The sequence below is a fragment of the Electrona antarctica genome (assembly GCF_951216825.1).
Source record: "Electrona antarctica genome assembly, chromosome: 1".
Classification (NCBI taxonomy): Eukaryota; Metazoa; Chordata; class Actinopteri; order Myctophiformes; family Myctophidae; genus Electrona; species Electrona antarctica.
In genome coordinates, this window is record NC_136806.1 from 50,198,401 (window position 1) to 50,341,585 (window position 143,185).

General features: G+C 42.7%; 10 protein-coding genes across 32 annotated transcripts in view; 4 read left to right on the forward strand and 6 right to left on the reverse strand.

The window, feature by feature from the left end:
* Positions 1-17,068: 17,068 nt before the first annotated feature.
* LOC306931438 (regulator of cell cycle RGCC) lies at positions 17,069-36,260 on the reverse strand. Of its 2 annotated transcripts, XM_079512839.1 has the most exons (6): positions 35,780-36,260; positions 35,414-35,468; positions 21,532-21,705; positions 20,387-20,467; positions 19,420-19,482; positions 17,069-18,023 (listed from the first exon to the last, which is right to left on the reverse strand). In XM_079512839.1, the coding sequence occupies exons 1-6, from the start codon at positions 35,837-35,839 to the stop codon at positions 18,016-18,018; spliced, it is 441 nt and encodes a 146-aa protein (XP_079368965.1). In that variant the 5' UTR covers positions 35,840-36,260; the 3' UTR covers positions 17,069-18,015. The 2 variants fall into 2 exon arrangements, with proteins under 2 accessions (XP_079368965.1, XP_079368966.1); XM_079512840.1 differs by lacking the exons at positions 35,414-35,468; positions 35,780-36,260 and adding an exon at positions 23,078-23,206.
* pcdh20l (protocadherin 20-like) lies at positions 26,153-29,378 on the forward strand (the record flags this gene model as incomplete). Its single annotated transcript, XM_079506738.1, has 2 exons — positions 26,153-26,206; positions 26,847-29,378. The coding sequence occupies 2 exons, from the start codon at positions 26,153-26,155 to the stop codon at positions 29,376-29,378; spliced, it is 2,586 nt and encodes an 861-aa protein (XP_079362864.1).
* Positions 36,261-36,274: 14 nt separating the features above from the next.
* Positions 36,275-50,064, forward strand: plp1a (proteolipid protein 1a). 4 transcript variants are annotated; one of them, XM_079512797.1, is made up of 7 exons: positions 36,275-37,255; positions 42,095-42,281; positions 43,456-43,612; positions 43,966-44,134; positions 45,359-45,432; positions 45,521-45,586; positions 46,242-47,259. In XM_079512797.1, exons 1-7 carry the CDS (start codon positions 37,252-37,254, stop codon positions 46,344-46,346), a joined length of 762 nt encoding a protein of 253 aa, XP_079368923.1. In that variant the 5' UTR covers positions 36,275-37,251; the 3' UTR covers positions 46,347-47,259. The 4 variants fall into 4 exon arrangements, with proteins under 4 accessions (XP_079368923.1, XP_079368922.1, XP_079368925.1 ...); XM_079512796.1 differs by lacking the exon at positions 46,242-47,259 and adding an exon at positions 48,779-50,064 and having other exon boundaries at positions 36,276-37,255; XM_079512799.1 differs by having other exon boundaries at positions 36,277-37,255; positions 46,749-47,259.
* An 898-nt stretch (positions 50,065-50,962) lies between these two features.
* Positions 50,963-56,181, reverse strand: rab9b (RAB9B, member RAS oncogene family). Its single transcript, XM_079512829.1, has 3 exons — positions 56,069-56,181; positions 53,931-54,202; positions 50,963-53,653 (listed from the first exon to the last, which is right to left on the reverse strand). The coding sequence occupies exons 2-3, from the start codon at positions 54,078-54,080 to the stop codon at positions 53,189-53,191; spliced, it is 615 nt and encodes a 204-aa protein (XP_079368955.1). The 5' UTR covers positions 54,081-54,202; positions 56,069-56,181; the 3' UTR covers positions 50,963-53,188.
* Positions 56,182-58,710: 2,529 nt separating this feature from the next.
* Positions 58,711-65,411, forward strand: pofut4 (protein O-fucosyltransferase 4). Of its 2 annotated transcripts, none has more exons than XM_079510539.1 (5): positions 58,711-58,909; positions 59,788-60,126; positions 60,763-61,143; positions 61,812-62,434; positions 62,623-65,411. In XM_079510539.1, the coding sequence occupies exons 1-5, from the start codon at positions 58,907-58,909 to the stop codon at positions 62,771-62,773; spliced, it is 1,497 nt and encodes a 498-aa protein (XP_079366665.1). In that variant the 5' UTR covers positions 58,711-58,906; the 3' UTR covers positions 62,774-65,411. The 2 variants fall into 2 exon arrangements, with proteins under 2 accessions (XP_079366665.1, XP_079366666.1); XM_079510540.1 differs by having other exon boundaries at positions 58,711-58,863.
* On the reverse strand, positions 65,304-102,449 carry znf185 (zinc finger protein 185 with LIM domain). 5 transcript variants are annotated; one of them, XM_079510489.1, is made up of 32 exons: positions 102,025-102,449; positions 100,910-100,976; positions 99,480-99,609; positions 98,855-98,956; positions 98,271-98,297; positions 97,104-97,163; positions 96,647-96,703; positions 95,010-95,093; positions 94,221-94,301; positions 93,592-93,654; positions 93,027-93,191; positions 91,153-91,342; positions 90,437-90,654; positions 89,643-89,705; positions 88,226-88,294; positions 87,807-88,076; positions 86,861-86,938; positions 85,700-85,780; positions 82,901-83,068; positions 81,561-81,611; positions 81,115-81,186; positions 80,858-80,929; positions 79,782-79,859; positions 78,995-79,060; positions 77,773-77,904; positions 75,561-75,686; positions 74,497-74,535; positions 72,259-72,333; positions 72,066-72,140; positions 71,892-71,957; positions 67,879-67,984; positions 65,304-66,817 (listed from the first exon to the last, which is right to left on the reverse strand). In XM_079510489.1, exons 2-32 carry the CDS (start codon positions 100,917-100,919, stop codon positions 66,716-66,718), a joined length of 2,976 nt encoding a protein of 991 aa, XP_079366615.1. In that variant the 5' UTR covers positions 100,920-100,976; positions 102,025-102,449; the 3' UTR covers positions 65,304-66,715. The 5 variants fall into 5 exon arrangements, with proteins under 5 accessions (XP_079366615.1, XP_079366613.1, XP_079366614.1 ...); XM_079510487.1 differs by having other exon boundaries at positions 87,807-88,115; XM_079510488.1 differs by having other exon boundaries at positions 88,211-88,294.
* Positions 102,450-104,883: 2,434 nt separating this feature from the next.
* nsdhl (NAD(P) dependent 3-beta-hydroxysteroid dehydrogenase NSDHL) lies at positions 104,884-112,796 on the reverse strand. 2 transcript variants are annotated; one of them, XM_079500405.1, is made up of 8 exons: positions 112,750-112,796; positions 112,492-112,569; positions 111,327-111,488; positions 110,687-110,833; positions 108,509-108,637; positions 108,051-108,193; positions 107,282-107,384; positions 104,884-106,258 (listed from the first exon to the last, which is right to left on the reverse strand). In XM_079500405.1, the coding sequence occupies exons 2-8, from the start codon at positions 112,510-112,512 to the stop codon at positions 105,926-105,928; spliced, it is 1,038 nt and encodes a 345-aa protein (XP_079356531.1). In that variant the 5' UTR covers positions 112,513-112,569; positions 112,750-112,796; the 3' UTR covers positions 104,884-105,925. The 2 variants fall into 2 exon arrangements, with proteins under 2 accessions (XP_079356531.1, XP_079356532.1); XM_079500406.1 differs by having other exon boundaries at positions 112,492-112,606; positions 112,750-112,783.
* A 305-nt stretch (positions 112,797-113,101) lies between these two features.
* Positions 113,102-117,669, forward strand: cetn2 (centrin, EF-hand protein, 2). The gene is made up of 5 exons (XM_079498433.1): positions 113,102-113,311; positions 114,060-114,224; positions 114,622-114,750; positions 116,506-116,643; positions 117,555-117,669. The coding sequence occupies exons 1-5, from the start codon at positions 113,309-113,311 to the stop codon at positions 117,642-117,644; spliced, it is 525 nt and encodes a 174-aa protein (XP_079354559.1). The 5' UTR covers positions 113,102-113,308; the 3' UTR covers positions 117,645-117,669.
* Positions 117,670-126,956: 9,287 nt separating this feature from the next.
* Positions 126,957-138,199, reverse strand: gcna (germ cell nuclear acidic peptidase). 2 transcript variants are annotated; one of them, XM_079507950.1, is made up of 11 exons: positions 138,044-138,199; positions 136,769-136,940; positions 136,145-136,217; positions 135,647-135,705; positions 135,340-135,406; positions 135,013-135,083; positions 133,463-134,369; positions 132,874-133,018; positions 130,961-131,099; positions 128,967-129,171; positions 126,957-127,761 (listed from the first exon to the last, which is right to left on the reverse strand). In XM_079507950.1, the coding sequence occupies exons 2-11, from the start codon at positions 136,920-136,922 to the stop codon at positions 127,530-127,532; spliced, it is 2,052 nt and encodes a 683-aa protein (XP_079364076.1). In that variant the 5' UTR covers positions 136,923-136,940; positions 138,044-138,199; the 3' UTR covers positions 126,957-127,529. The 2 variants fall into 2 exon arrangements, with proteins under 2 accessions (XP_079364076.1, XP_079364077.1); XM_079507951.1 differs by having other exon boundaries at positions 138,039-138,194.
* A 1,745-nt stretch (positions 138,200-139,944) lies between these two features.
* The window catches only part of LOC306927954 (UDP-N-acetylglucosamine--peptide N-acetylglucosaminyltransferase 110 kDa subunit), a 22,299-nt gene continuing 19,058 nt past the window's right edge, over positions 139,945-143,185 (reverse strand). For all 12 annotated transcript variants that reach the window (XM_079507847.1, XM_079507849.1, XM_079507853.1 and 9 more), the window contains 3 exons: positions 142,852-143,104; positions 142,117-142,240; positions 139,945-141,417 (listed from right to left, as the gene is read on the reverse strand). In XM_079507847.1, coding sequence (XP_079363973.1) covers positions 141,228-141,417; positions 142,117-142,240; positions 142,852-143,104 — 567 coding nt within the window. In that variant the 3' untranslated portion in view covers positions 139,945-141,227. The remainder of the gene's footprint in view (positions 141,418-142,116; positions 142,241-142,851; positions 143,105-143,185) is intronic.

Consider the following 143,185-nt stretch of genomic DNA (forward strand, 5'->3'; position numbering starts at 1 on the left):
TAAGTCATTAGCTCTACAGTACAATTTACAGTACAGTGAGTGTGTGTGTATCTCCTTTACACCTCTTGAGTGAAAAAAACAGTTTTAACTTTTTCTTAACCTCATGTAGTTACTTTCAGAGATTAAAAAGTTATAACTTATTTGGGATGGGGTAAAATAAAATGGCTGCTCTTAATTTAATTATTTTAAACATTTTAAGTTGTATATGAATGAATGAAGCATAAAGCGCTTTGAGCACTTAGAAAAGCGCTATAAAAATGCAATTCATTATAAAGTAGCATGAAGCTGATCTGGACATGCAGAGGCCAAGGGATCCACTTGTCAAGAACATCTACAAGTCAGTTCTGTGCTCTGAATTCTTAAGAGGAATTAAATATCAAATGAGGTTTTTCTGAGGAACAAGCAGGATGGATGTGTTCAGAATTGTAACTTTTACCAAACCGACAAAGGCTCTTTTTGGTTTTCATTGTACAAGTTGAACCTCATAAATCTTTTGCAAAGTCATTTTTTAAAGGTCTTTTTTCCTTTCTTCTCTGCAAAGAAACTTCCAGTTCCCACAGTAACTCAAATGCAGGTCTGTTTTGCTCCATTGTTCTCGGGTAATTTGCAAATCGAAACAAAACGTTATTTTCTTCCCAATGCCCAAAATGCATGTGCAGCTGTATCTCACCGACACATATTGTGAGTTGTTGTTTAGGGGAAAAGAATGCTGAAAGAATGTTATTCAAGTGGAATTTTGATAGCAGTTTTGGGGCACCATAGGTATCAATATTTCTAATTTATTTCCCTTTTAAGTTATTTCTTCTGCATTTCTATGCTTTAAAAAATAAAATAGCAAAAATAGCTGATCTACAAGAGTGGCCATGAGTACATAACCTAACCTGGGTGCTATTTCACTACTCTGGCACAACACTGTCATATGGGCTGTGCACTGAAGTGGCTGAACCAGGCAACATTTAAATAGATTTTCTTTTGTTTAATTTGTTTCTGTTTAAGCATAACCTTTCACAGGAAAAACTGTGAGCATTCTAGAAACATTTCTTTGAGCTTAAGAAAGTAACAAGTTTGAGAATCCATTTTGCTTGCCTAGAACTAGATAGACCGCACTTCAATCAAGCCAGGGTGCCGGGGAATACAAGGTTTCACACTCAAATTCACCAGAGTCCTGCGCTCCTTCACCCCAATTTCTGTGGTATTGGTTCATGTGCGCTTGTGGTGCTGGAAAAACTTACGATACAGATCTTTAACTGGGCTGTTCTCCGCTCACTTACCCAGAAATAAAACACTGCTTAGAAGTTTCATTGGTATCATTAGACATCATGGGACATTCCATGACTCAGAGTAGAATTACAAATAATATGCCAAAGCTATTTAACACGTTTTTTCCCCACCTAACTTCTGCTTTTTGGAAGTGATTTAGGAAAGGAAATGTGGCAGATAAAGAGGAAGGATGAATTCATGAGGATTTCCTAGTAAGCATGATGTAACTCTTAAATTTGAAGTCTAAAGAAGGTTTGAAGAATGCCATTCCTTTGGAATGAGTATCTCCAAAAGGAATTCCAGTAGTTTCCTGTCCCACACAATGAGGTCGGACTAAAGTCAGAACTAAACAGGAAATAGCATTGCTACCAGTGGAGGCGTGGCTTAAATAGTGTACGTAAATGGTCCTCTAATGTCTCTTTTGTGCTGAAGGGATTGAAACAAAGGAATATTGTGTTTTTTCCTTACAAAGAGGGGGTTTCGCATTGCATTTTTGACATATTTCAATTCAAAGTCATTATTTGGAAACAGTGAATTAGTCCTGTATCAACCAACCCCACAGCGGTTTCTATTGGTGCAAAGCATGCAGTTATGAGAGAATTATTCTGCAATAAGTTACGTAGTTTCATGATTCATGAATAGCTCATGCAACTTTCAAAATGATGTCACATGAAACACGAGTTGCACAACATTGCATTGAGTCGTTTGATGATGGCCCACGCCCCTCGTTTGGCCTTTGGTGAACTGAGCTCTGTCTGCAAAGCAGACATGTGACTCGATATGAGTCCTTGATCCTGGCTCTGGGACCCGCTGGCTCGTTTATGCAAGTCCCATGCAGTCTGGATCTGACAATTCAGCTGGAGTGGGGAGGTGGGGGTGTCTGTAGAGCCATAGAGCCAGCTAATTCCTTGGGAGAGCTTTGTTAGCCCGGACCATTTGGAGAGCTCTCGAGGGAGACACATAACTCTGGTCTCTCATCATGCAGATGACAGAGCGCTGCGTGCTTTGCATGCAGGGCTCATCTTGTCCACGATAAGCTCCCTGCGCGGGGCCCTATCCCTGGTTAATTTACTCGTTGTTCTGATAACAACACGTGTCTCCTTTCTGCTATAGTCAATTATGTCTTCATTAGGATGCTAACTAGCGGGAAAAAACAAACCAGCATTGTGCAGCGCGGAGAGATTAAGTCTGTGTGACATTTATTACTGAGACGCACAAGTCTATAGGTGAAAGCTGTAAAGGGCATAACGTGGTATTCATTGTCGCTCTGTCTGCCGAGACTGTATTCTCTGCATTGCTGATGATGGTATCAATTTATCAGCTAATGAACTGAGTTAGTCCATGAATGTATCCTCCTGTTTCCAAGAAACAAGGCACAACTGAGTGACATATCATTGGCCTTCTTACTTTTGTGTGCTGCCAATCAAATGACACTGCCTTAATAGCAGGTAAAACGCAATACGGAGGCTGTCCCACATGATAAATCTAATCCATTCTATCAAATAAACATGTAGAGCAATTAGTCTGTACTGGTCTACTGGACAGATAATTCACACAACATAAAAGCTTGGCGCCTACCCTTGATTTATCTAAACATAATGGACTTATGGACACGGCCCTGTGGCTCACCTGATAATGTGCATACCATTTATGGCTCAGTTCTTACACAGCCATCCTGGTTTCAAATCTGACCCGAGGCCTTTTGCCGAATGACCTTCCCCATATATCTCCTGCCATTTCCTGCCTATCTCCACTATCTCTATCAGTTATAAATCCTTGAAAATGCCCCTCAGCCCCAAAACAATGAATAAATGAATGTGTTCATTTATCCATTTGTGACTATATTTGTACACTCTCAAGAGTTAAATGCACAACACTGAGGATTTGTATTGTGTAGGAGGTAAACGCCAATTACAGAAAAAACAACGGTAGATATTCATATACAGTAGGAATGAAATACACCGCCGAACAGTACACAGGAATTTACAAGGAAGTGATTAGTACCCATGAGAAAACTTCTGGGTTTCATCTTCACATGATCATTGAGTTTCTTTCCTTACAGTCACATTGCATCTCGCACTCTCTCAAACTTTGGGGTAAATTCCCTTATGTCGAAGACAAGTTTGTTGTTCAGGTTCCTGAACGGCTGTGTCCTCAATCAGTCACCCTCTCTTTTGTCTGAGTGGACCAGATCGCCCAGGAGGATCAGGTTGCCCTCTATACTGTATGATTATCCATGGTGTTTTAAACACTGCTTCTCTTTTTAGCCCCGCTAGTGGTGTGGCTCTAAGGATGTCTGTGTCAGTCGGTTCGTCGGTCCATCCGTCTACCTGTCCACACGTGTTTCATTGTTGAATATCTGACCTGTTTTCTTGTTCTTTCCTTCCAATTCTAGTCTTCTTCTCCATCATGAGAGCTACAAATGATGGGAGTTTGTACAAAAGATCACTTCACCCACTGTCACACCTAGGGTTGGGATCTTTTAGGATTTTAACGATTCTGGATCTTTAACGATTCCCTCTTAGCGGTCCAATTCCTTAACGGTTCCCTTTAACCATTCCTATAGGGGGTTCCAAATGGACACTAAAAGGGTATTCCTGAACGGCATTGGAATTATATAACAGACGTGAAATGCGCATACCAGCTCTGACAGTGTAATAGAAGCGGTTCTAGAAACGCTTCCAAATGTGATGGAACCGATACCAGTTCCTCAATGTTGGAACGGTTCCTTCGGTTCCCCTGAAAATAGCAGATCTACAACCTCACATAGGCTATTTTCAGCATGTAACCATGTGGAAAATATGCCATAACGACGCCGGCATCACATCACAAAATCAACTGTATATTTCGTAGACTAAACTATAACTAAAACCAAATCATAATGTGTCGTCAAAATCAATCATCTAATCTCCGATGTGTGCTTTGACATAATTTGTCAAAGCACACATAAAGTGTTGCCACTACTGGCAACACACACACAGTGGACAATGCAATGTGTGTGCTATCTGTCTCCAGGAATAAATTGCCATCAAGTTGTGTTTGTATAGCTCAGAGATAGATTACAGAGGAGGATGTTGCCTTCTGACAACCTCAGCCAACTTTTTTTTTCTTCCAAAACTGTCCATGGCTGTCCTCTCTGTCTTCTGTTGAGAGTGAGACCAGCTTTTACTTTTATAGTAATGGTGCATTTATATAGTGCTTTTATCCAAAGCGCTTTACATAGATTGTGCATTACATTCACCCATTCACACACACACTCATACACCGATGGCGTAGGTCCAGGAAACCGCAACCTGCACATCGCGAGCAATTAGGGGTTCAGCGTCTTGCTCAAGGACACTTCGACAATTGACACTCTGGGGAGCCTGGGATAGAACGGGGAACCTCGCATTTCCGATCCGGCCGCTCTACCAGCCACTGCCGCCCGTGACTGGCAGTAATATAAATCATGAGCACATGGGGTGTCTGACCAGTGACCAATCACACACAGTGTTTGTGTCTCTGCAGTGGTGTTCACTGTTCAGCTAGTTCGGAAAAGTTGGTGCAAGAACTACAGAAATGAACTTCAGTAAGGAAATGCCTTTGTTTGCCTTTAGGCCTCTTGTTTGACGGCGGTAATGTTCATCTTTATCAGCAGCCGAAATGAATATATTTGCGACAGCAGCGGTACAGGTAGAGCGGATAACCAACGTACCTTAAATTACATTGGGGTTTTTTTCCAACATTTTATTTTCAGTCTGTGCACCATATCAGTCTACATGGTTCTCAAAATAAAGGGGAAGAGGCACTGGTTAAATATGGCTGTCATTAATCAAACTTATCAGTGCAGTATTGCAGACACACTCGCATCAGGAATACCACATCCACGACGAGGATGGTTTCGTTTCCCAATACTCCCAATCTTGATTCATTAGAGCCTAAAACTGAACTCTGTTTACCTTAAAGGTCTTAGTCTTGTTTCGCTTTCATCGTCGTTTTCTCAACTTTCCAGTATGCCTGTTTTACTTTACAGCTCATTGTTCTCACTTCCTCTCTCCGCCTGGCCCCTCGTGCATTAAGCCCTCCTGTCTGTCTCTCCATCCACCCCCCATCTTCCCCTCTCGTCACAGGCCATTGCCAAGAAGGCCCTGTTCTGGTCAGGAGGGGTTAAGCAGTTGGCCAGAGCTCAGAGGAGATGCAGAGTCAGACCCCCTGAACAAAGCGTTCCGTAATGAGACGTAAACAGAGCAGGAACAACATGCTTAAGGTTCAGCGTGGCTTCCCTTTGGACACGACCACTGACGCAATGACCGGAGTCGGGTCCATCAATCATGTTTACCCCGTAGACTTTCACAGAGGTGGATGGTATGGCTGGCATGTTACATAATCTTACTGCCGCATGACATTATGAGGGGGAAAAACAACAGTCTAGTAAAGCGACCGAAGACAGAATCAGACTTCTCTGACTGTCAGCAGGGTGAGGTTCCATCACCAATGCACTAGGGAACATTCCTGCCCACACATTGTTCGAGGCGAGGTGTGGCGACTAAGGGTTAGGCAGTGCCTGTACCACCTCAGAGAACTGAGAAAAAGTATAATGCTGCATTCACACAAGCAGATGCAAAGATACAGTCCACCTTTCATTTCCAATGGAAGCCAGTGACATGAAGATACAAACTTTTCTAGCTACTGCAAAAGCTACAACAGCTACAAAAAAGTTGAGCTGGTTTCAACTTCAGCTACAAAGATACAAAGCTACCAATACTGTACGGTGTACGCTGTGTATAGCTTTGCAGCATAAGTCTCGCAGAAGGTCCTGAAATCCTTCCACTCAGCTACCACTCTGAGCATTCTGGTGGGGGATATCACTGTTTGGTATGAACAGCTCCTCCCGGGACCAGCAATTAAGCACTGCCAAGGGTGGTGCGCTTGACCGTCCATGGGGACTTAAATCCCTGCCCCACAGGACTCATACACTGCTGGTGTTTGAGCAGAGCTCAAATGATTTTAAAGTATGGCATCGTGACTACGAGCTGTGCGGCCTCTTTCCTTTCTTAGTCAAAGAACTCGCAGAGAACATCTGCAGTAAGGCAAGCTAGAGAACATCTGCAGTAAGGCAAGCTAGCGCCTGCATGGTCACAATGTTGCTGCAGAGAGACATAAAGAGGTTTTTCACTCTATCAGAGTTATCAAACTGTAAATACTCGAGAGCACAGAGCACACACTGCATTTGTCTTCTCTTCTCTTCTCTTCCCTTCTCTTCTCTTTTCTTTTCTTTTCTTTTCTTTTCTTTTCTTCTCTTCTCTTCTCTTTTCTTTACAATTCTCTGGCACATTTTTGGACTTTAACTTGCTCAGAATTACTACAATTCAGCACAAAAATGTTTTTACTATGTATAAACTTTGGTCAGCCTTCATCTGCATGCATATCCAAAATAAATGTAGAACATTCTAAAGTGACTGATATTGATATTGCTTGCACACGCTTTCAGTTTATTCAAAATGTGCTACACTACACTCTGGCACACACTTTACTTACACTTGATCAGTTTATCGTACCCAGTTTTATATTGTGTCTGGTGGTGCATGTCACACCAATATATAGTATCACACATACTATATGATCGTGAGAAATAAATCTTCATTCTTTCTCTAGATGTGACTCCTGAGGACATTTCTTTTTTTAAGAAGACATCACACGTCTGTCAGAAGAAAAGGCTGTGATGACTCTGCGATCACGATCCTCACTCAGCTTTTTCATGTTCCACACCTCTCAGCAGTGCTGTTTACAGTCTTGTTTGGCATATTTTCCAGACAGATTACGCCGCTAATGTCAGCCACAGTAAAATCGTGAGTCACTAGTAAAATATCACGCCTCCAACCACAGCTTTCATGTCTGCCTTGTCCTTTCTTTAAGCCCTGTTGCTTTGGCGACAGGGTGGAGATACCTGTACACTCGAACAAAGGCTGACATCTGATACACCCAATGGTGTTGACGGAATGACAGCTGACTAACAGAAAGGCTCATATACCTCATATATGATGGATGAGCAAAGACAGAAAAAATATTTAACTTGTTTTATCGCCAATTCAGTCTATACAATTGATGCATATAAATTTAGGATAAGGGAAGGATTGAAGACCAATCAATCATCTGGACTCTGGAGGAGTACCGTTGAGGAGAATTTGTAAGAATGTAATAGAGTACAAATACTCAAGAAGTCAGAATTGAGGACTGTAAACCTTTTAAACAAGTGAATATTAACTTTATCTTTACTGTTATAATGTTAAACTTATATAACTGTATTAATACCTTTTAAGGATAAATACTTTAGAGGAAAACTACAATATCAAAATGAGAGGATTAGGCAGAGAAGTATCAGAGTATACCAGAATACCTTAGAATGAGTTTGACACCAGACACGGAAGAAAGAAGTCCACACCAGAGCTAATGATTTTCCATTTGATATATATTACAAATCACATCGGGAGAGAAATGGCAGGTCCGTACAGCGTTAAAAAGATCTCTCACTGACACATCATCAGTGACAACATTTTATACTACATAAGTCATAACATCCTTTTCACATGGGGAAGTAATGCATTAGGAGTTCAGAGGGTAATCAAAAAGTGAATTATGGCGACACCTATTGCCGGGAGGCCTACTTGGGATACGTGGCAAATTAGGGAATCGTAGTTCTTTAAGTAAATGTAGTTCACAGCCCAAGTTACTGACAACCAGCTAACGTAACTAGGAGACAATTTGTCTGCTCTAGCACCGTACCAAGGCCGAATAACATGTTTTTCACCAGAGGGGCAGATAATGCAAGACGTCAAACAGGAGAAAACAATCTTTTATCTTACTCGCTGAATGGGGGAGAGTGAGATTTAATACTATCTGTTTTACGCTGGGGCAGAAATGATATGTAAACTCAGTGGGATACAGGGCATGAAAAATACATAGTTATTGAGAACATGGAAACTACCATCCACCAAAAATAACAGATCTACAGATCTAATAACTCAAAATTATCCATCAACTCCATCGCTTTTTGTGGATGAAGTGTCATGTGATCAATAATCAATAATCAATCTTCAGGGAATTAAATTAAATATAATAAGGGTCAATTGGGAGATGAGAAATAAATTAACTCTATACTAAGGATCAGGAGGGGAACAAAATGGTAACAGGAACAATGAAAAATAAAAAATAGTTTGACTTACGACCAGGCAAGAAATCACTCATTATTTAGATGGTACCGTGGCAGAGAGACAGAATGACTTTTCTCTCTCGAGGTCTTCGATCTTCGGGGTTCCCGAGGAACCCAGCACCGTTGCAGCACGCCGATGCGCCGTCGAAAGTGTCATTTGACAACAAAGTTCTTTTTAGCAGCGCAGATACTGCGATAGTTCTTCTTCGCTCGTAGTCGGAGCCGAATCTTCGCCCCGTCCCCAGGATGGGTGACATAACAGGTGACCCACAGGTGACATATCAGCCTATACGTTCTCATTGACAGATACACTCGATCTCTGTCGCAAACGGGAGAAAACGTCGGAGATGCACCTAACACAGTTCTTATACCAAGCAGAGCTTGGAAAGGGGGACAGGGTAATCGATGGTGTTATGCTTGTTGCGCTCCTGCGCCGATCGTAGCAGCTTCCGGGTGAGTCCATTAGTACCATAAAGGTCAAATATAGAATCAAGTCTATTCAGGGGAGGATATATGCCTAGTCAAGCCAAACTCATGGTGATGAAAACAAAATAATAAAATGAAATGGAAGGGGAAGGTGTCCCTATTCTAAATATCTCAATGTAAGGTCAAGGGGTGGTTCGGGGATAATAAAGGTTAAATGTTTACAATGGAGGGATATTCCAAATTCAGAGGTAAAATATGAATCAAATCTAAAATAATAAAAATATAATGAGAGGGATAATGAAAAAAAAATGAAAAATAAAAGAAAATAGTCAATTAAGTCAAATTGTCACCTGTCTACACGTCAGGATAAGCGAGCAATCAGTCAGTGTCAGGTAGCTATCAGTCTCCTACTGTCAAATGCAGCGGGAATAGTAGTCTATGTACCGGTAGTCAAGTCCAAAAATAAATGAATAAATGTATGGAAATAATAACCAACATGGTCTGTTTGTCAGTCAAAATAAAATAAGTAAAAATGACACATAAATCAAATTAAAATAATTAAAATAATCTAATATTAATTAATTGAGGGGAGAAGGGATGATCAAATTAATCCTAATACTAGGTAGGGAGGGGTAACAGCGTTTTAGCAAAATACAGTGTTTTAGCAAAGAAAAACATGGATAAAAACATAAAACAATAATGTGTATGGTGAAACATGAGTGGAATTATAATGTGTTCCCGATGGGAAATCTATGGGCAAATTAAGGCCTAATCATAATGATAAAAGGGCAGTCACTGTTCTGGGGGTTTGGGCCTAATACTAATGATTCAGACGGTTCTCAGTGGGTCGGGGTCTAATGATACTGATTCAGACGGTTCTGAGTGGGTCGGGGTCAAGGGTCAAACCTTATAAACAAAGGGAAAGGAATCCCGAGGTCCACAACACATGTCCATTCACTCCATCGCTTTTGTGGGTCTCTAGATTCCTCTGTCCTGACTCGGGTTTGTTCCTGACCACGAAACCACCAGAGATCCGTATCTGTGAGATAAAACAGAAAGACAAAAAACAAACTGGTGAATGAAATGAAACAATAATAATTATAAACAATTCATCAACAGGGTAAACATCAACAGGGTATGTTTTTAAATGAAAATGACTGTTCTACCAACCGCGCATGTACACAGCTTAATGGTGAAGGGAGGGCGTGTAGGTAGACAGGGTATGGTTTAAAAAAATGAAAATAAAAATAATAATAAAATAATATTAATATTTGTACTTCTCCTGACCGTTCTTACAGTACGTATTTACACATTTATATGGAGGGAGGGTACTTAGAGAGACAGACGTTCTCACAGCACGCATTTACACATTTATATGGAGGGAGAGTACTTAGAGATAAGTCAAGGAGAGAGAGAGAGAGAGACCCAGCGTTCTACGTACGCATTTACACAGTTGTAAAATGGAGGGAGGATACGCAGAGAGACAGAGTTCTCTAGCGCATGCATTTCACATTTATATGGAGGGAGGTTACGTAGAGACAGGTAGAGAGAGAAAGATATCTCAAAAAGAAAACAAAGTATTCTATTTTTTTTCTATTTAATTCTTCTATTTAATTGTTTTCTATAATAATGTTGCAGTGATTAATCCGTTAACACAGGAAACACAGCTTGATGATGACAGAATAAACGCACAAGTCTATTTTGCCCTGTATTTGCACTGGACTTTAAGACTATCATGCATAATATGGCATGGCATTGCAAACACGGACAGAAATAAACAAAATGTAGGTCATCACTCCTAAAAAAACACATGTATGCTAATGTACTTATCAAATACGCTATTAATGACGTAGCTAATGTCACGTATAAGACGCCAAAAAAGAAATTGTGAGATCACAAGTTCTACCTGTAGGAGCCTATAGTTACTCGTTCCAGGCAGAGAAGAATAGAGTAGAGTACAAATAAAAATAAAATAATAAGTATTATAATAATAGGGAATTTAACAAATTTAGTGGGATATCAAGACTCTAACTGTGACATCTCCTTTTTTTTCTAGGTGATAATTTGGTGTTAATACTATAGGGCCAACAGCAACTTCTCCTATGGACCCGCCCTATAGCACCTGAATTGTCAACATAAATAAAAACAATAAAATTAAACTTAAAACTTAAAACTTAAAACTGATTTAAATTCAAAATCAAAATCAAAATTTAAATTAAAAATCCAAACCATAAAATGAAAATTCAAAATCTAAAATCTAAAATCTAAAATCCAAAATTTAAAATGTAAAATTCAAAATTCAAAATGTAAAATCCAAAATTCAAAATGTAAAATGCAAAATTTAAAATTCAAAATTCAAAATTCAAAATTCAAAATTCAAAATTCAAAATTCAAAATTCAAAATTCAAAATTCAAAATTCAAAAATAAATAAATTCAAATTACAATTAAAATTAATACTGGGATTTAACCTAAAAGATAATTAAAATATAATAAAGGAATACTTAATTAATAGTACCGGAGTTCGGATGTAACCTATAGTTAATGGATGGCCAACTAATTAATGAGTTAAATCAATGAGGGTTGAAATCAATGGTTGAAATCAGTAAAAATGGCATAACTAATGTATTAAATGGACAAGGGGCCCTATCCAAAAAGGATTGTGGGAGTAGTAGTTATTAAATAATGATGAATGGTGGAAACCAGAATGTAATTGAAAAATCACACCCGTGTGAACTGAGTGGTGTGAGGTCTTATATAGCCTGATCAGCTGTGGTCTGACGTAATGTCTGATGTAATGAAATCACACCCGGGTGAACTGGGTGACCGTAGCAACCATGCTCATTTTTTCTGCACAGACAGACTAACAAAGCCAGTTGTAGGAGAGGTCCACACCACTCAAAAATAAATGAAATTAAATAATAAAAAATAAAGAATGAATTGAATCAATAAGGGGATTGGTTGAAATCAATAATAAATTGTCATACTAAGGCAATTAAATGGTCAAGGGGGTCCTATCTAAAAAAAAAAAAAAATGTATGAAATGATGATAAATGGCGGAAACGGAGGCTGACAGATGTCGTCGCGTATTCCTAATTATCAATAATCACACAATAACCAAAACGCAAGTAAACGTTTGTCACACTCTTAAAATAATGAAATGGGAAATAAAAAACTTATTTGTGGGATAGGGAGTTATGATGAGAATTTAAAAGGAATTGTTCCACACACACACACACACATGAACACGCACAAACACACATGCACGCACACACGCACGAACGCATGCACACACACATATATACACACATGCAAACACAGAAACACACATGGAGCGAGATGGGGGTTATCTGACAAAAATAGGATAAACGGAAATTTGTACTGATGCTACTATGACATGAAACATAATGTAAGGCAATAATGAAGTTTTGAAATGCAGTAAAAACTGTAAAAATAACAAAAATCTAAATTTTGTTTTGCCTCCCTTACTAAAAGTCTGAATTTTGAAAAATGTGGCTTTGCTCCGTTACTAAAACAGGCACGCGGACACAGAGAGAATCGGGTTGTGCACACATGCACATACACACAAACACATGCACGCACACACGCACGAACGCATGCACACACATATACACACGCACGCACGCACATACGCACGAACGCAGACAGAGAGACATTCCAGACAGTGGCAAGGCCACTGCTCTCTTCACAAGAGATAAGGGAAAGCAGGCATAAACAGACACAAGCACAATAAATAGCACACTCCAGAGAAATAGTTGTAACTGTGTTCTAAAAGTCTATCTGGGAAATAATTATAACGTCTCAGTGGTCAATGATATCACAATATCGGGATGAGATAAATTATTAAATAAATTAATGTGAACCTAATTATAACATGATGAAAGTCAACGGTCGTAAAATAAAAGATAAAATGCCCTATTTTGTTCCTGGCCAAGGAAATCAACAGGGAAGAAAGTGTTAATGACACCAACTAGTACTGTGTCACAAAGTTAGGAAACCCGGGGGATAGAATGAAATGAGATTTGGATGGCCGTCCAGAAATAATAGTTTGAATAAAAATAAATAAATAAAATGAAGAGATAGAGAGATAGATAGTATACGACCTATAAACATGTGAACATGAACCTAATTATAACATGGCTGAGACAATTTTAAGAATGTTGGGGATTGGGGTAGAATCATTTTGGAGCGTCGACTAGCGTCAATAGTAGTCGTTGCGCAAACACAATGTTATCAATATAAAACAGTTCTAACAGTAGCATGAAGCAAATTACAAACTGGGGTAATAAAGGAAAAAAAAAAAAAAAACTACATGGGACAGAAAGAACTCCGATACTTTGTGTAGGGTTGTTAAGCAACTAAAAATAAATGCCTTGCTGCTGGAGGTGGGGTGAATGATAATGACAACTTAATCTATGAAGGCTAAAGAAACCATAAATTACTTAACTTAGAGCAGATGTAGAAGCAGATAGGCAGGCAGAGTCGGGAGAGTCGACCCATAGCAGCAGAGACCAGAGACGGCTCAGGCAGGAGGGTAGATGCCGTCAGAGGTCCATGGAGGGGTTCGCGGAGGTCGAACGCCGTGAACCGTGAAATTCACTGATGTTCGCCGTTCACGGACCCCAAAATAAAAATCGCTGTCCGTCCGAATCCCGGTGACATACCATTCCGATGTAATGGTAAACAACGATCAAATGAAAACTCCAAAAAGCTCCAAAAATATGGCTTGTGTGAGGTGTCTCCCCTCCGTGTGTGTGTCAAACAGAGATAAAGAAAGGGAGAAATAGGTAGAGGAAAGGGAAAACTATGGTCTAACATTCTTAATAATGCTGATGAGAAAGGACTGTATAATATTTATAATAGCAGATCAAGAAACTCCGGAAATGTAGAAATACTTTTGAAAGTAAGAGTAGAAATACTCAGTAAAAAAAATCTGCCGCTGGGACATGCCTTTGTCGGAGCCGCTAATCTTTAAATTAGTCTAATACTCCTTAAAGGCCGGCTATCGAAAGGACCAATTGATGCATATAAATTTAGGATAAGGGAAGGATTGAAGACCAATCAATCATCTGGACTCTGGAGGAGTACCGTTGAGGAGAATTTGTAAGAATGTAATAGAGTACAAATACTCAAGAAGTCAGAATTGAGGACTGTAAACCTTTTAAACAAGTGAATATTAACTTTATCTTTACTGTTATAATGTTAAACTTATATAACTGTATTAATACCTTTTAAGGATAAATACTTTAGAGGAAAACTACAATATCAAAATGAGAGGATTAGGCAGAGAAGTATCAGAGTATACCAGAATACCTTAGAATGAGTTTGACACCAGACACGGAAGAAAGAAGTCCACACCAGAGCTAATGATTTTCCATTTGATATATATTACAAATCACATCGGGAGAGAAATGGCAGGTCCGTACAGCGTTAAAAAGATCTCTCACTGACACATCATCAGTGACAACATTTTATACTACATAAGTCATAACATCCTTTTCACATGGGGAAGTAATGCATTAGGAGTTCAGAGGGTAATCAAAAAGTGAATTATGGCGACACCTATTGCCGGGAGGCCTACTTGGGATACGTGGCAAATTAGGGAATCGTAGTTCTTTAAGTAAATGTAGTTCACAGCCCAAGTTACTGACAACCAGCTAACGTAACTAGGAGACAATTTGTCTGCTCTAGCACCGTACCAAGGCCGAATAACATGTTTTTCACCAGAGGGGCAGATAATGCAAGACGTCAAACAGGAGAAAACAATCTTTTATCTTACTCGCTGAATGGGGGAGAGTGAGATTTAATACTATCTGTTTTACGCTGGGGCAGAAATGATATGTAAACTCAGTGGGATACAGGGCATGAGAAATACATAGTTATTGAGAACATGGAAACTACCATCCACCAAAAATAACAGATCTACAGATCTAATAACTCAAAATTATCCATCAACAATTACAATGATGCATTTCTATAGCGTCTTTATCCAATGGGCTTTACATAGATTGTGCATTACATTTTCACACATTCATACACCAATGGCTGAGGAAACCATGCAAGGCACCATCGGGAGCAATTAGGGATTCAGCGTCTTCCTCAAGGACACTTCGACAGCAACTCTGGGGGAGCCCGGGATCGAACTGGGAACCTTGTGGTTCCCATCGGCTACTCTGCCCCTGAGCCACCGTTTTCAAATCTGGTTTGCCTGTTGATGACTAACAATAGCGAAGTAAAATCCACTGAAAGGAATAACATTGTTTCCCTCTCAATGCAGCAATGACGCACTTCCAAAACAACCCAACAACCCTCACCATCACTAGCATTTCATTTTCATTTCATTTCAACAACACTCAGCTCAGGGCATTTCCTGCTTCTATCCTGTAACAGGAACCAGTACAAGATTTGTGGCACGATCTCCTGTCCTTGCGGTAAAGTACTGTATAGTCATATGTCACCACAGTCACCTACACAAGACTAGAATGACAAACATCCATCCTGCTTTAGAAATGTAAAGAAAGACAATGCATGAATATTTTTACTGTGTGTCACACAGTGTTGATTTCGTCGACTAAAACTACCTTTTTTCACTGATGAAAACTAAATGAAAACTAAGCTATGATGACTAAAACTATAAGACTAAATATACTGACAATGTCGTCAACAAATAAAAACTAGACTAAAATGTTATTTTGAATTGAATTGAAGAGTGTAAAAACAGTCATTACAATGGCATCAAGGCCCGCCAAAATACATTTTAGTCGACTAAATCAACTGTAGATTTAGTTGACAAAAGTCTTATATTTAGTATGACTAAAACTAAAATTTGCTGGTGTCATACAGCAAAGTATATGTGAAACAAACCCAACTACTGCCAAATCATTGAATAGTGCCTGCATTTGTTTTAAATTATATTATGCTGGACTTATTTCACGTCTTGTTTTGTGGGATTGTCAAGAATCAAGAAGGTTTATTTGCCACTACTCTGACTCATACAGGTACAAGAAGCAAAATGCAATTTTCTGAGGTCCTCAAGGTACTGTGCTATAAAATACAATGTAAATAAAATACAATGGCTATAGAAAATGGCTCTGCATCAGACAAATTTACTCATACTAGAGCGGTGCTCATTGGAGCCTCTACAGCGGTGCCCGTTGGGCACTGGCCTACTTGGAACGATGCAAGTTGGAAATGCTTGCCCCACCCAGATATTATGTCTGTGTCATTTTCATGCCCATGGAGTTCTTTGTCAGGCATGCCCAAATATGGAGTCTATGGAGATGTCAGAATTATGTCAGAACAGGCCAGCTCCATATATGGACCCTGGGCAGGGGCCCTGTCCAGAGCCCGGGCAGAAGCCTTTTTGGGGCGGTTCTGGACAACCATGGGTCCGACTGACTCGACACCGGGCGGGTGTGGAACGTGTGTGTCGAATTTGAGTTCTCGAGTTACGTGGATTAACAGCACACACACACACACACACACACACACACACACACACACACAGACCGACAGAGACTTGGTGCATTTATAGATAGATACAGCATCTCCTGCCCCTTATTAGATTTTTGATAGAATTTATCGTGTTGAAAGTCAAACACCAGCACCACATTTTTTTTTCATGACCTCCTAAAAATATGTATTTGATATCCATGTGTGGTTGAATTGGACCCCATGGAACAGTATACTGTGTAGTTATGTCTTACAGTATGTGTATACATTATTCCGAAACGTCAACGGCAGACAGTGTGCAGTCACCTATTTAATTTCGAAATGACACACTTCCCCATTTTAAGCTGTCTTCAGCCAGTGTCGGAGCTAAATTTATGGCCTTCCTGACGCGGTGGCAGAAGTGAAACTCAAGTCAACTCTAAGCATAATCAGGAAAGGCATGCAGAGGCACCGGCACAAACAGAGAGAAGTGGGTGAAAGGCTCCACTGTCATGTGCTGTGACACTCCGAGCATCCCTGTTTTAGGCTTGGTGGCGGCGGAGTCACACGGACTGCCATTCTTCTTCAGCGTTAGTAGGAAGTATTTCAAGAAAAATGAAATGCTTATTATCAAAACTGACAACCCAGGGATACACCAAATATAGTAGCATGAAGGATATTCAGCCCTGTGTGTAGTGTGCTAGATCAAATGACTAAGTAAAACATATGACGCCAAAGCCAAATATAATTAAACAAGAAAAGAAAACTTTATTGATATGTATCGTGAAGTCCTCTGTACAATATCAACGCTTAGTAAAAATGTCATGTGCAGCTATACAAAATACTTTACAATATTAAACACAAATATTAACAATAACTGTACATTTCATACTGTATGTCTGGAATGTAAATATAATTTGACCTGAATCCATAAATAGTGAGATTTGCTCTGCGCCGGTAACTAAACAAAACTTGAACAAAATGAGCCAGGAGTATTTAGGGCTTATAATTGTTGTATTGAGCGAATTTCATATGAACAGAAACAAGCCCTCAAACCTCTAGACCAGTGATTCCCAAACGTTTTAGCCCATGGCCCAAAAGTGAAAATAGTTTGCCCGGGACCCAGATCGGCTATTTTCACTCCTTATCAAACATTTGTTTTCTAATTGGAATTTCTTAGAATTTTGTTTTTAATTAATTAAAAATGTAGCTTTTTTGGGAATATTATTTAAAATAATAACTAATTGTAGGAAACCAAAAATAAAGGGAACCCATAAAAATGTGTCCGCGACCCACAAATGGGCCGACCCACTGTTTGGGGAAACAGTGCTCTCGCTGGTTGTTCTATGACGCAGCCTGACAGATGGAGAGGCTATGTGGGTCTGGGTTCTTGAATATGTCACACATCTGGTTGGGCGCTGCGGGCCGCTGTGTTTCCGAGTGTCTCAGCGGAGTGTTGCAGCAGAGGGTACTACTGCTGTTATTCCACCGTCTGTTGGAGAACCCAATGCCCTTTTAATTCCTGTTGTTAACCTTTTCCCTTGTAGTGGAGCGGAGCGGACAGGGAGAGAACATGGGGAGGGAGCGTTCGCTGTGGTTCAGATGTGAAGCGTTCAGCCCTGGCATGTCGCCTCTGGCCTCCTCTCCTCTCCTCTCCCTGTCCTGCTGCTCTGCGCGTCTCTCTCTCTGCTCACATCTCTGTCCACAGCGTTCAGGAGACAAAATACAATGCATGCAGTCAGTCACACTGTATATGAATGAATGAATGCATTTTATTTGTATAGCACCTTTCCAAACATATAGTTACAAAGTGCTTTACAGACAGGTTATAAAACAGTAATCATAAAAACATCAAAACAACAAAACATCAAGACATCAGAAACAATAAAACATGAACAAATAACAGGTCAATAAAACAATTAAAAATAAGTACAAGTATATATATATGTGTACACAATGTCACGAATGCACTCATATAAACAAGCCAGCACTAATGCACACACATACTGTGTGTGTGTGTGTGTGTGTGGGGGGGGGGGGGGGGGGGGGGGGGGGCTGCATCTGCGCATGCTTGTGTACGTGTATATGTGTTTTTGTGTGTACATGCACTGAAACACTACAGCCTTAGTTCTGATAGCAGTCCAGAGGGCCATTATCGCTGAGGGCTTAGCAGATAACCCACCTGAGTCCCCCCATGCAGACATGGCATTTACACAGGAGGAGAGAGAGACAGAGAGAGAGAGAGGGGGGGGGGGGGGGGGTCTCCGCGATAAGGGACTATAAGGGGCCCACGCCCCCATATTATGGGGGCGTGGGCCTGTATCTCTACACAGGTAATGAACATAGAGGGTGGGTCAGTTGGGTCTGTATCTCTATAGCTATAATGGACATGTGATCTGTCATATTCTAACCCACCCTATAGTCCTATGCAGCCCACTGTGTGTAGTTTATCAACTACCACTCACCAGTGGTGGAAATTAACCAAGTACATTTGCTTTTAAAATACTTTTACTTCCACTCCACTACATCTCAAATCCAAATGTTGTACTTATACTACACTACTTTTTTATATTAAATATTGAATTCTGGACCTTTACTTGTAACGGATTATTTCTATATTGCAGTATTGAAACTTTTACATAAGCAAGACATGCGAGTACTTTTTCCAGCACTGCCACTCACCAGCGTATACTTAGTTTAACCACTTAAGCCTTATACCGTTGCTGTCAGGCAGATATGAATGAATCGCATTATAATAATAATAATTATATAGTAGAAGGATGCCAAGTTTAAAGTAACATTCTGCTGAATATTTACAAAGCATAAAGACAGGGAGGATATGAACATCCTCATAATTACCGGTATACATGGTGCTGGACAACAAAAACTGGGGTAGATTTATTAAAGAGTTCTTTAACTGTCTATAGATAGGGAAATAACAGTAGATATATATATATTCTCCCTTATAAATAATAATACAACCGTTCCCTCATATTGCTGGGGACCCTCAGGACCTCAGTTTGAGAACCACTGAACTAAGGGAATAAACGGAGCGTGCCGTGATAGTGCCGTCATTCTTTCAATAAGTACGTACCAGCGAGTTCCCGGTCCAGACTGTCAATGAAACTCTCAAGTTCCCTCGTGTCTCCCAGCTTAGCTGAAGGAAGAGAGGAGAGGATAGAATGTTAGAAACCAGAGAGAGAGAGAGAGAGAGAGAGAGAGAGAGAGAGAGAGAGAGAGAGAGAGAAAACACAGAATGGAACATTTCTGTGGAGAAACTCAGCTAAGTTCAGTGGTATTTCCTTTGGACCTAAAGCGGTGAGCTAAAGTAGCTCTCTGAGTTGCATAAGACCCCAAATGCTTTCATAATGGAAATAAAATGAATGTCCGCATAAAACTTGACGAAACCTCTTAACCGGCTTGATGCAACCACTCGGCAGTATTTGTCTGCATCTAATCGTGTCAGAATCCTTGTATCTCCATTTTTTCTCCCTTTTATTCATGGTTTAATGCCATATTCTACGCTTCATCGACAATGTCATGCAAAAATAGGTGATCTACAAGCTCACAACGCATTGCATGGTGATGGGTTGTAGATCAGCTTTTATTTTCTCTGAAAAAAATGTGGGGGGAAATGTTCGCCTAAAATGAATGTGTTTACTTAAGTCTGTCTGTGTGGGCTTTATAAATAGGCCTATTTAAACAATGATAAAAGAGTATGAATATATATGAATATTTAACCCAACAGTAATGACATAAAGTCTGTGCTGACGAACCGCCTAATCACCTTCCGAATGTTTTCATCCATGGAGATTGCGCGCGCGCACACGCACACACACACACACACACACACACACACACACAGTGTCTGAGTGTTAATCCCACCCGTCCCAGCTCCTGCAGAGACCTAGGAGATGCTACTAAGCATTGTTGTGTAAAGAAGACACAGGACAATCCCCATGCAAATGTCTGTGTGCTGTTTGTGTGCATAACAGTGAACGTGGACACACAGTCAGTCAGATAGCCATCGCTGAAGACAACACAGTCAGTTGTTGTTCTACCTTTTGGTGCCAGCGTTATGCCTGCTGTGTGAAGCTCCTCCTCGCTGGCATTCAGACTGTTAGCAAGGGAAGCCTCGCTGCCTAGGGGGGGAGAGAGACAGAGACAGGCATTGTGTTTATGTTTCTGACACTTGCATTGGGCCATGAAAACCTATGTTTTCGTATGCCAATATCTTTGCCTTTATTGAAATGAACTGACTAAATTGACTGACAGACAGACAGACAGACAGACAGACAGACAGACAGACAGACAGACAGACAGACAGACAGACAGACAGACGCCCACTGTGGCTGCCACATGACGTCACTGCTTAAAAGAAAACATTAAAAGTCCATAGACTTGGCTGGGGTCCTGTTTTTTTTTTTGGGGGGGGGGGGGGGGGGGGGTGCTGTTTGTTAAGAAATTACATTAAAACGTTAAAAGTCTCATAGACTTGGCTAATTTCTGAATGCCAGACTCTCAAAAAGAGTGAGTGAGTGAGTGAGTGAGTGAGTGAGTGAGTGAGAGAGAGAGAGAGAGAGAGAGAGAGGGGGGGGGGGGGGGGCAGGAAGAAACAATAAAGACAAAAAGAGTAGGTCAGAGAGTAGAAATGATAAAAAGCAATAATCTTCTATAATAGTCCATGGGTTGCCCATAATTGTACACGATTAAATGCAAACAATGGTTCACGGGCGGTGACGTGCTCTAAGTGTGCGACTGACTGATGCTGAGCTTGCATGATGCAATGTAGTGAGGTGGGGTTTCATCATGGCAGCAAACACAGCCAAAACACTTCTATCTCCTAACTATAGACAAACCAAAAGATAGGCTATAAAGTCCATGCAATAATTACAGTTCATTGCATAGTGCGCCAAAGCCATTGTTGCCGGCGAACTGATGATTCTAATAAATGTGTCCTATTTTTGGTTTCATTTCATGTGACGCATGGGCAAATGACGCACATGACAGCATGTCCCCTTCCTACTCGCCTCATTGTAGCCCAGTGGTTCTCAAAGTGGGGTCAGCTAAATCGGTTTAACCATATTAACCCTATATCCATCGGCCATTTGAAAATAGCAAATATACAAGCTCAAATGCATAATTCTATTTTTTCACAGAAGGATTGGGCATTATTATGTATTCTAATTGTTGTTTAGTTACTCACTGTAATCGGAGTCTTCAACTCCACTGTCGTCCCCTCCCCCTCCTAAGCGACTCTTGGCGTCCTTCAGCAGACGTTGGTATGTGAGAAGGTTGCTCTGGGAGGAGGAGGGCGCCTTCAGCTCCTCCACCACATCCTGGAACTCCTGCAGCAGTTCCCCCAGCTCCAGGTCCAAATCTGACCATTTTCAATTCAAATGAGCTTTATTGGCATGAGAAAACATACATTTACATTGCCAAAGCATGTGTCAAACTATAATAAAAACTGTTGAAAATGGTACAATGCTGTACACCAGTTGGAGGGTGTACAGCATTGTGCACACAGAGCTATGCACATTATATATACAGTACAGGGTATTAACCTTTTTGAAACAAATAGCTGCAATGTTTTGCATGCAGTCACTTTGGGACAAGCAGGATTTTTTTCTCAAAACTATTTAAATAGTAGGCTATACCAGATTTAAAATCTTTGCAAGATTAGAGGGAAACATGAACTGAAATAACTCTCTGATATGGTGGAGTGCAGCCGATCAATGAGAGTGGTGGAAATACTGTCTGTCAGGTGGAAACTTTATGTGCAAAACTGTTACTTAAAAATAACAAAAAATGTTGCTACTTTTGTGTGAGCAAGCTACTAAAAGTAAATGTACCGGCTATTCATGATGCATGATGGGGTTTTTTAGTTTCGTTTCACCCCCCACAAAAAGTATACAAAACAAGAAAATAATTAAATTAAATAATTGTAGGCTACAATATTTCAATTTGCCTCTATGGAAAACTCTTTAAAATGTGTGCCTATACTTTACTAGGCAGTGTATGCTAATGCCAATATATGTTGTACTTTCAGCTGACTTTCCTCTAAAGTAGTCTAATGTAACGTCCACTCACAGTTAGTTAACAGTTAACAGTCTTTGTATTGAGTTGTGCTTGAAATGTACTGTAATTCTGCAAACTGTTAATAAATATTTCAATCAATCAATCGTCTAATGTAACATTTTTAATACAGGCCTTTTACTTGTAATAAAGTATACATTTCTACTTTTATAACTTAAAAGTACAAAATAAATCTGAATAGGCCACATTTCTTCCACCACCACACCACTGGAGTGTTTTGTTTTCCTTCTTCTCCGCCAATCAATGATGCAGCCTGCTGGAACAGTGACATGCACCGCAGTGACTAGTGAGCCAATACAAGTTTAATCCCAGCGGTTGCGTTTGTTTATTTATTTATTTATCAGTTATAGCCTATTCTCAAAAAACGGCTGATCTATCAACAAGGGAAAATACGTGTCTAGTTGAATTATAGGCTATTTGTGAAATAACATTGGGGAAATTAAGCTGCAAACTGCTGCATAGCCTATAGGCTGTTTGAAACTATTCCATTCTTTAATCCATCTGACTGATTAATGCGATTTACAACAAACTGACATGAAAATGAGCTCATTCAAACTCTAAACACGCTCTACAAGTTTCAGGCTCAAACAAACTCAGTGGGCTATTAAATGCAATTGTAGCGAGAGCAAACACTCAAGCAGAACCTTAGGACTCACCTGCAATTTTCTCCGTGGACATTGTTGAAGAAATAAATGTATTAATGGCTGCTAAGTGCTAATAGAAGAACACAGCTGCTCTGTCTGAACGCACACGGGGCTTTGAAGATGACAGGTCGAGGTCGGGCGTCACGTAGCATGGAGTAACGGAATGAGCGGTGAACACAAGCAACCAATCATTGAACAGAACAGCCTCTGATGACGGGAGGAAGTTATGGGGACGGTGCGGAAAGTTTAGGCTACTGTAAAGGGGGCGGGGGAAGGGGGGGGGGGGGGGGTTGCGTAATGGTACCGTTACAGTACTGTGGGACAGGAATAGAAACTTATGCAACATGGGTGGGAGAGAGGGAGAAGAAAGAAAGAAAGAAAGAATATTAAAGTAAAGTACACATACTAAAAAAAAAACATTGCTTAAATGCAGTACTCAATTAAGTACAATTCAGTGCTGATTTAAATGATAAAGTGTTGCTGTATGTCTCCTTCACAAACACATTTAGGCATTCAGCACAGCAGACACCCTTATCCATGAGGGCGACTTAGAGAGTGCTAGTTCAGAGTGAATGGCGTGATGAACCCTGGATAACAAACGACAGGGTAAATGGTCACGTAAATCGAGTGCAAAGAAAACAATTAAGTCGGATAAGATAAACCTCCATCGATCTGGGACCCTGTGGGGAAATTCAGGTGTCTTGGCAGCCAACATACAGCACTAAAGCATGAAACCCACGCAGTATAGATAGATGCAGGCATTACCTCCTTGGTTTGTCTTTGATCTCATTCTTATCGCCCTACTCTTATACCCGCCAGGGTAAGAGAGATGTGAGCAAGATAAAATTCAATCTAGATAAATACAAATACATGGACTAATAGTCTGACAAGACAGTTAACGGTCTATAAAATAATCTAATTTATAACCAGAACGGGCGAGAGGGAGAGGTATATGATAGACAGTCTCATATTCGCTGTTGTCTGTCCAGTATATGTACAGTGTGTCAACTGGCCTTCAAAAGTGATCTGGATAATATGTACATAGTCCATCAACAGTGAATATGATGATATACCGTCAACAAAGAGTGAATGCATGAGTGAATATGAATGTGCCGGCCGACGGCCTGGAATAAACTCCCACTATACCTTAGACAGGCAGCCTCTAGAGCACAGCTCAAGACCTACTTCTACACACTCTTGCTTTTAGATGAGCTTTTAAAATCTTTTTTTCTTCTTTTTCATGTACTGTATTCACTGTTCTATACCCGATTTGCTGCCATTTTATGTTCTTTGCTATTATTTAGTGTTACTGTCTTTGCCTTTGTTCTAATGCTACTATACTTTTCTGCTTCTCTCTTTTCACTGCTCTGTAAAGCGCTGCATTTGTCATGAAAGGCAAGGTGTAAATAAAGTTTATTATTATTATTATTACAGTATGAGTGAATATAAGTGTGAAATATTTGAATTCAGAAACCGTTGAAATGTTTTGTGGTAGTCTCTGGATTTCCTGATGGCTTTGAAAAGTGCAGTTTAGAACAAAGAAATGGGACAACAGTACAGGAGGTAACCATGGAGATAATAATAGGCTACTAATAATACACTTTAATTTTAAAACTTTTTGAAAAATGAGTAGCTATGGGCATGCACAATGTTCTGCTCTGCAAGTCCCCAGAGATAATAATACTAATTCCATCATTTAGGCTCCTCCAAAGCCTTCCCTCTCATCTCAATAAAAGAAAAATACAAAGGGCACAAGGTCTGACCACTCACAGTAGGGTGCCATATGTATATCTGACCATTATAGCAGCCAGCCAACAATGCCACTGTTAATAACTTTACATCTGTGCAAAAGGGAACAGTAGCCTATATGTTTATCTATAAATAACATACATGTGTGAACAAGTAGCCAACGTACCTTCTTGAGGTGCATATGCAACTAAACAAACCTAAACATTATTGTTGAGCATGTCTTGTTGTACTTTGTAATGCATACAGAATTATAGACATCACATTGCTGTGAAAGACAGCAGAGCTTTTTAACAGCATTATAAAGACCTGCAGTGCATATTATGGAAGCGTAAACTGCACAGCTTTTCTTTTGTGGAAGTACAGATTGTGATGAGACAAATACATTGCTTCACAGGACAAATAAAAAAGGGAAACAAAGCCAAAGCTATATTATCACACAGAGGACGGGACCAAGCTGTGAACACCTAACGTTTTCCTGTTGGTTTTTGCAGCCCTTAATCGGAATAAACATAATTGTCACATCACAGGTATACAGGGTGAAATGATTATTATTATTAATTTATTTATTTCTCAGAAAGAGAAAATAATTAAGAAGAGGGGGGGGGGGGGGGGGGGGGGGGGTCGGGGCGGAGGGGGGGGGGGGGGCTGTATTATAGCATAATCCTGCTCAAAGTTTTAAGCAACATGGCATCCCTATTTAGGACATATTAGGCAATACATTTAAAAATAGCAAATAGCTTTAGATCTGCCATTTGTGACATATACGTAGGGCTCAAGTGGTGCCCAGGGATTCCATTCCCTTAGTAATCAGTAATCCTCCTAATGAATAATTGCACGCACACACACACACACACACACACACACACACACACACACACACACACACACACACACACACACACACACACACACACACACACACACACACACACACACACACACACACACACACACACACACACACACACACACAGTTTAAACAATCAGTGTCTCAGTTTACTCTTTCCTATATTTAAAAAAAGAACCTGAGGAACCTGCTGTATTGGCTCAACATTCTACTACCGGCAAATGTATGCTTTGCCGCACAGTGGTGTTACGTGCCCAAAAACACCCGATCTACAAGGTCACAGCGCGTTATGGCCTTGTAGATCGGGTGTTTTTGGCACGCGACACCATCGTAGGATGAAGTATGAATCAGCCTTAAGCCGTTGTCCATGTAAGGTGTTGTAGGGGAGGGGCCTCCTTCAGTGACCGCAGCCAGGTACAGGAGGCACCTACCTGGCTGTTCTCGGCACTCGCACTCTCTGGCAAACAACTCCGTTACCATGAATGAGGGCTATGGGCCATCATGGGTCTCCAGATAATATGAACCGCCGGGCTGGACTACTGCAGGTTAGTGAATCCAAAATAACACTTTTAATCTGGAAGAAAACAACCAAAATGTTTTGACACATGCTTGAACGCCTTTTGATTTGATGCAAAAAAAGATCGTCTGGTTACCTAATCTTAGGGCGAAAGTATAGTATAATATTTGAAGCGGCATGGCGAAGTGTCCTTGAGTGGTTGTGTTAGGTTACATGGTCGCTTTCATGTCACGGACTGTATGAAAAGTGATACCCTTCGAGTGCCTCTGTACTTAACGAGCAAACGGCTAATTAGAATATCTCGGAAAATCTAGAAGCCATGATGTCCGAACGTGAATATTCATTTGTAACAGCCAAGATTTGATTAGTCATTTGATAAGTCCTGCGGGTTTGAGTAATTGGTTCATGGAGGCTGAGGGGTATCACATTTCCTTCAACACATGTTAGTGCTTTTAAAAGGGCTCACTGAGGCATAAATGCCACCATATCATTATCTGGGGATATATATGCACGCACGCACGCACGGTCGCACGCACGGTCGCACGCACGCGCACACACACACACACACACACACAGTAAATACTAACTGTATACTGTAATCTGTCTATCATTTTCATTGTGCTGGTGTACTTTCCTGCAAGTTAACGCCTGTTTATTTTCTCCATTAGAGTGTGCTGGTCATTCTGCATCTCAGGCTGATTTTGTGTGGTTCTGATGTCCGGTTTTCCATTCCAGAGGAGAGGGAGGCTGGCATCCGAGTCGGGACCATCAGCAGAGACTTCCCCCCTCCATACCAGCTCCTGACCCAGGACTACCTGTGGATGGCTGGGAACACGGGGGAACTCTACACCACGGAGCAAAAGTTGGACCGCGAGGCGCTCTGCCCTGAGGAGACGCAAGCTAAGGAATGTGTCCTCCCACACAATGCCATCGTCGGGCCCTCCGGAGACCTCATACAGTTTCTCGTGGTGTTGGAGGACATAAACGACAACGTGCCTCGCTTCGAAAACGACGTGATCCACCTGAGCGTGTCGGAGGACGTGGCGGTGGGGACCCGTTTTCTTTTGGACGAACAGGCCCAGGACAGAGACACCGGGCCTAACGGAGAAGTGCACTACCGCCTCGAAGGTTCCGACGGCCTTTTCAGTTTAACAGTGGAAGAAGGCCACGTCATGATGTTAGTAGTGGAAAAACCCTTAGACAGAGAGACCCGGGCTGAGCATCAGATGACCCTGGTGGCCTCCGACTGTGGCTTCCCTCCTCTAAGTGCCACAGCGAGTCTGACCGTCAGAGTGACTGACATTAACGACAACTGTCCGAGCTTCACCTCCGACGGACCCCGCAGCGTCACCGTCCCAGGGGACGCCCCCCGGGGCACGGCGGTGACTCGGGTCGTCGCCACAGACCAGGACGTTGGCCCCAACGCCGCCATCAGCTACTCTTTCAGTCCCAAAGTCTCTGAGCGGGCCAGGAAGCTGTTTAGGCTGGACAGTCGCACGGGGCACATCACACTCGCACAGGACCTGCAGAGTGACAGCTTCGAGGAGCTGGTGTTGAAAGTGTTAGCCAGCGGCTATCACTGCCCCCCAACAGACACTCGGGTAACCATATCCGTGCTCCCTGCGGCAGGCCAAGTGCCGGCAATAAAGATCGGGTTCATAGCGGAGCATCAAAACGCGACTATAATGTTACCCGAGAACCAGCCCCCCACTGTCTTGGCTCTCTTGGAGCTGGGGGGGGACGGCCACTTGAAAGGCACGTCTCTGTCCATCGAAGGAGAGGGGCCTTTCACTTTAAGCCTGCAGAATGGCAAGTATCTTCTGTCGACGGCGAAGCCCTTAGATTACGAGATGAAAAGGGAATATGATATTTCGGTGGTGGCGGTAGGGCTGCCGGCCGAAGGCGTCGTGGCGCCACACTCCAGGCGAGCGATAAGGGTCCTGGTGGTCGACGTCAACGACAACGCCCCTCGCTTCCCACGCTCTCACTACCAGCTGGAGGTGGAGGAGAACAACGAGCCCGGGGCGTCGCTGCTGAAGATCAGAGCGGCGGACGCGGACAGCGGCCACAACGGCAAGGTGACCTACAGGCTGGGCAAGCACACGGCCGCCATATTCAAAATGGACCGCGTGACGGGCCGGCTGTCCGTGTCTGTCCCGCTGGACAGGGAGCGGCAGGACGTGCATACGCTCACCGTGCTGGCGAGGGACGGAGGGTCTCCTCTGCTGGAGTCGGCGGCGACGGTGTGCATCCGGGTCCTGGACCAGAACGACAACGCGCCCGCATTCCTCACCCCACACTTCATCTTTTTTGTCCCCGAGAACGTGCCGGCGCTCGCCCCGGTGGGGAGGGTGGGGGTGACGGACCCGGACGAAGGGGAGAACGGGCGTGCGGAGGTGCGCGTCGTCAACGGCAGCGGAGCCTTCGTGGTGGACAATGCCCACGGGACGTTGCGTTGCACCGCCACCATGGACAGAGAGACAGAGGACCGCTACGAGCTGTACCTCGTGGCCACCGACAACGGCCGTCCCTCCCCCTTGACCTCCGTCGCCAGGGTGACGGTCTTTGTGGAAGACGTCAATGACAACCAGCCAAAGGTCATCCTTCCCAACAGCAACCTGTCCTGTCTGACCGTCCCTACGTCGACGAGGGCGGGCGCCATGGTCGCAAAGATATATGCCGTCGACCAGGACTCTGGACTGAACTCTGACATCACGTACACCATCGCAGCACGGCAGCCAGCCCACCACAGCAGCAGCCCCTTCCGGCTGGACTCCAGGTCCGGAAACATCACGCTGGCCCAGCATCTGATGGGGAAGGACCTGGGCATGCATCACCTGTTCGTCGTGGTCAGCGACGGGGGCAAGCCGTCCCCGCTCCACACCACCGTGTGGGTCAACTTGCTGGTCAACGAGTCCATAGGACCCTGCCGCCTGGACAGCGTTCCTCGCTCTCTGCCGTACCGGCTGGCTCAGACCCCCACCGAGGCGCCCGTCTGTGAGCTGCCGGAGGAGGGGACCGCCAACCAGGCGCAGCTGACGCTGCTGGTCGGGTCGGGTATGATGCTCGCATCCATCTGTCTGTGTGTGGTGACAGCTGTTTTCTACCTGAAACAGAGGCGAAGACGTGCACAGTGGAGCAGGAGGGGACATAATGACATTCCACTCAGGCTGGAAGAGAAATACTGCTCTGATGAGTAATAGGGGGGTGGGGGAAGTAATCGGTGTTTGTGTATACCGGTATATGCATATTTCTACACATACATACATACTGCATTTGAAATCTTTGTACATTAAGCCCAAGAATAAAATCCATTTTCAAGTATTTATGTGTGAGTAAGTATTCCCATTTTCATGACTAAATGCTGTTAATTATTCTGAATGGAGAGGTAATCATAGCTTTACAAAAATAAATAAAAAGTAGACTTGATTAAGCTGTAAGTAAACAAGCCCAGTAGTCAGAAAAACAAATACACATGGCGCATGCCACATCTGTGCCAAAACAAGCAACAGGAGGTAATCTGACATTAGCTTTTAAATGTGTTTGCACTTGTGAGATGTTAATATCAATTATAAAACTACAAGCACAAGCAAAGACTGCAGAAGGAAGGAATAAACGTGAAGTACCCGTTGCGGAGATATAGAGCACAGCTGTGTCATCCATCACTCTGTAGATTAGAAAATATTGAAGCCCCAAAAAGTTGCCATAAGAGCAGTAATTTTAGTCCTTCTACCTGGGGATTAGCTACTACCCATGACCCTGAGGAGGCTCAGGTAATTGTCTACCAAGTTGATCAGGGATTTCTCAGATTTCCCACTTTTAGTAATGTGGAGTCTCAGGTATTTAGACGCACAAAGGGGTTTAATGTTCCACTGGTGGGGAGGTGGTGAAAGTCTCTTGTGGAGGTATATTGAGCAGGCCCGGGAGGCAGGCGCACGCACGCGCACACGCACACACGTCCCTCCAGCAATGCTCCTGTCATACGATAGCACCTCTTCTCGCCCAGCACTGAGCACACCTGTGCTGGATCGCACCCAACGCTACAACTTCAACCAGCTACGTTGCTTTTTTCTTTCTTTCTTTCTTTCCCTTAGATGGACGAGTTTTGAAACGACATCACGCTGTGTTCAAAGGAACTACAAAAGAGTGCCTCTCGCGCTGACGTTCTTTGATAGTGAATTGCGGGCGAACAGGATAATAAGGGGTTAAGTGCTTCATGCTGCTCTGTAAGACTCTAGATGAATCCTCTTGGTTGTCAGAATGCAGCTGAGACAAACAGCAGCAACACTTTACCCAGAGATAGGCCTCTCTGTTTTCCCGACCTCTCTGTCTACCTTCCCTCGGATCCACGTACCCTGCTTTTAAAAAAAAAAGTCAAGTAATTTAACTTCTAAAATATCCCAGTGCAAGGTTATGAAACACCATGTGCAGCTTGCCAGTAACTGCATTCAACCCCTGGTGAACAATTACAACAGAATGAGCAACCTAATGGTTTACTGAGATATTTCTATTTTAGGAGAAAGCCTGACTGGTACTTGCTTGCATAGGCAGGAGAAAGCCTGCCATCTACTGGGCAGATTGAGAACATTTCTTTTAGAACTTGTATGGTTGTAGAACTTGTAGTGGCATTTAGCCAGAGGAATCAGGATGGGTCTCTGTTTGGGCCTAGTGTCCATGCTACACACTCGCTGACTTTGATGCGCATTCCGGTTAAATCCGCAAGGGATCAGGTATGGCTGACAGCCTCTATTGAATGTTTGCCCTGATTAAGACCTGTTGTGGCTGCATGTCGGCATTTTAGCCATGTTTTAACATTAGGCCCTTTTCCTGCTTTTATTATTGAGTGACCCCCCCAGACCATCTGATTTGTCATGACCAAAAATATATCAAAACTGATATTTATAAACAATAACGCAATTAATCTTTCTCATGTAGGTTAATCGAATGATCGAGAGGCAGGTTTATAGTGTGTGTGTGTGTGTAGTGTGTACACTGCTTGAAATAATCGTGCTATTAATTTGAAGTCATATATCGCCCAGCCCTCGGTTCAGGGCTGTCCTGTCCCACTATAAAATGGGACTGAGAGCCCTTTCATATCATGCATGCACGACAAATGTATGAGTGTTTCTCTCACAGAGACTTTGTAAGTTCGCATGCAGACTTTGCTTGGGGCAAATGGTCCACAATTCATAGCGCTGTGATGTTAAAAATGCCGGATGACAGCTGATGCCCAGAAGCAATAAAACAAAAACAAAAACAAAGGAAGGAGCAGGCAAAACTAATTGTACACGCAGGTATAAACACATTCACGTGATTCATAATGGCAGCACTGCAGTGGTGGAAGATGTAAAGGTAGCTTCTGAAACGTTCCTATTCTACCCCAGGTTTGAACTCGCGTCTCCTGCATCAAGTGCTGAAATTCTAATTCTTATTCCAACCACTGAGCTAATCTGTCTGCCTCCTTGCGTAGGGGACCGAGGGGAGACAATTTATTTGCACCTGCAGGCAATACCACTTGTCAACCAATCATGTCAAATCAAAGACAAATATCCCTTCGAGGACAATAAGATTATTATTATTATCATCATCAGACGCAGAATCTACATGTGTCAATAGTGTCTCAAGTAAATAGTAACTGCTGTCAAATAATAGTGCGGACATTTTGAATTACAGAGTATTGCAGTATTGATACTTTTACTCAAGTAAAACATTTGAGTACTTTTTCCATCACTGAGTAAATGCACTATACTAATACTAATACTATACTAATACTGTGTGTAGCCAAGTTTCTACTATGATGGCACTTTCTAAATATGTTTGTGTATATTAGCCCACTACTATTCTGTTGATAAACATGGAGCAAACATCAAACACTCCGGCTAATTAAATTATGTATGCAGTGAAAGATGAGCCTCACTTCATGTCCATGGATAGCGCCAACTGCCATTGTCATCATGGTGATGTGTGATGTCACAATGTGCTGTCCCAGTCCTCATATTTATTAGAGCTAGTTCTCAATGCCAGTTTCGGGGGTCCAACAGGAGTCCAAATTAACTCTTAAGGTGTGTTCAGACTTGAATTTAAATATTCGCCTTGGTTCGTCCCGTTTGTGCTGCGCCAGGTCGCGCCGCACCCGCTCGCGTAACTTTGCATAGACTTTGTATGCAATCGCGCCGCTCTAACCATCCAAGACTGAACACACCTTTACGGGGCTGTGTAGCTCCGAGACACAGAGGTTTTTACAGTATAGATTGGGGTCCCAGAGTAAAATACATAAATAAAACACCCATGTGAACCGAGCGGTGCAACTATACATTTATTGTGATAGTTACGGTATACCGAACAGTTTTGTTAGTTAGACTTGTATTGTTATAGTTATAGTGCTCAGTGTGAATGGGCCTCTCGGTTGCTCAACAGTGCCACTTGAGGTCACCCAGCGGTATTGTTCATACCCCAAACATTGGAGCGGTGTGCACCGCTCAAAAAAAGACAAACACAATCAAATGGAGGTCTGTGTCGTAATCTTTCAGGGTCCTTGAAAGTATAAAGCTTTAGAATCACTCAACTAAACTATATGCCTACTGGAACCCCCATATTCACCCCCCTATGTTCATACTTCATTTAACTCTGTACAAACCGGTTCCATTTGTACACTCTCAAGAGTTACAGACACAAAAAAGGCTACATTTTTTGGACCTCTGGTGGTCCCCGGACCCGGCGTTGAGAACCAGCGCCCTATTGCACCTCTCTTGCACTCACGCATGGCCTATACGCTGAACATGCAGGTGACGTTAATTAAAATCTGTGAGGGTTCACCGGTCAGGGCAGTTTGCCTGCAACCAGTGATATGTTTCTGCTGGATAGCGTTTGAGCACGACGCTGCTCTGTTCAACTTAATGTGAATTCACAACACGTCACTTTATCACATTATGCAGCTCAGGAACTGATGATGTTTTGGGGTATTGAGTTTACATTAATTGATATGGACAAAATTAAATTGGCCCTGGCCCAAATACTCAGCTAGTAGAGGTTATATAATATTCAAAGTCATAATTCTACACAATTAGGCTTATATGATCATATTATTCACACACACACACACACACACACACACACACACACACACACACACACACACACACACACACACACACACACACACACACACACACACACACACACACACACACACACACACACACACACACACACACACACACACACACACACACGTTATTGATGCTCATGGAGGGAAGCCACACATGCATTGACAAAACTATACTTTTATGATGGCTATCAGTGAGTAGGTTAACGTTAGCCGTGGTCATATTTGAGATGCCATGTGCCCCTGGGGCTATACACCGCCCACTCCACCATTTTCGGATAATGCTGTATTGAATGTGGCTTATGAATATCAGCCACATTTACATAGAAAATAGCAAATCATCATGAAACAGGACATTGTATTTTGAGAGATGAAGGAAAGGGGGGAAATGAGAGCGATAAAGAGGGAAGTGAGAGTGATACCACCCCGATCAATCCAATCAAATTCAACAGCCACCCTGTCACATCTGAAAGCCTTAATCAGCTGCCACAATAACACAAAATACATTGATTCATATGTCAGTCTCCTTCCATCCAAATGATCCAATAGCCAAAAACAGTCAATGAACATGATTAATTAGCCTTGAGGTCACAATAAACCAGCAATAGGGCCTGCAGGGTCAGATCCTATACCTGAGACTGCCTCAGGGCCCTCCCTCCAACCCACCCGCACAGTGCAGTACAGTGTGTCACTCTTTTACAGTTGGGTGCCACCGATATTGTCCCTTATCATTTGACCCATTTAGGCCTGACCTCAAAATTTAAAAAAATCCTTCTAAATCCTCCAGTTTTCTGAAATAAATATTTTCACGATTTTTCAAAAATAGCAGACCTACAAGCTCATAGCGCGCCACTCGTGGCGCGCTATGAGCTTGTAGATCTGCTATTTTTCAATAGCTAAATTATAACAATGTTTAAAACACCAAAAGGGGTTCCCGCCCAAAATGGGTTAACTGTCCTTTTGCGCAGATCACGCAAACCTCAGCAAAAAGAAAAGGACAATATCGATGGCCTCCAACTGTATATCTTTTTGTCCTCAGCTTCGTCCCATAGGGTGTGGAAAACAAGCAAGTAGAGTCAAAATATCAGAGCCATAAGACAGCGGTACGACATTGAGGTGGCAGAAAACTGAGCACTCGAGCGCTGTTCATGCAGCCTGAACAGTGACAAGTTTGAAATACATTGTTTTCAACGAGGGTGGCGCAAATATCAGCAATTTTAGGCATATGTGCAACATGACAACAAGTATTGTACAGTGACAAAGTTAAGTCTCTGTAATGTTATGTTGTACTATTACTAATAACGATCTAAAATAAAAGGGATTTAAGATCATTAAAGCTGGGCTGTTGCCTGCATGAGTCCAGTGCATTCTGCCAACGTCCGGTCCAGGACATTGTCACTCTTCGCAATGCTCTTCGCCAATAGAAGTCTATTATATGTAGAAGATTGGACTGGCCCTATGAAGTGAACAGAGTTGTCGTAACTTAAACTCTGTCTTACTCTATGGCTCTGCAAAATTAGCCTGACACTCAGTCTGAATTTTCATTTCGTTTCACTTAATGGTAGCGATTCAGGGCTGGAGCCAGGCTACTGCAAAATATGAGCCCGCTGTGAATGAAAAAAGCAGCCTCCGCACACCACGCTATGTGCAAAAATCTGATTTTGATCTGATTTTTTGCAGCGTGTTGAATGTGCAGAGGCTGCTTCTTTTCATTCACTTGGTTCCCTTTGGCTCTACAGCACCTCTCCTTAAGGTGGCCTTACACTAGCCGATAATCGGGTCCTGAGTTTACTGCCAGTTTGCCAGATGAGCTGTGTTCCCATTCCCCCCCCCACTATAAAAGCCTGTGCAGTAATGTTTGCAAAACACTGTGTGGCATAGAATAGCCCTTTACTCTATTTTATATGTTTGTTCTTTCACTAACTGCCTTTTTTATACAACCCTACATGAGGGCCACTGTCATTAAATTGTCCTGACTGATTTGAGTTGGTTCTTTTGGCCCCGGGCCGTGCAGGCCCCAGCATGCCCCAGAAGGGATCCAGAGATCAGTTGCCTGCCGTGCTGAGCCGAATCAAATCCACATCATAACACAATGACAGGCAGCAAATAGCAGAACAGCAGGGTTCCTACCTTTTGCAGTGTGGAAACTGTGGATGTCTGTGCGGCAAAGTCTTTGATCAGTTAGCTATTAAAAGATAGAAAACAGATTCAATTGCGTTTGTGACAGCCAGGCAAAAAGCCTAAAGCAATATCCACGTTTGGGGAAATGAACTAAATAGATGTCTCTGTAGCAAAGTCTCTTATCTTATAGAGGTGTTCATTCAATCTTTAACAGAAACATCTCCACAAAACCTCTACACTCTGATACTACTGAACATCAGCAGCAGACAGTAGCCTTGTTGTGCTTGTGTATATAAAAGGGATAATAAATAATAGCCTAGATTATTCAGGAAAACCGAATAAATTAGTGTTTTGTGACATCATTTGAGGGTTTACCTGCGAGCAATTCCCGAAAAAGCCACGGAGATCGTATGTCCCACACTGGCAGACCGACATGGCATAACACTTGTTGTAGATTCATCTGGCTGCGGTTTGTGCTTTTTCGATCCATGCCCACTTTATAAACTTCTGATAGCCTATGTTGGGCAGGGGACATGTTTTTGTTTGTTTGGCCTCAAAATAATTAAACATAGATTCCGCAAGCAATGCCTTGGCTTGATCTCTGGTCAAACAAACAGGCCCCATTTTGCCAGTCTGTCAAAACCAAAACGCAAAAGTTACGCAACAGCTAGCCATGGTTCACATGACGCTCGACAGTCACGTTTCGGGGCTACGCAAGTTACGCAACAGCCTACTTTTTCGACAGACGAATCTAATATTATCCTCTCAGTCTCCCCCCAAGAGAATCTTGAACGCATAGCCTTATCTAGCCACACAAAGTGCATGAGTAGGTACTAGGTAGGCTATTATAGGTTATGGTTACCCTAGTGTTCAATGAATTCGTCTTCCAGTTTCTTTCAGCCTAGATTTGTTTTCTCACGGCCGCAGCTGCGCAGTGGGTCTGACTCTGATCACCTGCCATCATAGATGTTTTTGATGAGCAATCCGTTCACATGATGTGGTGGTAGTGGTAGGCGTAGCCTGGGCCAGCTGGCCCTGAGAAGAAAACAGCCAGGCCATGTGTAGGCTTAAAGTTACTACTAGGCTAGCTGGCCTACTATACTGTCAAATCAGAGTAGCCTTTTTTCTTTATGAAACGAACCCCTACTTTGAAATCCCCCAAACTCATACTAGACTTCTACGTGATTATTCTCAATATCACATTCCATTCCTGCTTATTTGACTGATATTTCATTCTCTCACTGCGTCGCCCTGTGACAGGGCGTCATCGATCAAAAGTGCAACAGGTCTTCTCCTGGCTTTGTTCCTGAGATGTGGCTCTTCTCTACCATGCCTCAGTCAGTGTTCTCACTGTCCATATCCCACACATAGGCTACACATTACGCAGGGAGGCATCTAAAACCATAGGAAGACCAACAACATCATCGTTTTATTCTGATATTAAAGTGAGTGACGAACAAGAAGACTGCGGAGGAGGATCACAAATAAAAGATTCAAAGCCAGAGTGACTGCATGTGCATAAATGAGTCAAATGACTGATGCTGCTGCACGCCTACTCACAATAGACTATAAGTAAATTTCAGCAAGCCCACGAAACCTTGACCTCTTCATTATTGTCCGCCTTGAACCCGAGCCCGCAGTTCATTGAAAAGCAACATTGTTTCTTTAAGATTGGACTTGCAGTCATCAGCGAGTCTGTCCATTGTTGTTGGGGGAACAGAGACGGAGTTCACATTGATATACGGGGGCCGAAGACGACTTGCGCATATTATTTATCATCGCAGTGTGCGGAGCAGCTGCAGTTGGACGCAGCGGTAGAACAAGACCCTGAACGCATACCTCCAGACATGGGTGAGTCCTCCTCCTATACTAAACATCTACCTTTTAGTTTAATTGGCTTTCTGCTTAACTTGATTGCCCACTAAATGGGCTGCTCTGTTTGTAACGTTTTCCCTCTGATGACACAGAGATATGAATCTGAGTGTGCCACTGCCAGCTGAATCAAAAGTTATGTATTTGGGTTTGGAATGGAGATCGGCTATGCTCCTCCACCCGGCATTATGAGATTTATTTCATGCTTGAGATGGCAAGGGCCACTTTCAGAGGAGCCCTGTCGCCTTTGCTTTCAGTCGCAATCTCTCTCAATTCCAAAGGGCAGCACTGACTCCGCTGTGCATTTTTGTTCGGAAAAGAAATGTGGCCTACATTTGTATTTGCCAGAGATAAAGCATGAGGCCGCTTTGAAAACGGAGTTCTTCTGCGGCTTCCAGGGCTTATTGGGTCATTACATTGAGTTAATTGGTACTAGATTGGCTGTATCTCAAGAGCATGAACAGTAGGCTACGTCAGAACTGAGTTTTATTATTTTTTGCATAATTGGCATGATTCACTAGCTTGTTTTGTCGCATTTTCGTACAGCTAAATTAATATGAAATGGATGTCCTGCTCTGCCAACACTTTTTTACATCACCTCAGTTGGCATAAGCGATTCCGATCGTGTAATGTGATTATGTAATCTGGATGACAGCCTGATCATACATTGTTATATATCAGCCTCTCTCTCACACACACACACACACACACACACACACACACACACACACACACACACACACACACGTCATACACACACACTGCCATACATATACCAACAACCAATCTGTGGGCCAACTCAAAACTGTAGGCTAATGGTACCAGCCACTACCAGTCTACATGCCACTACTGTGTGTGTGTGTGTGTGTGTGTGTGTGTGTGTGGGGGGGGGGGGTGCACATACATGTTGATGGAACACAATCACATTGTTTGTTTACATTGTTTCCCCTCCTCACCATAGAACCCCCTAATGTCACTTCTCCTGTTGCTCCCAAAAGGGGGGGGCGTGCGTGCGTGCGTGCGTGCGTGCGTGTGTGTGTGCGTGCGCAGCAGCATTGAGGTGCCAGATCTGGTCTTTGTGTGTGACATTGGTGGCCCTTGTATCCCCACGAAGCCTCCAGACAAAGACCGTTGTCTCCGCAGTCACAAAAGCAGCCTCTTTCTCTCTCTTTCTCTTTTTCACTGCGTCTCTCCTCCGTGACCTTCCCCCCTTTTCTCACACTCTGCTGCACGCTGGGCAGCCAGTGAATGGAGTCGGGGTCAGAACAGGCACATCCCCATGCCCTTGGCTCTTCTTGGCAGCCATTCAAACAGCACATGACTGGGCGAGGGGGGGGGGGGGGGGGGGCACCAAGCAAACAAGGCAGCTCTGCTCACAGCAGCCCGCTCGCTGGCTGGCTGACACACATTACTTAATAAAAGTAATGAAACGGGGGTTCTCAAAAGTTTTCATGTCAAGGACCCCCGAATCTCACTTGCCCTGATGAAGACTGAAACATGTTGGCGTTTTAAACTTTAATAATTGTTTTCATATCGGGCCCTCTCTCTTTTTTCTTTTTTTACTTTACTTTTTTTAGTGCTCGGATCGCCCCTCTTTCTTGTGCTATAATCCTGGAAGCACCATCCGTAACGAGTTGATTTATTTTTTCGACCCCAAAATGTATTTGGCCATGATGGCCCCTCCCAATCTGAATATATTTTGTGTAGATAAGATAAGATAATATAGATAAACTATTTTCTACCAATGTTCCACCCAGATGCTAGGGGCTCAAGTGTTATGCGCATGCATAAAGTGAGTGGCAAATAGAGTGGGAAATGTGAGTGTCAAAGTGAGATTAACGTTGTTTAATTCAATCAAATTTTGTTTCGATGTGTCAAGGCCAGAAAGTATTTTTTGCCACTTAGTAGGCTTCCCGCATAACTTCCGGGTATGATGGTGTCACGTGCATACCCTCTATTAGTACAGTAGTGGTTCCTTAATGGTGTCCGGAATATGAGTGGTTCTCAAAGCGGGGTTCAAGGACTCCATGGGTCCTTGAGGGGGTTCCAGGGAGTTCCCTGCAGCAAAATGAGGAATAGTTTTAATTTCACTAATATTTCACTGCCTACAAGTTAGCCCATTATTGGCTAAGAATAATTAATATTCATATCATAGGGTTACCTCCTGTACTGTATTACCACCACTTTTTTGAGGGGCACTAGCCCCTCCTATGTCCAGCTTTGAGGGTTTATTTAAACGGAATGCCATTGATAATGAATGGCCAGTTTTGAGTGTTTGTGTAAACACAAACATTATGTAAACACAAACATTGAAGACAAAAGTGAGGACGTAAATTGTGATTGGCCGGAATGAGATGATGTATGATGATGTATGATGATAAGAGCGGTCCTCACTTCACACGCGTGTGATTTTTGAGGGCCCCTTCTATAAACTTTTGTCCCCACACGTCTCAAGATTTGCCATTGACAATGAACGGAGAAATTACAGTAGGTCAAAATTCTGCTAATATGACGTAAATTAAACATCAAAACATTAAACGCCATTGACATTGAAAGGAAAATTTACGTCATATGTAAACGAGCAAATCAGCTAACCAATCACAGGCAACAGGCATTCTGATTGGCCAGTATGAGATGATGCATGATGATGATGTATGATAAGAGCGCCTCACTTTTTTTTTTACACCCTTTACATCAAGTAAAGCGTTAAAACTGATACTACGTGCGTCAGATTATTTGTGCTCACAGTGTTTTAAGGTGAGGTTTAAAAGTGAACAGAAAATAGACGCCTCTATACCTCCTAGTAGTGTATAGATTATGTTTTAGAATTCAGTACAAAGATCAAATCTAACAACAAAAATCCTAGCGATCCCTGAAACATGATCTATTCAAACGTTCTGGTCTGCGGCCTAATGCGTATCAATTTGCGAGACCTTAGTGTGAACATGTGTGAGAACCACTGATGTAGCTAGACTACAGGCTGTAGCGCCATGGTAGATGCTCCGTTAAATACTTGAAATGTCCTTGCAAAGTCATCTCATCCCTTTCCTGTCTGTTCGATTCTGGCTGCCATCTATGCAAAGTCAAGTTTATTTCTATAGACAGTTCAAAGTGTGTTACAGTACATAATAACATGGAAGGATACTCGCCAGTTTACCAAGTCGCCACGGCGAAACGTCTTCATCAATGTCTTCATCGTTATGCTAACATGCTGTCTTCATCAGTGTAGTATGTCAAACTCACAGATGTTATAGTTAATTTCCGTTATAGTTCAAGTGATCAAATTATTTTGTGCAATTAAATGGTCAGCTAGATGATGATAAAAAGGTGAGTATGTGAATACCAATGATAAGTAGGCCTGCCATTTCAGGAATTGTTTACTAATGAATTACATTGTTTCGGTACTTTGTCTAATGTTAAATAACTCTAAACAACTATCCTCTCTCTCTCTCAATGCAATTTCAATGAAGGTGAAGTAAAACTAAAATGCACTAAATCGCGGCGAGTTGGTAAACTGGCGAGTTCTCCGGATACCACATAGAAAGGCACTTTAAAGGCATGACAAGGCATGTTAAAATAAAGAATAAGAAGGGGGTGGGGAGGGTAAATTGGAAAAAAGAGGCTTGGCAAAAACATATAAAGGTCAAAATGTCTTACTTATTCTCACACTAGTATCTAATAATAAAGTCATGCTGTAAGGAGTATTGTAGTGTCTTAGAGCATTATCCTTCTGTTGAATCTCTGTTGCTCAGTATAGGAACCAACCAACCCACCTCTCTATGCATGAAACTGATTTCAACGCATGGGGCTCTAACCCAGAAAAGGAAATCCCTTTAAAATAAATCTATTTTAAGCACTGTATAGGGAACAGGGCCAAGGCAGAGATATGCATTATCCATAGTATAGTGTGTGTGTTACTGTTATCCATGACCCCGTATACACATGTTGTATGAAAATGCTCCTCTGTGTGTGACTGTGCGCGCGCATGACATTCCACGTGTTAACGGCGGTGTTGTCTAAAGTAATTAAGTACATTTACTTAAGTACTGTACTTAAGTACAATGTTGAGGTATTTGTAATTTACTTGAGTATTTCCAATTTCCAATACTTTGACTATATACTCCACTACCTTTCGGATCCAAATATATTTATTTGAAAACTTTAGTTACTACTTACTTTGTAGATTTTGATTATTTTTTACAAAACACTAGACCGGTGCCCGGCTGTCGAGCACCGAGTCGGTAACGATGGAAGTTGGAGATCCATGCCCCACCCGGCTATGCGATACCCGTTGTACCCGTGTCAGAGTACCCGTTCCACCCATCTGTCTGTGTCCCTTTTATGCCCATATATGGAGATTTCTGTATCTGTGGGAGTGGGTGTGGAGCGTGTGTGTCGAACGGTTCTCGAGTTACGTGGATTACAGACATACGTACACAAAACACAGAGACATGGTGCATTGTAGATAGATACATTAACCACTAGATTTGACTCATTTGAAAATAGCCAATGTACAAGCTCACAATGTGTCATGATGGGACACATTGTGAGCTTGTAGATCTGCTATTTTCAAAAGATTATTATACAATACATTTGAAAACATTAAACGGGACATTCTGCATAATGAGTACTTTGGTACAATAAGTACATTTTGATACCAATACTTTTGTACTTTTACTCAAGTACATTTTCAGTTCTGGGGACTTTTACTTGTAACAGAGTATTTCTATTTTCTATATTGCAGTATTGATAGTTTTACTTGAGTAAAAAATGTTAATACTTTCCCCACCACTGGGCGTTAATTGTTTGTTCACGCAGGTTGCTATGACTGCTGCATGCGGTGCCTGGGCGGGGTACCCTACTGCTCGCTGGTGGCCACCCTGCTGCTTTTCTCCGGCATCGCCCTGTTCTGCGGCTGCGGCCACCAGGCTCTCACCGAGACGGAGAGGCTGATCGAGACCTACTTCGCCCGCAACCTGCAGGACTACATCACGCTCGCCTACATGTAAGTGGACGTCGACTCGTCGCCCGCCGAGGACACCCTGCCGCGTTTTCACCCCCCGGTGCCAGTCCCAGCGAAGGCTACGAGTACTACTACTATAGCTTGTCAGTTAGTGTTTAGATTCTTTCCAACCCCCTCCATATGACCAAGGCCCCTTTTCCACCAGAATAACTTTGGTTCTAGAACTGGGTCCGGTCTAGCTTTTTGGAACCATGGTGCTTTCACAGAACCGGCGGCCATTTTTTGGTTCCAGTTCTGAACCAACTTTTCAGTGGAAATACTCTGAACTGGTTCAATATTAGGCAGGAAAAAGTAACTGAACCGGTTCAACCCTGGTGGAAAGGGTTCAATTCCCTGGCACCGACAGCAGGAGGCCATGTATTCCAGTTGTTAACTGGTCAGTGGAGGGTGGGTGGCTGGCGCTACATGCTACAGTGCTCCAATTCTGCCAAAGTGCCTTTGAGAACGAGCCACAAAGCCTCAGTGGTGCTGAGTTGTTTACTGACCTGAAGTGTAAAACATAGCTGTAGTAAACTGTACCTATGATCAGGAGGGAATAGCATACCTTTTTCACAGGTGTTACCGATGATACTAATTATTATTAATAATAATAATAATAATAATAATAATAATAATAAAGCTTTATTAAATAAAGCTTTACAAATACAAATTTTGTATAGCACCTTTTTAAGAGCAAGCACTTTGTGAAGTGCTTAACAGAAAATATATAAAAACAGCATGGATTAAAAAATACAAAATACAAGATACAAGAAATCAATAAGTCAATAAAACAATTACGGCTCTGTTCCATTTAGTATAGTGGTTCTCAAACCTTTGAATTTCAAGGACCCCCATAACTCTGAGAGTGTAGGGTCCATTTGGTTCCATTTGTACACTCAGAGTTACAGACCCATACTAGGGGCCATTTGGAACCCCCTCAAGGACACTTTTGAGACCCACTGGTGTAGCAGAGTGTTTCCAGTGAGCATGCACCCTGACTCTGTTTGACCAGAATGGAACAGAGCCTTCATTAGTATCATCGGTAACCCCTGCTGTGAAGGAAGTAGGGAAGGGACCCGGAAGTAGGACAAGTTATTCTGTGTGCATTAGAGCCCATTGACAAATGATTTACTGTATTTGATCACGTTTGTTGTTCTTCCACCTACTCGCTCACCAGCATCCAGTATTTCCAGTACGTCATCTACGGCCTGGCGTCCTTCTTCTTCCTGTACTGCATCATGCTGCTGGCCGAGGGCTTCTACACCACCAGCGCCACCCGGCACACCTTCGGAGAGTTCCGGAGCACGGCGTGTGGTCGCTGTCTCAGCTCCTCGGTAAGAAGAACGTGGGAGAAGTTGCTCCGTGTCGCGTTACTGTGGGCCGGTGCCGAACTCCAACACTAACGAGGCATTTAGACAAGATTAGGAATGCAGATTATATTTGGGGACAGCTGGCTCGCGCTCTCTATGAGAAAAGATGGGAGAAATTAAGGTTGAGTTTGATTGTTGGTGAAGATGTCGAAGCACAATTATTATCATCAAGAAGAGATTAGGGCAAAGAATGTGATTGTGACGGGCGGCGTGTGGGCCGTCAAGAGGGAGCGTGCTGGACTGAATAAAGGCTCCTACTATGTGAGTCAGAGCAGATGTGATGCCCTGGCATTTCATTCCTCTCTGTGTGTGTACAGTTCATCGTGGTGACGTACATACTGGCCGTACTGTGGCTGCTGGTGTTCGCCTTCGCCGCCCTGCCCGTCTATTTCTTCTACAACATGGACGCCACCTGCCGCACCGTCGACGACCTGACGGAGACGCCAGCCAGCATCAACCAGCTCTGCGTCGATGCCAGGCAATACGGTAAAAAGGCAGGGGTGGGCAACTTTGATGATGGAGAGGGCCATTATATCGCCACACTCACTCCAGAGGGCCACTATATTTCCACACTCACTCCAGAGGGCCACAATATCGCCACACTCACTCCAGAGGGCCAATATATCTCCACACTCAATCCAGAGGGCCAATATATCTCCACACTCAATCCAGAGGGCCAATATATCTCCACACTCATTCCAGAGGGCCAATATATCTCCACACTCAATCCAGAGGGCCAATATATCTCCACACTCATTCCAGAGGGCCAATATATCTCCACACTCATTCCAGAGGGCCAATATATCTCCACACTCATTCCAGAGGGCCAATATATCTCCACACTCATTCCAGAGGGCCAATATATCTCCACACTCATTCCAGAGGGCCAATATATCTCCACACTCATTCCAGAGGGCCAATATATCTCCACACTCATTCCAGAGGACCACATCGCATGTAGTGTCTGGCAGAAACCTCTTATCATGCATATTTTTCTCGTAAATGAATGCCCTACCTCATGTTACACAAAAGACAAAACATTGTAATACTAGTAATTAAGCTACTAATATAGTCTGAAGTAATTTACACAGGGTCATGTTTCCATACTTAATAATAATTGTAATAGCTGAAATCAATAATATATCAGTATTCAGATATTGCCTGCATAAAGTGAAGGTGGGGGTCGCATGTGGCCCCCGGCCAGTTACCCATGTATGTGGTAAAGGATGAACTATTGTTTATTTTTATCCATGAATCAAACGGCATCTTTCTTTCTTCCTACATCAATGGAAAATGAGACGTGGTTCAATCATGTATGCCTCTAAAGGAACTAGCTGGTCTTTGTCATATCAAAAACGCAGCCTGCGCTCTCGAAGGAAAATGAAAGGGTTCGGGATCATCACATGAAGAAGCAAACTTGTTAGCGCGGGAAGGGATTCCTCCTCCTCGCTAAGAGTGCCTTCTTCATGCGAATCAGATGTATTCAGTTTTCAGTTCAGCTTGTCTGTGATCATCCACTTAATCCTGCCATTACACAAAGGTCACGATGCAACATTACGCTGTTTAACACCAGCGTAATGTGTAGAAAATTGTTAGATGGACTAATTTTGAGACCTTTCCCCCTTAATGACATGCCCAAAACGGGGATGCCAGGGTTCATGTTGTTAAGAGATGGAGATTATAAGTGGTGACTTTTTTTTTTTTTTACAGGACTACTGCCTTGGAACGCAGTGCCAGGGAAAGCTTGTGGAATGACCCTGTCCACAATCTGCAAGACCAGAGAGGTGAGTAGGAAGTTCTGACATCAACCTAACCCTAAGCCAAGCGGTCGTCTTTGCTGTCACTGACTCTTGAATCTCTTTCCCCGTACAGTACCGAATGACCTACGACCTGTATGTTGCTGCATTCGCCGGCGCGGGCGTCACTTTGCTGGCACTGGTGAGTGACTCTGGCTTTTGGCCCGGGGCCAGTGTGGCCACTGGCTCAGCAGCACCGCTCCGGGGTACAATGGTGTTGTGGCCCGTGTGACCGAGTGACGTTCAATGTGTGGGCGGAGAGGCATCTCCGGCCTGCATTGCTGATGAGCTCCGCACCATCGGTCTCTGTTCCTCGTCTCAGCTGATGCAAACAGCTTAGGGGGCCGTGTCCACACAACGTTTTTTTTTAGCTGCCAATGCCTTCATGCCAGTGCCTTTCTATCATGCATATAGACTCAAGTCTGACATCAATATCGGTAGAGGGCGCGAATCCACAGGTGCATGTACTTTTTATTTGCATGTAATCCCCATAGGGGGATTTTAGATAGCCTCATATAAGAACTGTGTTTGAAAATTAAACATGTCATCCCGGCCGTTTCACTCAAATGGATATGAAGAATCAACTGACTGAGAGAAAAAGCTTTTTTAAGCATTTTCACTGCTGCTGAATTAGTGACATTTTCTCTAGAAACAGACTGTATCATATATGAGTGACTGACTGTCGCAAACGATACAGAGACACCTCCCTGACAATAACTCAGAGACAGTTTGTTTATTTTTGGACCACAATGCTTATATGAAACGATTTTAAGATGACCCCATGTTATTCTCCATAGAGAAATTACTTCCATGAACCAGGGGATGAGCGAGTGACGTCAGGACTTCTGCGCTCCTATAGGATAAAAAACGCAGGAGCGCTCCTCTTCCATGGTGTTTTATAACGCTTCAAGCTGAAAATGGTTCAAGTTTTGGAGAGGAGCGCTGCTCATCGATGTCACGTTTGATCCTCCTGGCCTGTGTCTGTCAACACGGTCATTTAGGTTTTGGGCCTGACTTTGAACTTTGAATAGCACAACCCTGAGAAGTCTGTATTTACCATCATTTCAGCTAGGCGGTTTGCGCTAATAACGCAGATGACATTAACCGCTTTCTCTGGACGAGCCCTATTATTAATAACTCCTGGTGGTTCTCCAGCCAGGTGGATGTTGTGGCCATTAGACCTTCACGCTCTATTACAAAAGCCGTTGTATGGAAAGAATCTGATGTCTAAATTGATATTAGTGGACAAATTGTCTTATTTACTGTCTTGTTTTCTACATCTCTCTCTCTCTCTCTCTCCATAGCTGACCTATATCGTGTCGACCACCTATAACTTTGCAGTGCTGCGAATTCTGGGCAGAAAGGGCGTAGGGGCACGGTGTTAGGCTCAGCAGCTTCCTGTTCACTGCGTCCGTCACTACTGCACATCAAACACACAGGGACCCAAAGGGACAACAACACCACCACTTCCTGTTTACTGTCTTTCCTGTGCTGTTGACTTTTATCATCACCATACTCTCCCTTTTCCCCACAAGATTGCCCTTTAACTTTCTATTTTCTTAGCACAGTTTGTTTAGTTTTTGTGGAACGATGTTGAAATACCAAGATTACCACATGTTTGTTTTTATTTTACAGTATTTTCATGGTGTGCTGCTTTTGGGCCTTTGGCTTTTTTTTTTACCAAACTCTTTGTAAATATGAGGTTAGTATATATTTGAGCTTTCTATCAGTCCAAACAAACATAACAGTCTCCTAACAAAATAACACAGGTGGGGCGTTAAAAACAACCAATTTATTTTTGAAACTCATGCACAGCTCGAGGCATTTGAGGGCGGATGCAGGGAGGGAGGGAGGGAGGGGGGGTTGGGTGGGATTATGATCACCATGGCTACCATCCCTCACATCTGGTTGCTATGGTGGCAGACAGCCGTGCTTTTGCAGTGTCACTCTGACCTCAGGACTATTTCTCACGGGCATGAGAAAAGCCTCAACAATGGAGACAATTGCGGGGGGAAGGGGGGGGAAGCTGTCCCAGGGGTCATATCGCATGTCAAGGGAGAAGGACAAAGAGGGTGTAAGACTCCTCAAAAGGTTCAATACAAACCTTCTGTGACAGCAGCCCTCCCCCCAAATAAACAACAAACAAAACCATGCATACTGCTTCATGACGACTAAAACCACTTTCGCCTTGGTGTCCTTGTTTTGGGCATGTCATTCTATGCGAAAATCGGTTGAAAATAGAAGACCTGCAAGGCCATGACGCATCGCATCGACGCGTTGTGAGTTTACCCATGAGCTAGATTCAGTGGTTAAAGTGAGCCTCAGATTGAGAGGGATGAATTTTTATATTAGTTTCTAATTGGTTTCTTTCTGACAAAGGGGACTTCCTTGTTTAATTAGTTTATATTGATCTAGAATGATCTGAAATTGGTTCTCTCATAATTCAGAGATGGCAAAAGTGGTCCTTATCTAGCAGCCTCGTGTTAATTGACCTAAAAGCCACAAGTGCAATGTGACTCCCCCTGCTGTTGCATGCATGGCTGCGCTTCGCTAACAGAGATAGGGCTGCTCTGTTTTGTCTAATTCTCTTTAGGAATTTTTTGTGGTAGTTATTGTATAACACTTTTAAAAAAAACTTTATGTAGATAAAAATGTACTAACAATTGTACACATTTCAGTGTTACTAACAAAAGCTCTTGCGACATACTAAGTAGATTATTCAATTTGGTGAAAACCTCACCCTGCAGCGAGGGTCGGTGTCTGTGAAATGCCGGTTGGCAGCGTGTTAAGCATTTTTAAATGCGTTTGATAAATCGTTGATACTAAAAAGATTGATCTTTGTTGGTATTTATGCTGTGCCTCCAGATATCTGCAGTCTTTTTTGTTTGTTTTGTTTTGCTTGTGTGTATTCTGTGCCAGCGTGGGTGCCTGTGTATTGGCACGGTGTTAATAAACAGAAATGCCATCTCTGGCTCAGAGCCATGTGTTTGGGGGACTTGGTATTGTGCAGTGGTGGAAGAAGTACTTTTTTTTTATTACTAAAGTAGCAATACTACATTATAAAAAATTACAGGACTCAACATTTTACTTGAGTAAGATTACAAATGTAATTGCAGTACCAAAAGTAAAAGCGCTCGAATGTTTGAAATTGTTCAAACATTTTCAAAGGTAGCAGATCTACGTGCTACAGCTACCCCCAGTGGAGTAGAAGTAGAAAGTAATGACTCTTTACTCAAAGTACAGTAAAAGTACCACGAATACTTCAGCAAATGTGCTTGGTTACTTCCCACCACTGGTGCTGTGCAGTCTCTCCTTTTCTTTTCTCGTCCAACAGGTGCACAGTTGCCTTCAGCTGGCAGCCGGCCAGGTGCACCTGAAGGAACGGAGGCAGCGGGCATTCAAGGAGCACAGGAAGGTCTGGGAGCAAGGAGGAGGGACCCTCTGCTCTCCCTACCCGGCCTACCCTGTGCCCCACTACTACCTGACTACTCCTCCTCCGAAGCTCTCACTCGCTCTCCTGAACCCTTGTCACCCTCCGTCTTGAGTCCGAAGAAACGGGACTGAGTTTGAGAGCCATTCAAATGCGGCCAGTGTTATTGCTTTGAGCACAGTAGTATAGTGCACTGCTTCTCAATGTCGGCTCTATGGACCACCAGCAGTCCAAGTGGACCCTTACAGGTGGAACTCTTGAGTTGGTTATCCAAATGATTTGGTTCTATTTGTGCACTCTGAAAGGTCCACCTAGACCCCTGGTGGTCCCCGAACCCTATTTTGAAAGTGGTATGTATAGTATATGTTTGTTGTGCACCAGTTATTCATTTCATTTTTCCGTTGACCATTTTTTTAATTGTCTTCTGATGTGAAGTTGTAGGATTATCCCAAGGCAGTTAGGAACTTTTGTCTCCTGTTTGTTTATTTTAGTTTTTTAATTAAGCCCCATGAATATTATTAGAGCTTTCTTCCCAAAATACTGTGCTGTATTTGAGATGTTTCCAGAGAATTTCCTTTCCTCCGTTGTTAGCTAGTATCTACTCAAAGTCAAACCATATCAGAGGACACAGACTGATGTTGTACAATATCCGCAAAGACTTTGTCATTACCATTCTGAGTAAACTTTTTTTTCCTTTATAGGCCCGATTGGTCAAATAAAGACCGTGTTAGCAAAAGTGTTCTATGAAGTCATGCTGTTGTAACTTAGCACAAAACCCACACACATTTGGTACGTTGCATGTTTTATTTGTCGTACAGTATTGATACACCGGTCTGTAAACGCAACCAAGTCTTATCCTCCGTAGTGCAAAACGAGGAAAGAAAGATCCATATGGGATCAATAACAGATAATAAAGGGATGCAGCTTTCCTCTCGTACCACTTGAAGCACAATGATCAGGGGGAACACACGGGTGGGTTACTGTGTTAGGGTCAGTTTATAGTTTTATACAGCATTCACTAAATAAATGCCCTTTGTAAATGTATAAGCCATTAGAGTGATTAGGCCAAAGTATGTAGGTTTTTTTTTCTTACATTCTTTGAAATTAGTGAGACAAACATTTGTCTAAAACAAATCTGACATTGTGATTTGGTTAAAGTCAGATTAGAGAGCAACAAAGGTTATCGAAAAGACATAGCTTATTGTACAGATTCTCAGGCATCATGTTAACATGACAAATGCTTTAAAGCTACATCTTCGACAGCAAGGAAACAAAAGTAGTAGTCTGTATGACATGTTAAAATTAACACATAAGATCAACGTTCAGCCCTCATTTTCCCTCCAGATGAATGCAGGCGAACAGCCATTTCCTGTTCAAATGCCCAGCTGAGTTCACAGTTATCAGATCCTTACAATGTGGGTACCTCGACTCAAAACACTTTATGAAAACCATTCATAGGAACACTTGAGTATGGACCCAATAAGGCCACTCTAAAATGGCCTTGAAGAACCAGAATTATAAGAACCAGAATACAAGTAACTGAAAGCGGTTGCTTCCACTTTCACAGTGAAGTCCTAATGAATACAATTCAATTTCAAAAGGCAGATATAATCTGACCTCACTCTTCGAGATCATATGAGACTAAAAACTAAAGTATGAACACATCCGTAAACACAACGAATAGAAATAGGGGGACACGGTCCAAGTACAGTTTTATCTCAAGAGGGTTTAAGTGGTTAATAATACCAGTCTGAGGTGTCGCACATCGGGACTACCTCTTTCCCAGATATTTCTGCCTGGTGGGCGTGGTTATATGCCTAACCCTAACCTTACAAACACTATGCCTAACCTTAACCTCACAGAATAACCTCAAAACCACGGCCGTTGGGTAGGAAGTTCTGGGAAAGAGCGAGTCTCGTCACACATCAGCCATGTTAGAATCCTGAAGCCTTCAGGGTCTTTACAGCAGTGACCTCCAGCCTACACTCCTACAGCAGTAAAAGCTAGGGACAAAAGTCAAGTGTTCCTGTGGCACTTTAGCGCCTATGTAAATCTGTATGATAAAGATAAGTAGTACCAGTCGTTGACCTGAATGCTCCCCAGCATACAGTACAGGGTATTTTTATTATAGTAATGCTCACTGCCTTGTTTGTTTTACTGACCTGCACATGGACACGGAGGAAATGGAACAAACAGTCCACATGTTAAGGTATAATTGTATTAGGACTCTGGCCATTTCCATACAAATGAGACCGAATGAGCTCTAGGCAGTAGGCAACGGATCGTACACGGCATAATGTAACCGTTAAATATTAAAGCAGAGAAAACAGGCAAAGCTTGAGAACTGGAATGGAGACATCTGGCCAAAAGGAGTTAGAAGGACAAACTGACGGGAATATGAATGTGCCATGAAGTTCATCATAAAATAAAATAAACACACCTCCGCTTTAATATTAATAACACTTTAAAAAGAGCAGACTTGCCTGATCAGATGCTGAAAAAGCAAAGTAAATGTCTGACCTCAAACAATAGCAGACAATAAAAGCCACCTGTAGGAATACAGATGCATTGTAATTTGTAGAAGACAGGCGATATGCTTCACAAGCAACAACAGGCCTCAATATATTATTATTGGTTAATAATTTTAACCACTTTCAACCTGGCCTGTTTTGGGCATGACATATGCAAACATTTTCAAAAACAGCTGATCTACAAGCGTGTTGCAAATGTGACGCGTTTGTTGTGAGCTTGTAGATCTTTTTACGCAACGCCATCGTACCAACGAAACATAAGACAGAGCTCCAAGTGGTTAATTGATTGTGAATCAGTAGTAAACAGGCCCCCTCTGATAAGTACCGTACCTAGGTAGGTTGAGTGAAACAGCAATGGCCCAATACTGCAGGTCTCGTGTGAGCTCTAACTCTACGGGTGAAACTCATTCTCCGGAGCAGCTGGGTGGCAATAAACACTTAATGAGCAAACGAATAAGAGGACCACCACAGCAGTTTGTACCAGCCACACCATCGTGACAGCTCACAATTCCTATCCCTTTTAACAGGCAAAAAGTACCACTGCCGCCATCTTCCCTTTCACGTACCACAAATTGTTTATCGTCTCGCCGGTGCCTCCTTGATGTGCGTTCGCCATTACACTGATGCAGTCAGCTCTTAAGGAGCTCAACGCCTGATGGGAACAGGAACTTATACGCGTCACTTACGGGCAGTGTTTGTGGGCCTGTATTGGATTCCATTAGCCCTACGGCCATGGCTGACAGATTCACTATGAGATAAATTAATGGCGTGCTTAGAGTACCGCCGAAACACTACAAGAATCAGGCAGCTCGGCAGTTAAAACAGTACGAGGACTAGGCTTTCTGTGCTACAAGTGTACTGTGCTCTTAAGAGAGATGACTGGGGCACCGTGGACAATATTCTCTGGTCCACGAGGTTAAATGGGACATTAAAATTACTTGAGGACATTTTAATAACACTCCCGCCCACACACACATACACACACAGACAGACAAGAGCTTAAGCTGGCAAAAAAAGAGTAACCATTTTCTTGTGCAACACTGCTGGAAGCAGTTAAAGAAGTGAAACCGAGTGAGTGCCTGTTCCGTGCGGCGTACCGGGCCACGGCCGTGTCCATAATCCGACCATCTCATCACCGGCGGACCATGTGACAACAGTCACAACACCACCGTTTAAAATCCACAACGTGGTTCAGTCCAGGGATTCTGTTCTCAGCAGCTCGTACCAAAAGAAGACACCAAACCCTCAGCAGGCTCGTGCAGCCGCCACAGCTCGGCATCGACCAGAAATGACACCGCAGATCCCCCCCCACCACCGGGGCCAATCAGCAGCAGTAGAGTTCTCAAATTCCGTCCCGAAAGCAACCATATCCGATGTAGGGCCGGAACCAAAATATATAATTAGTCGGGCCGAGCCTCGGGTTCTGTTAAAAAAAATCTATCCTCCAAAATTAAATTTCAACTGCCCCTAGTGGCCTAACGGTGAGGCTGACGGAAATGCAAGTTGGATGTGTTGGATGCAGCGCAAAGTAACTTTACTCAGGTATCTAGTTTGTCGCCATCCGACCTTCCTAGCCTGTGTTATTAAAGTAAATCGGCGAATGTGGCCGTTTGGTTATGGCCAATATCTCTGGAACGGAAGGTCCAATCTGCTCAGTTAAAAGCTTGTTGGATGCGTGACTTTGAGGACATTAAGCGCATAATGACATTTGGGGTTTTTCGGCCTAAAAGTATGGTAATTGTTTGGGCCGGGCCTTAATTTTCAGGCCCGTTGAGAACCCTAATCAGCAGCAGGACGAGCGGGAGGGTTTGCGGTTGCCGTGGAGGTCGATGGTGCTGCTGAGCAGCGCATGGTCCATCTGGTCCTCGGCGGCCAGCACCTCACGGACGGCCGCCTCGAAGGCCGCCGTCACGTTGGTGTCGTCCTTGGCACTGGTCTCGAAGTAGGGACAGCAGCCGCTCTCCTCGCACCAGGCGCGCGCCTCCTCTGCACCCACCTCGCGCTCCTCCTCCCCCATGTCCACCTTGTTGCCCAGCACCACGAAGGGGAAGCGCTCGGGGTCCTTGACGTCCGAGTAGAACATGAACTCCTTCTTCCAGCAGCCCAGGTTCTGGAAGCTCTGCAGGTCGTCCACGGCGAAGGTGAGCAGGCAGCAGTCTGCGCCGCGGTAGAAGGGCGTGCGGAGCGACTTGAAGCGCTCCTGGCCCGCCGTGTCCCAGATCTGCAGCGTGACCAGCCGCCCGTCCACCTGTAGGGTTGTTGCCGTCGGGACATTTTTAGTTGACGTTTAATTTATCGTACGAATAATTGCGGTTAGCGATTTAATTGTGTTTTTAACATTGAACATAAATAAAAATGTAGGAATCTTTGAATTTTAAGCTTTTCTAAACAAAAGATTGGCTAAAATGACATCGATGCTTTCCTGGTTTTAATGGGTTAAGGAAAAATAACTGCAATTACCTAAAAAAGAATTGCGATCGCCTGTGGATTACATAATAACTGACGGGTTCTACTGGTCGGCCTACCTCCAGGTCGCGGTTGAGGAACTCCACGCCAATGGTGTGGAAGGACTGCGAGTCGAAGCGGTCGGTGACGTAGCGGTTCATCAGGGACGACTTCCCCACGCCGCCGTCACCCAGTAGAATGACCTTCAGCAGGAGGCTCTTCCCGCTCATCACTGCCCACCCGTCAAACTGCCGTCCCGCTACCGCACCGCCCGCTGGGTTTACCCACCGCTGGGACCACGCACCCCCGCCTACACCCCCCCAAGCGGCTGACCAACCACGGTCAATTCAACCTGGAGGAAACAAAATGAGAGACAGAAAGGAGAGAGAATGAAAGAAACGCACAGGCTGACTTAGAGAAATAGGCACCATTCACGGGAGGGCAATTCAAATTTGAAGTTTGCACCCTGCGGCTTAAAAAGGGCTTTATTTGTTAACATTTTGACTACCGGTATAACAATTCTGAAGAAGACCGTTTTAGTCGACTAGGAGCCTTTACACCACAGTGTGCAGACTTTAATTTTGAATTGACTAAGACTCAAGAGAAATAAGTTCAAACCCATTGTATGGGCTGTATGTAAATGTAGGATATTTCAAATAAGGTAAAAAAATAAAAGGCATATATAGTATGGATTGTATACATTTTTGGAAATCTGTGTTTGACCAGATAAACCTGCCCCGCCCCCACATATCCCATACCGAAGTCTGTGACATCAGGGGTGGAAGTGGAAGATCTATTTATCAATTTATCTCCCCCAAGCTCTGTGTAATAAAGAGACGCGTCTTATTGTTATTGCACAAATAATGGATTACATTTTACAGTTAACAGCAGTAAAAAGTAAAACTAGGGTTCCAGAATATATTTGGTTTTGATTGCCATATGTACATTAATACCGGTAGGTAGGCCAATATCAGTCAGTACAGTAGCTATAGTATGTACACTTGTGATGTCATTACTTTGCACTGCAGTTCCATTCTGCTACCTGTACAGTCAACTTTTCGGAACTTCTTATTTTTAAGCCACCCTCTGTAACTTTCCTGTTTTATCCCGGATTCGAACTCAGGCCCCTGCCTTGCGCAAGTGCTGACATAATAGAGCCTGCCTGCATGCTCACATACGACCACTACAATTGTATGTTACATTGTATTAACACATGCATACAGATTGGACAAAACAACACTGTAAAACAATGTAATGACCAAATATGATATTGTTGTCTAGATATGGACTTGTAAATATCTGTAAATAAGTTGTCCCTTTTCTGTTGCACTAACTTTTGTGTGTAGGGGGGTATTCTTTAAATAATAACAAACCTGCCTTGATAATGCTTGGTAATGCTTCACTAGATTCAGGGACATTCTGCTGATAGGGGTGAACGAACAACCAAGACCCTTGCTCATTGGCTGGCAAGCTGTGGATCGGGCTAGATAAGTAGGTGATAGTTCCCTATAGTATCACTATGATCATCTATTCTAGATCTAGACATGGTGGCTTGACTGGCTTCCCCACTTCCCATATTTTGGACTGATCATCAACCCATTTTGTCAGTCAGGTTTTGTGTAATATACAGAACAGTATAATACTAACATTCCTTCAAAATAAAAAGGAAATGATCAAGACAATGATATTCAAGGATGAGTCCTGGACCATAGAGTTAAATATAAGGTCTAGACTGGAGTCTGGACCACAAGCTCAGTTTAGGAGGAGACAGACACCCCACTGCGCATGGGCCCAACACAAACGTACTTGCTAGTCTTGCTTGTTACAATTAACAATTAACCTTATTTGTTATTAACACAAATCAGGTAATTGACAAAATCCACATATCTAGCGAGGAAGTCGGAATTTAAAATGCTTAGTCTTAGTTTATTTCCATGTTTATTTTTCTTTTAACTTGATTTTCTAGCTACGTGAATCAGCAATGCTGTTTTATAGTCTTTAGCTAATAGCAAACAAGCTGCGAGTCTGTTTAACTGTTGACATCTCTGCTGCTCTGCAGCTAGCATCATGCGCTGCAGCGCTAGCATCACCAGCTACCGAATAAGCGGTTAACTTAACAAACAACAGCAAAACAAACATTCGCCTGAGCAAGCACTGCAATTATAGTTCCATTAAAGCTGTGTGATGTAAAGATTTGCTTCATTTGTTTGTTCTTTACCAATAGTTGGTTGTTGTTGCGTGGCTTCAGTTTCCCTGCATCTTCTGACTGACGGTCCACCGACAGTGTTGCCAGATTGTGTGAGAAACAAGCAGCCAGGTCTACGAAAACAAGCCCAAAAGAAGCGAGACATATTTACCTTTTCAAATAGCCTATGCATTCCAAGCATTCGTTTTGCCAAAAAACGTGCTGACATCATCACATTTGTGATGACTGTCGGCTATGACCGTGTTTTTGTGCAAAAGTAATGCTTGGAATGGATTCAGCATCACACATCACCATATACTCTATGCACATCACATGCTACTTAAAGCATGATGACATTTAGATTTTTCTTTCCAGGTTGTTAATGGTATGGTGGCCGCCACCGGCAGTTTCTACATGCTGGGGACCAAGTCACCCAACATTTCTAAAATAAAACTTTGGTTTACTCAACATGCCTGCGGGCAGAATGTGAACATTCTGTGAACATTCTGGCATGGGTTCACATTCTGGCAAGTGGACTATGGGGCACACTGGCATAAAATGTTTTCAGATGGGGGTCAGCATAAAAATATAATAATAATTTGGGGGTCCTTGACTTAAAAATCAAACACTGGTTTAAACAACATTACGAATCAAGCCCAATCAAACCGCAACCCTCAACTACAAATATTTACAGGAGCCCTCGTACAAGGTTTCTTCGACTATGCATTCACCTCTTGGTACCACAGCACCTCAAAGGCCCTTAAAACAAGGCTCCAGACCTCCCAAAACAAACTGGTCAGGCTCCTACTTGGCCTCATCCCCCGAACCCACCTCACCCCTGCCCACTTTGACAGGCTGGAATGGCTTAGGGTCGACGACAGAGTACAGCATCTTGCAATGGGTCTGGTCCACAAGATTCACTACACCACCAAGATACCCATGTACCTGTCTAGATACTTCCTTAATGTTAACGAAGTCCACACCCACAACACCAGAGGGAGTGCAACAAACCATGTACAACCCAGATTCGGCACAAACAAGGGACTAAATTATTTTCGCTCCTATGCCACCAAAATGCCCTACCAACAGTCATTAAGACATGCGAATCCCTTGACTCCTTCAAAACCGCTCTCATAGGGCACCTACGGACGGCTGCAATTCGAAACTGGCCCCCGTAAAATCGGAATCCTCCTCACTGTATATGTTTCTTTTCCCTTTTGACCTCCTTTATGATGAATTCCTCTTCTGTTCTTTGGCTATATAGAAGTGTCTATTTGTATGTCTCTAAATACAAGGTGGACCCTCTTGTAAACAAGTGTAATGCTTTATTGGGTCGTCCACTCACAGTTAACAGTCTTTGTATTGAGTTGTGCTTGAAATGTACTGTAATTCTGCAAACTGTTAATACTTCAATGCAATCAATCAATCAATCAATCAATACAACTTTACAGATAAACAAGCCCAAAGTCGCTTAGAATAAGCGGACATGGCAACACTGTCCATCGCCCGAGGCTGCCCATCCCATGGCGGGGAGGGATGGTCGCGCTGTGATTGGCTTAGACTGGGAGCAATTTGCTTTGCCGGTAGCGGATCCTGTCTAGAGCGGATTCGGAAACAGTAAAGTGTGCTTGTATGTGTGTTTTGAAATGGACCGGATACGCTTTGGGAGTAGGCGGGCTTTAGACTGGTTAAACGTCAAAAGTGCTTCTTCAGGTACTGCGGAAAGCCTGGTGACGCAAGGTTATAATTATAATGGCTACTTAGTTGATAAACTTATTTGACAATTTGTGTTACGTTTGTTCATTTTTTACTTATTTATAATGCATATGTGTTGTTTATACGTTATAAGGCTGGAGTAAAATACTATCTATATATCTATCTATCTATCTATCTCTTACACATTTAAATAACGTGTCTCCTTCCTTGTATTCATGTATTCAATAAATACGCACACGCACACGCACAACACACACACACACACACACACACACACACACACACACACACACACACACACACACACACACACACACACACACACACACACACACACACACACACAGGGCAACCGACTGTATTACAAAGCTAAATGGCAACTTGGCAATAGCATAAAATACTGGATTAAAATAATGTGCGCAAAAATACATATTAGGTATATCCATTCCACACATTCACAGAAGATGTTCCACTCCAGTCCAGCAGATGGAGGTAAAACAGACATTTGGGGGAGCAGAAGTCGAAAGATCAGAGAAAGACTCCAGCTCAGTGTTGCCATGTCCGCTCATTATAAGCGACTGTGGGCTTGTTTTTCTCCAAAGTTGCTTGTAAATATTGGTAGTTGTGGTTTTTACGGGCTTGTTTCTAAAGTGTAGTTGCTTATTTGGGCTTGTTTCCCAATGTGGTTTAAACCAGTGGTTCTAAAATATTTTCATGTCAAGGACCTCCTAGCCTCGGTATTACCCCCCCCCCCCCCCCCCCCCATCTGAAAATATTCAGCCTGCCAGGGACCCACATACGAGATTAGATGTGTGTTGTTAAAAATAAAATGTTTCAAAAAGATTCGAAATTTCCCCCTTTAGAAATAAATAGCAGCTCATGTGGGGCTTGTCTCCATCATAGACTGTAAAAATCTCCATAGACCCGGTTGCTTATTTCTCTCACGGCACCAGGCAACATTGCTCCAGCTGTTTGTTCCTCATCTTTATTGTCGTGTGCGGTCTGCTCCATCTAACGTTATTATTCCATTAACGTTAGTTGATTCATCTATATATCCATTACAAACACACTGCTGGAGTATGGTGGCCTTTGATCGCTGCAAGTGAGGAACGGTGAGAAACGAACCTTAATGATCCTCTCACACACACACAGTCCATGGTAAGCAATAAGAGACAACGTATTTATTTGTGTTTGTTTCTCTGGGGTCTGTTCAAACACGCAGACGTGATAACGTAGAATAGACATGGATGCTAGTCACTTTCCACTTTCTCCCTTAAAGTTATAGTAATGCTAGGAGGTCGGAGGAATGCGTTCACCCATGACCATCTTCATCAATTTGAAACTCCCCAATTACAGCGAGCTAGCTAGGTAGTGGTACAATCAATGATCCGTGAGGGAGATTTAAAAACAAAAAAAGTTTTTAGTTAAAGATTCAATCCGTAAGTGATTTGAACCGCCTGCCTGCGTGGGAGGCCAAAACGGCTGCTGTAGTAGAAGTATTAACATCCTTTACCAAATAGATGTAGTAGTTATATTGTATTAACATCCTTTATCATACAGATGTAATAGTATTAACATACATATGTAATAGTATTGTATTAACATATGCTATACAGATGTAATAGTTGTATTGTATTAACATACTCTACCAGGTGGTGTTTATATAGATTAAAGATGTTTAGAAGAGGCTTTGCAGTGTGAAATTCATTGAATAGTTGTGAAACATTTGCCAATCAAAAGTTAAATCAAATTTAACCTTTATTTTTATTGAAAAGGTTACGCAATATAATGCTCTACGTCTCTATCATACAGATGTACTAGTTATATTGTATTAACACGCTTTAGACTGCGATACAGATTGGTGAAAATGACAATTGTATGTATGCATTAAAATAACTTCCGGATTGCAGCTTTATAGCGTTTAGAGACCTTGGTATTATTATTATTGCTTACCCCTTGCCTGCGGGGTCTTCAAACGCTTAACCTAATTGTGTCTGAACTAATGAAAGGTCCCTTCTCTCTTACCGCTGTTCCAGATGGTGGTGAAGGGCAGGCTCGTGCCCTGTGTGTGTCTGGCCCTGCTGGGACTGCTGTGTCTGCTGTTTTACTCCCACGCCCACCTTCCCCTGGAGGAGCAGCCCCTGATGGATGTCAGTGACCAGGCGGCCTTCCTGCCCCAGGGCGTGCTCTCTGCAGGTGCCATGGAGTTCACCTCTATCGGCACGTACCGAGGCCCAGGGAACAGCGACCCGCGCGGCAACCGGGACCTGCCCATCCTCCTGTGGTGGAGCGCGGGCCTCTTCCCCCACTTCCCCGGCGACACAGAGCGGATCGACTGTGCCACTTCCTCCTGCATGGCCACGAGCAACCGGAAGGTATACACTGCAGCATACTGCTTGAACTCCATTCCATGGTGTGATGATTGAATCGCTGACCTGATCGATCCTGTCGTTTCCCCTCTCGGGGTCAGTGCACCATTAGTCTCTCGAGACGGTCTGTTGGTTCTAGAGATGCGCAATATTGAAATTATGACCGATCGCCGATTATTTCCAGGGTCATATCGGCCGATAGTGATATATTACATTATTATATTATGGTATTACGGCATTTTTGTTTTGCTCCCCACTAACAGCTTGGGAGAGACGGGCAGACTGGCTGCTCTGAGAGTACGAAGCCATTGACGGTTACACTATTATTTTTTAGACCGATTCGATAAGTAATTTTTATGCCCAATATGGCCAGTTTCAATATGCTACCGATTATATTGTGCATTTAAGTGTTTCCGCAATAGAGTCACTGTAAATGCGAATACTCCCCCTACACACACACACACACACACACACACACGTTGCAAAATAGTTGCTGCTTTGCAGAAATAGAAATTAAAAAATAAATGTAAAATATATTTTGTGAACAGAAGTTACAGACACTATTTAGCATTTGAAGATTGTGGAATAGCTGTCTGGCTTCAAAGACTACTCCACGAGTAAACCTTAACTTTTGCACCCCAGGTCCAGCTGTACAAGCGGACGGCGTCCATCATCTTCTACGGGACAGACTTCCGGGCGTACGAGGCGCCGCTCCCTCGCCTCCACCACCAGACATGGGCACTGTTCCACGAGGAGTCTCCCATGAACAACTACGTGCTGTCCCACGGGCCAGGCATCCGCCTGTTCAACTACACCGCCACGTTCCGCCGGGAGTCGGACTACCCGCTCACGCTGCAGTGGCTCCCCTCGCTGGAGTACCTGCTGCGGCCCGCCGCCGTGTCCCTGGCGGAGAAGAACAGCTGGAGGAAAGAGGGCCTGGCGCCCGTGCTCTACATGCAGTCCCACTGCGACGTCCCGTCCAACAGGGACCGATACGTGCAGGAGCTCATGAAGTACATCCAGGTACTGTGTAATCGCACTGGTTCCCCCAAACACTGGGTCGGTCGGGATTTGTGGGTCACGGACACTTTATTATGGGTTCCTCTTATTATTTTTTTATTTGCTAAATTTGGGATTTACTTATTATTTCAAAACATTTTCAAAAAACATTCCCAAAGAAAGCACAACTTTTCATGAATTAATAACAAAATTCAGTGAAAAAGAAGTAGTGAATAGCAGTTTGACGTGTTGTGAGCTTGTAGATCAGCTTTTAGTTTGGGTCCCGGGCGAACGTCTAATTTATTTTTTGGGTCACAGCCTAAAAAGGTTTGGGAACCACTGCTGTAAAGCACTGGATATCAAACTGTTCCCCGTAAGGACGCCCTTGAGAACTACTTCTGTAAAAGGACAACGACGAGGTCCTGCTGCCACATTTTGCATTGGAGAGTTAAATAAAATAAAATACTGATTAGTTATCCCTGAGTGTCCCTGAGCAAGACGTGTAACCCCTCCCCTGGGCTCTGTATTAATAGCACCCACTAAACCTAATAGGATGTGTAAATGCAGAGGACACAAGATTCACGTATGTGTATGTGCAATACAGTGCCAAATGCCCTAACAACTGGGGTCTACGTTTTATATGTATTCAAACTAAGTTGTTACTTTTTCTGCTGTCCCGTCTCTTGTTGCAGGTGGACTCCTTCGGGAAGTGCTTGAACAATAAAGCTCTGCCTCAGCACCTGGAGGATACGGCCACCGCGACGGGCGAGGATCCGCAGTTCATGAACTTCGTGGCGCGGTACAAGTTCCACCTGGCGCTGGAAAACGGCCTGTGCCCGGATTACATGACGGAGAAGCTGTGGCGCCCCCTGCATCAGGGCTGCGTGCCCGTGTACCGAGGCTCCTCCGTCGTGGCAGACTGGATGCCCAACGACCATTCGGCCATCGTCGTAGACGACTTCCCCTCGCCGAGGGACCTTGCCGCGTTCCTCCGGTCGCTCGACGAAGACGACGAAGCCTACGCACGCTACTTGGACTTCAAGAACCCCGGCCGCATCACCAACGCACGCCTGCTGCGACGCCTGGAGACGCGCGAGTGGGGCGTCAACGACATGAGCAAACCCAACTACCTCAACGGATTCGAGTGCTATGTGTGCGACCAGGAGAACGCTCGGCTGGCGGCCGAACGGGCCCATCGGAAAGCTCCCAAGCAAAGTCCGCCTCCTCGACCCAAGATGGCCAATAACTCCCACATGGGGTGCCCACTGCCCAGCCCAGGGTACGGGGATGTGCAGGACCTGCCCCAGGACGACGGGTAAATTTGTCTTATTCCATTAAGTATGCAAAGTGTGGAAGCAGGAACTAATTGCTCTGTAGTCTGTACTTTGATTTCTCTCCCCTCGGGGGCACAAGTCCCCCCCACAGCTCTGATTAATTGGCTTTCTCGTTAGGATATGGGGCCCTGATGTGATGAGCCTAATCTATTTGTATATCTGTTCACAGATGGCTGCAGATTTGGCCTCAGGACTACTGGCAGAGCTTGGAGCAGGCGGAGGGTTTGGAGTCCCTGATAAGACATAATGAGTCGGACCCGTCGCTGCTGTGGAGACACATCCAGGAGATCGCTGTGAGGAGAGCCAGAGGAACACACTGACGCCAGGCCCCCCCCCAAAAAACAAATGAAACCACGGCTTCCGTCCAGAATTACTGGGCGGGCGGGGGGGGTTGTTCCGTTTGATTATGGCCAGTTATATTTTAATGTTGGCCTCAAATGAGTCTCCTCCATTGATATGAGGCAACATCACTTTTTTGTTTTGGCAAGACAAGTTAAAGTGAAATTATACATGATACTGCTCAACAGTAACCATTTAAAGCTGCTATCCGTAAATTTCATGTCAGGATTCAAACTCAAGACAACGTCTGTATTCCAAGAGAGACTGAATCTGTTGGCAACTCCCGTTAAAATGTGTAGAGTTTGTTGTTAGTGGGAATAAAAACTAAAGACGCACCACCGGAAGAGGAGGGCTGAAGGAGAGTGAACGGGCCGACATCTGGTCTCTACACACGGACGCGGGCGGTGCCCCCTGAGGCAAATTTAAAGGATTTTTTGACCGATGGGTTCCCCAGGAGGCATACTTTGGTTAGACATAGCATTGATTAGACATAGCATTGGTCGGACTGGATTAAGGTTGATGAGGGGTGCGTTAAAACGACCAGATTAATGTTGGTGAGGGGTGCGTTAAAACGACCGGATTAAGGTTGGTGAGGGGTGCGTTAAGGGTTGGGAGAGGGTTAGGTTTAGCTGTGCTGCCCCGTGGGAGGTTAGGGTTAGGGTTTGAGATAGGTTGTCATTATCGGACCAATGGTATGTCTAACCAAAAGCATGTAAATCCTGAATGCATACCCCACAATATGTTGTTTCATGGGTAATCTACAACTGTAGATTATATAGGATTGTTAAAAACCTATTCCCCATCCATGCTGTATAGCTATGTAATGGGTATTGGGATGTCTTTTAGTTCTTTTTAAATGTAATGTTTTCCAGGTGTTTTATTGCCATCTTGTCCCTGATGTCAACACCAGAGCAGTTCTTCCTGACTTCTATTGGCCTGTAAAACACCTGGACTTTGTAATAAGTGACAATTTGGTTTGGTTTAAGTGCACAGTAATATCCTGTGTTAATGTATCCATTTGTATCTCAAGTGTGTGCCAATGGATCCTTATGGGTTCCATTTGTACATTCCGAGTTAAATTAAAACTGCAATCCATTAACTTTAATGTTCTAGCTGACACAGAAAGCCCGTTTGGACAGAGGATATATCGCGTTTTTGAGCTTCACGCAGTACCGCTTAGTCCACCAGTAGTGGTCATACCCAACGCCAGGATCTCAATTAGGCCCCATACACACATAGGCCTCATACACACATATCAAACACATCTGTGTCTGTGTTTAATGGCCGCCACAATGCTTTTCCAATGGGAGTCACATGGTTTGACCAAACATTTGTGTTTGATGGCTGTGTTCTGCCCATCAAACAAATGGTCTGTTTAATGGTCTTGGAAAAGCATTGGTCCATTAAACACGGACAAGACAGAACATGTGTTTGATGTGTGTATGGAGCCTGGGAGTCACAACCACCGCAGTCGTTTGAGTTATATATTGTATACACTACAGTATATACTTAATTTGTCCAAAATAACGCTTTATTCATGAGAAAATAAGTTATGGATTGCAGCTTTAACGGACGGTTTTACTGTGGGTGTGTGTACGCGTGTGTGTTAAAAAGACCATCAGGAAACACCACAGTATTACCTTCATTACTGTTCCACAGCAGGGGGCCGCCTGAAGGGTGTGTTTTTTAGATTGCTCTACAACGTTGCCACTTAAACAGTAATGTTTCTGCAACAGAAGACATTGTTTAACCAGGAAATGGAGAAGATGATGAATGTAATATTTACAAAGCCAAGCACACCAGCCCAGTGGGAGATCCCTCTACTCCATTTCGTACCCTCTTCTGTGGCACACAACTGCATGCTGTTCGGGGCTTTAACTCGCACCCGAGACCACAAATCTCCCATCTGTGCAATATATTAAGCTTGCCGTCTTTCCTGGTTAAGCTTTGGGTTTTGAATAAAGAGATGCCCGCTACTGTTGCATGGCAAAAACAGCCGATCTACATTGCTGGCATCGGGTGCCGAAAACAGCCCGACCTACAGGTCGAACTGTTTTCGGCACCCGACACCAGCGGTGCGCAACCAAGTATAAATTAAGGGAACACTACACCTATTTACAGCCTTATCTTCACATAATTGGTCCTCCTCACAAACACTCATGGTAAAAATGTTTTTCTACTTTGTAGATGGTTCCAAAATTTGCCTACTGATGATTGGTGGGGATTCTGCTTACTGTAAATCACTCCGGATTAAGAGAGTCTGCTAAATGCCTCAATTGTAAATTGTTAAATCTGGAAACTACAGTATAGCCTCTCAAAATAAAACCTGTTGAAACCTGCCCATTAAAAGGCATCATTGGAAGCAAACTTTGGAACCACTCAATCCACCTCATAGTGAGGACACTTAAATGAAGATGGAAGATTTAAAGCATAACTTGTACATGCATAATTTTGAGGACAATCTTGTACCACGCTAGTATTATTTTCTATATGATATATTTATATACCATCTTTATATAAATCATTTTATTTTGTAAACAATGCATCACAGAAAGCAAACATGGTATTTTCGTAAAAAGAAAAAAACCCTAAAAAATTAAATCTTGGAAGAAAACCAAAGCAGTATCCATTGAGTTTTTCACAAACAATCCTTAAATACAACTTTAACTAGTAGAATGTTAACGTACCCAACTACCAACATGAAGTCTGTTCAGTTATTTAACATGTATAACGTTCTACAGACAACTCCTTCATAGTTCACCATGTCAGACAACGAAAAGTAAAAACTTGTAAATGCATACTTTGGAGGGAAAGAGAGAAATAGGACGTTCAAACTGATTAATCTGAACAGTCTAATCATTATTGTTCATTATAGCAATCAGTCTGATAACCACCAAACGATGAGTAATGCCCAAGTTTGAGCACAATACATTCCAATAACTGTCTGAGGCCAGGGTTCTGCTTTCAGCATGTAAATGAGCATAAGGGGAGATGGGGACGGGATGGTTGGTATAGCGTCGACATGCCTGATTTATTCAAATTTCTTGGTCATGCAATGGTGTCGCGCGGTGGAAACAGCCGGCCTGCAAGCTCGCACCGTGATGTGTGCGACATATTATTTATTGCACCGTGCGCCGTGCAATACCGTACGTACGGCAGAGTGTAAATTTGGCGTTACTCAGTTTCACACTTTGGAGTTGCAGCTCTGGCAGTGGACTTTACCCCACTAGTTCTCAACGACCGGTCCAGGGGTACAAATTCTCGTCATGAAGTCTGACTCGGTGTACAAATGCCCATTTATACACTCTCGGTAAGAGAACCATAACGTCGGGTCCAGGGATAAAATCCTGTGAATAGGCTATATGTACACAGAATAACTTTTCCTACTTCCAGGTCTGCTTCCCTACTTCCTTCACAGGTGTTACTGATGATACTAATTAAGGCTCTGTTCCATGTAATGTACAGTGTTTCTCAAACGTTTTAATTTCAAGGACCCATAACTCTGAGTGTGTACAAATGGAACCGTAAGGAACCCTTACGGGGCAATTTGGAACCCAGTCAAGGACACTTTGAGGCCGACTGATGTAGCAGAGTGTTTCCAGTGAGCCAACACGCACAACAGCAGCACCCTGATTCTGTTTGACCAGAATGGAACAGAGCTTCACTAGTATCATAGTAGTAGGGAAGGGGCGCAGAAGTAGGAGAAGTTATTCTGTGTGCATAGAGCCTATTCTGAATAATCAGTGTACAAATGCCCATTTATACACCGAGTTACAGACCCGTAAGGGTCCATTTGGACCCCTGGTGGGCCCCGGACCCGTCGTTGAGAAACTGTGCTTTGACTCTGTGGCGGAGAGGAGGGGTGGGGGGAGATGGAGGGGGTGGGGGGGGGGGCATGGGGGGTCTGTTGCAAGCGTGGATACTCAGTCGAACACTTTGGAGTAGCAGCTCTCGCAGTGGACTTTACCGCCGTGCAGAAACATGTTGTACAGCAGGTCTCCCATAGGTCTGCTACACACACCACACTGAAATGACACCAGCACAATCATTACAATTACACGCTTAAGTATGACAAGGTACAGGCTTGTAGTAGCAATAACTGTTTTGTTTTCCAATAAAGGATAAGCCCCTTGAGTTGCAGCAACCTGTTTTCGAGGGGGTCCTCAATCAGGGCACAAAGCACAAACGATGACAGAAAAACAATCACACATCAACAACAACAAAACATACCCATGAGAGCTCTCACTACATCCCAGACCTTTCTACATCTGCTACACGTCATCCAAAAGAGTAAATGAAAAAATAAAGAAAAAATAAAATAAGCTATAAAAAATGTTGATCCATTTTCTATCCATTTTATCAATGGACTGTCAATTGAGTACAAGAATCAAGTATATAAAACAAGAACAGGTAGATTTGAGTGAATCAAATAAAGACATTTGGAAACAGGAAAGTTTTACAAGGCTTTCTTACAGAAACCCTTGAGGGGAGAATTCTCCCTATAGGGCCTTGCAAACGGGGAGCGATAAAACGCGCCTATAGTTCATTTTCAATGAGACCTTTTTTTTTACGCTTGCGTTGTTGTGCCCCTCTTCAACAGACCTGGAGGAGACCTGTGTTGATCCAGGCAACAGCGCCTGCATTCCTCGCTTCACGTTTGCAAGGCCCTTTAAGCTTCATTGTACGTCCCTCCAGTACAGTATACAGTATACAGTATACAGCAGGCATACAGCGATGCAAACAACCCTGCCTCCAGGCCACTGAGCATGGATGTCCTCTTAATGCTTAACAAACAAAAAGAAACAATCTCAACTATTCTAGCTGTGCTTCCGCTAATCACGCTATTTCTTCATTCACTCTTGTGTGTGTTTTTACGAGTTCCGTCTCCTTCTATGGCTTACGAATGGATTATTCCATTTCACGGTGCAGTTTAGGATCATTTGTCACTTGGGATCGGTCGTTTGATTTTGTGAATCAATCTAAATACAATGTGGTCGTTGTTGCTTGGGTTACTTGAAAAGGTGCTTAAGGCAAACAATTATTGTGGTTATTATTGCCATTATTCTGAAGATAGGGTGGTGTGTACCTGGAAGCAGTCAGGGTGACAGCTAATGTTGAGGTGCTCGATGGTGATCTTGGCGTCGTTGCCCACCTGCTCTCCGCAGTACGTGCAGGTGGACGACTCGGAGACCCTGGGAGACAACGGAGCATTATGGACAGAGTCATCACTTGAGTCAAAGTTAGTAGGCTATATATATACATATATATATATATATATATATATATATATATGATGATGATTATAGTATGATGATATGATATGATGTAAAGTACAGATCTCCAAAAATCTGCTCAAGTACAGCACTCAAGTAAAAGTACTCCATTATTGTCCAAAAGTGGATGGAGACGAGTCGACGACAGAGGCAGGCAGGGGGCGTTATTGACCCCGATGTCATTCAATTCAATTCAAAGGAGCTTTATTGACACTTGCTTCAAAATATAATAAAAACATTTGAAAATGGGGAAGTATATACAGTTGGAGGGGGTACAGCATTGTGTAAAACGAGCTATGTCACATTGCGTCGTTATTATACATATGGGTATAATGTTTTTTTTAAACACATCGCAGAAATCTTTTGTGACTGCAAAAGATTTCGGGACAAATAGCAGCATATTTTCTCATATATTATTATTATTATTATAATATTATATTATCAAGACTATTTAAATATACAAAAAAAGCCTGAAATTTAAGATTAAAGGTCTGTTTCCATGCACAGCTCTATGTGGAGATAACCTGCTGTGGCCCCGGGGTGTGGTCTCTGCCGGGTCATGTGAGGGAACTTAAGACGTGTAAACAATCCTTTGATGTCTTCGCTTATAGCTTCCTAATGAGCACATGAGCTTGTGTCTTATTGCTTACACATATCCGCTTTCCTCCCCAAGAGCTACACATATCCGCTTTCCTTCCCAAGAGCTACAAACACCACAGGCGAGCTGTATAGCCCAGTGGTTCTCAACCAGTGGTCCGGGGACCACCAGTGGTCCTTGAGGGGGTTCCAGGTGGTCCCCAGCTAAATGCTGGAGAGTTGGTAACCAAATTGACCCTTATTAGATCTTTAACTATTGAGGGTGTCAAGAGTTAAATTATTGTTAAACATCTGAATTACTTATTGACAAGAAGTCTACACAGTCTTAACAATAAGAATTGATATTTTCATCAGCATTTGCCTGTTATCTCTCCTAATGCATGGCATTGTGGACAAAAACAAAATATTCTTTAGTTTTGGGTCCGAGGCTAAATGTCATCAAATGGTGGTTCGTGGCTCAAATGCTGAATAAATAATGGGCCCTGGTATCAAAACGGTTGAAAACCACTGGTATAGCCAGACGATCAGAGAACTCCACCTAACGATACATCTGGGGAAATCTAACTTCAATGTATTGGGGGTGTATTTTTGCATAACTGTCAATCGTTTCCATGTTTAAACATGATGTCTATACATTTTCAAACATTTTTCAAAAATAGCAGAAATAGCAGATCAGAAGCTTACAACACATGTTATAAGCTTGTAGATCAACATATTTCTGCTACTTTGTGCATTATTTGGAAAGAACACATTTCCTTAGTCAGTGATTTCTTTGTATATTTAAGTTATGTGTCATATCTGCCCTGTGCAATTTGTGATTACGAAGCCTAAATTGTTAACGTTCCAATGTTCAATGCAAAAAACACAATTAAATCCTTAATCGCAATTGTTAGTGTGACAATTAATCGCCAACTTCAATGTGTAATGGTGACAGCCCTAGGCAGTGGCTCAGCAGGTAGACTTCCGTTTGCTTGGCAAACAGAAGATTCCCGGTTGGATCCCGGCTCCTCCTGGGTTAGTGTCCAAGGTCCTCATTCACAAAGGAGAAATACGCCAGAGTGTAACGGAAGCGTATACAGATACTAAATATCATCGTATTTCTCTGTCCGATCACGCTGCGATTTGCTCCCGTCTTATTCAGGGAAGCTGGTGTAATCACTTCATTTGTGCAGATCGCAGAGTGTAGCCTTTCCGCATTTTTCCCAAGCGATTCGCCTGGTGTCGCCTGGTTAGAACGCCCATCCCACACCATATAAGGCAACAGGAAATATCGAAATACGTCATCATAGCCTGCACCGGCCTTTAAATTATATACAACAGCCGCGGTGAGCTTGTAGAGCAGTTAATTTTGACAGGCGGGTCTCTGCACGGACAGATCTTCAAGCAAACAGCGCGAGTTATGTATATAATTATAAACGAAACTTGCCAACTTGGCACGCATTGCTTCACTCCTTGTTAAATGTCAGAACGTTAATAAGTTAACTGATGTTAGAGTTACTTTCACATAATGAGAAAGAAGTTAATTTGTACTGTTCACCACACGACCAAATGCGATATTACAACTCGGCAATGATAAAAGCCCTTACTGATGAATGCACTGCAGGGTTATAAAAACAATTGCACACTCGCCTGCAGAGGTAAAATAGATATCCGATTATCAGCTGCATTGATTCATGCGGGGAATAGATTAATAGCATCTCACTGTCATCTGTCTGAATGCCATGTGGAGAATGGATTTGTTCTGAACCATATACGGCGGGTAGCCTCCTCGTCAGATCCTCTTTGTCAGCCTAAGTGCAGGTTCATTTCATGATGTCGTCATATTAAAATGATTAGCGGGACATTTGGCACCAAACTTGATTGATCTCATGATGATATCTATCAATGTAGTAGCCTACAGCCTAGCAATAAGTTCCCCATATTATAATTAATTAAGGTGCACTGGCTTAAAACTATGACTGGCCGAATTGCACGTGCTGATGCAATAATGTGGACTTCTATTTTTTTTATAGGGCTAATTAGCCCTGGTGACTGCTGTCTGTCTGTCAGACCGGCATGTCTGTGAACCATAGAAATCATCTGTCCTGTCCGGGCCGGGCTCACCGCGCCGTTGTATTCATTTTTAAATGTGAATTTCATCCAGATTGGACTGTTCAGCGGCAGCATGCTGCCCCCCCCCCCCCCACACACACACACACACACACACACACACACACACACACACACGCACACCGACAGTCAGACTGACTCAAAGGAGCTCCGTAACTTAACAATTTCAATAGGCCTACTGCAGGCATTACTACACTAAACAACGTTGGATTCGTACAGTGCAGAATGCAGATAAGTGTATGTTCTTATTATAATTGTGAGTTTGTTTTTTAACATGCTGCGCGAGTCCGCGAGAGCCGATCTACAAGCTCACAACGCGTTGCACTGCGAGTAGAAAGCTGTCAAGTGAGCAGCGCAATCGCGCATGCTAGAAATATCCTAATAAATAAATAAAAAGGTGTCGGGCTTGCAGGGGCAGTTTCTGTATGGGCTAACCTGCCTCTAGAATGCATGCATTTAGGCATACAAGTGATACTTGGCTTTTATATAAGCTATCATTTTTTTATGTGCTGACCAATGTTTTGGACACATATTTTATCTGAGATTTGGGGACTTTTAATTGAGTCAGCATGAAGACTAAAGCCTTCTGAATAAATCTACGCCAGCAGTACACGATCCTCTGAGCTGGCGCAGCTTTTAGCGGAGTTTCCGACCAAACAACGTCACCGTCAAGTTCACGTTCAAGTTCATGAATTCCCACGTAATGTGGGAATCCACGTAAATGCCTGTCCGCTCACGCTCCGCTCACGTAACGTCACTTTATGAGCGTAAACGCCGTTGTGAATGAGGACCAAAGTGTCCTTTTGCAATAGACTGAACCCCTAAGCAAGTTGGTGGCCTTGCATGGTTTCTTCCACCAGCAGTGTGTGGACGTGTGTGAGAATGGCTGAAATAGTGCACATTGGAAAGCGCATTGGAAAGCGCTATTAAAATGCTAGGACGGCGGTGAAAAAAAACCTAAAACGACAACAAAGTTTGCCCTATATGGAATTTAGATGTCACTATTATTGGTAGGCAGAGATCTCCGATTGATTTTGGATGATGGTCTTACTCTCTCTGTGTGTGTGTGTGTGTGTGTGTGTGTGTGTGTGAGTGTGTGTGTGTGTGTGTGTGTGTGTACCTGGAGTAGTTAGAAGGTCTGCTGTAGGAGGAGGAGGAGGAGCTTGATGTCAGATATTCAGATCCGCTACAGACAAAAAGAACAACCAGTGATTCATTTGCAGTGATAAAAACTCCCGTAGTGTAGATTACAGTATTATTATTATTGTTGCTGCTGTGATTCAAATGTGTTTACCTTCCTTCCTGGTCTCTGGCGTTATGTAGGGACAGCTCACCGGCGTCGACATACTCCTTAACAAACACACATCCCCTAGAAGAGAGATGAGCGACATGGATTCATAGATCACAGACAGATAAACATAATAATAATAATAATAATCAGCTCAACGCCACATAATTATTGTCAGCCTTTAAAAAAAAACACACACTTTTTGGACTCAGGTTCTGGCGTTTCAACACGAGGGGTTTCCTCGACGTCTGTGGCGCTGGAATAGGTCTGATACCTGGAGAAACAGACAGAGAGAGAGTGAGAGTGAGAGCAGTGCATCGTAATGTCATCCGTCAACCACTGACACCAGCCAGACACTTTAAGCACATGTCGGAACAAAAGGACCTCCACTTCAGTCAAACCAACGTGGGCTGGAGTTAATCACCCCCCTCCTGCACCCCACGCCACCCCACCCGTCAATCGTTACCAGGGCGCTTCTTAACGGGCTGTGATTTGACATCAAAAGGACAACGCTAACACACATCATTAATTTGACATCGGGGGACTGGAACGGAGCTGGCGATTAGAAGAAAGGAAGGAAATGAGGGCAAATTGAAAGATAATGGGAGGGAAGAGCTCATCGTTCGCTCAGATCAGTAACGCAGTTGATTGGGAGGTCGATAGTACACACACACACACAGGCCTGGTGGACAACAGGTGTGCAATGGTAACCTTAGATCCACGCTGCCTCAGTGTGAAGCACGTACAGCTGTTGTTCCCACAGGGCTTTGGCCTAAATATCTCTCTGTAAACCGGGCCAACACCTAAGACGCCTCCATTATGAACCACAAAGACTATAGGAACATTAACGCATTCTGAAGGGAAAGGGGTAAGACCAGTTCAGGTGGTGGGAAAAAGTAGTCGTATGTTTTACTAGAGTAGAAGTAGAGTAGAAGTATCAATATTGCAATGTCGAAATGTCGAGTAAAAGCAGAAGTACTCATTGTGCAGAATGTCCCATTTCACATATAGCAATTTACAATTACAATTTACATTTTAGGCATTTAATCCAGAGAACAAAAAGAAGCAAGAACAAAAAACATGTTAATACATCAAATACATAAAATTTGTCATCATGAATCATATAAGCTAAGAACCCAATAGTGGAATATCTATATAATGAAACTATGCGTAAACACTATAGTGTGCCATGTCTACATACAATAAAAGTTACATAAGTTGAGCCTATGCATACGCCTGTAAGGTTGTCGAGGCTAGGGCAAGTGCTACGGGCTAAGATGGAGTCTGAAGAGGTGGGTTTTCAGACTACGGCAGAAGATTGGGAGTCAGTCTGCAGTTCTGATTGCAATGCATAGTTTTGGAGCCAGAAGGGAGAAGAGTTTGGGACATGTGGAACGTTGTCCCGGCGTTTTTAGCGAAGGTACTTCCAGCCTCCCTGCGTTGGTTGATCGGAGTGCGCGGGAGGGTTTGTACTGGGTCCGATCAGACTTGCAACATATGGGGGTGCCATACTTGTGGTTGCTTTGAAGGCTACAGTAGCATCAGGGTTTTGTACTCGGAATGGAGGGAGCAGAGAAGGGGAGGACAAGCTCACATTGAGAGCTTGTATAAAATCTACAAATCTGGATCCGAGATTTAGTGGAGTAGAAGTAAAAGTATTGGAAATTGGAAATACTCAAGTAAAGTACAAATACTTCAAAATTGTACTTAAGTACAGTACTTAAGTAAATGTATTTAGTTACTTTCCACCCCCCCCCCCCCCCCAGCACACACGCACACAGTTGCACAGCACCTGCAAGCTCCCCTCTGTGCGTACTATGACTAATGTACACTACTTTTCTTTACCTTCCATTTGCTATTCTTTATTATTTGTTGATGTTACTGCTGATACAATGTTGTAGAGCCAAAAACTAATAATTGTAATCCTGTGTACTCATAGTCTCATATACAAGTAACAATAAAGAATCTTGGACCCCCAAGTGGTTCACAAGGCATGGTTTTCAAAGTAGGAATACAGTAATATGTCCTGATATTTGGGGTTCTGATTTCACAGTCTAGTGCAAATCCCAAATTCCCAATGCGGAACCAGCTGAGAGCCAAGTGCAGTAGATTAATTTAAAGTGTGGCAATTCAGAAAATCATTCAAGAATCCGGAAGATTCTTGAAAGACTTGCTGAATTGATATTTAGCACACTTGAATCAAGAAGAGCAATTTATACTGTAGAAAATGTATTTATTTGTCTTATGCATTATAATTATTATCTTTGATTAATTATTATTTTGATTTATATGCAAAACCCATATTGTATAACACACAGGAGACATCCTTGACGAACGCAAAAGATTCAGCAGGAGTCAACAGTCAAATGTGATTGACACAGTGGCTGTTATAAAAACCCACGCTGTGCTCTTAAGGTTAACAAGATCACAAACTCACCGATCCATAACTGGCTCCAGGTCGCTGTGGTGTGTCTCCCTGGGAGGAAGGAAAATAAACTTTTATTCCACTTTTACAAAGAGCCTGCCCCAGTCAATAACCTGGACTCAATCAATGTACCAGAGGGCTCCTCTCTCTCTCTTCCTTCATCAGCACATTGAGCGCCTCCCTCCATACCAGAGACAGTCATTCAGTCTTTCCCGTTTTTTTTAATCGAACCAGGGTGTGGTTTTGTTTACCTCTCGTACCTCGGGGCTTTCCTCTCGCTCGCCTAAACCCTCCTCCTACGCCGAAAAATGCTCATTCACCTCTTATGGAGGGTGTACAAATAATGGACCCCTCAGGGCCCGTTTGTGCACCCTCGTAGAGTTACAAATGGATGCATTGCCACTGAGGATTTGACTGTGTATTCCAATCCCTGCTAATGGTAAACATTACCTGTGTCATCTCTCCCTCCCTCCCCCTCCCCCTCTCTCCCTTCCTTTTTAAAATAAATGTTTGCATCGTGGCTATGAGTGTGTAGCCTTTTTTCTTTATCCTCTTTCTTTCTCCAACCCTCCACCTACCTCTCTCCTCCGTTCCTTTCCCCCTCCCTCCTCTAGCTCTGTCTGTTCAAAGTTGAACTATGGAGATAAGGTTTCTGGCCGACAGCAACGATATAAATAATTATAGGTGAGACGATTCACTTACCTCCCGATTCGATATGATATCGATACCTAGGGTGCTGATTGGATTTATATTGTGATTCTTAAATATATTGCGATCCGATATTGCGATTTATTGCGAGTTTTGAGTTACTTTGCTTTTATAATACTAGAACATTTTAAAACTATTCTAAACAATTTAGACCATGAAAGGTTCAATAATACACTTGTTCAATGCAGCCAGATAACGTCAGTCAGTCTTTCTGACAATCCATTCTGAACTTTACGATTCGATTTTAATATTGTGGCATAAAAAAAAATCGCGATATATCCATGAATCGATTTTTTTTTGCCAACCTCTATAAAGAAATGTGCTTTAATCTCCACCTAACAAGGCCGAGATACTGCGGCAAAATGTACCTCTCCTCCCCCTCTGGCTCCTGCTCATCTTCATCGCCCTCCTCTTCCTCCTCCTGGCTGGAAGGAGCGACTGCGTACACGGTAGGCGACGTCCAACGGTCCCACGGGGAGTCGCTCTCTGAGGATCTGAAGACCACAAAACAAAACATGAGCTCAACATCAATCCACCACACAGTGGTTCTCAACATCAACCCATCACACAGTAGTGGTTCTCTAACTATTTCATGTCAAGGACCCCAAAAATCTGAAAATATGTTGTTCCAGCCAGGGACTCCCCAGAAGCAAATATTTGAGTTAAAAACATTTGCTGTGCAAGAATACATATTCAAATGTTTTCACACGTTTTAATTTTTTTCCCAAAAATAGCAGATCTACAAGCTCATAGTTTAAAATAATGGTTAAAGTGGTTAAAAGCTAAGGCGACACAGATGCGTTCCAGATGTTAATGGGTTATGAGATCTTACATCACTGTAGGGTTAGAAAACATGAGATCTTACATCACTGTAGGGTTAGAAAACATGAGATCTTATCACAGTAGGGTTAGAAAACATGAGATCTTATCACTGTAGGGTTAGAAAACATGAGATCTTACATCACTGTAGGGTTAGAAAACATGAGATCTTATCACAGTAGGGCTCACAATGTGTCGCGATGAGACACATTGTGAGCTTGTAGATCTGCTATTTTCAAAAGATTGTAATACATTTGAATTTAAAGCTTGTCAAATGGGACATCTGCATAATGACTACTATTTTTTTACTTTTGGTACTTTAAGTACATTTTGAAGCCAATTATTTTGTACTTTTACTCGCGGAAACTTCCAGACTTGCACTTGTATTGTAACGGAGTATTTCTACGCTGCAGTATCGATACTTTTACTTGCGAGTACTTTTTCCACCACTGACAAGCATGAGATCATCTCCATCACGGTAGCATTAGCAAACAAACAGCCTGGACATTGTAAATTGCCGCGAGCACATTTTGTTTAGCGAGCTTGTAAAAGGGAAAGTGTTAACGGATATACGCTGCAGATGACCCATTTTGTATTGTGTTTTTGCAGCAGCAGCAGCAGCAGCACACCCCCGGGCCGTCACTGCACAATTCCTTCTGGCTCGGCGAGTTGAGTGTTCGCGCTATGAAAGCCTGGTGACCTCGTCATAGTGAACAAGGGTTTGTGTGGCAGTGTTGATTTTGTCGACTACAACTAAATGTATTGACAATTTCGTCAACAAATAGAAACTACACTAAAATGTTAGGAAAGGACTTGTGCACAAGAGATCCAGTATAAGTAAAAGACACAAGTCATTTTAGACTTGGTTGCATGCTGAAAATAGCCGATCTACGAGCGTTGTGAGCTTGTAGATCGGCTATTTTCAGCTAGTCTAAAAATCAGACATTACGACGGCCTCAAGGCCCCCCAAAATACATTTTAGTTGACTAAATAAACCGTAGATTTAGTTGACTAAAATCGTATGATGTTTAGTCGCCTAAAACTAGACTAACACTAAAACATTCCAGGTGACAAAAATGTGACTAAAACTAAATGAAAACTATTCAAAAGACTATAAATGTCAAAAAGCCCTGGCTCCACAGTACCTCTCAGGCCTCCTCCATAAACCTCCTGTGACAAGGAACCTGCGGTCCACAAATTTGGACCTCCTCTCTGTCCCCAAGGCAGTCAAGCGAACCTTCGGGACAGAGCGTTCAGTGTGGCAGCCCCCCCACCCTGTGGAGTTACTCTCTTCCAATAGAGATTCGCCATGGACTCTTTTAAGGCTGCCTTGAAAAGACACTTATTCTCTCAGGCTTATGGCATATAGTTTTTGATTGTTGTTGGTACATTTTGTAAAGCGTCCTTGGGTTCATGAAAGGCGCTATATAAATTCAAGCTATTATTATTATTATTATTATTATGACAAACTAAAATCTAAATTTGCTGTCAAAATCAACACTGATAGCCGATATGAACCTGTGGGGGCTTTTTAACAGTGGCGCAAGGTAAACTAAGTAGTAAGTACATGTACTTATAGGCATGTCACAATTACATAATCGCCTAATCGCAATTATTTTTTGCATAATTGTAAATGTCCGTACAATTTTTTTTTTAAAATCAAAAATAGCAGTAATAACAGATCTACAAGCTTACTTGTGTTGCTGTTGTAAGCCATTTTGTACGTTTTTAAATAAATTAAATGTGTCAGTGATTTCTTACATTTTTTTCTCCTCCCCCTCTGGCTCCTGCTCATCTTCATCGCCCTCCTCTTCCTCCTCCTGGCTGGAAGGAGCGACTGCGTACACGGTAGGCGACGTCCAGCGGTCCCACGGGGAGTCGCTCTCTGAGGATCTGAAGACCACAAAACAAAACATGAGCTCAACACCAATCCACCACACAGTGGTTCTCAACATCAACCCATCACACAGTAGTGGTTCTCTAACTATTTCATGTCAAGGACCCCAAAAATCTGAAAATATGTTGTTCCAGCCAGGGACTCCCCAGAAGCAAATATTTGAGTTAAAAACATTTGCTGTGAAAGAATACATATTCAAAGATTTTCACACGTTTTCAATTCTTTTCCAAAAATAGCAGATCTACAAGCTCATAGTTTAAAATAACTTGAACTTGCGCCACTTTTTTAACAGTGGCGCAAGGTAAACTAAGTAGTAAGTACATGTACTTATAGGCATGTCACAATTACATAATCGCCTAATCGCAATTATTTTTTGCATAATTGTAAATGTCCGTACAATTTTTTTTTTTTAAATAAAAAAATAGCAGTAATAACAGATCTACAAGCTTACTTGTGTTGCTGTTGTAAGCCATTTTGTACGTTTTGAAATAAATTAAATGTGTCAGTGATTTCTTACATTTTCTTTGTATATTTAAGTTATTTGTCATATCTGCCCTGTGCAAGTTGTGATTACGAAGCCTATAAGGCAAACAGAAGTACAAATTGTAACGTTCCAATGTTAAATGCAACAAACACGTTATATTAAATCGTTATTACCTTTACTTCTACATGACATCTCACATGCAAAGATTGTACCTTTATTTGAAAACGTATTGAAAAATTATGTGAAAACTACCGTAATTTGTCAGGGTTTTAATTACTGTATACATTGTGGAAACTTGTGAAAGGGCACGGGACTTTTATTCTACCTCTGAGGGTGGATTCTGCCATTGCATTTCAATGGGAATGGAGCGGTTTGCTGCTATTTGCAGATTTCTCAAAAAATAAAATTCCAATTGAAATGCACTGGCAGAATCCGCCCTCAGAGGTAGAATAAAAGTGCTGTGTGACCGTGCCCAAATGGGATATTCTGCACAACGGTTTTTCTACATGGTGGTATTTACTTGCAGAAAAATACATCTATATATATTGTTGAGTACTTCTTCCAGACTTCCACCACTACTTTTAAATACTGAGGTGACTTACTTTATCTCAAACGTGACCACTGTGCGTTGTTCTTCCACATGGCCTGCAGGTGCACTGGGTGCTGGGCTGAGAGGGGAAGAACATACAGTAAAAGGCTTTTAGTGCAGTGAAGACATGGGAGAATGGGAGGCAGATGAATGAAGAAGTGAACCGTAGAATGTAGAGTCTGTGTGTCTTTGTGTGCAGGGGTTTTCAACTCATTTTGACCCAGGGACCACCAACGTGACTAAGAGCAACCTGGGGACCACCACTATTGTGTCACTGTGGAGTGGGTCCATCATAGTTAGACCAATTACACTATCACAGGCTACATTCATGAGCTGGGCCAAAAACATAATAATCTAGTTTTCAAGCATTGTATTGCCAGTAAAGAGCAGGGATATCATTTGGCAAGAAGCACAGCATTTTTGTTAGATACAGCCACATTTGAATGCATCAACTATTTTTTTTCCCCTGGACCAAACGGAAGTCCTCTCTCAAAATATTATTACCGGTATTCACATGCAAAAATCACACCACAGTGCCATTTTAGGTCACCCAGCGGTATTGCAGCTGTCCACACTCAAATTGACATACGGAGTTTACGGACACACACACATCCATACTCAAATAGACATACGGACAGACACACATAGCTGTTCATTGGAGCGGTTATGCACCGCTCAAAAACCAGAGTAGCAAATGCTGTTGAAAACCCATGTTTGTGTGGACCGTATATAGTGTGTCTGTGTATACTGCGGCAGAGGGGGCGGGGGAGGGGGGTGAACCCAAAGTGTGTCATCATCACCTCTCCTCTACAGTGGCAGTGGTGTGTTCTGGGACGCCCGACTCCCACGTACGGGACCAGGAGCGCTCGCTATTGAGACTGGAGAGACACACAGTGGAGGGTGGGTTGTCACCATCAGGACATTTTGGTTGCTATGTTTTTGACACTGAACATACAGTATAATAATAAAAATAAACCTTTCTAAAACACAAATATAGCACAGGGCAGATAATCGACAAATAACTTATATTAAATATACAAAGAAATTACCGACAATGACTGGTGCCAATACTCAAAATAAATAATATACTTTCAAAAATTGTCCATATTTATTAATATAAAAGTCACTTTTTTATAGTGGAAATGGATGATCTACGCTCGCATCGTCTATTTTTGAAAATGTAAATTCACTTTGCAACATGGAAAAGATTATGCAAAATCATTTAGATTGTCTCAAATTAATTGCCATGGTGCGATGATGTAATAATTGCGTGGCCGTTCTAAGTGGAGTTGGTCGGTGATGCAGAACTTCTTGACAGACCAGGCGGAACAAACCAAAAAAAAAACAGCAATTTAGTGAAGTTTGAGACCGTGGATTTGCTCCAGTCAGTCAGCAGTGGTGGAAAGTAACTAATTTCCAATACTTTTACTTCTACTCCACTACATCTCAGAGGCAAATATGTATGAACTTGTCTTTTATACTCCACTGCAATTATTTGAAAACATTAGTTACTCAAAGTCCTTAGTTACTTTGTAGATTTGGATTATCATCACAAAACAAGAAAACATACAGTAACCACTTCAGCCCTATATACATTTGGGCCATTTGAAAAATAGCCCAAGTTCACGAAGTTAAGATTCTCTTCTACAAATTCTAGTTTGTTAAGTGAATCGAGCGAGTGCAGCGCCTATGGGAGAGTGCATAGGCGATTCACGAAGCAACGATTGTCTTCTACAAACAGAACAGAGTAGTTCTACATTACAGTATTGCTACTTTCACACAAGTAAAACATTTGACTACTTTTCCCCACCACAGACAGACAACTCAGACACCCTCAACACCACTATGCACCAGAGACTGAGACTGTCTGTAATACCGTTCAGTGTCAGTGTCGATGGGGATGACGTCCTCGGCCAGGGAGTCCAACGCATCATCGATGCCACTCATGCTACGTGAAGCACACATACACAAAACATTAAAAACACATTGGTTGAACTTGTGCCGCATTCAGTGCCATGTTGTTTTTGTGAGTCACCGCTATTATTCCATCCACAGATTTTATAATAAACACCACTTAAGGCAATATGAGCTCTCAGTTTGCACAGAGACGTTATTTACTTAACTAAACCTCACCTCATTATTTGTGGGCTGGGATGTTCCTCTTCCTCTTCGTCGCGGGGTGTGTGCGGGGTGAGATCTGCGGAGCTGCATGCGGAGAGCAGAGTCAAGGTTTTGCATGACAATAAATGCATATCTTCTTCTGGTGGTGTTGATAGGTGGCATGTCATGAGTTATTACTGATCACAGTTTAGAAGGGCTGGTAATGGGTCGAGAAAACTGAAGCAACTGTCACATTAGAGATAGCGCCATGCTAGGTATCAGTGGCAAAGGCAGAGGGTACAGTATAATAAATAATAATAACAACTCAGAGAGAAACTGCAGCAGGTCACAGAAACCCGTAATAGAGGCAAAGTGTCTCCCAATCAGAAAACGCTGCATTATGCATGCAACATGCCACACGGATAGGAATCAGGCCGGCTGCGAAACACAGTCACAGCTTACCAATCCAATATGATTACCTGTTGGGGGATGTTCTCCCTATCGGGTATGGATCAAATGGATCAGCCAAGCTGAAAAACAATTTCACACTTATTTCACCCTCTATTGTTAGCAAGCCCCTCGTCATGTGTCAGAGGGATTGTTATGTGGTCACATTGACTCTCCAGACTCCCCACTTTAACTATAATATTAATATATTATTTTACTTCAGCTGTTGAAAAATAGCAGATCTACAAGCTCATAGCGCGGCACCGACTGCCACGCTATGAGCTTGTAGATCTGCGATTTTAGAAGAATCGTGAAAATGTGTGCAATTCTCGGAATATGTATTCTTTCACAACAAACATTTTAACTCATCATCTGGGGGGGGGGGGGGGGGGGGGATCCCTGGAACAACATATTTTCAGATGGGAGTCCGCGGCCAAATACGTAAATTTTTGGAAGACATTTTGTGCTCGGAATGGTAAATACAAACACGGATGGGGAGCGGAGGGCCAAACTCTCAGAGTGTCTCTGGCAAAATGACACTGTAGCCCGGCCAAAAAAAAACAGGGTTTTAATGCATTGTTTATTTTCTCTTGCTTCACCCCAGGCGATCGCTGGTCCTGATCAATACACACATTACAATCAATACTCATTACAGCACATAAGCCATCCATCCATCTTAGCAAGTGTGTGCCGTTCTCCGTTTAGCCACTGAAAGCCTATAGATACTTGGTTGATCGGGGTCCCCAGGGCTCTATGCTTGGCCCGCTATACTTCTACACCACAGCGCATCACCATTCATTGTGAGATTTGTTGTGTACCTAGGCTTGGGGACTGTGAGAGCTCATGTGAATGTTTTGGTTTTCATACTCCGAGCTGCTGTTGATCCAGCCTGAGAGGATGGATAACCATCCAGAGAGGATGGTTTCATCCATCCATCCTCCCTGTGGAATTGTTTAAGACAGTAGAAACTGTCATAATTAATATTCATTAGTCATATATATATATATATATATATATATATATATATATATATATATATATATATATAATCCATTCTATGTCTGAACTCTAAATGTGTGATTCTTTGACAAAGATGGTCATCACAGATACAGTATGTAATTATAATTGTATTTATTTAAGATATTTTTGTAGCTTTTTTCTGCCTTTATTGATAGAACAACAGTAGAATGACAAGAAATGTGGGGGAGAGATGGGGAGTGACACACCTCAAAGGTCGGCGTGGATCGGGACTCGAACCCGCAACACGCTGTCAGGCTGGATTACCAGCCTAGGTGCCCAGGCGGCTATACGCCAGCCGCCCGGGCCGATACTATGAAATCATGAACCCAGCTACCATGTCATCTCCCTGTACCTCTGTGTGTCTTCGGCCGTGTCGTCCGTGTGTGGAGCTGTGTCGTCCGTGTGCAGTGTTGTGTAGTCCATACACGGTGTGGCGTCGTCTTGGCGCGGTGTCGTGTCCTCTGTGTGCGCTGTTGTGTTGTCTGATGTGTCATCGTTGAACGATTGTTCACTGCTTAGGCTGAAGGGGATGATTGAACACATAAGACATTATAGTTATACTAGTTAGTTTCAGTGGTGTAAAAAAGTACTCACATTTTTACTTAAAGATGGAGTGCCATGATTTTTGTATATTTTTTTTCCAGTTTTTCATGTGTTTATGAGGTGACAGTACTTCATTAGCTCCCTTGGTGTGGTTCTTTTTTTTTTTACTATAATATTTATCGATTTTGCAACCCATTTTTTTCACCCAGTGTAAATTATCTAATGTAATCCTGAGCACTACTCTTCCTCTGCCAACCTGGGGGGACAGCAGACTGATCATGCTTCCTTCTATGCACGAGTAGTCCAAGCTGCTTCTTTTCACCTGACAGGGGGAGTTTCCCCGGCCGGACGTAGCACGTGGAAGGAACACGGTATTCCGACCAGTTCCTTTCACCTCCATCAGGCACCCCGGCTGGCCAGGGGGAGGCAGTTTAGAGACCAGGATTACTGCATGTTTTTGTGAGGGTACCTACTACCTACCTAAAAAAGTATTGGCATCAGTGTGTACTTAAAGTATCAAAGGCAGAAAGTACTCATTATGCAGAACGTCCCATTTCAAGTTTTCAAATGTACAGTATAAGAAGCTCCGATGCATTGTGAGGTGAGCTTGTAGATGGGCTATTTTCAAATGGCTGAAATGTACAGTATCTTTTTTATATACTGTATAATAGTAAATAGTAACTAATGTTTTCAAATAAATAGTGGAGTAAAAGTACAATATTTGGATCTGAGATGTAGTGGAGTAGAAGTATTAGAAATTGGAAATACTGTACAAATTAAAAATGACAGTAGAGTACCAGTACTTGAAATGCATGTTACTTTACCACTGCATTCTAGTCACGTCCAACTAATCTACCAATAATCTAATAATCTATCAATCAATGGAGAAAAACTTTAATCAAACTCCATTTTAGCCATTTTGAATTTGGTTTAGCGCTGTACATGATATCACAATAAATATGTTGTACATGCGCTACCTGCAACTGTCACAACACACTGTGAATGCTTGTTAATTGTTCCACGTTATAAAAAATGAGAAGTTATTGTTTCTCGCTTGTCGGGGTAATCATTAAGCAGTTTGGAGATGGGTTCTGATAACTTGCGGGTGTGAGGAGCATTCATCATAATTTTGTTCCTTTATTGCCTTATTTCGCCGTCATTTTGTGGTCTAAATTAAAACAGATTAGTCAAAATTGAAAAAATAATCAACAGATTAATCAATTATGAAAAGAAAAAAGTTAAACTACGTTGCTTGGCTCAGTCCCATCATAAATGCTGTTGTTGTGATTGTGACTGATGACAAGACTGAGGCTGTTGGATTAAGACTCAAGAGGAGAGCTGAGCTGTCCTGACAGAGTTTAGACTTAAAACCACTTAAACGCTATATGGTTGAGCGGAGTTCCTCAGGCATCTGTACTAAGGGTATGTTGCAGAAAATAGCCGATCGACAAGCTCACAGAGCGCTGTGGGCTTGTCGATCTGCTATTGGTTAACCACTTCCAGCCCTCTCTAGACTAGTGGTTCTATTGGTTAACCACTTCCAGCCCTCTCTAGACTAGTGGTTCTATTGGTTAACCACTTACAGCCCTCTCTAGACTAGTGGTTCTATTGGTTAACCACTTACAACCCTCTCTAGACTAGTGGTTCTCAAGCAGTGGTCCGGAACACCCTCAGGGGGTTCCAGGTGGTCCCCGAGGAGGTTCCAGGTGGTCCCCAGCTAAATGAACACCCTGAGGGGGTTCCAGGTGGTCCCTGAGGGGGTTCCAGGTGGTCCCCAGCTAAATGAACACCCTGAGGGGGTTCCAGGTGGTCCCCAGCTAAATGAACACCCTGAGGGAGTTCCAGGTGGTCCCCAGCTAAATGAACACCCTGAGGGGGTTCCAGGTGGTCCCTGAGGGGGTTTCAGGTGGTCCCCAGCTAACACCCTGAGGGGGTTCCAGGTGGCCCCCAGCTAACACCCTGAGGGGGTTCCAGGTGGCCCCCAGCTAACACCCTGAGGGGGTTCCAGGTGGTCCCTGAGGGGGTTTCAGGTGGTCCCCAGCTAACACCCTGAGGGGGTTCCAGGTGGCCCCCAGCTAACACCCTGAGGGGGTTCCAGGTGGCCCCCAGCTAACACCCTGAGGGGGTTCCAGGTGGTCCCCAGCTAAAGGATGGAGAGTTGCTAACCAAATAGACCCCTAGAGATCATTAACTCTTGATATCCTGAGACACTCTCAAGAGTTAAAGTATTGTTAAACATCTGCATTACTTCATTTACAAGTAGTCCAATCAGAAAATGTAGAAGAATTGTTATTTTGATCAACATCTCTCTTTTGGTACCAATACAGCATGGAAATGTGGACAACAACAAAATATTATTTCGTTTTGGGTCTGAGTCTGTGGCTTTTTGGGGGTCCTTCTTTGGGAACACCTGATCTACACCCGTAGAATAATGAATACTTTATAAGACTGCATTGTTTGACATTTTTTTAAGTGAACACAATGGGAATATAAGGCCGTCACCCCCCTGTCTGTCTGTCCTGTGTGTGTGTGTGTGTGTGTGTGTGTGTGTGTGTGTGTGTGTGTGTGTGTGTGTGTGTGTGTGTGTGTGTGTGTGTGTCTGTCTGACCTGTGTCTCTCGGTGTTGATGGGGATGACATCATCAGCCAGCAGATCCAGGCTGCTACTCGTCTTCACTTGATCAGAGTCACTACACACACACACACACATGCACTGTGACGTACTGAAAGTACTCATTATGCAGATCTACAAGCGATGAGACGCATTGTGAGATTGTACAGTATATCTTCTATTATCAAATGGCCGAAATGTATACAGGGCTGAAGTGGTTAATGTATGTTTTGTGATGATAATCAAAATCTACAATGTAACTAGTAACAAAGTTGTCAATGTTGTGGAGTAGAAGTACAACATTTGGACCTGAGATGTAGTGGAGTACAAGTAAAAGTACAGAAAATTGGAACTACTCCAGTAAAGTTTAAAAAACAAGATCTCAAAAGTGTACTTAAGTACAGTACATGAGTAAATGTATTTGGTAACTTTCCACCACTGTACACATAATTCAATACCTTGGAGGGAGTAGTACCTGTCGTTACTGTGGTGTCAGTAGTGAGGAGGGGGTACCTGTCAGTTGTTACTGTGGTGTCAGTGAGGAGGGGGTGCCTGTCAGTTGTTACTGTGGTGTCAGTAGTGAGGAGGGGGTACCTGTCAGTTGTTACTGTGGTGTCAGTAGTGAGGAGGGGGTACCTGTCAGTTGTTACTGTGGTGTCAGTGAGGAGGGGGTACCTGTCAGTTGTTACTGTGGTGTCAGTGAGGAGGGGGTACCTGTCAGTTGTTACTGTGGTGTCAGTAGTGAGGAGGGGGTACCTGTCAGTTGTTACTGTGGTGTCAGTAGTGAGGAGGGGGTACCTGTCAGTTGTTACTGTGGTGTCAGTGAGGAGGGGGTACCTGTCAGTTGTTACTGTGGTGTCAGTGAGGAGGGGGTACCTGTCAGTTGTTACTGTGGTGTCAGTAGTGAGGAGGGGGTACCTGTCAGTTGTTACTGTGGTGTCAGTGAGGAGGGGGTGCCTGTCAGTTGTTACTGTGGTGTCAGTAGTGAGGAGGGGGTGCCTGTCAGTTGTTACTGTGGTGTCAGTAGTGAGGAGGGGGTACCTGTCAGTTGTTACTGTGGTGTCAGTGAGGAGGGGGTGCCTGTCAGTTGTTACTGTGGTGTCAGTGAGGAGGGGGTGCCTGTCAGTTGTTACTGTGGTGTCAGTGAGGGGGGGGGTACCTGTCAGTTGGGACGAGCAGATCGTGACCCCAGCGTCTCGGGCTGGAGGGAACCGGCTCCGCTGACGACTCCTCTGGACTATCAAGGAGAGGAGAGGAGAGGAGAGGGGGATTCAGATTTCACAAAGTGAAGTGGACAGCTGATGTGATGAGATTGCTTTATCTTTAGAAGAACAACAGTGTCCCCTGGTGGCCTGTCTGTGGATAACATTTACAGGGAGATGATCAACTGGATAGTTGTTTTGATATGCCTCAGGTGACCAGATGTCCCCCTTTGCGTGGGACAGTCCCTCATTTCCAAGACACTTCAGGCGCCCCACACATTGAGACCCTGGACCCACATTGTGACAGGCAGGCAGTGTTCAAATGCCATAATAGTTTGTCCCCCAATAGTTGGCATTCTGTTTCATTGTCCCTTTTCCTGCAAGAAGTGATTTTTTTAAGCCTGTTCAAATAAACCCTAGTCTAGAAGAAGTCGGCCATAACACCCACGATGACCAAAATTAGCATTTTAACCCATTTAGTGCTGCGGCTGATTCTAAAAACGCCTTCTAAATCCTGACCTACAGTAAGTTTTATTAAAAAATTACAAAAATAAATTATGCTCCTATATACTGTACATAGCAACAAGACCTCCAAAAGGGGTTCCCGTCCTAAAGGGTAAAAAACAAATATATGGGTTCGTCTCCCGAGCCCGGCACCATCTCTCGCACCCTTTCCTGTCTGTCTACTGTTCCCTTTCAATAAAAGGCGTAAAAAGACCCAAAACAAATCATACAAAAAAAAATGAAATCAAGGCAATTAATAGCAACTTAAGTAATACGTTTCTAACCTCCCCCCGTCCCAAACAAACGATACTTGTGTCCCTCAAACGAACAGTTTGGATCTGGTCACCCTAAGTTTTTGGTTTTATTTATGTGATGATTAGAAATTAATGTTTAACCAACCCATCAGTGAGTGACAGGAGGTCGTCAGTCATCACAATACAGTTACTGACTTCTGGCGCTGGTTCAGGATCAATACTGTACAGACTGACTTCTGGCGCTGGTTCAGGATCAATACTGTACAGACTGACTTCTGGAGCTGGTTCAGGATCAATACTGTACAGACTGACTTCTGGAGCTGGTTCAGGATCAATACTGTACAGACTGACTTCTGGCGCTGGTTCAGGATCAATACTGTACAGACTGACTTCTGGCGCTGGTTCAGGATCAATACTGTACAGACTGACTTCTGGCACTGGTTCAGGATCAATACTGTACAGATAGAAGGAACACACACTCACAATCAAGTAAACAAAACACCTGGCGGATGAATCGATTATTATGTAAAATAAGGATCAGTCAATTACCTAATGGTTTTGTACCTGTGATCTGAGGGCGTGTCCACCTGCTCGGTTTTGTCGTCTTCCAGAACGGTCTCAGCATCCTTAAAGCTGAAGGAAACACGAGCATTTATTTAACTTAATTTCAAATATTTTATATCCCAGTGGGAAAATTCAGTTGTCATAGCAGTCGGTTATCTGTGGATTGGGTGATCTTATGGTTAAAACTGGATCACTGAATGAGTTAACATTTTTATATATTATTAACCACTTAAACCTTCTATACTTAGTAAACTGGACATGAGTTGCATCTAAACATTTCCCCTCTACACCAAATTCCTTTGACAAAAATAGCAGATCTACAAATGCATTCTGAGCTTGTAGATCTGCTTTTTTTGGCAATAAATACATTGTCAAGTACATATCAAGTATAAATACGCAGTCCATCACGAGAGAATATATTTTTCATCTACGTTAGACCGCAAGAGCGGCCCGATAAATAAAATAAGTAGGCTACATTAAAAGATATACTGCCCTATAAAGCCAAAGTGCAGTAAAATAAAATGGGCGAAAATGGGTTTAAGTGTTTCAACTGTTCAGCCAAATAAGTGAGATCACTAAATTATCCCCCAAAATCACAAAGGCTATTTATTCTTTTAATGATTTGTTTTTATCCCACGATTTTGCAACCCATGTCTTTCACCCAGTGTCAATTATCTAACGTAATCCTACACCCCCTCTGCCAACCTGAGGAGAGCCATGGACTGACCTCATGCTTCCTTCTATGCATGATGAGTCCAAGCCGCTTCTTTTCACCAGACAGGGGGGAGTTTCCCCGGTTGGACGTAGTGTGTGGAAGAAACACATTATTCCAACCAGTTTCTTTCCCCAGACGGCCAGGGGGAGGCAGTATAGAGACCAGAGACAAAGGCTAATTTGACCTTTGGGATACACAGATAAGTGGGTGTATCCAAAAACATAGTAACTGCACTGCGCTTTGTAGGGCAGTATAGTTTTCTGTGTGTTTGAACAGAAACTAGTCTATACCTGTCTGGGGCCGGTATAACAGAGTCACATGGATCATTCTCATGAACAGAAACTACGTCTATACCTGTAGAGTCACATGGATCATTCTCATGAACAGAAACTACGTCTATACCTGTAGAGTCACATGGATCATTCTCATGAACAGAAACTACGTCTATACCTGTAGAGTCACATGGATCATTCTCATGAACAGAAACTACGTCTATACCTGTCTGGGGCCGGTATAACAGAGTCACATGGATCATTCTCATCCTGAGTGTCCAACAGACTATTAAAGAGATGGATTCATTCAGAAATAAATAAATAGCAAATGCCATAAACCACACAAAGGCAATTAACTATAAAACAGTTGCACTGCGTGTGTGTGCGCGCACTAGACTGCAACTAATAGTTATTCTCTTCTGTCAAATACCTTGTTGAGCCCGTGTCAAACGAAATGAGAGTCTCCGACAAGGCGTCAAGCGATTCGCCAGCGCTGCAGAGACAGATGAGAAGAACAAACACGATGACATTGCATCACACGCGTGTTCAAAGAATGAGAACAAACACACCGTCTAGGAAAAACGAAGTCGTGTTTACTTCTCATTTTTAATGACTGTGAAAATCAAACATGGTAGAAAAAAGAAAAGTCTTTGGGCAAACATGAGCCTGGTGCTCGGCTCGCGCTCGAGCATTGATTGGAGACAAGCGAGCTCACGGAACATGATAACGCCACACAACAGGTGCACTGATTGGCAGTGGTGGAAAAAGTGCTAGCTCTTTACTTAAAAAAGTATCAATACTGCAATGTAGAAGTACTCTGTTGCAAGTGAAAGTCCGGATTTCAAAAATGTACTGGAGTAAAAGTACAAAAGTATTGGCATCAAAATGTACTTAAAAGTGCCAAAAGTAAAAGTACTCATTGTGCAGCCTGTCTCATTTCAAGTTTTCAAATGTAGAAGAATCTTTTATTTATATTGTGAGCTTGTAGATCGGCTATTTTTGTAGAATGGCTATTTTCAAATGGCCGAAATGTATATGGGGCTAAAGTGGTAAATATATGTTTTGTAATAATTGTTGATGAAAATACATAGAAACAAGACCACAAGGACTTTTGTTTTGGTGCCATCCTTTTAGACCAAGTGTTTGACTTTTACTGTTCTCACTTTCTGTCTAATAAAGTATTCAATCATATCAAGGTTCGAGTTGAGTGTTACGAGGTCTGACCTGTGCTTAGGAGACACATCTGGCCTGGGGTCTGTCTTCACAGCGTCCTCCTCTGGAACGGAACATTCCAGGACGTTGGATCCTTGGACGGGGGACAGCGGAGGGGTGTCTTCTCTCCCGGAATCGTCCGAGTCGACGGGCCGTGGGTCTTTACAGGCCTCCTCCTCCTTCTCCACCAGCACACACTCAGGTGGAAGATAAGGCAGGGGGATGAACACCTTGATGCAGTGGTGGAAAAAAGTACTTTTTACAAATGTTTTACTTATGTAAAAGAATCAATACTGCTATGTAGAAATGCTCTGTTACGACGAGCGAAAGTTCGGAATTCAACGTGTACTTGAGTAAAATACAAAAGTGTTGGCATCAAAATGTACTTAAGGTACCAAAAGTAAAACTACTCATTATTAGGATTGTTCCCTATTTCAAGTTTTCAAATGTATAAAAAATCTTTTGAAAATAGCGATTAACAAGCTTGTAGATTGGCTATTTTCAAATGGCCAAAATGTATATAGGATTGAAGTGGGTAATGTATGTTTTGTAATAATAACCCAAATATGTAAAGTAACTAAACTTTTCAAATAAATGTAGTGGAGCAAAAGTACAATATTTGCCTCTGAGATGTAGTGGAGTAGAAGTAAATTAGTATTGGAAATTGAAAATACTCAAGCAAAGTACAAATACCTCAAAATTGTACTTAGCTACTTTACGCCACACACCTTGATGCAGCCGGGCTTCATGTGAGCAAAGGGGTCTTCTTCTATTTCCGCGGCGGTGGTGGCCACTGTTGGATCTTCTGCGAGGGAAGGTACAGGCGGAACAACTTCTTCTTTCACAGGCTCTGGGACAACATCTGCCACTGCCGGAGCCACTGGCTCATCCTCCATCGTCTCCACGTTGGCTTCTACACTGTAAATCAACAAAAGGCAGACAAAAGGCATCAGTTTGTGTGCCGCAGCCTCTGCCTCAGCTCACGGCTTCACGTCATGGTGGAGGGGAAAGGAATAACTGGTTGGAATAACGTGTTCCTTCTACACACTACGTCCAACCAGGGAAACTTCCCCCCTATCAGGTGTAAAGGAGCAACTTGGACACTCAGGCATGAAGGAAGCATGAGTTCAAGTCCGTTGCTCTCCCCATGTCCCCCATATATAATAATAATAATAATAAACTTTATTTATAAAGCGCTTTACAGTGTCAAAGGATAAACAACAATCAAATGAAAATGCATACAAATAGACAGTGTAAGACAATAATAGAACCGAAGCACATACAGTACATACATGGAAAAAATGAGCAATATGATGAATCTAAGGAAAGGCTTTAGTGTACAAATATGTTTTCAAATGTGATTTGAACGTTGACACAGAGTTAGCTAGCCTTAGAGCGAGAGGTAGGTCATTCCGGAGTCTGGGTGCCCGGGCAGCAAAAGCCCGGTTTTAAAAGTAATCAATACAATTTTGAAATCAACTCTAAAAGACACTGGCAGCCAGTGGAGAGCAGCCAGGATTGGTGTAATGTGGTCCCGCCTCCGAGACCTTGTTAGTAGTCTAGCTGCGGAGTTTTGCACAAGTTGAAGACGGCAGATAACTTTTTTGCTGAGCCCTGAGTATAATGAATATATGGGGACTAGGTTGGCAGAGGGTGTGTAGAGCCCAGGATCACATCAGATAATTGACACAGGGGTGAAAAATGGGTTACAAAATCATGGGATAAAAATTATAGAATAAAAAAGAAGATCTATAGAACACTTTCCTAGGGGTCTTTATGTGTGTAATATGTGGTTTTAGATATTTTAGATTTTAGCAGTGAGCCCAGTGTCTATGAGCGGTGGGAGTGCACAGGCGATGGAGACCCACCAAGAGTTCCGTCGAGCCAGCGAATATAACACTTCCGGTTTACTTCCGGGTTGTGAGCTGGCGAATATAAGCTGTCATGGACACTGGGCTCACTTCCTTCCTAAACTACAATTCCCATAATGCTTTGGTGCTCTGCTCCTCCTTGTGGATAGGGGGAGGGCTGTCTTACTGAGACGGGAAGTAAGTGAGCCCAGTGTCCATGACATCAGAGACACTGGGCTCACTGCTAAAATCTAAAATATCTAAAACCACATATTACACACATAAAGACCCCCAGGAAAGTGTTCTAAATCTTCTAAACATCATTAAAGGACCACTTCACCACTTGAAATTTATTCAGATTTTTATAATCGTGAGAACGATGGCTTCCATTTTTGCATTGCAACTTTTCAGGAAAAGAAAGCATGCAGTTTCTATTAGCTTGGATTCCCCCGTCACTGGTGGACGGGTTTCTGAACTGCCCACAGCCCTCCTATGAGACACAGACTATTTTATCATGAACATTAGTGAGTGAGTGATTATATGAAGATAGGTTGAAAAGTGGTGAAGTGGTCCTTTAACTGTTAAAGGACCACTTCACCACTTTTCAATATTAAAGTTTAACATATACGTTTTTGCAAAAAGGGTGACGTGTCCCTTTAAGTAACAAATGTGACCACTCTCAGTGCTGCGAGTACTTTTTTCCACCACTAAACCACCACGGAGGAATTTGCGGAGCAGGGAGTGAGTCTTACGTGGTCTGTTCTGTGGGCTCGGGCACAGCAGCAGGGGAGCTAGGGACAGGAGAAATGGGAGACAGTAGGGCAGCCAGGGAGGGGACAGGCGACGCAGGCGACCCAGGAGAACCGGGGGACAGTGGGGTGACGAAAGGTTCATCATCATCATCCGTTATCTCCACCCTGTTTGCACACACACACACACACACACACACACACACACACACACACACACACACACACACAGTCAGTGGGAGTCATATAGGACTTCTTTGGCTTCAGGGTTTTAGTGCAATGATGATAAGATAAGATATACCTATCTTATACTATCATTTGTTTTGTATTCTGTCTTTAGCTTGCATCTGTGTGTGGTATCTCGTTTCATTGTTGTGTGTAGCCCTTCTTTGCTATCTCCTTGTATATTTGCTCTGCTGTCTTGGCCGCACTGACTGTAGTATTGTGCTGAATTTGAATGCATTGTTCGTCGATATGTTTATTGTCCCCTCTCAAATAAACAAAGTAAAGAAAGAGAAGAGAAGATAAACTAACAGCGTTTAGGGGTGTTGGGAGGGATACTATTTACCTTTTGGCCACAAAAGCTGGACTACCGGTGACCTCTGAAGTGTCTGGTTGTTTTTCCGTGTTCCTGCAGAGGTGTTTGGAAAAATACAAAAATTAAAATACAATTTATAAAATACAATTTATAAAAATACGTGACTTTTGTCACGTATTTTTTGTGTCAACGTGATATTTTCATCATACGCTGTGTTCGCACGAGCAGATACAAAGATAGTCCACTATTCATATTCAATGGAAGCCAGCGACGTGAAGATTCAGCATTTGTAGCTGCTGCAAAAGCTACAAAAAAAGAAATCACACCCGTGTGAACTTTGTGAAGTGAGGGGCGCTCTTATCCTCCTCCTCTCATTCCGGCTAATCGCAATTTGCGTCCTCACCTTCGTCGTCAATGTTTGTGTTACACAATGTTTGTGTTTACACAAACACTCAAAATTGTCCATTCGTTGTCAATGGCATTTAATGTTTGTGTTAGGACAAAATTTGGCACATCCAAAGCTTGGTAGATACAAAGCTACAAATATGCTGTGTAGCTTTGTACCTTTGGATCTTTTGCATCTGCCAGTGTGAACGCAGCAATAGAAGTTGGTGTCAGCAGCACAACACACACAGCAGATGATAAACAGAGAGACATACTCATATTTCTTGGCGGCAGAGAGAACGTAGGAGCGCTTTCTGACCGATGATGTATTCAGCACGTTACTGGCCGCCTCTCTCCTGCAAGGCACAGCAGCACACTTTAGTGCCAATGTGAGGTCTTAATATTATCATCATCATCATCAGTGGTGTAAAGTAACTAAGTACATTTACTAATGTACTGTACTTAAGTACAGTTTAGAGGTATTTATACTTTACTTGAGTATTTTCAATTTCAAATACTTTTACTTATTTACTTGATTACAAAAAAACATGCATCATCCACTTCAGCCCTATATACATTTCGGGTTTCGGCCATTTGAGAATTTCCACAATATTTGTATAAATTTGAAAACTTGAAATGGGACATTCTTCATAATGAGTACTTTCTACTTTTGGTACTTTAAGTACATTTTGATGCCAATACTTTTGTACTTTTCCTCAAGTACATTTTGAATTCCGGACTTTTACTTGTAATAAAATCAAATCACACCGCTGAGGGGCGCTCTTATCATCGTACATCATCCATTCATTGTCAATGAGAATTTAATCTTTGTGTAGGACAAAAATATTCATTCATTCATTCATTCATAAATTCTCCATCCATCGTCAATGGGAATTTTGGTTTGTGTAAGATGAAAATCTACACTGTAGCTGAATATAGGAGGAAGTAATACATCTTTCACCACTGATCATCATCCGTGGCTTGACGTTTCAAACCTGATCGGTATCAACAGAGGAAACAAAAACAAAAACAGAAAGCAGAGAGAATGAACGTCTCTCCCTCACCGTCTCTCCTGCTCCTCGGGGCTCAGCTGACCTTCTGTTTCCACCTGGGTGGTCTCTGGAGCGGTCTGTACGTTGTGTGGCGCTCTGGAGGGGAAGGAACACAAGTATTATCGTCACTGTAGTCATTATTTAGTCAAAAGCTCTTGTCAACACTTTTCATTGGTTCAAAATCACACCTGTGTGAAGTGAGGGGCGCTAATATATTAAAGTCTAACTCATGTTGATTAGGTGATGTAAAACAAACGGTGCCAACACAAACATTAAATGCCATTAACAATAAAGAGACAATATGACGTAATGAGTTACAAAATTGTTGGCTTGACCTCACTCTCGCAGCAACTAACTAAGTACAAAATGATGTAAGTTTTCCCTTCATTGTCAATGGTGTTTATTAAACGAACATTGAACTAAAGTCAAACATTAAACCTGTATATAGGAGGGCAAAAATGTCAAAAATATCTGATCTACAAGCTCACATAGTATGATGTGACGTGAGCGGTTATAGTGTGACAAAGTAGGGCGTCAACTTTCAGCAGAAAAACATAACAATTTGAAATATTTGAGAAGGTTTCTGCCGGGATATTTGAGATAAGAGGTTTCTGCCGGGATATTTGAGATAAGAGGTTTCTTCTGGACAGTGACAAACTAACGACATTCACAAAGAATGGTCTATTCTCATTCTCTGCAGTTCCTTCAGGAAGTCTCCAGAGATCAAAGAATGGTCTATTCTCATTCTCTGCAGTTCCTTCAGGAAGTCTCCAGAGATCAAAGAATGGTCTATTCTCATTCTCTGCAGTTCCTTCAGGAAGTCTCCAGAGATCAAAGAATGGTCTATTCTCATTCTCTGCAGTTCCTTCAGGAAGTCTCCAGAGATCAAAGAATGGTCTATTCTCATTCTCTGCAGTTCCTTCAGGAAGTCTCCAGAGATCAAAGAATGGTCTATTCTCATTCTCTGCAGTTCCTTCAGGAAGTCTCCAGAGATCAAAGAATGGTCTATTCTCATTCTCTGCAGTTCCTTCAGGAAGTCTCCAGAGATCAAAGAATGGTCTATTCTCATTCTCTGCAGTTCCTTCAGGAAGTCTCCAGAGATCAAAGAATGGTCTATTCTCATTCTCTGCAGTTCCTTCAGGAAGTCTCCAGAGATCAAAGAATGGTCTATTCTCATTCTCTGCAGTTCCTTCAGGAAGTCTCCAGAGATCAAAGAATGGTCTATTCTCATTCTCTGCAGTTCCTTCAGGAAGTCTCCAGAGATCAAAGAATGGTCTATTCTCATTCTCTGCAGTTCCTTCAGGAAGTCTCCAGAGATCAAAGAATGGTCTATTCTCATTCTCTGCAGTTCCTTCAGGAAGTCTCCAGAGATCAAAGAATGGTCTATTCTCATTCTCTGCAGTTCCTTCAGGAAGTCTCCAGAGATCAAAGAATGGTCTATTCTCATTCTCTGCAGTTCCTTCAGGAAGTCTCCAGAGATCAAAGAATGGTCTATTCTCATTCTCTGCAGTTCCTTCAGGAAGTCTCCAGAGATCAAAGAATGGTCTATTCTCATTCTCTGCAGTTCCTTCAGGAAGTCTCCAGAGATCAAAGAATGGTCTATTCTCATTCTCTGCAGTTCCTTCAGGAAGTCTCCAGAGATCACTCACATTTTCTTGTAAGTGTCAGATGGCCTCTTGGAGAAGCTGCCCGATCTCCGACTCCCACTGCAAAGAAACGGGACCAAAAGTGTCAATATAGAGACAGATCATGACTTTCATGAGTTTGGAACTCACTTACTTCAAAATAGCTATGATTTTGATCCTTTTGTTTTTAAATGTTTGGCCTATGATGACATAGTACTCAAAATAGTGACACCATGCTGAGAGTGGTCAAAAGGTCTTTCTACTCTACGATCACTGATGTCCATCTACTTAATCACCCGTTGCAGTGTTCATTACAGTACAGTACAAAAGTACAAATCACGCATTAAGACGGCAACACAGCCAACCAAAATATTTTTGTTAGATTCAGTCAGTTAACATTTTATGATATTAGTAAAGTAAAACTAAAACATTTCAGATAACTAAAACTAAATCAAACGTTGCTGTCAAAATGAACACTGACCTGAAGCCATTAGTGGTCGAGGTTGCAGCTGGTTTGCTCTCCGTATTAGTGAAAACACCTCTGAATAATAAAGGTTAATGAGAGTAAATTAATTGGACTCAATCAGTTTAAGTAATTCATTAAGTCAATGAAATTGCGGTGTAGCATCGTGTTAGTGTAGCAGGTGTGTACGATTATTTCAGGGGAGGGATTCTGTTGGTAGACAAAAGACAAGAAAAATAACATACAGTACACACACACACACACACACACACACACACACACATATATATATATATATATAGACACGTCATTTTATGCTATCTGCTATTTTCATAGCAGATCTACAAGCTAAGATCTGCTATTTTCAGCATGCATGCAACCAAGTGTAAAATCAGCCATTACGACACCATCACGGCCGGCCAAAAACAATCAAAACTCAAAATCAACACTGCTTTGTCTGGTCATTCAGCGTTGAAGCATAGAGACTTTTATGGTTATCTGAAACGCTGTGAAGGTTGTGTTTGTCACAGTATTGATAGTAAACACTGTTGAAAATGGACCTGCATTTTGAGTCATATTAGACTAAGAGTCTACAGTACTGGTTGCAAAACAAACATCAGCTAAATACATTCAAAATTTAAAATACATAGGGGTGTATAATTAACACCCCGAGCAGCAAGAACGGAGTTCTCCGTCCTATCAATTAGTAACCCTCGTCGCCCAGGTCGGAGATTAATAAAAGGACGGGGATTTATAGATATCAAAACTGATCGCATCGCTCCACAGGCTGGGAGCGTCTGTTGCACAACATTCGATGTTATTTCCGGTTGGGACGTCATCGAAAATGTTCCCCCCCATTTTAACGGATGAGATCGAAAATCTTAAAACGTGAATAACTCTTGATCTAAATCATTCCGTCCAATTCTAAGCAAAGATTATGTTTTAGACGGCCCATCGCAGTCCCGTCGCTAGTCGCGTTAGAATTAATCATACCTCCCGTTGTTGTCGATCGCCTCGGGAGTGTTCAAGCTACTTCAGCTACATCCGGGATAGCGCCTGTTGCTGTAAATTGCTGGGCGCTCTGACTTAATGGTCCTAAATACCCCCGGGCGATTAACGTGTTTTGAATGTACATCGTTCCGGGGGAAATGCAGATTTTAGTGATTTCATGCAAGTTGTTCTTACCTGATGAGGTAGCCCGAGGGAGGTGCTCTGAATTCATAACACAAGACATGAAATGAAATTGTCAGCAGCGTTCTTCATCTCACAGGGGTTCATTTGAAATAACTTTGTAAGATTATTATACCACTGTGGTGGACAGTACTCTACCCACAGTACTTGAATCAAAGTATCGATACTCTTGGTCAACTAGTACTCAACTACAAGTAAAGGTTGCTCACAAATTTGTACTTTTACATTTTTAATACTTAAAGCACAGAATTTCTTAGCAGAAAGTAGCTCATAACATGTCTACGGTGGACGCTTTGTAGATTGAAAGAGGACAATTCAAGCTTGCCCTACAGTTGAAATGTTGGTCAGTTTAACGTTGTTTAATACAAGCAGATTACAATACAATGGGATCAATGGGCTGTCAATGGAGGGTATTGCAACTCTAGATTCATCCCATTATAAAAAATCTAGTGTTGCAAATTGCGGCTAGTCGTCACTGTCCACCACCACTTTCATCATTTCAAACTACGATTGGTCCTGGTATGATTGATAAGCATCAGTGATTGGTCCTGGCATGATTGATAAGCATCAGTGTTTACCTCTCAGCGACAGGTTTTACTGGCGTGGGGTCCGTGGGGGAGGCCACCGGACTGCTCTCAACGGGGGGTGCGTTCAAACGGCTGGCTCTCATCTCGGCTATCCTGCACAGAGACACAAGCAGCGGTGGGAAAAGGTATGCACACGTTTTACTTAAGTAAATATCAATACTGCAATATAGAAATAATTACAAGTAAAAGTCCGGAATTCGAAATGTACTACAATTAGTAAACTTAAAAGTACTCATTATGCAGAATGTCAAGCTCACAATGTGTTGCAGCGCGACGCACTGTGAGCTTGTAGATCGGCTATTTTCAAATGTACGAAATGTACATAGGGCTGAAGTGGTTAATGTATGTTCTAATAATAATCAAATTGGAAATACTCCAGTAAAGTAAAAGTACCTCAAAATTGTACATACAATATATTGTAAGTACAATACTTGAGTAAATGTACGTTGTACAGAACTGCAGAAGTGCAGAAGTATTGCTGAAAACAGCAGATCTACAAGCTCTAGTAGGTCTAACTATTCACCCTCTGTAGTACGAGAAAGGCGTTTATTGTATTCAATGGTCATCTCTCATGTGCAGAAAACGTTGATATTTAGACATCATGGCGTTAACATACCAAGGTTTCTCTTCTTCCTGGGCTTGAGGAGGCTCAGGTTCGGGGTTCTTCGAGCGCTGCATCCACCAGTTGTCTCCCATGAGTTTGGTCCGCACCTTGGTGGACCGAAACACATCGGCTCTGTCCCCATCTGAGACACGGACACACACACTTACATCAGCATATTTATATCTGTAGTGTAGGTTGCATCAATAATATGTGCCTATAGGCCAGTGGTTTAACCCTTGTCATATCATATCAAGGCCCATTATTCATTCCGCATTTGAGCCACGGACCACCATTTGATGACATTTTGCCTCTCAGACCCAAGACTTGGAATATTTTGTCCACAATTCCATGCTGTATTGATGTTGGTACAGCCAAACATTGATCAAAATAACAATTCATCTACATTCTTGTGTAGACTTATGTTGAAGTAATGCAGACAACAATTAGTACAGGAAATCTATGGAAAATACAGGATCAACCTCAGACTAATTGCAAAAAAAACAAACTCAGTTGATTTTGCATCTTCAATATATCCTGAAAATAACAGAAAAAAAGTTGCCTGGAATTGTCTAAGGGGAAAGGGTTGAAAATGGCCTGTACAGGGCCACCATTGACATCCTATTATAAGGCAATATTTTCTATTGCCTTATTAAAGACAAACATTAATGATGATGATGTCAGCACATTTGGGCAAGTTGCTATGGCCAAATTTAGCCCAATGAGTGTTTTTGTGCAAAACTAATGCTTGGAATGGATTCAGCATCATGCAAACCCCCTAGTTTGACATGTCACATGCTACTTAAAGCATAAGGAAATGTATGCAGGAATGACCATAACAGGTCTGAACTCTGAGGCCCCTTTTCCACAGAGGTTGAACCGGTTCGGTTCTTTTTTCCAGCCTAATATTGAACCAGTTCAGAGTGTTTACACTGAACATGTATTGGTTCAGAACCTTAAAAGTTGGTTCGGAACTGGAACCAAAAAATGGCCAACGGTTCCGTGATACGACCAAAGTTCCATCTTCCAAGAATCTAGAACGGAACCAGTTCTAGACCGAAAACGTTCTTTTGATGGAAAACGGGCCTGAGAGTTTACAAATGGAACCAAATGGATTTGGTTCCATTTGTACACTCTCAGAGTTAAGGGGGTCCTAGCAATTAAAACATTTGAGAACCACTAGTAGGTAGTAAATATTTAAGTGTCATATTCTGATGAAAAGCTGGAGAATTGGGTGTTATGATCAAAATAAGAACATTATAATGGTGTGGGAAAAAAGAAAATTGCCATAGACAAGACCAAGCCTTCACCACGGACACATTTGTCCGTGTACGTACGTACACATTGATGACCCCTGGTTCCATCCATGCTATCATCAACTCCTCCCCCAGCCCACCACACAAACACACAGCTGCTGCCTGCAGGGGGGAAGCAGGTTATCTCACCGTTTGACATGGCTGCAGGAGTCTCGATGTTTCCTCTCTCCTATCTGCTTCCTTTTACGGGCTGTACCTGCGTGAGGGCAGAGAGGGGAATGGGGAAACGGTTATTATAAATGAGAACAGATAGGAATGGATCATGACGTTATGATATCAGATTGAAAGGAACTTAAACAAGGCCGTTTCCCATGCTCCCATGTGTTCTGTCTGTTTATAGGATTCTTCTACTGTCACCCTTCAAACATGCAGAAGAGCCTGTCCTTCCACTTTCTAACCAATACTGCTGCTGCTACCTGAAAGATGGATGGGAACGCACACGCACGCACGCACACACACATCGACTTTGTGACTTTTTGGATCCTACCCCCAAGCCAATAATTGCTTCCCTGGTTTTGCATATCCTTATTAGCTGACCCTTGTGTTATTTACAGCCAAACATAGAGCCCTGTCTGGCTGGCTCAGGGGAGTTGAGGAGAAAACGAGGAGAACACTAATGAAAACACTGGTGACTTTTCTCTCCCCCCCTTATCAGAAATTAGAAGCAGAGGAGAGCTTATGCAAAACCATGGAGTGTGAGTGTGCCAGCTCATTCTCATCCCTATACTGGGGAGTGCTGCCAATTTAATTCAAAATGCAAATACAAGTTGTAGGAAAGAGGGGAAGAAAAAATAAAAACTCCTCGGGCTGTGGATTCAAGCCTTCTGAAAGCATGTTGCTTTCAATATCTCAGGAGAACCTTGTGCCTGAATACTAATGACAAACAAATATGTTGAGGGCTCATGAATCCTATTTATTCTGGGTTATATACACTACACAGCCCTCACATGATTGGTGATTAATTGCAAGCGTACTGTTAAAACAAGCCAGTTAAGGCAAACACCCTGACAAACATTCATGACAAGGAAATACCCAGAAAGAAATGAGTGAGCAAACAGCCCTGAACATCCACATCTCTTGCTAAAAACAGGCTTCATCCAAGCAGTGTAGCCTATCAGTTTGATGACTGATTGATGTTCCCTGAGACTGTTAAACTAACGGGTTAAGCTCAAAGCGCTCTAAATATTGCTTACAGAACCAATTTTAGAAGAATATCATGCAGCAGGCAGAGTCTTGGTACCTACCCCAGTCACTAGGCGTGTGTATGTCCAACTGGCCTCCAGGTGCTATAGGAACAAAAATCCACCCCGTGAGTTTAAAGCTGGACACAGAGAGGCACCACGGTGTGTTTGTGTGTTGTGTACAGAGAGAGACTGCTGGCTGGTGTGAGTGAGTAAGCAAGCAAGCAGAGAGAAAGTCTTGACAGGTGTCTCCCTCCCTCAAGCTGTGAGCAGGTACGGGCGTGGGCAACTAACAAGCCCAGCAGGAAGGTGTGGTGTGGTGCAGTGAGTTTCTCTGGCCATATGTGCGTGTGTGTGTGTGTGTGACTGTGTGTGCGTGGAATTTAGGTTGCTAAGCCCTGAATTTTGTTTACTATACCAACCAGACCTTTGTCTTGCCGGGGGTGAGTTTGCACATAGCTGTCACAGCAGGCTGACAGAAAGACAGAAGACAGCGGGGGATGGGAGCAGTGCGTCACATGCATAAATGCACTGACTCAGGCAGGCAACAGGTCCTGTGGGACAGCAGCTCTCATGCTCACTGGGCAGGAACTCACAGGACAGTGAACTTCAATACCCTTTTCTACGCTTACATAGCAAACAACAACAGACACTTGTATGTTTAACTTCAACCTAAACATGGCGTGTACGCATACGCAATTCCTAGGATATGATACATTCAATATGTCAAATTCATTTCCACTTCCCCATAGCCATAGTGTCTCTCAGTGCCCTCCCAAAAACAACAAAACAAATTGCATCCGTTTTTGTGTGAACAGTTTACACATTCTTTTCACAGGATAAACTATTCTCTGTAAATTGCTGTCATTAAGACATGTTGCGTTGTTGACGGTGGCATTTACAAGATGATTACAGGCTGGTCGGTTAGCTGAATGCCAGTCATAAATTATTTTCAAAACCTGCCTTTCAAAATTCTTAGTAGCACATATCACTTTGATATGCAAATGTGATCACGTGCGGCACATAATACAAGATCAAAAACACTATTGATAGTTTGATACTGTAGTTGTTTATATGAAAGAGAGAGAGATTAATGTCTTCTCTGGAAAGCACTCGTAGCTCCAAAATGGGTTCCAAACACTAGTAAATGGATCTTTCCACGCTATTGGACACATTATGCACTGTGTGAGCCGAGTGGAACCAACCCCATTACTAATTTTCGACTAAAAAGAAAAGGGGTGAGAGGAAAAAAAAATCATCTCACACCCGCCGCCGTGCTTACATTTGCCAAGAGCCCTTTCAAATGTGAACAAAGGTGTGGATGGATGTCGCAACAAATCCAGAACATTCATTATTAACGCGCTTCTGAGCCCACAGTGACACCTGCTCATTTGTCTCACTGCCGCGGAGGAGAAAGCGACAAGAGGGAGAAACATGGGGAAAGGCAGAGATTAATACCGGTGACCACACACAATCTGATAAATAGCATGCCAGAGAGAGAGGGGGACAGGCAGAGAAATGATGGAATAAGAAACTGGCAAGTAAAGGTTTCACTCTGCATGTTGGCATGCCTGTTGTCTGCTTTCACCTCCCACCACACACACACACACACACACACACACACACACACACACACAGGTTAGTATTACGATACTTGTGAGGACCCGGCCTATACCTAAGATCCAAATGCCTCATCCTGTCATGAATTATGACCTGATCTGCATGACCCAGTGGTAAAACAATCATCTGCGTGAACATAATTAGTTAGTTAGTTAATTGATATCCATGATACGATGACCATCAACTACTATATCAGAGACTGACGTCTGTGCACGATGATACGAGATGCATGTTCTGTTCTAGCCATGGTTCACATGACGCTCGTACTTTATGACTGTCATGTTTCAGGGCTAGTTCTGTTCCTGTTCATTCCTGTTCGTATCCCTGTTTTTATTTCTGCTAGGCACATCATGTGTCCACTGTACAATACTGTATATATATATTCCTCTGTGTGTCTACTACACTTCAGAATGTGTCATGAAATACTGCCTGGTGTTGTCATGTACTCCGCACACACGACTCAACTGAATCATCACTCACCAACCCTTGTTAGATGGAGAATCTTAAAGGGATCACTCGGGTGGTCACCCGAAATCACAACACTAACCCCAACCTTTTCCTAATTGCAAGTGTAACCTAAATAAATAAATAAAAATAAATAAATAAAACAACCATTTCTCAATAGACAATGGCTATTTCTCAATTTTGACTACCGGTATTACTTGTGGGAACATTTGGTCCACACAAGTATAGTAATACAACACACACACACACACACACAAACCAGTCGGGTGGCCTTGCCCCGTGGTTGTGTGACTCCAGCAGTGAATCATTTGGGTGCTGCTCGCTTAACGTTGGGGAGAGAATGCAAGGTATCTGAACATAACCCCCACCTTCCCACGAAAACCACACCAGCACACGGAATGCCAAACACGCAGCAACCAGCCCAGGCACACACACACACACACACACACACACACACACACACACACACACACACACACACACACACACACACACATTCTTTGAACCTGGACAACTGCAGTCACTGATTATTTTGACTTGTAATTGTTTAAATGATTGTTTAAACAATATGTCTGCTGGAATGTGGAGAAGACTGGGACCTGATTGCACTGTGATTGCCCTGCCCATCCCATTATTGTTGTTTGACTGCCAAAACCAACGTTTAGAGAACGGACGGTGTCGTAACTGCTTCACTTGAAAAAGAAACGGACGGATGCCTTCTCAGTGATGCGTGCATTGCAATGTCGCAACAGCAGTGGAATGCCTATATTAGAGCAAATAGCAATAATATATAAGATATTGTTTCCATATTCATTCATCAGTAGGTGCCACACATAACATCAGAAATGTCCTTTTTAATGAAAGCAGTATCAAGAGGAACATATTCCACTGGAATGTATAAATGCAATTTGAAAGCAGGCCTACTAGCCCTATTTAAATGTACAGCACATTACAGAGATCTACTGAAGATTTGTTAGCACAGTGAACAGATCAATGAAGTAAGTTCTGTAGCCTTCACAAGTTAAGTTTAGCTGGTTTTTACCTTTAGCCTTATGTGTCCACTGTCCAGGCTTTCAAGTCAACTGACTGAAACCGGGAATATCTGCTGCCATCTGCTGGTGAGAGCTGGGAGTGTAGGGCAATATGAGGTGACTGGCAGCATTCACTTCACACACAAGTTCACAGATCTGCATAAAAGCTATTAAAAGCCATCAGTGTCTGTCACCGCGCTGAAGGTGTGTGAACCTGCTGCCGGCTGCTTCCAATTGAACCGTAGCCCTGAAACAGCCCATTACGCTCTCCCTCCGCACCAGTAAACCATTACAGTAATGTCACATAATTGCCCACGAGAGAGAGAGAGCCTTCATCGTTAAGATCTTTCACCTCAGGTGTTCTCAACGTGGCGTCTGGGGACCCGCAGGGGGTCGGGCCTTAAGGGGGTTTCAGTTGCTATAGCATCAGTTTAACCACTTTATCCCTGTTTTAAACAGGAAAATAGCATACATACATCGCAGCATGTGGTTGATCTGTTATTTACAAAACTCTTCGAAAATGTATGAAAACAGCACAGGACACCACAGCCTGGCCCCTTTTCCACCTGGGTTGAACCGGCTCCGTTTTTTGTTTTCTCGCCTAATTTGGAACCAAATGAACTGGTTCAGAGTTGTTAGTTGGTTCGGAACTGGAACGAAGAAAATACTTCTTCTTACCCTGAAGTGGGAACCAAAGTGTCCGTGTCACTATTCAGGTCGGAAGATGCAGATGTGATATATTAATTAATCATACAAAATATAGAACGGAACCAGTTCTAGAACCAAAGTTCTTTTGGTGGAAAAGGGGCCATAAATAAGTCCACCTCCTGCGATCCCATCCCACGTCATCAAGCTCCGTGCCGCAGATGAGGGTAGCTGCCCACGGTGCGGGCGATGCCCTCCTTCAGGCCGACCACGGGCACGTAGCCCATGTCCTCCTTGGCGCGCTCGCAGCTGTAGTAGTGGTGCGTGCCGGCCAGCGCCACCCTCATCGGGGTGAAGGTGGGCTTGAAGGCCACCAGGGGGCGCAGGACGAGGGCCAGCAGCCACAGGAGCAGGGCCAGGCCGTACACCAGCGCGTAGGGCAGGTGGTAGCGGGGCGCCGCGTAGCCCAAACCCACCAGGATCTCGGCCATGAAGTCCCAGAACCGCACGGGCTCGTCGTTGGTGATGTGGTACGGCTGTGTGGAGACACGACGTACGGCGACAAGCAGGCAGTCAGTGAGGGTCACGGTTACAGCTGGCAGTTAATTGTCACGCAAATAATTGCGATGGCGATTTAATTGTGTTTTTTTTTTGTATTTGCATTGAACATTGGAACGTTACAATTTGTATTTGTTTGCCTTTTAGGCTTCGCAGGGGAGGATTACCAAAAGGGCCTGTTGGGCCCAGGCCCAGGGGCCCCTGAGCTAGGGAGGGCCCTTGAGCTTGAGCCCCCGTGTGACCGTGTCGGGGTCATGCAGAGGCTCAAGCTCAGGTGCCCCCAAGTACTGCAAAGTTAATATCATTGACGCGGTCTGCGTCACTGTAACTTTGCAGTTTTTGTCAGACAATGGGCTTATTCATTCATGTCAATCAAATAACCCCAAAAGGCCTTTTGCATGTCGGTGGCCCAGGGGCCCACATTTTCATGGTCCGCCTATGAGGCTTCGTAATCACAAATAAATTACACAGGCCATGGCAGATATGATTACATATACAAATAAATCACATTTTTCTGTCCGTTACAAAATAACGGAAATAGTTGATTTACAAGCTTACAACACTTGAAACGGCAAGCTCAACACATGCACGATAAGCTTGAATATCAGCTATTTTTTTGAAAATCTGTCAAAAGCTTTAAACATTTTTTAATAAAACATCTTAGTCTATAATGAGTAATTGTAGTTGTTAGAAACTGGAGCAGAGCGGGTTTGAGAGAGTGCAGTGACGGGCGATGCCCAGCAGGCGGGGATGTTTTCACATGCACTGCATGTGAAATCTGGAGATTAGTGGGAGAAATGCTAAATGGGGAGAGTTCCTGCGGGTGCAGTACTTAGTTTAGACAGTACTTGGTTTAGACTAGTCATTGGTTAGACTAGTCATTAGTCCTACAACTACAACCTATCTCAAACCCTCACCCTAACCCTAACCTCCCACGGGGCAGCACACCTAAACCTAACCTTAATCCATGTCTAACCAATGACTATTCCAGTCTCTCTCACCTTGCCACATATGGGCGAGTCTGGCCTCAGGCGCTCAGCAGCCAAGATATGACCGTGAACCACGTTCTCCACAAAGGTGAAATCCACCAGGTTGGTCCCATCACTACAAAGACACAAAGAACAGAGTTAACACCAATGACCACAGATTTTGTATACTATCATGTTGTAATCAAATTTCCCTTTAACCAACATTTGTGTGCGGACATAAACATCCTGGAGATATTGTTTAACCCATTCAGGACGGGAACGCCTTTTGGTGTTTTAAGCATTATGTTATACTTTAGCTATTGAAAAATAGCAGATCTACAAGCTCATAGCGCGGCACCGAGTGCCGCGCTATGAGCTTGTAGATCCGCTATTTTTGAAAAATAATATATTCTTTCAGAGCGAACGTTTTTACTCAAATCTTTGCTTCTGGGGGGTCCCTGGAACAACATATCTTCAGATGGGGGACCGCGGCCAAGACAATTCTGGGGGTCCTTACAATGATAAAAGTTGAGCACCACTGACATAGAAACAGGTTTTTCAAAACGTTTAGGATTTAGAAGCCATTTTTTTAGAATCGGCCTCAGGTCTAATAATGACTCATAGTGGATAAGTATGCCAGTTACTGCTCATCCAATCACCTGCCAAGTAGCGTAAAGGAGAAATAAAAGGACGGCTTTCTTCAGCGTTTGATTGGCTACAGAGATCCCAGACTGAAGTAGGTTGTGAAACAAATGTGAAGCAAGCCACTTCCATCTGGCGGAGTTAGGATGTGCTGACTCACCCAATAATGAACTTCATCTTGCCCCTGCGAGCCGTGTCCACTAGAATAGGCACCAGCTGAGGGTCTCGGGGGCCAAAGATGCCATGAGGTCTGATGGCCACCGTGAGGAGCCCCTGGTCCTTGTCACAGGCTTCCAGAACCAACTAGAGCCCAACAACAGAATACATCATTCATCACTGAATACAAAACTATTAGTACAGTAAGTTGGGCTGCAAGTATCCATTTATTTTCTTAGCGAGTATTCTGTTGATTATTTTCTCAATGAATAAAAAAATCGAGAAACATGTTCTTGAGTTACATGGATTACAGACTATGCACACACACGTACGTACACACACACAGAGAGTTGGTGCATTTATAGATAGATTAAATCGATTACTTTGATTAACTATTGAACGCCGGTAAGCCAATTAGGTGGGATTTCACCATAAATCCAAGTCTAGGGAGGAGAATCTTACCTTCTCCTGTTCAATCTTGGTCTCGGTGTAGTAGTCCATGGGCTTCCTGGCATAGGGGAGGTCCTCTCTCCCGTTCTTAATGTCTGTCCCCTCAAAGACCACACTGGCACTGCTGGTCAGAACAAGTTTCTGGCAACATAAAAACAAATTGTTACAATTACAATTTGACAGATGCTGTTATCCACTATCAGAGACACTTCGAAGAGTAATATCAGAGGAAATGTCATGAAGCATAGTCGACAAACTACCGTGGTTTTGCCACGGTAGGGACTAGGGAGGGCTTTAACCGTGTTGTTGGGTACCTGCATGCTGAAACAAATCGCGGGCATCAGTCTTGTCAGTTGCCTTATAATATGAATAAAGTACTGTAAATCGCTCTGGATTAAGAGCGTCTGCTAAATGCCTAAATTGTAAATTGTAATAAAGTATACATAGGGTATAAGTAGTTACGGACATGGTTGTCAGATGGCCTCATATGTGTGTTGCTAAACTGCACTGCTTGACCTGCCCCCTACTGCTACTTCTGGCCTGTTGCTTAAGTCTGGTTCTGTTGAATTTAAGCTGTTTTGTAATGATGAATTGTAACTTGCTCCGCTGTAATTGTTGCACATGACTGTTCTGCTTTCGAAACTAAATGCTGTCAAAGGGTGATAAAAAGCATGTGGTGTTGGCAAGCAGCTAGGGAATGAGAATCTGAAATCAAAGAGTCAGACCTAATAATCGTATAAAGGGCTCTACTGCCATAAAAACTCGAGTTCAGCGCCAAAGTAGCCAAAATAGCAGATCTACAAACACAAAATGTGACCATGTGACACGTTGTGAGCTTGTAGATTGTATTGTTGTTCTTTTCTAAAAGTGAAAGTTAAAATGGTTACGCGTGTCTGTGGGTTGTAAAAATATTGAACCAATGAAAAACATTTGCAAGAGCCAGTGACTGACTACTTGACTAGTGACTAAATATAGTCAAACTTACTTTCATGGACCCTTACTTTGATAGTAATTAGACCACGAACCCCCATACATTTTAAATCTTTGGACCCCACATGCAATATAATTTGACGGCTGTATAATCCAACACTGTATCTCCTTTTCAGACTCATGAAATGAAGGAAATTGACCCCAATGTTTTGTATATTCACTATATTGTGTATATTTTATTTTAATCATTTACATTGCAAGACGCATGACTGATATCACTACCATGATGGACAGGGATGACCCTGCCACCCGCCACACCCAGGTGTGGCCGTCCGTTTGCGGGGAAGGAGTGGATAGTAACTAGTGTGTAATAGCAAAGCTTTATTTATCCGTTATTACCGGGCAATACTGCCACCATTTGGTGACCAGTTATAGACGAATTCAGAAACGGGTCTCATGGTCGCAGCTTACGTATTTCCTGTAGGTGGAGCCGACATAGCTGCGGGGTAAACCCGCACCTCTTCTACTACAGTGAACTGTAGTATATATATGTTTATGAACACAAGGCTGCTGTACTTTATACCTCATACTGTAAATGCTTAGTATGAGGTATAAAGTACAGCAGCCTTGTGTTCATAAAACAGAAAGATTGGGTATTGGGTAAGACTGACGTTATGTATCTTTCAGGACCCTTCACTGCTTCGTCTCAACCATTACTCTATGGCTCTGCTCTCAGCCACCGTGGTGGATATTTTGACATTCCGTTTTTTTTTTTTTTTTAATGTTGCCAGTTGCCACTACTGTTGGAGCAGCCATAAACTACACAGGTTCATCCCCATGTTCTGGGCATCTTTGTAATGTTAGTGTTAGTAAAAAGCAGGTAAAAGAGTAACGTTTGAGGCAGACTAACATCAGTCACTCTACAGTTCACTGTAGTAGAAGAGGTGCAGGTTTATCCCCGCAGCTATGTCGGCTCCGCCTACAGGAAATACGTAAGCTGCGAGACCCGTTTCTGAATTTGTCTATACTGGTGTGATGTGTGCTGGCCATAAAGTGGTCCTATCAAGCTATGCTGCCTCCAGTTGGCTGGACATTGACACTGCAGGTAGCTTTAATACCTGGATCCACCAGAGTGTGCTAAAAGCACACTATTATTAAGGCTATTATTACCTAGGCTAAAATCCACCAGTCGCTATTCTGCTCACAATTTCCATTATATGCAGCCCTAGTATTGGACATACACCCGCAATGTGGTCCCACCTGTACTCCAGCCTCTCTGCAGGCCTCGATCACAACGCGGGTTCCCTGGACGTTCACCCTGTGAAACAGAGCCCGGTCATCACTGGCAGGAGCCGGGGAGGCACAGTGGAACACCAGAGACACCTCCTTTAGAGCTGGCAGCAGAGCCTGCGACACACGCGCGCACACACACACACACACACACACACACACACACACACACACACACACACACACACACACACACACACACACACACACACACACACACACACACACACACACACACACACACACACACACACACACACACACACACACATTTCTGTTTGCTTGGTAATCAAAAAATGCACAGGGCAGATATGACGAATAACTGAAATATACAAAGAAATGACTGACATTCATTATTTTAAATTTTAAAAAGGTAAAAAAAATAGCGGAAATAGCTGATCTACGAGCTTGCAGATCTGCTATTTCAGCATTTTTAACGTATGATTTGTTTTGTTATGACAACATAATTCTAAATCTCTAATAATTGTGATTAGACGATTATGTAATAATTGTGACAGGCACACGCACGCACGCACACACACACTGAAGATTCACTGCCAGTGGCCTTGTGGCTCACCAGGAGAAGACAAAGGGGAGCCACCTGACCCACCTGTTTGTCACACAGGTCTCCCTGGTAGAAGGTGACACCAGGCAGATCGTAGCTCTGTCGGATGTCAAAGACAGACACAGAGTAACCTCGCTCCAACACCTTCTCTACCAGGTGTCTGCCCAGGAACCCTGAGCCGCCAATCACTGCACACCTTTTACTACCCTATATATATATATGAATGAGAGAGAGAGAGAGAGAGAGAGAGAGAGAGAGAGAGAGAGAGAGAGAGAGAGAGAGAGAGAGAGAGAGAGAGAGAGAGAGAGAGAGAGAGAGAGAGAGAGAGAGAGAGAGAGAGAGAGAGAGAGAGAGAGAGAGAGAGAGAGAGAGAGCGAGAGAGAGAGAGAGAGAGAGAGATATATGGATACAGGTCAGGTGGGCACTAGGGGCATCCATACCTCAATGTAAAATTGGCTATTTTGTCCAAAATGTTAAAAATAATATAATTGAAAAATGTAATGTAATGTAATGTAAAGCATACATGATGCGAACATGCACGGTACTTCATTATCAGACTTCATTTTATGCTTAAACTCGTTGTTTATGCCCCAAAATGATATGGATATACAGGTTTTGTAGCAATTTGTAGCAGTTCAGTTAGAAATATTAGAACTTAAATGTTGAATGTTTAAGTAGGGGATAATGTATGGCTGAGTGGTCATTGTTTATAGATAAATCACAGACAGGCTGATTAACCACCGACGCGTAGCGGAGGTGGCATGAACATTGCCATGTATATTATAAATGTATAATATTATGAATAAATAATACATTTCTTGTATGGGACCAAGTATAAGTGTATGTTAATTGGTTGAATGCCATATGTCATGGCATTCAACCAAGCCGTGTAATAAGCATGTATAACCTACCTCCTTTTACTTGAGACGAGACTATTTTTATTTTATTTTACATTTTGGACAAATTAGACAATTTTACATCGAGGTGCCCAGATGTTCCTAGTGTCCACCTGACCTGTTACCCATTAGGATAATCATTAAACACACACACACACACTGCGCGCGCGCGCGCATGCATGGAGGAGCCTCAGGAGAGGTAACAAACACCACACAGCTCAGTAAAACAACTTAAACTATCCTCACATAAACAGTGAAACACCATAAACATATTATACCGTGATGACACAAGTACATAATGCTTTATATCTCACCGGTCGAACTCGTGTGGCCATGATGATGAATTTACACGTCAAAAGTCAACAGGTGAACTGATGGTCGCACTGCATGGACTGGAGAGAGGCGAACTCGCAGTCAGATGAGATGTCACTTTTATTTTAACAATGAAGCAGAACAACACCACGTAAACTGAATGATAACATCCATTACAATGTGCAAAGCGGATATTCATAATATTCCACACTTCAAGTTCAAAATACTATTATTATATATATAAAATATTAATATTTTACCTGCTGCCCAGACCAGACCACAATGTAATGTAAATGAAACCGAACCGCGCACAGCCCGATGAGCAGTGTTATCAGCTGAGTGCAGGACGCTATGCCATTGGACGAGGTTCATCCCGCCCATTTGCGCACAGCCAATTGCGAGAGGCATACGTCAAGGAACGCCACTAGTCGGACCAACCGGAGACGTCGCCCTCACTATTGCCCCGCCCCCTTACTTGTTGTAACCACGCGGCCACACCCACAGTGGAGAATCCCATACGCCGGAAGGACGGTGCGTGCGTCGCACTCACTGTGATTGGCTGCCTGGTTGTCAAGGGCAGCGGTAGGTAGGTTGCGTGGATTTGATCAAATAAGAACCTGTTCCAGTTTCTTATTATTAGCTGCAAAACGTTTATTTCGTGACATTTGTAAAAAAGCGTTGCTGGAGAAACCGCTTTAAGAGGGTCCAGGGGAAGAAAAGAAAAATAAGACATTATTTGTTCTGTTTGTTTACGCCGATGAGAAAGGAGAAACAGTTTCAGCATCATCATCATCTCCCTTTACATCTAGCTAGTAAATAATGGTGAGTGAAATTGTTTATCATTGATGACAAAAGGGACATGTGCATGTAAGCATGTTATTAAGCCTAGTAGACAGATAACCAGCTGGCTGTGATTATAGACTCTATAGTCTACAGACAAGCCTGTTGTATGTAAATGTTTTTTTCTCATGGCTGCAGCCTCTCATCCCATCTTCTCACATCACGTGACTCATCTGTTCTCCTTCACTAGTGCAGCTGTGGTGGTGCACACTGCACAGTACACAGCTTGCTTATTTAAGTAAAAGTATCAGTAGTGTGTGTGTGTGTGTGTGTGTGTGTGTGTGTGTGTGTGTGTGTGTGTGTGTGTGTGTGTGTGTGTGTGTGTGTGTGTGTGTGTGTGTGTGCGTGCGTGCGTGCGTGCGTGCGTGTAGAAATATTATATTGGTATGGTATCAAAATGCAATACAGTACCAAAAGTACCAAAATGGATCAATCCCACCCTCCACACATGCATGCACAAACAAGTATTCCCGACCCTGACAATTGACAACCTTTGCTGCGTGTCACTCCTAATCTCTCTGTCTCTATGTTTCTTGCCACTCTCCACTGTAGTCTATCCAAATAAAGGCAGAAAAGCCCCAACAATATCTTTAAAAAAATAAAGTAAATAATAAAAGTTCTTCAAAGTTGAGTAAATCCACTTACTTACTTGCTATTAACCTAGCGATTATTCACTATCTTTGCCCCCTGCCTTCGCCATCATCACTTGTTCTTCTTCTGTGCTCTCCAGGCGACCATTGCAAAGAGGCCGTCCCTGCAGGGCCCCGTACCTCCGCCCAGGAAGAAGAGCAGCCCCAAAGCGGAGCTCACAGAGGAGCTGAAGCAGGAGATCAGGGAGGCCTTTGAGCTGTTTGACACCGATGGCTCCGGACACATCGACGTCAAGGAGCTCAAGGTCAAACAACAACCCACACACTAGCTCACTCGTTCCCTAGCCTCGGTACGCAGGCTTTTATTTTTAAAGCCTGGGGAAACCCGTTGGAAAATCTGGTATAGGAAGCTGTTTTCTACCAGGTAGCCGGGTGGGTGAGGGGGAAAAAAAAACGTTTTTCTTTTTAGGGGGTCCCAGATATAAATGGCATTAAATGGGGGTCAGTAGCCTATGCATGTCAAACTGGGCATCCTTTTCAAATGGGGTCTTGCCCTGAAAATGAATTTTCAGGGGAAGACCTCGACCTCGTGCGTACGGACTCGGCCCCCAGCCTGGTACTCTAGTCAAAATATGGCCCTTGAGGAAAATGAATTGGGGAACCCTGGTCTAATGTGTGCATGTCTGTTCCTCTGCATTACAGGTTGCAATGCGAGCCCTGGGGTTCGAACCAAAGAAAGAAGAAATCAAGAAAATGATCAGTGAAGTGGATAAGGACGGGACAGGAAAGATCTCATTTGCGGACTTCCTTACTGTCATGACACAGAAGATGGTAGGTGTACATTAATGGATGTTTTTTTGTTTTTTTTTAATCCTCAATCCTTTATTTTTTCTCTTTTTCAAATGTGGACACCCTGCATTATGTCGTGACCGGGCTTTTCTCCTCTGAGAAAAGGCTGGGAACGAGGATACATCCCAGTACATCCACAGTACTACACTGTTACATCCAGTGTTGGACAAGTTTATCAGGAAGACAGATGGAAAGAAACTCAATTTGGGGGCTAAGTACTCCTTTTTGGGCTACAACATATAACACATAAAAACCAAGAAAAAAGCAAGTCTCGTTAAAGGAGGAAAAAAGCCATGAAAATAAATGAAAAAAAGCTTTTGATTATCCTACATCTATCACGATGAATGGAACGTTACATGCAGTTATCAGGTGTTGTTCGACAGATTTGAGAGAACAGTGTATGAGAGTGGTATCATCAGAAAAGTCAATAGATCAAAGTCATGTACACAGGGCCTGCCACCATTATAAAATAATAATGCTGGCAGGAAGGCGGCTCTCTCTTGCATCAAGTGAACCTAGGTGGCTAGGTTATCCCTGTGGTAACTTTTCTGACACCTCCCGCTTAAAACCCAAAAAGCCAGAAGGATCGTGAGGCCGCGCTTTCACATTCTGTACTCATACTGAAAGTCTAGATCAAGCTGGCTTTTGCCCTTCTGCTCCAGTAAGTAATAAGTTAGCAGTTACTTATTATTCCTTTAAAAAGCAATAAACATAACATTATTTGGTATGAAGAGTAGCTAGTTACATTGTAAGTTATACTGTATTACTATTACAATTGCTACCTAATCATTTTGCAACAGGGTGCATGCTTATAAAGAACAGATCTACTACAAGCTAACAATGTGTCACATCTAAATGTGTTGCTAGCTTGTAAATCTGTTATTTTTTGCATGTGACATCTATAGGCTTAGTGATAGGGATCGAACCAGGAACCTTTCGGCCACAACCTTTAGGCTGTTACATTACCTGTTACTTTAACAGTCACACACATCTTCAGTGTTTCCTGCAGGAAAAAGCTTTGGCATGGTGCTGGGCACGGGGGGGACCTTCTGGCCACGCGCCGAAAATGTTGATTAATTAATTAATTAATTTGATTGAGGCACTGGGGAGGTACTGGGGAGGCACTGGGCAGACACTGGGGAGACACTGGGGAGGCACTGGGGACAGACACTGGGGAGACACTGGGGAGGCACTCAGGGGGACACTGGGGAGGCACTTGGCGGACACTGGGGAAGCACTGGGGAGGCACTGGGGAGGCACTGGGCAGACACTGGGGGAGGCACTGGGGAGGCACTGGGGAGACACTGGGCAGACACTGGGCTGGCACTGGGGGAGGCACTGGGGAGGCACTGGGCAGACACTGGGCTGGCACTGGGGAGGCACTGGGGAGGCACTTAGCGGACACTGGGGAGGCACTGGGCAGACACTGGGCTGTCACTGGGGAGGTACTGGACATTTCATATCACACACACCATGATTCCCTAGCCCCCCTCATTTTTTATTTTTTTTGCAGCTAAGCATGGCGCGATTTATTTCAAGCATGGCGCAGCGCCATGCCAATAACATTGTGCAGGAAACCCTACGAGAACGACTTAGAGAACGAATAATCTGAAAAGTGGCTGCAGAATCATCACATTCCTTTTTGGGAGTCCTTGCTATTTTTCCCAAAGTTAACAGCAGGTGAATGTGAATCTGCTGAACGTGAAGTTATGTAAAAGGTGTATTCTCTCAATTCAGGCTGAGAAGGACTCCAAAGAGGAGATCCTGAAAGCATTCCGCTTGTTCGACGACGACGAGACTGGGAAGATCTCCTTCAGGAACCTGAAGAGAGTCGCCAAAGAGCTGGGAGAGAACCTCACCGATGAGGAGCTGCAGGTACAAATTAATGGAGCTTGTTCATTTCTATTGATGATGGTCACCTTATCGATCAGGCTTAACGAGCCGGGTTCTTATCGAGCCCACTATCGTATTTACTATTTTGTTGAAAGAAGGGAGACGACAATAAATTCAGAACAGAACCAATATCTTTTTTTATTAGCCAGTTGTGGCTGACCACCATCTAAAATGAAATGAAGATGACAAAAGTCAAACATTAAAACAACCATTCATTTGTGCAATAAAATGGTTTCATATTATGAATAGAAAAGAAAAACTTCCATGTATATTCAGCTCTTTATAAACAGAAAATGCATATTTATTTAACCAAACAATATCACTTACACTACATTTTACTAGGGCCTTCAAATACAGTACAGATTGAAGGCAATTGACCTTTTTACTTTACTTTATTATATTGAAGAAACTGTTAACTGGTTCATGTGTGTACCGTCACTACAAAAGCGTAATTGTATTTACCTGGGCAGTGCTGGTTGGCATGTATCAATACACTTTTAAACCGACATGTTTGTGCCAGGCTGGGCGATTAGATTTATTTCTTGATCGCCTCGTCTTGATTAAGACTTGTTTAAACATGACATCATGGGCCGCTATGCTCGATAACAGGCTTGATAAGCCCAAAAGCTTATTTGATATGATACTGGGTACTCAATAAGCTTGTTATCGGGTTTTTCCGGGTATCGGGTTTCTCCATCCCTACAAATGAATGCACACACACATTCAAAACCGGTGCTTGCTGTAAACAGGCTATGAGTGTGTTCTCCATCTGATCTGCTGCTCCGTGAACAAGACCCAGAGATACTTAATGGTTAATGTGGTTAAACGCTAACGTGACATGGATGCGTTCCAGGTCTCAATGGATTAAAACTCTTTATTCTGTCCATTCACAGGAAATGATCGAGGAAGCAGACAGAGACGGAGACGGGGAAGTGAATCAGCAGGAGTTTCTGCGCATCATGAAGAAGACCAGTTTGTACTGAGACACAGTGTGACGTAACGTGAGGGGTCAGCCTCTGCAGGGTCCTACATTCTCTTCTGTCTTAACCACTGAACCACACAAGCCCCAAAGTCCACATTCTGGGACGAACGTCCTGCGAAAATGGCCAGTCTTTATTGTAGATCGGCTATTTCCGCAGTGCTACACTGGCGTACGTCGTGTATTTTTATTAAGCATATTACTAAGTATATTTGACTATTTTGGAGAATTTGCCCAAACACGCCCAAAATGGGAGTACCAGGCTTAATGTGTTCCTTATCAGTCACTCATGCTGTGTACTCTCAAGGGCACGCCAGTGTCTTACCCCATATCCCTAAACATGTTTGCCTTTTTTACTATTTTGAAAAACATTAACAAAAACGTTCAACTCGACACATTGTGAGCATGTAGATTGGCTAATTGAACTATTCTGAAATGTTTTTCAAAATAGTAAAAACAAAAAAGAAGAAAAGAAGGCCAAGAAGTTTAGGGATAAGGGGTAAGGCACTGGCGAAAATAGGACACGTTCAAAGCACTTTGCGGTCAAACATCACAGACTAGTGAAAGGATGGAAGTAGTTGACAGACGACTTGACTCTGGTCAAATGCCAAATAATTCTTCTCATTTGTGTATTAATGTATTAGGGGTCTTACCTTCACACTGCAATGCAAGGTAGCTGTTTGTTTTACTTGTATTTTAGTAATGCTGCATATCAACAAAAAAAGACAAAAAATACATTCCACATTTGGAATATGTGAGTATTCTCGTGCCTACAATAACAACAATGTTTTTGCTTTATGCTGGTGTCAAATTGAGCTTATCTCTGTGCCATATTGTAAAGGCTAAATTATACGCCTTTTGCATGACTCTTACAAGAAGATGTTGTTTCTATCCAGACACTCTTGTGGATTAGATAGGGTCATACAATATGAGTATAAATTATCCTTTAGTGATTCATAATGTAATGTTAAAAGGGTTTATGTTTACAGCTCCACTGTTGTGCATTTTGGCTGCAAGATATTTCATCTTTTAAAGGATGACATTTAAAAAGTTTATTTTGGCTAAATTGTGGTGTTGCTAGCCTGCTAGATACTGTATCCTCATAATGGTGCTGTGTGTGTGTGTGTGTGTGTGTGTGTGTGTGTGTGTGTGTGTGTGTGCGCGCGTGTGTGTGTGCGTGCGTGTGTGCGTGCGACCTCAGTGCTGCTCTTGTGTTTGTGCCTGATAAATTCAAGGCTTGATCCTTGATCGTCACAATCAGAGAGGCTGACAGATGTCTGTCTCTGACCTGTTTGTATTGGATATTTGTACCTTCTTTGTGTATCTACAGTAGCATGTTTTCTCTACACTATTCTTCAATGTTTTGTACAAAACGTGGTAACTGCACGCGTGCAGATAATACCGTATAGTACATATATTATACATCAATATTTAAAGTATAATTAAATTAACAAACTAAAATAAGCAGTTTTGCGTGTGTCATTGTGGTCATCTTTATTACATGTAACAATCTCATCAAACCCTGAGGCTAGATGATTAGTTTGTCATTATTTTCTCGGTGGCTGAAACTAATATTGATTTTGTGCCATCACATTGACTCAGATACAAGATACATTAAAAATAAAACATTGAACAGACTGTTCCCACACACAAAGACACTATTGTCTTTCTTAAGCAATAAAGGTATGTATTCCAGTTGTCTGGGGTGATGCAAGCATGGGCTTTGAATTCCGAGGCCACATCATATAACAGTGAAACCAGGGGCCTCATTTGGGCCATGTTCCCCAGGTTCTATGTTCCCCACCCCGCAAGAAAATGTCTTTGTTCCCCGCTTAAAACAATAAACCGCTTATAACAATAAACTTAAATATATATTCAGTGATTGTATTTAATTCAGATATCACCAAAATGTGCTAATACTCCTTACTATAAAGTGCGCTGACAATTTACAATTTACAATTTAGGCATTTAGCAGACGCTCTTAATCCAGAGCGACTTACATTAAGCAAGAACAAAAAGCATGGGAATACATCACATATGTAAAATGCATTTATCGCGAAACATGCGTAAGCTAAGAACGTGACTAGAACATATCTATATAATGACACTATACATATAAACTATAACTAGAACATATCTATATAGTGACACTATACATATAAACTATACATATATGCTATACTATGCTGTACATATATACTATGAAGTGCTATGACTACATACAATGCACTTATTGTGCTGTCTACATGACATGCTATAAGTCTGTTTCAAATGCTATATAAGTCTAAGAAGTGCTGTCTAAGGGGGGTAGGGTAAGTGCTATGGGCCATGATGGAGTCTGAAAAGGTGGGTTTTCAGACTACGGCGGAAGATCGGGAGTGATGCTGCAGTTCTGATTGCAACGGGAAGTGCATTCCACAGTTTTGGGGCCAGAAGGGAGAAGAGTTTGGGACGTGTGGAGCGTTGTCCCGGCGTTTTTAGTGAGGGTACTTCCAGCTTCCCTGCGTTGGCTGATCTGAGTGCGCGGGAGGGTTTGTAGGGTTCAATCATGCTGGCAAGATATGGGGGAGCCATACCTTTGGTTGCTTTAAATGCCAACATCAGAGTAAATGCCATATAAGGAGTTCCTCTCTATCCCCAGTGAACCCCTGGGGTAGCCTGGATCCAGCCCAAAGACCCCGCCCACTCTCTGAGTGGACTACAGTCTGATAATCAGGCTACCCCTGGGGTCAAAAAACCCTAGTTTCGGTTTGGGCTTTGGGTGGCAATTCCTTCATCCAATCAGGATAGAGGGGGGCCTTCCTCTAATCATGAAGCGGGCCTTGGTGCGTGTGCTAATGCTCGTAACCCAGAGCAGAAATGGGTTTCATACTTTTTGGGGGATATATATAACTATATTGTTCTGTTAAGATCTAAAGTATCTTTGTACTGCCAGTCAAATTCGGGTTGTGCTTTGGCATGACGTCACTGCCAATGGGCCAAAATAAGGATCTACAAACGAACAAAACATTGCGACGACGCGACAGAGTTATGAGCCTATTAAAATAAATAATTAAATAACGCGAGCTCGGAAATCTCACGCTATGAACCCCGTGGCAGCTGTTTGTGCCTCGGTAATACGCTATACCATTACATGCCTAGTGGTCGTATTATCTAGCTCCCGTTGTCCACGACGCGGTTCCTCTTCATGCAGCTGGCGGTCTGTAATATCCTCTGCTGCAGCTCTCGCGAGCGGTAGCCGTACACCAGCGGGATGAGCGAGATGCCCAGGTTGTAGGTGACCACGGCCACGATGTCCAGAGTGTCGTAGTGCATGTAGCCGGGGATCAGGTAGCTCATGTAGCTCTCCATGACCAGAGGGATGGAATAGAAGACCATCTGGGTGGCCTGGAGAGTCATAGCAGGGCTGTCACCATTATGACATTTCACTTGGCGATTAATTGTCACACAAATAATGTACGATTATTAACGATTGAATTGTGTTTTTGCCATTGAACATCGTAACAAAATCTTAATAAAACCTCCATTTGTTTGGTTTTTAGACTTTGAAGTTGCACATAACAGGGCAGATTATGACAAATAACTTAAATAGGCCTATACAAATTAATAACTGACATATTTATTTATTTAAGCTGAGCTTGTAGATGCTATTTTTTAAAATATTTGAAGATATGTGAAAATCTTTCAACATGGAAACGATCATGAAGATTATGCAAAAATAATTGTGATTGTCTCAAATACTTGCGATTAGGCGATTATTATGTGATAATGTGTGACAGGCCTGCCTACCTGGAGGGCCAGAGTGACCCCTGCCCGCTTGGTCCGGAGCGAGCGGCCAGCGCCAGCGCCCCTCGTGTCCCAACACACCATGAAGAAACAGCCCAGGATGGTGAGGTAACAGCTGGGGAGTAACACCCCGGTTCCAACCTGGAACAGTGGTGGAATCAGTACTCAGATAATTTCACATATATATGATCTACAAGATTAGATTTTTTCACAATTTTTGCCTCTTCCTTATATTACTTGACAATTTGGCCAATGTTTGACCAGATTATCTTTGATGCAGTAATGGTCTTTAACTTTTCTTTCTTTTTGAGGTATTAAAAAGGTCTTAAAAGTCCTTAAAGATGGACCCCCCCCCCCCCCCCCACATACAACATGATCATCAGGGACAGGTAGCCTGCGATGATTATACTAGGAGAAAGATTTTTCTTTCTTTCAAAAAAGTGTACAGAAAGTGTTAAAATTATGTTTTTATGTGGCCACACCCACCAGTTCATTAAGTATGCCTTGTTTTCAGGTGGGTGGTGATCCAACTAAACTGAAGACACGCCCAAAGCTGTTGTTGTATGATAAAGGGGGAGGGGATGATATTGTGATGTCACTATATCACTGTCATTTCGACTTCAAAGGCTTTCTGCTTTCTGGAAGAAACCAAAAATACACAGGGAAGAGATATTTCAATATTCTATAACCACACCTGGGGGTCTATTAGAGCAATGTTAACTGAACAAAACAGAAAAAGTACAAAAATCACGGCACTAGCTCCATCTTTAATTTGTCACTTCACTGTCATCTGCGGACCCCCCCCCCCCCCCCCCCCTCCCCCACCAATATACCACAGGTTGAGAACCTGCAAGTACAGTACAGTAGTAAATGTACTTAGTTACTTTTCCACCACACTGCCCACCTGATAGAAGAGGAGCAGGGGGGAGGTGGGCGTCAGGCATGGTGCAAAGATGAGCGTGCGGCAGCGAGGCATGTTGGCGTCGATGTGGAGCGTGTCCAGGGCCAGGCACAGGGTCACGCCGCCGATCAGAGCGCAAAAGGTCCAGACCGCCGCCATCACCGCTCCGTTGCGCCGCGTGCACGCCAGGAGCTCGTAGCGCAGCGGGCACTTGATGGCCACGCAGCGGTCCACCGCCAGCAGGGTGCTCAATAGGAGCTCTATCTATATAGACGAGAAATCAGGGGTCATCCATGTGTCCGTACACGACAAAATGTGTCTGTGGCAAAGACTTGGTGTTGTCAGTGGCAATTGTTTTTACACACCATTATAATGTTCTTATTTTGATCATAAGACCCAATTACTGAATGCCAAGTCTCCAGGTTTTCTTCAGAATATGTATGACAGTTATTTACAATGACACTATGGCCTATATCCAACTAGTACTAGTGGTTCTCAAATGTTTTATTTGACTTTATTTTGAACGGGGACAAACATTTCGACTATCCAGCCTTCATCAGTGGATAGCCGAAACGTTTGTCCCTGTTCAAAAATGAAATAAATATTTTGAACTGAAGTCTTGGTGTGTGCGACCCACTACCCTTATTTGATATGTTTTGAACGGGTAACGTACCTAAAGTCAGAGCGTGGTGGTCACATGAAGAGCAATAATATTACCAGAAACACATTGTGTTTGGTAATATTATTGTCCACTCCCTTTGTGTCTGGCAATTTATTTATTTTGACTAAAATGTCCACCACAAGCCAGCATGGTGATGATGACCCCTGTAAAATGCATGCACTGTATTAAAGTAAAAATAATGTTTTAAAATGTTAAATCTCACTGTTAAAAGTTAGATGTTCTGAAATAGAAACTTAAATGTTTTTTTTCCATTTGAAGAAGATTACAATGTTGTAATGAGGAGACATTGTTATAATAACATGTGATGTTATTAAGTGATGTAGAGAAGGAAAAGGATGTTTGCATGGTTGAAACAGGGACTACAGACCAGGTTGAGCGTTCCTGCCGCAGCGGAGAAGACGATACACTGGACTACAGGAAGACCCTGCTGGGACAACAGAAGCACAGCCTCTACTGTCCACACCAACAGCTGAAAGAACAATACAACCAGGTGCTCACAAGAGGAACAAGCCTATTTAAACGTATCAGAGGTGCTCCTGGATAAAACATGAAAAGACTTTGAGTGCAGATCACTGGCTTGGCTTCCTTTATAGTTTATAAGTTAAGAACAGACCTAGTCCGGGAGCCGAAGGCTGATTTTTGGCTGAACTGTTTTTTTCTCTCAACTGATTATTGTAGCATGGGGTCACCTCTTAAGAATTCAAGAGGTTGTGTCCAGTGATATCCCTTGAGCATTTTTTGTTATTAAGCCCTTACTGACTGGTACTACTGGTAGACATGTCTTTTTCCATCCAAAATACTCTGGGTCCCATGCTGGTGCTGGTGGAAGATGCCCATCGACATAGTGCAGCTAGGTTATTTTCTCCCAGAATAGTTACGTTTCCTCCATCTGTGTGTGTGTGTGTGTGTGTGTGTGTGTGTGTGTGTGTGTGTGTGTGTGTGTGTGTGTGTGTGTAAGACTTAATACTTGGAGGTCGTCGCAGCAGAGGAGGTGCGTGAGCAGCAGAAAGCGCGTGTGCGTGAGGAGCGATGGGGAGCGCGTGATGGCTATCAGCAGGGGGACACTGAGTGCGGCGTTGAGGCAGAAGCTCACACAGTGGCTGACCACCTTGACCAGGTAGAACACACTGGAGTCCATCTGGGTCTGGGACAGGAGGGCCGACACGTTGCAGGAGGAGCTCTCCATCATCACACCCAGGCTGCTGCTCCCCTCACCTGAATTAAGATAAGAGAGAAACCTACGGTTGTGCCGTTTGTGAAACAAGCTTGTAAGTATCTGGAAACCCCTTACTTTACTTGTATTGTATAAATAAGATAAGAGAGACCCTACGGATGTGCTGTTTGTGTGTGGAACGAGCTACAGAACTTTCTTTCTTGCCTTGATCTCCTACCCCCCCCCCCCCCCCCCTTCTTCCCTTTCTTTGTTTTCTTGGAAAGAACAACACAATGGGAACTATGCACAAAAACAAATTTCACCCACTTTTTGAGTGGTACAAACACTCCCTTACGGAGCTATGTGTGTGGCTGGCTGGCTGGGTATCTGGCTGGCTGGCTGGGTGCGTCTGAGCACGAAAACAGCATGGTTGTTTTTCACCACCTGTGCGCAACCTAACACACACACAAACACACACGCACATTTTAACTGTATATATGATGATTGCGGGTGTCACAGTACAGTACAGTACAGTACAGTACAGTACAGGGACCCCCACATGGTAACTCTGTCATTTCTCAACCGTTTCGGACGCGGGGCGGCTCGCCGGAACCGGCCCGGCACCCTGAGTGCGTTCCTGTGGGTCCCCCACACACACAGAGTTACACCACTTGTAAAAGTGTGATTTGACAATACAAATTATTCTGATTCTGAATCTGAATACAGTGGTATGTAAAGGAGCTAAGTGCATTTACTTAAGTAGGCTATTGTACTTACTGTAAGTAAAATTTTGAGGTATTTGTGCTTCCAAATATTGTACTTTTTACTCATTATTTGAAAACTTTAGTTACTAGTTACTAGTAGATTTTGATCATCACAAAACATACATTAACCACTTCAGGCCTATACATTTCGGCCATTTGAAAATAGGATAAGATTTTCTACATTTGAAAACTTGTGAAATTTACTCATGTAAATTTTGAATTCCGGACTTAAAATGAAATGATTATGCATTATAGTGTGATTCTAAGTCACTATTAGTGGTCATTGGGTGCTTTAAGTATAAAGTAATGATATTGCTGACGGGGCAGGCATAAGGTTTTGTTTGGTCTCCTGCCTTAAACCACGTATGTTGACATATAATCACGCTATAATGGATTATAACAGTGGTTATGATGATTTATATAATTATTACAGGTATAATGTATTGCGACTAAGAGAATTATAATACTGTACAAAATAAAAGTGATTGTCCAGCAATTGTGAATTGTTGTAAGTTATTATAAATAGTTTTTTAATGTATTATGATTATATTATGAGTACTTGTGAATGCTAATAACAATAATTATAGTGTTATGAGCAGATGAATTAGTGTTACAGAATTATCAATACAGGTCTCCTTGGTGTGCTTTCTTAAAATCAAATTGTTTCCTTATTTCATAAATCAGCCAGATTAATAGTAGACGTGTCGTGGAGTACTCACTCACCATCAGATATGTATGGGTGAAGCCCTCTTGAATGGTCGTCCAAGAGACAATAGGCAGGGGGCAAACGATCAACTCATATCCCTCTCGTCCAGAAACCGGTATATTTCTACTGAAGCTTTGTTGTGTCCATGCACAAGCTGAACCAGGAAGGCCTGCGTGGCTTTGAAGCACATCGTTGTGGTCAGTGGGTGAGTCAACAGCATGCATGGTGTTATCAGGGATTGCATTTGTGTATGAGCAACAGAATACAGAATTGTATTGTGTTCCGAGTGTCAATATTTGCCTAAAAGAGCAACATGGGAAAACCATGCAAATCATCGCACTAGTCTGTTTGGATCTGATCATTGGAATAGTTGTTTTCTTGATGCTAAGATCAATGACATATTTACAGTTCTGAGATTGTAAGACTACTTTGGTACTTATAATGTAGCAAATAAAGTATTTTCAGGTTGAGATACCGATTTTTATCCAATTAGGAGAGAGAACTCACACAGGATTAAAGTGAAATTAGAAACGAGAAAAAAGCAGCTGGAAAACAAAAATTAAGCTGATAAATGGGTACTATTGGCTGAAATTGGCAACCTGAAAATGTATTTTCTGTTTATTCAAAACCTGGAGAGTAGTGAGAGACCACTGTTAACTGAATACTGTAGCAATGATTACGAATTACAATCAGAATAATAGAGCTTACATTTTTTGAACAAAAACATTGTTTTAACCAAAAGATATCACTTACCCTAACATTAATTCAGAAGGGGCAGCTATGACTTACTCCTCAAAATCTCCAACTTCATGAAAGTGTAAGATTGTTGACATCATGTTTGGATTCCTGTCCCTTGGATCTGAGAGGTGGCAGCAGTGGGGAACATTTTCTGATAGACAGAATACTCCTGTATTTCCAGGTGTTGTAATAATTTCAAAATTGCTGATTCTATTACAGGCACATTTGTAACTGTACTCCAACTAGAAAGTACATTGTCTTAGATTTCCTTAAATGAAAATTTTGAATCTCATTAATGCAAATGTTATTCAAGTAATTAGTTAATTTACACTCAGACTTTACATTTTCATTAAGTATTTTATGTATTCTGTATAAACAGCCACATATATTCAATATCAAGTTTACACCCCTCCCCAACAAGCGTCTAAATGTGCCTCATTTCCCTTTAAAACTAATGTTTTCTACAACACATTTTTGCAGTATCAAAAGATAGTATTTTCCCTTCCCGGTAAAGAAAAGAAGAACATCAATCCTATCAGATGTGCAAACTGAAATGATCAGTTAGTTTGATAAAACTTCTAAAACATTTACCCACTGTAACAGTTTTTATTTAAATTCATACATTTCCCTTTAAAAAGCAAACACTCATTCACGACAAGAAATGCAGGACCACACATATAACTCATCTCATACATAAACCAACATATAAAAACACCACATAAAAAATATCAGTCTACCGCACAAATACAAATGACAAAAATGCTTGTCATAGGTTTACCTCAGTTTGGACAGTTGAACAGATTCACCAGGAGAATATGGGAGCCACAAACAAATAGATTTGACAATGACAATACCAGTTCCTTGAGGTTAAGATTCACACTTCCCTGTTGAGGTACAGCATTACAACATGAGGGTGTAGATTGGTCCTTCAGCGATTCCCTGAATAGCCACTTAAGCCCAATGCCATCACACGCCATGAACAGATCATCTATTTTCTCTGCACAACATAAAAGTATAAATTAAGCAGATAGCCCTACATAATGTTTTGAGAATTGCTGCCCCCCCCCCCAACACAGGGGACAGCAGGTTTAATGTGGTTAATGACTCTGCAACCTGAGAACAACGTACGGTATAAGACGCACAATATCACAGAGATATCTCAGCTTTGACTCAGTTTAGCCTTGGTGGAAAACTCTTCGCTGAGCTTGCGCATGACATCGCCGTGGCTCTGTCCTGCCATCCGCTGGCGTACGGTCGCAAAGTTCTCTTTGACAAAGTTGGCGAACGGCGTGGCAGGCCGCTGACTGGCCGCGTTGAGCAGGACAAACGTTCCCTTGCAGTGTGCACACGCAAACCGCTCCGTGTCCAGGGACTTGGAGTGACGGCCGATGCTGTGGAGAAAGAAAAAGACGTTAAAGCAGCTCTAAGTAATAACATGACATTTTTATGACATTTTTTCTTATTAATTTTAAATTCATACAGCCAGCAATGGGTTAAACCAGAGGTTAACAGGTGGTCCGTGGACCACTGGTGATCCACGGAAGTATTGCATGTGACCATGAATTTAGTAATGTAGGCTTTGTTGTTGTTTTTTTCTCCCTTTCCGCTAGTTGAGAAACAGTGAACTGAATGACCTGGTGACCTATGATGACCATCCATGTAGTCATTTACTTACAAGTTGGAGGTCAAGAAATTCAACAGAAAAAGGGAGTTCAGTTAGAATCTCAAGAGTCGGAAGTGCACCGGATTGTCTGGTTGAGTCATCATCATTATTATTATTATGAAAAAATATTTGTAATCAATTGGTTGAGAAACAGTGGTATGTATACACATGGGATGCATAGCAAGTGTTACAAAAGCACAAATCTTAGCCCATATCCCCACCCAACACAACAGTGGTCCCCAGGTTTATTCTAAGTCAGGGTGGTGGTCACAATCAGTTGGAAACCCCTGGGTTAAATGCTCCCCAAAAAAAAAAAAAGTTGTCTCTGTGACACCTCTAGGGGCCGCAGTCTGCATTCAAAGGACATGAACAATACATGAATTTGACTGTCCACTTCCTGATTGGTTGGCTGATTTGCCTGCAGAAAAGGTTTGGACCAATAAAAAAAAACTTCTAGGAAAATCTTTGAATGCAGACTGCGTCTCCTAGAGGTGCCAGAGACTACTTTTTTTGGGGGAGCCTTAAATCCACTGGTGGCTGTCTGAATATTAAAAAAAGGGAAAAATATTATTACTTAGCTACCTTAAAGACTACACATACTGTACATGTAACATTGTATTGTGTCTAGGACTATAGTAGGACCCTCTCTAAAACGAGATGGTACATCTCAAAGGGGTTATTCCTAATAAAGAATCATCAACTGTACATATATTATCCATAAACACTCTGAAGGGTGGTCGAACTACATATATCCTCGGTCAATAGTTTTTGTTTTCACTGAAAGAATTAGGATACACATGGATTCAGCAGAATGTGACGGAGAATGTTTGAGGCTTGAGAAGTGGCAAACAATCATAGACATACATCATACAGGTTAAAGAAAAATGACACAATGTAAAAAAAAAAAAAAAAAAAAGAACAGCTTGCACGTACATGTTCTTGCAGCGGACACACTGGTACTGGAACTTGTACGTGATGTCGTACGTGTGACAGCGAGTGACCACGGGCAGCTCCGGGTGTGCCAGCGTAGCCTTCCTGGCGTAGATCTTCCAGATGCTGCCGTGGCCGTCCCTTATGCCATGGATCATCCAGGTAGCAGCGTGGCACATCTCATGAACCAGCGTGTCCCGAAGACGTTCTACGAGGAAGTTAAGAATTAAAATGGGATACTCGTCAAAATTGTATTTAAAAATAACGACAACTGACAGCTAATTAGTGTGAAAAACAGAAACATACACTAGATACTAGTTCGTAAGCGGGGTTGCATGCACCCCCAACTACATCATGCAGACTTGGGTCTGATGAATAAGACATTTTAATGAAATTAAATTGCCTAAATGATATGCCAATGGACAATGCACATGTGCAATGTCAGATTGACGACTGATCAACTCACAGAGGAGAAAAATGTACCGTTTTCTCCATTTCATAGTAGCCAGTGGTTCTGAAAGTGGGATCTGGGACACCCAGGGAGTCCCCAGCGAAATAATTGATCGAAAAGTACACCTACAGGTCTGTAGATCTGAGAGTTATGGGGGTCTGTGGCATGGTAATGCAATAACAAACTGGGGGGATTAGTTAGGGCTGTCACGATTAGATTACAAATTTAAGTTGACGATTAATTATCACACAACTAAATTTGATTAAGGATTTAATTATGTTTTTTGCATTTAACAATGGAACGTTACAATTTTTATTTCGGTTTTTATCATAGTTATCATAGGTAGTTATCATGAAACATGCATAAGCTAAGAACAGTGGAATATCTATATAATGAAACTATACATATAAACTATACATACTACTATACTATACATATACTATAAAGTGCTACTATGACTACATAAAATGAAATTCTAGTGCTGTCTACGTAACATGCTATAAGTCTGTATAAAATGCTATCTAAGTCTACATAAAGTTCTATCTAAGGGGCTAGGGTAAGTGCCACGGGCCATGATGGAGTCTGAAAAGGTGGGTTTTCAGACTACGGCGGAAAATAACGTAATAAAAAAAACAATAATAATAACTTAAATATACAAAGACATCACCGACACATTTAATACTTTTTCCATGTTTTCTTCTTTTTTATAAAATGTACAAAATATCAGAAATATTAAATGGTGCATGTATAGCGCCTTCATCCAAGGCGCTTTACAGAGAAGAGATTGTGCATCACAGTCACACACAGTCACACACAGTCACACACAGTCACACACACACGCACACACACACACACGCACACGCACGCCGGAGGAAAACATGCAAAAACCTGCACATCGGGAGAAATTAGGGGTTCAGAGTCTTGCTCAAGGACACTTCGACACCTACTCTGGGGTAGCCCGGGTTCGAACTTGGAACATCCGGTCACTCTACCCCTGAGCTACTGTTAAGCTTGTAGATCTGCCATTTCAGACATTTTTGAAAAATGGAAACGCTTGACAATTACGCAAAAACAATTGCGATCATCTCAAACAATTGCGATTAGGCATAATCGGTAGGGGAGCACGATTATGAAATTATGACCAATATCCAATCTGATTATTTGCATGGTCATATCGGCCGATACCGATTCAGATACCGATTACATTATAAAAATATTACATTTTAACTCATTGCTGAATTTATTAATTTACATTTTTGTTTTGCTGATGAAAGTAGAGTAAGCCCCCTTCCCCACTAACAGCTGACGCTCTTAAAGAGACAGAGACAGGCAGACTGGCTGCTCTGCAAGTACAAAGCCATTGACGGTCAGATTATTATTGTGTGTCTATCGGTGAAAATAATCTGGATTATTTTTAGCCCGACCGATACCGATTTGGCATTTGTATGGCCGATAGCGCCGATTTTGACATGCCTGCTGGGGGGGGGGGGTCCTTGAAATGAAAACGTTTTGAGAACTTAAGCACTGGGATAGGGACAGATCTTACCTGCAGTGTCGCACACTTTGTCCGACAGTTCAATCCGCGTGTAGCGGCTGCCTGCAGGGGCTCGGTGCTGCCCGCTGATGCAGTACCCTGCAGTCTTCCTCAACTTCTTGTTCCAAGTCACCGACATATCAGCGGGGAGCTGGGAAAAAACACCACATCACATCAGGTAAACAAAACAATGAATACAATTAACCATTATTTTAACCTTTAGCTGTTGAAAAATACCAGATCTACAAGCTCGTATCGAGCTTGTAGATCCGATATTTTTGAAAACTCGTGAAAACGTTTTAGAACTGATGACGGATTAATTTAGGAAAACTGACTTGCTGTGCAAGCTCATTTATGTTGTTGAAAGCTATGATGACTGTTTCGAAGTCTCTAGTCCCTGGAGAAAAATATTGTTTCAGAAAACAAATGTCTGTCCACGACTTCATGAATATTAGCCAGATAAACAGAGATTTTCAATATGCGTTTACCTGAAACTTAAATAAAGTCTACACTACCAATCAGGATAGAGAACGCAGTCAGGATACAGATAAAAAAAGTGGAATTGTAATTGTAAGTGATGACTGATGACAAAGAAATGAGCTGACAACATTGGAACTGGAACACTATAAAAGCTGATAAATGGCTACTCTCGCCTGATTGGCTGGAATTTTGTCGGGTAAAGGCTTTAGTTTAGACATACTATTGGTCCGACTGTCATTAGACCGACAACCTACCTCAAGTCTTCAATAAATATCCAGACAGGAAACACAGAATTGCTGGAATTATTTAACCTAAATCTGACCAAAAAACCAAAGGCACAGTCACAGGGAAAAGGTTTGCCCCCTCCTATGCAAAAATGTCTCTCTGGGAAGACATGGCCAAATAATGCAAAAGAAACATTATTAATTGTACAGCATTTCATGACACGTTGACACATGGAATTTGTGCCTTGGAAGTTTGTGGATTACAATCCAATCAAACCTGGACAGAGGGGGAACGGAAAATTACAGATAAGCAGTGGATATTAAAAATTAAACACCACATTTCCACAAGGCCTAACCAATCCTAATGGTAAACAGGGGAGCAAACATACCATTGAATCCTAACCTCTAAATTGCTCTCAATTAGAGCAGATAGATACTCCCATGGCAATAAGCACAAAGAGCCATTTAGATTCAAAATCAGACCATGGTCTGATGGTCTGATTTAGACACTGATGGGTGTATGTAATGGGTGTAGGTAAAAATTCTTAATCCCCTCAACGGTGGTGGCTCAGGGGTAAAGTGGCTGGATGGGCTCCCCCAGAGTTAGTGGCGAAGTGTCCTTGAGCAAGACACTGAACCCCTAATTGCTCCTGATGGGCTGGTTGGTGCCTTGCATGGTTTCCGCCGCCATCGGTGAATGTGTGTGTGAATGGGTGAATGTAATGCACAATCTCTGTAAAGCGCCTTGGATAAAGGCGCTATATAAATGCACCATTTACCATTTTAAACACTGAAGTCCTTAAACCAGAAACCTAACCGCAAGCAGCGGAGGAGCGCATGTTCGACCGCATGTCGGTCCGTTGGTGTGTCTAATCTGCATGTGCATTTTGTCACCTACCTGAAAATGTATTTTATTTTTTGTTTATTAAAAAGAGCTGGAGAGACAAGGAGACCCCTGTTATTGAACAAACACTATAGCAATGATTTCTCAGAATATAGTGATTTAACCTTTTAACAAAACATTTTGTTTTAACCAAAAAATATAAATTTACCCTTAACCCTACTTTTCCACCCTAGTATATACTGACAAATAGTGGCAATAACCGATCGACTACACGTAGGAACTGAACATACTGAACTAGCTCTACCAGCTAGCGAAGAATAAGATTTTTCGTTTTCCTTTCCCACAATAGGGAGTCAACAACATGCGGAAATGTTTACCTTGTCGTCGAACACACTGGAGTTGAATAGCCTGTACAGTCTGCTGGTCAGCTCTTCCTTGTTCTGTTTGAAGCAGCGGCCATAGATGGAACCCGGCTCTGACAGCGACTGGAGGAAGCACCCTGGAGTTCTACAGACTGGCACTCTGTCAACACAAGAAAAGTGATCTTTTAAAAGCGAATACACAATAAATAAAAAAACACCAATACATACTATATAGTAGAGGCCGGGGCAGTCTTTAGAACAGTGGTTCCCAAACTTTTCAAGTTGACATGCAAAAGAGCTCATTAGACGTCTGCCCAGAATCCAATCCAAAATAGTGAAAATAGCAGGTCTACAAGCACACAACACACTTTGCGCCGCAAGCTTGTAGATTGGCTACTTTCACTACTTCTTAAACATTCGTTTTTTAATTTATGGAATTTCTTCGAAAGAAAATCATTGGATTTTGTTTTTAATTTAATCAAAATCCTATTAAAAACAAAATAACAAAAAATAAAAATGTGTTTGGGAACCAGTGCTTTTTAGAACACCTTGACAGATGACGTGCCAAATGTCTCTCCATAAAAGTAGCACTCAAACCACTCGCCTGCTCAGTGGGACAGCTCTGGGCTCCGTCTGGCTGAGCGTGGGTTTGTTGTAGACAGCCGACTGGCCCGGGGTCTTCACATGCAGTGGCATTTCCCCCAGAGACCGACCCTTCGGTGGAGCCCTCTGTCCCTTTACGGGTGGGATCGAGATCTTCTTCACAACATTCAGAGGCGTTTGCCCCGGCGTCAGAGAAACCGGAGCTTTCCGTCCCTTTACAAGCGGGCCCGGGGTCCCTGCTGGGGTCTTCACGTTCAGGGGTGTTTGTCCCTTTCCGGGTGGAACGGACGACGGAGGCTTCATGATGGATCCTGGATTCAAGTCAAGAGATATTGGCCACTTGTGTGATTGTGGTGTTGTTATGTTACCCGTGTGGTGATACTTAGGCGAGGCTGTGCTGCTCAGCTTTGCATTCTTCATCTTCAGTCGTTCCAGCAAAGACAGGAACTCCTCATCAGAGCTGCTGCTGCAGTCATCCAGCTTGGAGGGAGCCGAGCGAATGCTCTTAGGAGGGTGAGAGGATAGGCTGGTGGGCCTATGCGTGGAGTGAGTGCTCTTAGGAGGGTGAGAGGATAGGCTGGTGGGCCTATGCGTTGAGTGAGTGCTCTTAGGAGGGGGAGAAGATAGGCTGGTGGGCCTATGCGTTGAGTGAATGCTCTTAGGAGGGTGAGATGACGGAGATGATGGTGTCGAGGGTTGGCTGTCATCTTCATCATAGTCTGGACTGCTGGTGACTACCGTGGTGGATAGTTTTTGGGGCTTGGTGTGACGAGTACGCCAGGTGCTTTTCATCACAATACCGCACTCGTCATCATCATCATCATCATCAGTGAGGAAGACCGGGGAATCCCACTCAGAAAATGGCCGTCTCACCGGAGCCAGAGGTGTAGCCGGAGTCTTCTTTATCACTATAAAAGAGAAGAATAAAAACGAAATGGGCCTTAATCACAAAATAAATTAAATTTCCAAAATAGCCTATTGGAAAAACAAAGGCTATGATGCTGGGGTGAATTTGAATGTGTCAGTGACACATTCAAATTCACACAATAAGTACACATGTGTGTGAAGAATAGAGGGTGGGGGAGGGGGGGACAAAGGGAAAATGTTGATCGTAAGGAGAATAAACTCCAATAATTCAAAAGATTATGAATGCCACAATGTCCATGGAAATGTGCACAAGTACATTGTAATATAAAATCTGAATGTGCACACAATTTGAAAATGAGGACCAATGTGTCATTTCTCAACCATTTCTGACGCGGGTGGCTCGCCGGATTCGGGCCGGCACCCTGGGTGCGTTCCTGTGGGTCCCCCCCCCCCCCCGCCCGGGGACCGCCACACGGAGTTGTTTGTTCTTTTTTGCACTCCATTGTCTATTCTATCCCTTTGTTTGCGGTTTGATGTTATCTATGCTGCTGCATTGTCTGAAGGAAGCAACAAAAAAAAGTTTTACTCTTATGTACCTGTACACAAGATGTAACAATAAAGTACAGCCTTGAACCTTGAGCACCGGATAAGCTTGCAGCGAAGATAACAGTTACGCAGGGTTACCTATAGCAGACGGCTTCGTCTGAACAAAGTCATCGTCAGATGATACGTCGTCCACTATGAAGTGTTTCAGGCTGTGGGGAAACAAGTATTGGTCAGCATTTCACAATACATGGTATTGTGTCAGACAGCATTGAGATGAGCAGTTTAAGGAAGACTGTGTTACAAGCTTATATCCATAGCTTAAATCATACTATTGGTCAATACACTGACAATGCACAAGAAGTCAGTCAGCGTTCTGTATCGCTGAGGGCTCTGCCACTCTCAACCATATCAAAAAGATTAATCATAACAACATGAACATACAATGACCAAAACTTCAAAACACACCTGTCTTCACTGGCGCTCTCGGGTGTTCTCTGTGGCTTGGATTTAGGCGTTTTCATTCGGTTGACAACTTCAACATGACAAGGACAGACAACAACACAACACACTTTTCATTATCATCCATTGATGGAAACTTGCACTTTTCCAATGAAGTGCTCGCCAAAACATATAAACTCTGAAGGCTGATTTATGCTACTGTAACTATCCTTCCCCTGACACATTTTCATATTTGCGCTAGAAAAAAAGCCATTATTTCAAGTAACATTCGAAAGGGTCCCATGACAAACTGACTTAAATCCGGAGTACTCACATGCCTCAAAGCCGTCATCACTGTCTGAGCTCAGGAACACTGCATGGGAAGATTGGGAACTACAGAGAACGCAGGTTAGCAGTTAAGACCACATTGAAAGATTTACTGCAGTGACGGTGTTGACAAATGTTTGGCACACATAGATAGGTATATAATATTATATTTTTTAGGTCTATTTTGGAGCTTTTTATGCCTTTATTATTGATAGGACAGTAGGCTGAAAATGGGGAGAGAGAGACGGGCTATTGACACGCACTATTCTAAGTGTCTGTCACAATCGACAACCAACTTTCTTTTGAGGAATCAGACTCTTGGTGTGGAAAGGTGTGTAAATGCACCTTAGAACGAAATATGCGCGGAAACAAGTTTAGTGAATGATGCCTATTATCGATTACTAATATTAATATACAAGCTCACACAATGCCTCACATTGTGACGCATTGTGAGCTTGTAGATCTGCTACATGGGATTTATCTTACTGTGTAACCTTGTTCTTACCGGTCTTTCTTCACAGCACTACAGGGATTCTTTGAGCTGCCTTTGACTTTGGGTGTAGCCCTCTCCTTCAGATCTGAGGATCCATCAATCAAACTTCAACATTCATGTATGTATGGTGTAGCACATTTTGTTCATTACATTTTTAAATATAATACTGTGTATGTCTGGGCAATACATTGATATAATATAATAGATATTGTGATAATGAGACTAGATATCATCTCGATCTGGGACTTGAGCTTGTACATATGCCACTCCATATCATCATCCCAATATAATATTCAATGATTTCGCCAAGCCCTGCACACTCACAGAAAGGGAATAAAAATAGGCATTTTAGTATTAGATTTCTTTATATGCCATACTACTTTTATAGGATGATGCTAAAGAAAGTGTGTGTGTGTGTGTGTGTGTGTGTGTGTGTGTGTGCGTGTGTGTGTGTGTGTGTGTGTGTGTGTGTGTACAAGTGTGTTTTAAGGTTTCCTTCTCGGCCAACAGGCCACTAATGTCAGACCCAGTCGGTTCATATATGAATGTAAGTTAAACATGACGACAGAAATACCGGCGACAGACATAACGGGACTTTGAACCTCAACCGAAAGCCGTCCACATCTTGGTACTTACACAGGTCAAACTCCTCATCGCTGGACTCCATCAGGACGTTACTTCTGGAGGGTTGGTTCTCCTTCTCGTCATCTTCACTGTCAGACGGCAGGTGTTCAACGGGAGAAGCTGCATCCACTGTCCCCATGGCACTTTGCTTGAATTGCTTCCACATCTTTCCCTCTCGCTTTTCCTGTACAACATTAAAATATATTGAAAAAGACAATCAACTAGGTGCTCAATGGAGGTGCAAAAAGTTAAAAAAGTGGTCTGGTGCTTCAAAGATCAAAGGGACTAAAATCGACTTTGTGTTATGGACCCTTAAATGTCACCAATCTTTAAAGATGGAGTTCCGTGATTTATTTCCACCCTAAAACATGATCATCAGGTATTATTTATTTATTATATATGGATGACGATTTATTGTTCAAAAAGTGTACAGTATTTGTTAAAATTACGGTTTTATGTGGACTCACACACACCAGTTCATTAAGTACCTGGTTCGTCTGGTGGGTGGTGATATACCTGAACTGAAGCTGCACCCACAGCTGTTGTTGTATGATAAGGGGGTGGGGGGGGGGGGGGGTTAGGGAGATCATAGATATATATGAGGGAGAGATGTCTGATATTGTGATGTCACTGTATCACTGTTTTTTTCATTGGCACGACTGACTGTCAAGGTTTCAGAATGAAAAATGAAGTACTGTCACCTCAGTGACCTCATAAACACATGCAAAACTGGAAAAATCATGAAAACACAAAATCACGGAACTCTATCTTTAACTCTTGAGTGTAAAATTAAACCAAATACTCTCAAGAGTTGCATCTTTGTTCAGTTAAACATCTGCATTACTTAATAAGAAGTCTACACAATTAGAGAATATAATTGTAATTTATATGATCAACGTTGGCCTCCTATGATATAAATTATACTAACATGAACCTTGACATGAAAAGCAGAAAAGGGTTGAAAACAACCACTGCGTTAAAGTTAAAGAGCTGTAGATGTGGAGTGAGAGACCCGTACGGCGTACTGAACAAACAATAAAACAGAATAATCAGACCTTTAACTGGTCAACAACTACTAAACCACGTTGTTTAAACCTTTTATATATTATAACTTTGAAACAATATGGTATTGGTAGGTATAAGGTAATATAAGGTAGGCTTTAGTCGGCGCTGTTAACTCAAATACGCTTCAGTCAGTCTCAGTCATGTCTGACTCAGTCATAATGTCTTTGTATAATCTGTCATACCGTACGTTTCATATGAAAAATAACCAATACATTACGTAACAAGTAGATAGTGTAGTGTAGTCCAGATGAATTAATGCATAGTAGTAGTGTAATTTACACTGGCTGAGGCGGTGTGTGGCTGTGTGCACGATTGTATGTCGGCCTTTTGTTTAGGAAATTCAAATATTTAAACCGGATGTTGACGAGGGCACTGCCATCTTCTTCTGTCGTTTTATCGCCGTTTGCATCCTCACCTGCGTTGTATTACGCCATCTACTGGAACAGTGGTTCTCATCCCTTTTCATACATCTCCAAATTAATAATAAATATATGTAGCCTAGTACTACCGGTACTTTAGTTTAATAGAATCTTTGCCTGAAACGAAGTGTTGACCGATTGTCACACAAACCTAGCCGTTTCGGTTCTTAAAATCAGTCCAATGTTTTCCATTTAAGGGTCTTTTAATCTCTATGCAGTAGTTCCTATCAATATAATTAAAAACACAAAGCATAATAGTTTACATACTACAAATGAATCCGATAGTTAGAACTCTTACTATATATATTATCAATACGGTCTATAAAACAACTAAATTCTACAAAAAAAAGCTCAATACAAAATATGTAAGTTTCACTGAGGTCTCATTCTAGATCGTCTTCAACGTTTTTCAGACAGCTTAGTTGAGGCGAATCAGGGACCCCTGCTTTACCAACTTAAAAAAAAAAAAAAAAAAAAGCCTAAGTATCATCTTTATCCCGCAATCATACACTGCTATTGCTTTTACTCGTCAGCGATTAGACTGCTGAACAAGAGCTAAGTTTGATGTCTGAACTGAAACTGATGCATGTTCTAATAGGGACTCATTGTATTTATACTCGTACATGCATTCACCCATTAACTTGTATTTATTATGCACTCACAATTGTCATGTTATGCACTTTATGCTGTTCTCTCTACCCTTAAGTTTTAACTGCAATATGAGTCAGCACAACCAAGTTTTTCATGTGACAATAAAGATTGATTCTGCCGATTCCGATTCTGCTACTGAACCCCGTCTCATGCTTTGGTCGCCCAAGGAAAGACCCATCTCCTTCAGCTCCATCATCACGGTCCTTCGCCAGGTGTTCTTCATTTTTTGTTTGACTCTGCCCCTCTTTCATTTCCCAGTTGGAGTCCATCTCAAGGCAACTTTGGGTATCCTTTCTGGGCATCAATCAATGGATCTTGGATTGGGTCTTCTTGAAGGGTCTGTGTTGCTATTGTTGCATGATGACAAAGGACTGAATTCATTTAAGAAAATAATATTAACCAATGGAGATACAAGGTCTCTGCCGCAAAGCGACGATTTAACCCACACTTTTACACACCCACCACAGATATGCTTTGGAAGAATTTATTCTACCGTTGATATGGATCCAAGACACCGTCAGTGTCGTACAACAAAAACAACAGATCTGCAGGCTCGTAAGCAGCCTGTGCAAGACCAGCACACCATTTGCATATAGTAATGTGTTTTCCCTACGAGGGTTAATGCGGTTATGGTTGCACCTTTCATCATTGCTGGAGCACGGTACTTATCCGAGAGCGAGCGAGACCTCCAACAGCAACACACTTGGGAATAAGGTTCTATGGGTTCTTTCTTCTTTGTGTACATTTTCAAAGCATGTTCATTTTAATAATCAATCATGTTCTGGCTTAGATCAAAGTGTATTTTTAAGTTACTAATTATCACAATGAAAACATTCTTCCACGTTTTTAAGAAAAAACTAAAGCAAAGCAAAACATGACTTTTAGTTTTTGGTTACATTGTTGTATTGCATACTTGGCTTTTTCAATTATTTGGGGGCCATATCCTCATGGCAAACAGGTTGGGAGTCGTTGCTCTAGCATGATCTAATGGAAATTCCATTCAAATCATGCCTTAGCTTGAACTTTACCTGATGCAAAAGGCAAGACACAATGTATGCCATACATTTTTATTTATTTATTCATATTTAGTCAGGGGTCTTGCAGTATCATTGACAGCATACAGTTAAGAGGATACAAAACAAAACCAAAAAAACGCTTAGAAAATACTTACCTAGGTTGGTTAGAGAGATAAAAATAAAATGTATATGGGTTCATGATAACTTAGTGAAACATATGTTAGGCCCATTTCAATGATTACTGACAAGAAACCCCCTCGGGTGCTTTGAAGGACAACAGCCATCCAGGATTCTTACATTGACACATGACAAAAAAAATCCAAAAGTTGGCATATTTGGTGACGGTGAAATAAAAGGTGGTTGTTCCTCAAAATGAATGTTCACATCTAACCCTCTGTAGTCAGATTTGCCAGTACTAAGCCTTAAGTAAGACAAAATAATGAGCAGCCGCAAACAAAAGTATGTTGTTTTTCTTTTTTTAAACAAATGCATAACAAAAAAGCAGATTCAACTTTAAGTCAAAAGGTTGCAACATTATCCCTTTTGGGGAAAACAAAAAAACACTCGACGAGTCAATCCAATTATAAGCAAGCAGACCAGCGACAAGATGGAGGAAGGACATTCTCTCCAAAGATCCAGCAAGGAGTCCCATACGCACAGAGAAAACAGGGGGGCAAAAAAATAAATCCACCAATAGTTTTCAAGCACTGGATTTGGGTGGGTGGGTGGGTTAGAGGGCAGGGGGGGGGGGGGGGGTAGTGGTGGTAGGATGGGGGTGCATTCTTTTTCCCTGTCACACTCTGTACAAGTGTGGTTTAGGAGGAAAAAATTGTCTCAGATGGAAGCGCCTGAAAGCCTCAGGTTACTCTCATCATCTGGCTTAGAGAAAACACACACACACACACGTGACACCATGATCAACTGGAGGAGAAATTATGGGAGTGAAACACCTGCAGGCTCGTTATCCAATCAGAGTCCTATTTACAGGGGAAAGAGCGGGGGGTGATCAAGTACAGATGGATATAAGCAGTGGTTCTCAAAGATGGAGGTCATGGGACCCTTGGGGTTCCTTGAGGTGGTTTCCAAAATGGACCATAGCAGGTCTGTAACTCTGAGAGCGTACAAATTGAACCCGCAAGGGTCCATTTGGTTTCATTTGAACGCTCTCAGAGTTATTTGGGGGGGAGGGGAGGGACATTGAATTTAAAACAATTTTGAGAACCACTATGAGAATAAAGGAGGGTGGGATGGACTAGAAGGGTGGAGGAGGGGGGTCTCGCTTGGGGGTGAGTGGAATGGCATGGAGGACAGAGTGCGTGTTCAGGCGCTGCCGTCTCCTCCGGCCTCCACCGGGTGGTGGAGTCCGAGCATGTGCTCTGGTTTGCATCCGTTGGCGTGGTGCTCCCACATCTGCAGGTAGAGCTTCTCCAGCTCCATGGAGTACAGCTTGGTGTTGAACAGAGGGCTGCAGATGCGCTGCTTCCACACGCGGGACCGCACCATTTTCAGGCTGCACACACACAGTGGGGGGGGGAAACAGGTGGTAAGTTTAAAAGGCTTACTTTTGATTAACCCATTTAGACCTGGGTTAAAAATATTCACTCTGAAAGAATATATATTCAAAGATTTGCGCCACAATTTTACGATTTTTCAAAAATAGCAGACCTACAAGCTCGTAGCGCGCCACTCGGTGGCGCGCTATGAGCTTGTAGATCTGCTATTTTTCAATAGCTAAATTATAACATAATGTTTAAAACACCAAAAAGGGTTCCCGCCCAAAATGGGTTAAATGATAATTACTTTTGTTTGTTATGAGTATTTACTATTTTGTATTCAGTTATCTTCTTTTACAAACGTTTATATGGTCTAAATCCCACAGATTAACTAATCAACAGGTTAATTGATTATGAAAAGATTGGTAGTTGAGAGAGAAGCCTGGTGTTTAGAGTGTGTTATTTTAATCTAAATCCCATTGTTCTGATATGAGATATATGTGGAGAAAAATCTTATGCTTGTCTGTATTTCTCAACAAAATGCCCAAATGCCTGTGTTCGATGTCAAAAGCATACACATTTGTAATAAATACTTTCCCCCATAGTATATACATGATCTCCTCACATCACAACAATGATATTTAGATTCAAAATTGGCGCACACACACAGAGACAGACAGACAAATCTAAAATCAAGATGAAAAGGTTCTACGTACTATTCCATTTCAGAGCCTAGTTTGACGGCCACGTCCTCGTACTCCTGACGACTGTGAGCGATGAGCTCTGGACAGCCCAGACAGGTGAGCTGCGAGGCTGCCACGCGGGAGGCCAGGGTCTCACCTTTTAAAACAAACACATTACGAAAACAGTTGGAATGGAAATCACACCAAGCAGCACACAAACAATAACAAACCATTTGATTATATCAATGATCTATTCTGGCCATTTGCTGCATTCCACTACTTGGGTCATCATTACATTCCCCATTATCCAATTCAGCGGTTGCAAATCGTTTTAGCCCGAGACCCAAAAGAGAAACTGGGTGTCCCATCTATACGGAACAAACTTACAGAAATACAAAATCACTTAAAGCCCCATTTAAAAAAATAAATAAATAGCCATCTCCAAGCTCACACTGCATCGCACGGCTGCTATTTTCATCATTGAGTTTCTAAAAAGTATGGAATGTTATCAAATTATATCAAATTTGTTATGTTGGGTATCAAATTACATGAAAAAAATATATATATATTTAGTTTTCCAATGAGCAGGAAACGTGAAAAGAAAAGTGGACATTTAGTCATGCCCCAAACATTAGTCCCATTGTTTCTCATTGATTTAATAATTTGCTTTCCCCTGCTAAGCTACATGTTGGCTCTATCCTAGGCTGTGTACCTGCCATGGTTCTAAGCTATATGTTCATTATGTTGGCTCAATCCTAGGCTGTGTACCTGGCATGGTAACCATGGGCGTCCCTGCCCAGAGGACGTCCATGCCCGTGGTGTGGCCGTTGCACAGAGGCGTGTCCAGGCAGACGTCTGCCAGCTGGCCTCTCCTCACGTGCTCCTCCTTCGGTGCCACGGGCGAGAAGATGATCCGAGAGCCGGGGAGGCCAAAGTTCTGGGCATACTGCTGGATGTTGGGTTCCCCCACCGCGGGGAAACGGAGCAGCCACAGCACGCTGTTGGGAACCCGCTTGAGGATCTAAGAAGGAACAGGATGGCAGTTGAACAGAGTTAAACCAAAGAATAGAACTGCTTCAAGTTAAAGAAGTGAAGTTGCCGT

What these genes read in the sequence shown, in the direction of transcription:
- LOC306931438 (XM_079512839.1), bottom strand. Translation starts at nt 35,839, where the DNA reads ATGTCGGTCTGCCAGTGTGGGACATACGATCTCCGTGGCTTTTTCGGG. An exon ending in AGTTGAAGACTCCGATTACA is followed by an intron (nt 20,468 to 21,531) that starts GTGAGTAACTAA and finishes CTCCCCCCCTAG; the next exon opens with GCAGCGAGGCTTCCCTTGCT. An exon ending in CATAACGCTGGCACCAAAAG is followed by an intron (nt 19,483 to 20,386) that starts GTAGAACAACAA and finishes CTCTTCCTTCAG; the next exon opens with CTAAGCTGGGAGACACGAGG.
- plp1a (XM_079512796.1), top strand. An exon ending in TACATCACGCTCGCCTACAT is followed by an intron (nt 42,282 to 43,455) that starts GTAAGTGGACGT and finishes CTCGCTCACCAG; the next exon opens with CATCCAGTATTTCCAGTACG. An exon ending in CGTCGATGCCAGGCAATACG is followed by an intron (nt 44,135 to 45,358) that starts GTAAAAAGGCAG and finishes TTTTTTTTACAG; the next exon opens with GACTACTGCCTTGGAACGCA.
- rab9b (XM_079512829.1), bottom strand. Translation starts at nt 54,080, where the DNA reads ATGAGCGGGAAGAGCCTCCTGCTGAAGGTCATTCTACTGGGTGACGGC. An exon ending in TCCTCAACCGCGACCTGGAG is followed by an intron (nt 53,654 to 53,930) that starts GTAGGCCGACCA and finishes ACAACCCTACAG; the next exon opens with GTGGACGGGCGGCTGGTCAC.
- pofut4 (XM_079510539.1), top strand. An exon ending in TGGCCACGAGCAACCGGAAG is followed by an intron (nt 60,127 to 60,762) that starts GTATACACTGCA and finishes TTTGCACCCCAG; the next exon opens with GTCCAGCTGTACAAGCGGAC. An exon ending in AGCTCATGAAGTACATCCAG is followed by an intron (nt 61,144 to 61,811) that starts GTACTGTGTAAT and finishes CTCTTGTTGCAG; the next exon opens with GTGGACTCCTTCGGGAAGTG.
- znf185 (XM_079510486.1), bottom strand. An exon ending in CTCCTGTCACTCACTGATGG is followed by an intron (nt 86,939 to 87,806) that starts GTTGGTTAAACA and finishes TCTCCTTGATAG; the next exon opens with TCCAGAGGAGTCGTCAGCGG. An exon ending in ATCGACACTGACACTGAACG is followed by an intron (nt 79,860 to 80,857) that starts GTATTACAGACA and finishes GTGTCTCTCCAG; the next exon opens with TCTCAATAGCGAGCGCTCCT.
- nsdhl (XM_079500405.1), bottom strand. Translation starts at nt 112,512, where the DNA reads ATGGCCACACGAGTTCGACCG. An exon ending in GAGACCTGTGTGACAAACAG is followed by an intron (nt 110,834 to 111,326) that starts GTGGGTCAGGTG and finishes CGTGTGTCGCAG; the next exon opens with GCTCTGCTGCCAGCTCTAAA. An exon ending in GCAGAGAGGCTGGAGTACAG is followed by an intron (nt 108,638 to 110,686) that starts GTGGGACCACAT and finishes TTATGTTGCCAG; the next exon opens with AAACTTGTTCTGACCAGCAG.
- cetn2 (XM_079498433.1), top strand. An exon ending in TCGACGTCAAGGAGCTCAAG is followed by an intron (nt 114,225 to 114,621) that starts GTCAAACAACAA and finishes TCTGCATTACAG; the next exon opens with GTTGCAATGCGAGCCCTGGG. An exon ending in CTGTCATGACACAGAAGATG is followed by an intron (nt 114,751 to 116,505) that starts GTAGGTGTACAT and finishes CTCTCAATTCAG; the next exon opens with GCTGAGAAGGACTCCAAAGA.
- gcna (XM_079507950.1), bottom strand. Translation starts at nt 136,922, where the DNA reads ATGTGGAAGCAATTCAAGCAAAGTGCCATGGGGACAGTGGATGCAGCT. An exon ending in CGATGAGGAGTTTGACCTGT is followed by an intron (nt 136,218 to 136,768) that starts GTAAGTACCAAG and finishes ATGGATCCTCAG; the next exon opens with ATCTGAAGGAGAGGGCTACA. An exon ending in AGTGCTGTGAAGAAAGACCG is followed by an intron (nt 135,706 to 136,144) that starts GTAAGAACAAGG and finishes CGTTCTCTGTAG; the next exon opens with TTCCCAATCTTCCCATGCAG.